The 135,284-nt window shown below is 32.4% G+C and overlaps 12 protein-coding genes, 1 long non-coding RNA gene and 1 other non-coding gene across 23 annotated transcripts; 3 read left to right on the plus strand and 11 right to left on the minus strand.

The window, feature by feature from the left end:
• Positions 1-17,068: 17,068 nt before the first annotated feature.
• Positions 17,069-20,404, minus strand: LOC122592342 (GDSL esterase/lipase At5g45910-like). Its single transcript, XM_043764544.1, has 5 exons — positions 20,069-20,404; positions 19,699-19,926; positions 19,433-19,581; positions 18,560-18,836; positions 17,069-17,415 (listed from the first exon to the last, which is right to left on the minus strand). The coding sequence occupies exons 1-5, from the start codon at positions 20,307-20,309 to the stop codon at positions 17,192-17,194; spliced, it is 1,119 nt and encodes a 372-aa protein (XP_043620479.1). The 5' UTR covers positions 20,310-20,404; the 3' UTR covers positions 17,069-17,191.
• Positions 20,405-21,040: 636 nt separating this feature from the next.
• LOC122592341 (GDSL esterase/lipase At1g28580-like) lies at positions 21,041-27,317 on the minus strand. Its single transcript, XM_043764543.1, has 5 exons — positions 26,991-27,317; positions 25,838-26,062; positions 22,227-22,375; positions 21,843-22,119; positions 21,041-21,540 (listed from the first exon to the last, which is right to left on the minus strand). Exons 1-5 carry the CDS (start codon positions 27,253-27,255, stop codon positions 21,266-21,268), a joined length of 1,191 nt encoding a protein of 396 aa, XP_043620478.1. The 5' UTR covers positions 27,256-27,317; the 3' UTR covers positions 21,041-21,265.
• Positions 27,318-46,707: 19,390 nt separating this feature from the next.
• LOC122594690 (signaling peptide TAXIMIN 1-like) lies at positions 46,708-47,482 on the minus strand. Its single transcript, XM_043767115.1, has 2 exons — positions 47,234-47,482; positions 46,708-46,881 (listed from the first exon to the last, which is right to left on the minus strand). Exons 1-2 carry the CDS (start codon positions 47,362-47,364, stop codon positions 46,758-46,760), a joined length of 255 nt encoding a protein of 84 aa, XP_043623050.1. The 5' UTR covers positions 47,365-47,482; the 3' UTR covers positions 46,708-46,757.
• Positions 47,483-48,799: 1,317 nt separating this feature from the next.
• Positions 48,800-50,309, minus strand: LOC122594318 (signaling peptide TAXIMIN 1-like). Its single transcript, XM_043766797.1, has 2 exons — positions 50,061-50,309; positions 48,800-49,079 (listed from the first exon to the last, which is right to left on the minus strand). Exons 1-2 carry the CDS (start codon positions 50,186-50,188, stop codon positions 48,956-48,958), a joined length of 252 nt encoding a protein of 83 aa, XP_043622732.1. The 5' UTR covers positions 50,189-50,309; the 3' UTR covers positions 48,800-48,955.
• A 2,241-nt stretch (positions 50,310-52,550) lies between these two features.
• Positions 52,551-60,445, plus strand: LOC122594047. The gene is made up of 4 exons (XR_006322913.1): positions 52,551-52,873; positions 57,153-57,195; positions 59,245-59,401; positions 60,184-60,445. It is a non-coding gene; the product is annotated as an uncharacterized LOC122594047 (long non-coding RNA).
• An 8,937-nt stretch (positions 60,446-69,382) lies between these two features.
• LOC122593084 (flap endonuclease 1) lies at positions 69,383-74,503 on the plus strand. Of its 4 annotated transcripts, XR_006322792.1 has the most exons (19): positions 69,383-69,459; positions 69,564-69,680; positions 69,786-69,844; positions 70,776-70,835; positions 70,960-71,013; positions 71,098-71,146; positions 71,250-71,297; positions 71,369-71,434; positions 71,543-71,593; positions 71,724-71,843; positions 71,938-72,022; positions 72,284-72,365; positions 72,604-72,718; positions 72,805-72,861; positions 72,963-73,009; positions 73,096-73,150; positions 73,434-73,602; positions 73,960-74,034; positions 74,200-74,217. XR_006322792.1 is itself a non-coding variant. In XM_043765432.1 (18 exons), the coding sequence occupies exons 1-17, from the start codon at positions 69,448-69,450 to the stop codon at positions 74,032-74,034; spliced, it is 1,152 nt and encodes a 383-aa protein (XP_043621367.1). In that variant the 5' UTR covers positions 69,383-69,447; the 3' UTR covers positions 74,200-74,503. The 4 variants fall into 4 exon arrangements, 3 of the variants coding, with proteins under 3 accessions (XP_043621367.1, XP_043621365.1, XP_043621366.1); XM_043765432.1 differs by lacking the exon at positions 73,434-73,602 and having other exon boundaries at positions 74,200-74,503; XM_043765430.1 differs by lacking the exon at positions 74,200-74,217 and having other exon boundaries at positions 73,960-74,052.
• A 129-nt stretch (positions 74,504-74,632) lies between these two features.
• On the minus strand, positions 74,633-78,762 carry LOC122591295 (transmembrane protein 120 homolog). Its single transcript, XM_043763537.1, has 10 exons — positions 78,203-78,762; positions 77,845-77,923; positions 77,171-77,265; positions 76,738-76,842; positions 76,582-76,661; positions 75,935-76,025; positions 75,751-75,858; positions 75,539-75,625; positions 75,241-75,309; positions 74,633-75,130 (listed from the first exon to the last, which is right to left on the minus strand). Exons 1-10 carry the CDS (start codon positions 78,506-78,508, stop codon positions 74,981-74,983), a joined length of 1,170 nt encoding a protein of 389 aa, XP_043619472.1. The 5' UTR covers positions 78,509-78,762; the 3' UTR covers positions 74,633-74,980.
• Positions 78,763-80,698: 1,936 nt separating this feature from the next.
• Positions 80,699-83,269, minus strand: LOC122593879 (sodium/calcium exchanger NCL2-like). Its single transcript, XM_043766332.1, has 7 exons — positions 82,966-83,269; positions 82,633-82,848; positions 82,364-82,545; positions 82,083-82,201; positions 81,715-81,985; positions 81,247-81,549; positions 80,699-80,944 (listed from the first exon to the last, which is right to left on the minus strand). Exons 1-7 carry the CDS (start codon positions 83,267-83,269, stop codon positions 80,699-80,701), a joined length of 1,641 nt encoding a protein of 546 aa, XP_043622267.1.
• A 602-nt stretch (positions 83,270-83,871) lies between these two features.
• TRNAI-UAU lies at positions 83,872-83,945 on the minus strand. Its single transcript has one exon. It is a non-coding gene; the product is annotated as a tRNA-Ile (tRNA).
• A 4,923-nt stretch (positions 83,946-88,868) lies between these two features.
• LOC122593878 (sodium/calcium exchanger NCL2-like) lies at positions 88,869-93,038 on the minus strand. The gene is made up of 7 exons (XM_043766331.1): positions 92,473-93,038; positions 90,737-90,940; positions 90,399-90,580; positions 90,157-90,275; positions 89,773-90,043; positions 89,391-89,687; positions 88,869-89,293 (listed from the first exon to the last, which is right to left on the minus strand). Exons 1-7 carry the CDS (start codon positions 92,762-92,764, stop codon positions 89,048-89,050), a joined length of 1,611 nt encoding a protein of 536 aa, XP_043622266.1. The 5' UTR covers positions 92,765-93,038; the 3' UTR covers positions 88,869-89,047.
• Positions 93,039-105,479: 12,441 nt separating this feature from the next.
• LOC122593815 (probable pre-mRNA-splicing factor ATP-dependent RNA helicase DEAH9) lies at positions 105,480-114,055 on the minus strand. Of its 7 annotated transcripts, XR_006322880.1 has the most exons (26): positions 113,819-114,055; positions 113,578-113,713; positions 112,771-112,845; positions 112,563-112,652; positions 112,329-112,408; positions 112,182-112,251; positions 111,983-112,068; positions 111,358-111,427; positions 111,168-111,263; positions 110,952-111,057; positions 110,792-110,844; positions 110,625-110,708; positions 110,486-110,539; positions 110,293-110,393; positions 110,079-110,169; positions 109,756-109,920; positions 109,585-109,674; positions 109,349-109,417; positions 109,130-109,228; positions 108,939-109,025; positions 108,795-108,848; positions 108,617-108,696; positions 107,627-107,795; positions 106,591-106,768; positions 106,136-106,190; positions 105,480-105,563 (listed from the first exon to the last, which is right to left on the minus strand). XR_006322880.1 is itself a non-coding variant. In XM_043766266.1 (24 exons), exons 1-23 carry the CDS (start codon positions 113,914-113,916, stop codon positions 107,648-107,650), a joined length of 2,082 nt encoding a protein of 693 aa, XP_043622201.1. In that variant the 5' UTR covers positions 113,917-114,055; the 3' UTR covers positions 106,468-106,768; positions 107,627-107,647. The 7 variants fall into 7 exon arrangements, 4 of the variants coding, with proteins under 4 accessions (XP_043622201.1, XP_043622202.1, XP_043622200.1 ...); XR_006322881.1 differs by lacking the exon at positions 106,136-106,190 and having other exon boundaries at positions 105,549-105,563; XR_006322879.1 differs by lacking the exon at positions 105,480-105,563 and having other exon boundaries at positions 106,045-106,190.
• Positions 114,056-116,870: 2,815 nt separating this feature from the next.
• LOC122593972 (glutamate receptor 2.7-like) lies at positions 116,871-121,369 on the plus strand. The gene is made up of 5 exons (XM_043766447.1): positions 116,871-117,144; positions 117,644-118,950; positions 119,606-119,915; positions 120,010-120,401; positions 120,678-121,369. The coding sequence occupies exons 1-5, from the start codon at positions 116,871-116,873 to the stop codon at positions 121,206-121,208; spliced, it is 2,814 nt and encodes a 937-aa protein (XP_043622382.1). The 3' UTR covers positions 121,209-121,369.
• Positions 121,370-121,695: 326 nt separating this feature from the next.
• On the minus strand, positions 121,696-128,278 carry LOC122592391 (apoptosis inhibitor 5-like protein API5). Its single transcript, XM_043764604.1, has 16 exons — positions 128,091-128,278; positions 127,792-127,956; positions 126,571-126,670; positions 126,429-126,494; positions 126,239-126,336; positions 126,082-126,156; positions 125,786-125,935; positions 125,613-125,678; positions 125,458-125,523; positions 125,130-125,240; positions 124,662-124,751; positions 124,476-124,582; positions 124,148-124,262; positions 123,985-124,050; positions 123,490-123,587; positions 121,696-122,159 (listed from the first exon to the last, which is right to left on the minus strand). Exons 1-16 carry the CDS (start codon positions 128,175-128,177, stop codon positions 121,976-121,978), a joined length of 1,644 nt encoding a protein of 547 aa, XP_043620539.1. The 5' UTR covers positions 128,178-128,278; the 3' UTR covers positions 121,696-121,975.
• Positions 128,279-129,480: 1,202 nt separating this feature from the next.
• LOC122593207 lies at positions 129,481-132,820 on the minus strand. The gene is made up of 5 exons (XM_043765585.1): positions 132,676-132,820; positions 132,080-132,322; positions 131,070-131,149; positions 130,262-130,320; positions 129,481-129,986 (listed from the first exon to the last, which is right to left on the minus strand). The coding sequence occupies exons 2-5, from the start codon at positions 132,311-132,313 to the stop codon at positions 129,682-129,684; spliced, it is 678 nt and encodes a 225-aa protein (XP_043621520.1). The 5' UTR covers positions 132,314-132,322; positions 132,676-132,820; the 3' UTR covers positions 129,481-129,681.
• Between the last annotated feature and the right edge of the window lie 2,464 nt (positions 132,821-135,284).

Below are 135,284 nucleotides of genomic sequence, written 5' to 3' on the forward strand. Positions count from 1 at the left end.
GATCGAATTGCACCAGAAGTAGTCGAATCAAGACCAATTGATTTAGGGTTTATATTTTTGAATTGAGCATCAATCTTTTCGAATTTTTTGGAGCTTTTGAACGATTAGATGGTGATTTTTTAGGCATGATTAGAATCGAAATTGAACAAGGAACATGAATTGGGATTTAGAATGTAATGATTTTGTGTTTTTTGCTTGAAAATGGAAGATATGTGGCCGTTTTTTGATGGAAGAAATCGTCCCCCCCTTGAGAGAAAAAACACACACTACACCTTCAACATTCCATAACTCTAATGTTAATTTGGAATAATGGGCTGGTGTTGCAAACTTCATTCAATTATTGTGAATTTTACATTATACGAGTAACACTTTACCTTTATAGATATTTACAATTATATAAATACTAAGAATCTATATGAATTTATGTGTTTATTATGCATGAAATGTATAATTTCTTATAACACGTAATAATTTTTATCAATATTCATTTTAACCACTTTAAGTTTTTATTTTTTAACTTTTATTTCACATCAAAGTTTTTATTTTCATTTTGTTAACACTTAACTTTTTGGTTCTCATGTTTTCATCAACAACTTTCACACAGTTAAAGTTTTACTTTTAACATTTGGTTTTAATTATTTTCACCCGTCTTTATATATATAACGTTTTTAATATATAAGAATCTTCATCATCGATATATGTCTTCATGTAACATTTAAAACTTTAATATAGAAATTGTTTATATTTTTATACATCTTATCATTCTTCACATTTTTTTTATTGTTATTACTACGTATCTAGTTGTCTTTTTTTAGGTTCAATTCGAATATTTGACATAAATTTTGGTTCAAAACATTGTCGTCAAAAAAATGTATTCTACGGCAACGCGAGTACAATAAATAGTTACCTTCTATTTATATTTGTTACACTTATAACATTCGTGCAGCATGTTGCACTCACATACACAATTAAAAGTCCAGTATTATTAAAAGTCTAGTGTTATTATCGTCGAGTCGATGTAGGAAAAGAGATTTTGTATGGAACTCACGGGCATGACTTAATAGCCCGAACTTTTTAATGTAGTTATTCGGTTCTTTGTTGATTTGTAAATAATTTTGTTTGAAAAAAAGTCTAGCTTATATGGTGACGTGTGAAAAATTACGGTTTGAGATTAGTAAAGAGAATTAGGGAAATCCACGTGTACATTTATATAGTTTTAGAAAGATTTTTAAGCTAATATGTATGAGGTTTAATCATTTTCTTTTCTATAAAGAGAGAGTCTTGAAGAAAATTCTGGATGATGTGATATTTAGATGACAAATAAGAAGTTTCAAAAATTTCTGACAAATAAGAAGAAAATTCTGAATTGTTGAGAATACAAGATGATCAATATTATTATTTTGAAAAACATTTGATAATAAAAAAGTTAGACAGATAAAAAAAGTGTAATTAATATTGTGTTTTAGTTTAAGCAAATTATCTAAAGTTGGAGGACTAATATCATTTTTTTTTAAAAGGTTTAATCAAATATGATGTAAGCAATATGATCTAAGAGTGAAAAATAAAGATGAAAATTTAATGAAAGGTGAAGATTAGTTTATGTTAATATTTAAAGTAAAACACAATTTAAAGGTGAAAATTTAAAATTTAATGAAAGGTGAAGATTAGTTTATGTTAATATTTAAAGTATTTGTTTTAATATATAGGTAAAAGTATATGTGTGTGTATTTAACTTGTGATCAGCTACAATTGTATGAAAGAAACTTTAACAGGTTACTTACATACAATGAACCGGAATAAGGTTTTTTTCATACAATAGTAGATGGTCACAAGTCACATACACACAGATACTTTTTCGTAATATATATTAGATATACCGTTAAGATTTCGGCTGTCAATTGAGGTTGAATTGAATTTGTCAATCGTTATTGATTAACTGAATTGAAATGGTCGCCCTGCTCACAACAACAAATAATGATGGATGCTTAAGAAAGTATGAGTCAACTTGTTGTCGTATTATACCGTGAAAAGCATGTACTCCTCACGGGAGAAGCTAACTCGAGAGGCTCAGTCTTGGATTGATTAAGCCATTCATAAAAAATCTTTAACCTCATATTATATTATTTCGTCTTACGTTGCATAAATACGCATGGTCAAGTGAACTGTTGCGTACTTTTTAGTTTATGTACGAATATTAAAAAATATAATGTGTTAAGTGTACGGAAAAGTAATTAACTAAGACCGAAAAGTTATTGTATGCATGAACTTACAAAACTTTTATTGTATACATGAACAAAATCAGAAACGTTATAAAATACACGATTGACCTGTTATTCCCTTAGCCGGTAACCACATTGACTTTTAACCGTTTGACTGCTTATGTAGTAGACTTGTGTGGCATATTCATTAATTAATTATAAAAAAAAATCTAGTTTGGCAAGAAATGAAGCAGCAGTAGAGAAGATTCATTAACACTTTTCATTGACCGAACACAAATATTCTAATCCATCCAAGGCATCCATTACAAACCATAAACTAATTAAAATTCAAAGCATATTCTAGTCCACCCACATCTAGCCAGTCTTCTAATCACCGGCTTCATGACCCCAAAATGTTGTCTTGGAGTACCTTAATGTTATGGATTTAGATTTGGGGATTTAGGGTTTGTTGCCGAAAATGGTGATGGTGGTGGGCGACGGCGGCGGCTATGGAAGCGTGATGGTGTGTTTATGGAGGCAGTGGTGATGGTGGTGGCTATGCAGACGGTGATGGTGACGCCGGAAAACCGATGATGCCGAAAAAAAAAAAGATCTTTCACATCTTCAATAGGATGAAATATTAATTAGTTATGTCATACATCAGATATAATATCATAACTAGATCTCATATGGCCGCAAAATCAAAACCCCAGATCGCCGGAAAAATAAGCACATAGTTGCAGGTGGCTGGAATATACATGAGCAGGCGGCCTACAAAATGACCCAAAAAATAGAAGATCTGGTCTTGTTCCGCATTCCTTCAAACTCTCGTGGCAGATTGAAAACTAGGCCATGTAAAATATTGTGCCAAATGATTTACATTTAAACAAATCGTGGCTCGTGCTATCATTCTATACATCAAATTTAACAACCCAAATTTTCATTGAGCCATAATGGATTTTATATATGTGTAATTTTGTATTTATTTATGTGGAGATGAAGATTGTGATGGAGGGGATGAAGATTGTGGTGGAGGGATTGATGAAGAATCTGGTGGATGGGATGAAGATAACCGGGCCCACATTAGCCTTTATCCGGTTTTATGATACAATAGAAATTTAGCAGGGTTCATGCATACAATAAAGATTCTGTAAGTTCATGCACACAATAACTTTTCGGCCTTAGTTAATTACATTCCATGCACTTAACCCTATATATATATATACTAGTGTTCAGACTCGTCCAATAGACGGGTAGTCTCAATATATATTAATAAAAGCTAAAAAATTAAAATTCAAATATATTAAATAGATATACCGAAATCAACTTAGAAATTTGATAGTTGAATAACCACTTCATCGGTCAATATACTCCTAAAAGTCTTCCGTCCATTCCCCATTGACCGAGTCAAAACGATTGTCATGTTGTCATTCAGATATACACGTGATTGTTGTAGTTTGTTGTCTTGTGTTACCCATTTATTCCTTTTATTGCTTTTTTATCCACTTTTTTTATAAAAAGAAAAAGAAAAAAATATTTTTTTGGGCAAACTTCTCTTTTCGATTCCGTTTTCGTGATTTGTCTAATTGATATGAAAACATCAGGTTTTGTTCACGATCTGATTCCGGCCTTACTCAAATTTTAAGTTTTTCGATTCATTGAGATTCGTTGACAGATACTTTTCCGGCAAAGTTTTTTGACAGAATAATAGGTTAGGGTTAGTGCGGAATTTAAAATTGAGCATTTTCGTACTGGTTTCGTGTTTTATTCGATAAAACATAGGAGAAATCACAAATTTAAGTTTTTCCGGCGACGGTTTCCGAAGTTCATTTTGGTCAGGTTTGTGTGCGGTGGAATTCAGAGTCGATTGGTATCAATTTCGAGTTTTTACTCGAAGAAATGAGGTAGAAATCGTGATTTTCGTTTTCCTAATGCGTTTTCAATTTTCCGGCGAACTATTGTACATTCCGGGAGCCATTGTTTCTTACATTTAGCGAGCTAAAATACAAAACTTTCATTTATAGAGCTCGTAAACTTTTATAAATAAGAACCACGTGTATATCTCTATGATAACATGCTATTAACACAAATACCCCTTACACTTTTAGAAATTTATAATTAAACACCATTTTTAATTCTAACGACACTTAACGGCATTATTTAACAACCATCGTTAATTTGTACTAAATTTGCAAAAGGTTTCAAAAATAGGGACCAAAAATGCAATATGAAACCTGAAAAGGTCCTGAACTTGCAAAAACCTACAAACCACAATGACCAAAAATACAATTAACTCTAAACTTTTCATATATATATATATATATACACATATATATATATACATACAAGGAAGGTTATTATAAGAATTAAGAAATTGTCGAGAACTAATCATAACTATTATATTAAAAAGATCATAGGTTAATAAACATCAATGGCATTTTTGAAATTAAATTTAATCATTCAATAAATAACGCCAACGTACTTTTTGTGGTTTTTCGAATAGACACTTATCATCCTCGCTGTTAACTTTTGGCTAAAATCATCCCCGTGTTTTGCATTTCGTTCTTGGATTCGTTATCCCTCTCACGTGCCTTGCACATGAGGGACATTTATGTCTTTTCACCCATCTTCATGGTTTGTCCTTATGGTTAAGTGCAAAATTTGACCTTATGGTTTGTCGTTTTTGCATTTTTCATCCTTGTATTTAACAAATTTCCAAACAAAAGTTTAATAAAAAACCAAACCAAACTCAAATCTAAAACCTATATATATACCTACATATATATGAGGATCCAATTTAATACTGGTCGGTACAACTAATTTAATTTCTTTTATTTTTTAGAAAAAATGTTATAAATTTAATAGAATTTAACAAAAATAATCAAAATATAATTACAATTCACTGAAAACTAATAACAAATAGGTACTTTATAACAAAATATAAGAAATTTCACAAATTACAAAAAAAATAAAGTATTGTAAATTTTTTTTTTTTAAAATTCAAAAAATGAGAATACCATAACGGTAATACTGAAAAATACCGAAAATACTAGAAATAGTTGTATGTACGTGTTTGCATTAGAAATTGATTATCCTTGAATATAGGTATATAGATTTTTCAAATTATTCAGTCAATGAATAGTTTGCTTAGATTTGAACCTAAGGGATGTTTGGTTCAAAAAATGTTTTTGAAGGAATTGAAATTGTTAAAAGAATTAGAATTTGAAGAAATTGGAATCTGAAAGTTTTAAAATTTGTGTTGTGTTTGGTTTATTGAATTCAATGGAATTCAGTTAAAGGAATTTAAACATAAATTATGTAAAATGACAAAAATTAACCTTTATTATATTTTTTTTATAATCTAATTTATTTTTCATTATAGTCACATATATTACTATATGTCATGAATTATAGTTAAAATAAATATAAAAAATATATTACTATATGTCATGAATTATAGTTAAAATAAATATAAAAAATATATTATATATAAATAATTATATTAAAATAATAATACTAATAATAAAAAACAAATAAATATCTTAATTTATCATCTCACAATGTGTACTGTGTACACAACTACACACCCACAAAAACATGAATCTTTTCGGAAAACTCCCCACCCTCACCTTGAATCACGATCGATGGCAGCTTCAACTTTTAACCTTTTTTTCATTTTTAATAATAATAATGACAATAAGAATAATAATAATAATGTGCACATAGATCTACTGCTGTTATGAATCTAGCAGCCTGCAGCAACAACACATTATTGGTGGTGGATGTTGATGGCTGCTAAAATCTGACAGTCAAAAATAGTGGAACTTCAATGATGGTGGATGATGATGGTTGTTTAATGACAGCAGCGGAGCATTAGTGGTACAACAAAAGGGAAGATTTTTTTTATTTGGTGTTTAATCATGAAATGGTATTTAGGTAAAGAGGAGTAAATTCCATGGAATGTTTAAATATTCCATCAAGTTGTTGAAGGAATTGTAGAATCTGTATTTTAAGAAATTCAAAGGAAAGTATTGAATTCTAATTTCATCATTTTACCAACTAAACACCCTCATGAATGGAATTCAACATTCCAATTTCAAAGAATTCCTAAGAATTTCATGAACCAAACATCCCCTAAGTCTTTTCAAACTCAACCATTATTGAAAGATTTGCATGTCAATACTTTTGTAAAAGAATTGGAATAAATTAAATTGTTGATTTTAATTTTAAAGTTACAAGGCCTCGATGTCTCAAAAGCTTTGTTGAACAATAATCATTATTAGGAAATATACAAGCTGAATCTTGAAATCGCTTCCGTTTTTATTCAACTTTGATAACAAAAAAAGATCAAGTAATTTATTCGAGGTTTTATTGAATCCATTATCATGTTCAAACAACCATTAAGATGGTAATCAATATATACCCATCTTCAACCTTTTCAAACGCCTTCGGAAGCTATGGTACGTATTAGCTACTTGACTGAATTCTTGAGTGGATTGAAAAGCAAATTATACGTAATAACTAATAAGTATTAAAGTGGATGTTTGATATATAGATATTAAAAAAAATTCTATATAAAAAGATGAATACTGTAACTTATATTCAAAGTTTTAATGTATACGTACAAGTAATATTCAAAATACTTTCTCAATAAGGTTAGTTTCAGCCAAAATTCTCCTTTTCTATTTAATCAGCTATGAACATGGAAATCGGTATTTAAAATCCTCTTTTCTATTTACTCGTAATCAACTATGAATATCAAAATCGGATGAAAAATATACCGATAACGGTACATTTAACTAAAAATAGACGTGGGTCGTAGCCGAATTAAAATAAATGAACAATAAACAAAATTATAAGCACCCATATATAGACACTGGGATTTACTTTAACACAGTTGATATCCATAATTGAACATATCATAAAGCTCAATATCGATATCGATATTTTTAACAAAGAAACATATAAACCTCGATATTTTGATCGCTTAAATGCTAATGGGGTTAGTGGCCTATAGGTAAGGTTTTTGACCTTGGGATGATGCACCTGGGTTCAAGTCTCACTTCTCACATTTGTGAGGATGAATTAATATATAGAGATTTTTCGAAAGTCCTGATTTCCAGGCGTACTTATAATTTAAGACTAGAAGTTGAATAAAATGTTAGTCTTTTATCAGTTTTTGTTTATTGTTTTGATAGAGGCAAATCTGCATTATATATGATCGGGTTTGTCTTCCGAATTACACAAATATTATCATAACTATCAACGTAAAATTAACTCTTTTAATCGTTGAAACTTACATACAAACTAATTTGATATTAATCATTGTAGCACATGGTTAACTGCCTTTCAGAATAACATTAAAAGAAGAAAAAGACACATATGTCAAGTTGGTTTGTAAGATCGAGATAGATAGCTTAATAATTCATGGAACAATGAGAATATGACATTCGGTCAAAGAGCAATATTAAAGTTCATGGAGGAACATACAATTAAAGTAGCAGAGATATTTTAAATATTCGACTGAAATCCCCTGCTATTATATACGCACATGTGTGTGTATGTAAAATCCTGATAGTTTCTTCATTCTAAAATGAACTAATTGCATTTTTGGTCGCTGTGGTATTACACTTTTTGCAAGAATGGTCCAAACTTTTGAAAAGTCGCAATTTTGGTGCCAAAAGTGTGACTTTTTCGCAAAAATGGTCCAAAAGATAAATTCCGTCTAATTTCTTCCGTTAGTGTGGTCATGTGCGTGTCATGTGAGGGGTAAAATTGTCGATTTACATAAACAAGACCGTTCTCTACTCTCTCTCTATCTCTTTACTCGATCTCTTTCTCCTATTTTGTTTACTTTTCAGTGACCATTTGTACTTTTGTGACTAACTATTTCCAGCTACCTTCACCAGTAAAACCACTCACCAGACATCAAACACACCATCATGGACGGAACTTACTTAAGACCAAGGGGGTTGTAGCCCCTCCAAAATTTAGTTTATTATGCTTAAATTAATTTATGAATTTATAATTTATACTATAAAATGTAATGTAAACTTAGCTTTAACCCTTCCAAATAATTTTTTTTATATTTTAGCCCCTTCAATATAATAGTTCAAGTTCCGTCATTGCACACCACCAACTCGAAAGCATCAACCCACCAACTCCACCGCTCCACAATATCTAAAAAAACCAGTGCTTACTCCCCTTCGGAAAACCACCCACCAGACTTTAACCAACACCACCGTACATCAAATCCGCACCACCGTAACCCCCTCCAGCCATCACAACACCTTACATCATAACGTACATCACACCCACACCACCGTCAGACCCTCCCTAGTTGACATCCTTTAGCCATCAAAACCTCTATGTGTATATATAATATATATATATTATATATCTTGTCCATGTATGTCCAGCCAAGGGTTTTTTTTACTCATCTTTGAACATCACAATTATTTTTTTTCATGATCTGGTGGGTTTTAAATGTAGATACATACATACATATATATATATAGATCTATATATCTATATAGATAGTGATGGTGTAGATAGGGAATACCGGCCGAAGTGTGGTGGTGATTTTCTCCGGCCGAAGTGTAGAGATCTATATATAAATACAGATCTTATATAAATAGAGATCTATATATACAAATCTATATATCTGATTTATATATATGCTAATTAAATGTAGCACTTTGTTTTGATTGCAGAGGTAGTAGTTCAGATTAGGGGTTTAGGTATTATTTGTTTAGATTTGAAATTTAGGGTTTGACTACTATTTCAGATTTGAGATTCTTTTTAGAAAAAAAGGTGCTGGTTGGTGGTTGAATATGTTTGGGGAAGATGTTTGTGAAACAAAAGAACATAAAAAAAAAAAAGAATAAAGATTGCGTTAGTTGCAAAATTGGTCCTTGTATGTGTAATAAGACGAGATTGCCCATCATGTGAGAGGCACATGACCACACTAACGGAAGAAATTAGACGGAAGTTATCTTTTGGACCATTTTTGCAAAAAAGTCACACTTTTGGCACCAAAATTGCGAATATTCAAAAGTTTGGACCATTCTTGCAAAAAGTGTAATACCATAGGGACCAAAAATGCAATTAGTTCTTCTAAAATTAACTTCTTGTAACTATAGGAATATAGGATGAAGAACTTAGCAAATCGATAATATATGCATGCACTGTGAAAGAAAAGGAGTAAATATGAGTACTTGCTGTGATGGTAAATTTTTTTGAATATGTGCCAGAGATTGATCTCTCTCATTTTCACTTTGTCTCTCGGTACTTGAAATTCGTTTATTGAATTATTAGTAATAATAAACGTACTGGAGTCTTTTCGAAAACAGTTGATCGGTGGGGTATAGTAGAATTGAAGGATAATAACATTTATTTCGGTGATACTCGTATACATTAACTTTAATGAAATCGAAAGTCTACCACTATATATGTTACATATATCTTTTATTAGTGGGCCCCTGTTGGTTTCTAAAGAACTTATAAGTAAGTTTATGAAGTTGATTATTAGAATAACAGGAATGGGAAGGAGGAGGGGGGGGGGGGGGGTGGGTGGGGGTGGGGGTGTGACTTATGCCATGGGGTAAAAAGAGTTATCTCTTAAAAAAGGTATAAATTAGTGGGTTTTTAAGTAGGGGACAACTTGTGCCATTTGACATTTTCAATGATTGATTTTAATTATTGATTTTATTTTTGTTTTTAATTTTTTATGATTTCCATATTATTTAAAATATAATAAATTTTCTATAAATAGTAAAATAAAGTACTAAACATTAAAATTAAAATCCAAAACATACAAATTAAAAAAACACACCAAACACATAAAAAAAAATTATTCGATACACAAATACAAATAAATAACTAAAAACCAATCATCATCGCTAAAGTAGTCATCGACTTCCGGTGGCATGTATGGTGGATGATTTCCCCTCTTGTTTTCCCAAAGATGATCTACCAAATCCGCTAAGAGCATGTTGTGGGTTTGGCTATTTCGTACGGCTTGTGAATTCGCGATCCGTTGCTCCATTGAAGTTTCTTGTTCCCAATACGCCGGGTCTAGTGTCGGGTCTTCATCGTTGAAGTCTTCACAAAAAGCTTTATCTTCGTCCTCCAATGTTGTGTAGAATGATACACGTATATATCACGTCATGCATCCTCTGCTTGTCCCAGAACCGTGAGGGAAAACTAACAACTTTCCAACGCTTTTTAAGAACCCCGAATGCTCTCTCGTTATCCTTTCGCGCCGATTCTTGTTTTTTCTTAAAGTATTTTCTCTTGTCAGCAATCGGGTCAGTAAAAGTCTTCACAAAAGTGGAATACTCAGGGTAGATGTCATCTGTCAAGTAGTATCCGGTTTTGTAGTAGTTGTTGTTTGCATAAAAACCCTCTGTAAGTTAAACAAATGCTAATATTAGTTAACAAAAACATATATAATATATAACTATATATTATATACTTACACGTTAAGTACGTAACTAACCTGTAGGTGCCAAGCCAGATATAGTTTCTTCCAAGACTGGGGACGCCTCAAACACGTCGATGTCATTGTTGGACCCCTACTGACCAAAATATGCATTCCAAATCCACAAGTCAGTAGACGCAACCGCCTGAAGCATCAATGATGGTCTACCAACATCCCCTCGGGTGTGCGAACCGCGCCATGGGATTGGACACATCTCCCATGGCCAGTGCATGCAATCAATACTACCGATCATACCAGGGAAACCATGAAGCTACTCATGCACATCGTACATTCGTTCAAGATCCATAGATGTAGGTCTCCGTAGGTATGTCGGTCCATACAATTCGTTTATACCTATTTAAATCATTTATAAATACGTAAATGAATTAATATAACTAAATATTATGTACGTAACTATATAAAATGTAAAATTAATATAAAATGTACCTAACTAAATTATATGTACGTAACTAAATATTATGTACGTAACTATTTAATATATATAACTATATAAAATGTAAAATTAATATAAAATGTACCAAACTAAATAATATGTAACTATATATAATGTACGTAAGTAAATTATATAACTATATATAATGTACGTAAATATTATGTATGTAAAATTAATATAAAATGTACCTTTACAAATATAAATTAGCGACTCCCGGGAAGTCCTAACCGACATCTCCAAATGCTCGTCAAACAAGTCGACGTTACACCCATATGCTAATTGACGAAGCGCGGAGGTAGTTTTGTGTATCGGCATGAAACCCAGCTTCCCACGAGCATCCATTCTTTGTTGAAAATATGGATACCTTTCTTCCAAGTCATTTGTAATTCTCAAAAAATAGCCGCTTGCTCATACGATAGCGCCGTCTAAAATCCCTCGCGCCAAATACGGGTCGGTCTGCAAAGGAAAGGCGGACCAATCGCGCATATGCCTCTTCACGTCGATGTTCCAGACCGTTCTTCTTCTAGGCAAAAGTTGGTCTTCCTCGTCCTCCTCGTCTTCCGTGGCTTGAATCATAGTAGTAACCGTCAAAGTAATGGTACTAAGAATAGCGTCATCGAGATCGATTGAATCATCGGATAAAGAGGGTGATGGATGATCCATATCCGTAATATATGTATATATTTATGGAAGAAGATTTATGTGTGTGTGATGGTGTTTTATATTTGTATATATGTATATGTATAAATGTGTAGAAGATGAAGTTATATATAGGAGGGGGTAAAAAAAAAGAAGGAAAAGAGCTGATGTGACCAATTTATACCCATCGCACACATCATTATTGACCATTTATTTAAGTGTTTTGAGTCGATTGTATATGCATTTGGTGCGTTTATGGTGTTTGTTAGTGTTTTTAGGCTCTAAATAGGTTACGCGTTCATTTGGTACATTTTCGGAAGAATTACTGGCCTGGAAGTTGATTTATGATATTGAGAGTTGTTTCAAGTGGAAGAGATGGCGAGGTTCAGCAAAAGTTTCAAGATCGAGAAAAGAATTTGTACACATACTTGTGACTGCGCCGTAGTGGGGATGTACCTAGACCACTGCGCCACAACCATTATACACGGAAAAGAATTGAAATTACCCCACTGCGCCGAAGTGGGGATTGCAAAGGTTGACTGCGCTGCAGTTTGTGGAAGAAGAAATCAAGACGTGGGATTTGGTTGTGCCGCAGTGGAGGTATTCATAAGCCGCTGCGCCGCAGTCATTTGGAAGTCAACGAGTTCTCATTCAAAGGTCCCCACTGCACTGAAGTGAGGGACATCACAGCCCCACTGCACCATAGTGGGGGCTTGGGATCTGAAGTCCTGGGATGTTTTCTGCATCAGATTTGGAGGAATATAAATAAAAAACATAACCCTAATTCCCAACTTATCAAAATTCTTTCTAGGAGCTATTCTACAAAGGTTCTTCAATCTCCAATCAAGATAATTTCTTAGGCGGATTCGTTGAAGATTCACGAGCACCCATCTAGATTGTATCTACTTTTACTGTCTTGCAATTTCAATTTCTCAAACGATTGGTACATCATGTTTCTCTTCTATTTTAATTATTATTGTGGATTGATCATGAGTGGCTAAACGTTTAATCATCCACCTTGATGTAATGAGACTAATGATGTGATTGCAATATTTTTAATTCGAAAGGGTTTATTTAATTATCTTTGTTTTGTATTCTTGATGATTTTAATTCTTTTTATTAATTAAATATGATATTGGTTGCATATATTTCTTCGTTGGTGGTACCAGTTGAATGTATATGTGATTTTAAAACGGTTACTTGTCTATGAGTAATTATCACTAGTTCATGGTATGATAGTGAATGTCATTTTAAGAAAAGATTAATTTTGTCAACGTGATTCATAGCGGTTAGTGGTACCACGTTGTTGTCACATAGGTTCAATTGATAATTCGATAGTCAAATAAACTAATTGTTAGAATAAGTTGTCTTTGCTTTGGTGATACCGGCTTGGGTAATTCAACTGACAATTAGGTGATTCGGTAATTTGTTCACGGTTGGTGGTACCACGTGAGCATCTTAATCTAGTCACGATTATCTTTAAATTCTAAAGAATTTGGTCTTAATCAAATGCAATCACATTTAAAGTTGAGTGAAGTCAAGGTGGATGACTTTAAATTATATTGTCTGAAGTTCTTTTCAAATTTATGCAATTAATTTGCAAATCAATTTTACTTTAACTGTCAAAGAGAATTTTCAAAGCAACACCCGTTTTCCAAACCATTTCATAAAGCAACTAGTCATTTCCAATCCCTGAGAACGAACGCGGGCTTATCTCTTAACTATATTACAAACGATCGGGTCCACTGCCCGTGAGTGCGTAGTAGTGAGTTTTTAGGTAGTTCTAATTTTATAAATTTAAAGCTCGATTTTGCACATCAAGAGCCGTTTAATGGCATAGGAAAGTGGGAAAAATCATTGATTTTTGGAATGGTCAAAGGTGGAACGGGCGAGCCCTGCGCATCGGGTAAAAGGGAAGTCGGCGGAGGGGGGGTGGTGTGGGGGGCGACACCTGGAGACAAAGGGCGACGGTCGGCCATTTTTTTAACCACTCCGTTCAGTCTTAGTAATATTTTGAGATAGAGATGTAGAATTAAAAAAAAATGGTACTGCATGGGTCAAATGAAAAACAGTTAAAAGTAAAGACTTTGGCATCAGGAGTTTAAATGTGCACATGACCCTTAAATTAGAGAGGTAATATTTGTATCATCATTTTTAATAATTGTATCACACTGTATAAGTTATACAGTACAAGCCATTATTTCACAATTGTGGTAAATAAATCAAAAGTAGTGATACTATTGTTACCTCTCCTTAAATTAGGGGAGTGGTATTGCTACAACATAAATTAGCCATCTACAACAAATGTACAAATTTAATTATACAGTGTACAACTTTATAATTCAAGTATTGTTGTAGATGATTAAATGTTGTTATAACAATATCATTTTCCCTGAAATTAAGGGTGCGTTTAGTTCAAGAAAACTCTCTTGTTTTCCGTTTTCATTTTCCAAGAAAACATGGAAAACAGAAACGCGTTCAAATTGTAATTTTTTAGAAAAGTTTTCCTAGAAAATGAAAATTCCTTTTTCCAACTTTTGCACTAAAATTAGAAAACTGTTTTTTTCAGTTTTTATTTTCACTTTTCTATTTTCTAAACCTTTTATAAACCTAAATCTAGAAAACAAGTGAATTTGAACATGTTTTTTAGTTTTCTAAAATGAAAAAATGAAAACTCTTTCTTTTATTTTGAACACGTTTTTAAAATTTTCAAGGGTTTTTTAGAAATGAAAAACCTTTTCATTTTCTAGAAAACTAGAAATGGAAAACTTAAAAACATTTTCTGCAACTAAACGCGCCCTAAGGTGGCGATTATGGATTGCTTATTTGGAAAGTGAACACCCTCTGGAATATATTGGGGGTTCGGTTCGGCGAACTAAATGCATTGGCGGAATGTATAATGAAATCTGGATCATGAACAATAATCAAAAACAGATATATGTGGAATTATTATTGATTGCAAACAAGAACGGGTGTAATAATTCACGGTTCAGATTTATTGACAAGGTGTTGGTGAATCATTACGTACGATTCAAATACCGAAACAAGCTATGGAACAAGTTGGTTCCGAGCAATGTGTATGTGCTAATTTTTATAATTCTACAAACATTTTCTGGTTGGGAAGACTTTGGTCGATCACTTACGTTTGGATCTTAAGTCTACCTCTTTGTCGGGTGTAATAAGATTCAATCTATTGATCATTGTTTCGTTAATTATGAAAGATTGGTTCGTGGTTGGGTCAAAAATATTCGAATGGTGGAAGGTGAGACATTTTAACATTTGGCGTGAGCAGTTTTAGTAATTTTCTTAATTAATCAAGTTTGGAAAGCGACCATGTTGTCGATGTTATCCGTTCACAAGTTCACATATCAAATTATGGGTGTTCTGGACTTTCTTTTGTTAAAGTGGGTTGATTTTTAGTTGAAAACTAACACTTTGTGGTATCATTGTATTGGGCCACCAACACGGCACGACACTCGTTGAGTCATTGTTGTAGACTTGTAGCATTTTTATATGTTTTTAGGGCCCAAATTTTTGTTGTGCGTTGAAATTGTTTGTGGGGAGTGGGGACTCTGTTTCAACGTCATTTTGTAAACACATTTTATAAAATATATAAATTTGTTATATCGTATAACTATACTGTATAATTACTTATTACACCATAAAAAAATATTTTTTTATAAAAAGATTGAAATAAATACCCACTTGTTTGTAGCTTGTTTAAGTTTTCCATCACATTCAGTAAAAATAAGAATGTAACTTTAATTTAAATTAATTATAACTTTGATTGTCAAACATAAAAAATGAGAAATTTATGTGGTCTTAAAAAGAAGTTATAAGCCAACATGGGACTAGCCACTTGGTATAAACATATGCTTATTGAGGAGCAGACCAAAATTCTCCAATTTAAGCCTTTATAGGAATATTTGGTGCCATTTAGAGTATGATTACCTATGGTGTACTAAATCGATGTTTAAAAAAAAGGAGTTATAAAAAATTTAAGAAAAAGAATAAGCTCATAATCTGATATATAGTTTTCTTTAAATCATTCTTTTGCCTTAGAAATAATCATAAATGACTAATCTATGTGGAACATGCATAATTTTTTCTTATCTAACTACTAGTTAATCAACCCGGGTTCAACCCGGACATGTTAATTAAAATTTTAAAATCTAAAATTTATGTAATGTTTGTTCATAAAATATTATAACTTGATATAAATCTAATAATTCAATTAACACAATAATTATATAGTTAATAAATCAACTAAATAAAAAAAATACATTTTATTTGTAATATTATATAAGAGACAATTTTTATTTTTTAAATAAATGATTAATATTTTAATTAAACATGTAAAAGACCATTTATATTTTATTTATATATGACATCATAATTAAATAAAAAGTTTTTAAGGTGAAATATGTATTCGCCACATCAAAAACTTTCTAAAAATACTTAAATGAAACAATCTTGTTTTATTATGTATAGAGATTGGTTATAATTATTTTAAAAACGTATATCCGAAAACACCAACAGATTGAAATTAAACTCCACAATATGCATATATATTATTAATTTTAATTATTTATATCATGATATCATGGTTAATTTTTGTTAAGTTTTTTTTATATTAATTTATTTATTTTTTATATTTTTCTTATGTTCATTCTTTGTTGTTACCAAACAATGTAATATATTCTCTTTTTAAATACTCATTATTTTTCAGGATTAATCACGGGAAGACCAACGTAGTTTCTCATTTCTACACGGTTGCCCATTACGTCACCTCAACTATATCACTCACTCATCACTCACCCAAATTTTGTTGACAACCCACCACTCACACCACACTATTCCTTACAAGAAAAGGCAAAAAAAAAGGAAAAGACAAAATTAAAGAAAGGAAAAGACTTGCCACTCGTGGTTGGAATGAGTAGTCACCACTCACCACTCGCCCACCAATCATACAATGCCAACCCCTTAAGCCTTAAGGTCTTACTAATGACAGAGTTTGTCATTTATACATAAAATAATTGTATTTTAACTATAAAATTCAGAGATTAACTTTTGATTAAGGAAAAAAAAATACAAGTTTTTATGCAGATAAATAACAAATTGTCATTAGAAGAATCTTATACTTTAAAGTTCAGTAGTTCCCCCACAAGTAAAAATAGATGAAACAATGGAATGATTCTGTTTATTGTTATGTTATTGGAATGAACCTGTAAGGCCCAACCCACAATATTTTGGATTATGGCTTAGCATATATAACATATTAACATTTGGGCCGGATTAAAATTTAAAAATAGAGACTCGTTTATTAAAATATCTCAAAAGCTTACGAGACATTACAATATTTCTTGGATTAATCAATTCACTTGCAGTTACAACTTACAAGTAAGTATTCTTAACTATTTAAGTTACAACTCGTATTATGGGGGGAGAAGTGAATGTTCCCTTTAGCAATCCAGTGGCTATGTGGCTATAAGCCGCCTCAGTTAGGTGAATCCCATCCCAATTGGCGTAAGTAGACGGATCTTTGCAAGCTTTCGACCCAATGTGACCACACCTTGCTGTTGCATTGAAATTGTATGGCCCGCCTCCACCACAACAAGCGGTTAAAGCTCCACTCGATAGTCCTACATTCATGGGTAAGATGTAATGCTATATTCTAATTTAAGTCTAAGCAGTTGTTACTGCATTGTAACATGATTTAAATTTACAAAATCACTTGATTCAGAAGACCGCATATGTAGATTATTCCATAATTTCTTTATAATACACAGCAAGTTGAAAATTTTATTATGCTCTAAATATCAAATTACAACATTTCTTAGTAATTATCAAACTTATCCTTTAACTATAACTATTTGGCTTATATGTTTTGAGCTTTCATGAAAACTCATTATTATTTACAAATAAATCTTGCGTACAAAGACATGTATCAATAATCAAATTAAATATTTTTGTCTATGTGCTTTTTAAATTGGATAATGTCACATGTGTTTATTGTATGTACATCTATATGTAAAACAATTATTATTTACTGTACAAACAATGAGGTGTGTAGGTCCCGTTGATGTAAATGTTCGTTCTTGTTTATTGTAGCACCAATTTTCTTCAATCTAACCGATGCTTTTAAATAAATGGTTGGACTTTTGAGATTATTCGATGACTATATATATGCATGTAAGCACAACTAATTAAGACGGTCAATATTCAATCCAACACAAAATTTGATTCGATGTTGCCGTGAAAAAATCATGTTGAAGTTGTGTATTAATGTATTACTGACCCCTCGACAAAGTAACCTATCAACCCATCCGACTTATTTTTTGGGTTTCCATATAAATTAATAGGTCGACGTGAAAATATTTTAAAATTATATAAAATTTATTTAATATGTCAATATACCAACCTATTTGACTTGTATGACCAATGTTTAACTCAATATAACACATGACCTAAACAACTCACTTGACCTGAAATTAACTAATTAACTTACCAACTTGTTAACCCATTTGTCTGAAATTGGCCCATCAATATGAAATATTGGTTTTAATCAGGTTGGTGGGTTGGGTTCAAATTGATGGGCTGCATGTAGTTTAGGATTGAGTTTTTCAACCCAACTTTGTTATCAGGTTGGGTTGGGTTGGGTTAGGTACCTCCGTACATACTAATCCGAACCCGACCTATTGCCAGCTCTAAGCAGAGTCAGTGTTGAATGTTTCTAACATTGGATATCGATCATAACGTGCAAGCTAGATACTAGTAAAAGCTTACCGAGATGAAGTGGGGTGTGAAACAACTTCTTAGAAGCACCATAGTAGTCAGCATACATGATTCGAGTTTGTGGGTACTTTTGCCTAAGTTTCTCCAAAGCTAGCTTAAGTTGATCGTTATGATATTTAGAGAAAGCATTGAGTGACTTTAAACATCCATTCCCATCGTAAGCTGTTTTGTTTTGAGGTCCAAAAGCGGTTAGGAAAGCTGCAGAACACCCGATTGGGAAATTCCCGGGTACTAGCAATTCCTTTGCATGACCTTCTTCGATCAACATCTGAGAAACAACATTTCGTTAAAGTAGATTGATTTCCATCTTATATATAAATATAACTATTAAAAGGAATAGGAAGGCAAATGTTTATGAGACTTACTACTCCGTTTCGAATTAAAAGTCAACGTTACTATTTGTATTTTAGATTGTCTCAAACAAGTGTCTACACAAATATATATAACATATACTAATTACTATTCTATCTCTTTTTATCTGTAAAAGTAAGGACAAAATTGCTATATACTCAGCTATTATCTAATGTGATAATATTTTAAGTATTCCTAAAACTAATTTAACTAACCCTTGACCTATTATCTAATTAATTTAGTTGATGCAGTAAGTGTTATGAACTTATGACCAATCAATCTATAAGTTGCGAGGTCTCATGAGGGACACATTGTATATATGTGTGGAATCTGTGAGATTTACTTGTATATAAATACCTTTCTAAAAATAATATTCCTAAAACTGTGTACAATTTCTGAATTCAAGTTTTTCAGACTTAGATAAAACTGTATACATTATTCCAGTGATACTTCTCTAAGATGTCTGGGAGACAATTAACTAATTAAATTCCCTATGCTCCATTCAATACTTACACTGGTGGCAGCAACGATTCTAGCCACAACGAGAGGTACCATGCTTATTAGATTGTTGATGGTTCCGCCAGCGAAAAATGCATAGTTATAGTCATTTCCACCAATTTCTCCCAACACAAACAATGATTTCTTGAAATAATCATCACATTCTGCAGTACGTACGCATAAATCATCAAATTCCCATCTTGAAAATTAATAGTAGTTATTATACATACATTGATACATATGCAGGCCCAACTAGTACTATACATTATGCATATAAGTACCTTGTTTGGTGGTGCACATGGTTGACTTCACTTCCTGGAACCAATCCAATTGAGTGCTTAGTGAATAATTTGTCCAAAGAATCCTTCCAATGCCTTGATCATAAAAAAACTTTGGGTCAAGTGCAGTCGCTCCTGCGACAGCAAAGTTAATTCCATGTGTTGCTTTCGATTTCAAGCTTCTCTCAATCACTAGATATGGAGGTAAGAATGGTAGGCCGTATTCCTCAGCTGCACGTACATATTTGTTTTTATTTAATGATCATTAAGACAAAGATGAATTCTATATATGCACCGTACAACAAAAATGATAAAAAAAAAAAAAAAAAAAAAAGAAAGAATGTGGGGATTAAGTAATTGATGTTATAAATACCGATGAAATCAATAATAAGGCGTCCATCAGAGCAGCGACCAGTTGCACGATGAAAAAAAGTGACCCCATACGGAAGCTTTCCTATAACCGTATTTGTGATTGCCCCCGATTGGAGAAAGTTTCCTGTATCAGCAATGGAGTCACCAAAGCTAAAGATTTTGTCATATTTTGATGGAGTACTTGAAGTACAACTTGTTGCATAGGCACTCAAGAAAATCAAAACTAGAGTTACTATACCCATATAATTTAACTATATGGATTGGGAAAATGGAATTTTTTTTTTTGTTTTTCTCTATTTGCAAAGCAACAAGTAAATAATAGAGATATGAATATATGATCATATAACATGTGAAATATTTATTGTACCAGCCATTGGCAACCCCATGCCTGTAACGAATTATTACAAGGTCAACCAACTAATCCAACTGTACTTCACCTACAACAATTAATATAAACTCTGTATCGGTAAATTTGCTTTCATATCTTCTATAAACAAGACGTAAAACTAATCCGTAATACTCTAAATAAGCGAAAAGTACACTTATTTGTTGTATCTAGAGATTACAATAGACACTCAATCCATTGGATATCTACCTCATTAGATTAGGGACGGAGGCATAATATTTACTCAGTCGGTTAGTAATCAAAATATCAAATTAATCGAGGATTGTGAGATATAACATGGCCGTTCAATTCATATACAAATTTGTATAAAACTTATTACACTACATTACATTAGATTAATGGAAAACAAACTTTTTTCAGCGGGTTAAGTACACCCTATGGGTTATGACTTATGAGTAACATATATTACTTAATGGGCTAAGAGTTGTGTCATTTGTCCATTTTATTAGAGATTGGGCTTGTTAAAACTTAAAACCACTGAGGTCTAGAGTTGGGCCATGACCTATGACCCAAACTTAAAAAAGTGCTGTTAAAATCAAATTAATATGTGTCTCAAGGTTCAGATCATTTGAACAAAATAATGAAAGATCATATATTTACATTAATTAACAAATCTATATATGAGAATTTGTGCTCACAATTACATAGAACAGGACATGTATATGCTTTTATATACATACATCCAACTACACAACTCACCACGCTGCATTACAAATTAATTAAACCATATATCTACAACAAAAACAATCTCTTTCACTAAGCTAGCTAGGCTCATTTTCTTGTCCTAGCGAACTAGAAGCTTTGAACCCAACTTGATGACCCATCTCTAGTTTGTACATTTATCGTAGGGCACACGGAATTAAACTGAGGTGTAGTATATGTTCCTTGAAATAAGCTCTTGAATATAACCCGGTATGCGGCTTCCGTCAAGTGCAATCCATCCCAGTTAGCGTAGGTTTCCGGCTGAGCGCATGTGGTTGACGGGGGATCCGCACAATCTACTTGTGGATTGTAGTTATATGGCCCTCCCCCTCCGCAACATGCTTTTAGAGCTCCGTTTGTGAATCCTGTAACATTTTAAAGTTCCATAAGTCGATCTAAGGCAGGATATTTTTTTTCTTTTTGAACGTTCAGTTTTTGGGTTTGGGGGCAGTATACAGAACCCAAACAAGAAATTCATAGCAAAAATCCAACATAATTGTCACTCCAAGAAGTCGAACCCAAATTATGTGGATAAAAACCAAGTAAACCGCCTCATAGTCCTCAGACATTTGCCAGTTGATCTGTGACTCATTGACGTAAATGCAGGACATGTAAATACATGACTGTAGCATGAATACGATATAAGTTAGCAGTGAATGTTACATACCATATTTTTCTGGAGAGTGAAAAAACTGCATAGCCGCATTGTAGTAATCACCATAGATTATATTGACATTTGGATGAACCTCTCGGATTTGATTTAGTGATGTTTGAAGCAACTCATTATGCCATTCTGCAAATTTGTTTAGTGCGGTTATGCAACCTGTTGTGTTATCGTATTCTACTTTATCAGTACCATAGTAAATGGTTAAATAGGCTGCTGAGCATCCGATTGGCAGGTTTCCAGGGACCACAAGCGTTTCCGCCCCTAGCTCAATCAGTTCCTGCAATATTTCATTTCCCAAATTATCCTTGGATTACTTACAATTCATATGGGATTACCTAATTTGCGTATATTAATGTATATACAATTGTACTCGAATTAACTTACATAAATAGCCGAAACTATGGTGTTGATAACAAGGGGGACATACGACTTTAGCTCATCGATGGGCTTCCCAGCAATTACAGCATGATTGTAGTCATTGCCTCCAATCTCCCCCATCAAGATTAATGAACTTTGTAGCCGGCTTTTACAATCTGTAATCAATTAACGATATTAGTATTAATTATACTTTGCATAACAATAATTAAATGTACGTGAATATATATAGTTGAATATTAGATTTTAAACCCGTGTCCTCCGCCGATGGTTTTCGAGCTTCTATCGATTAACACTAGATATGAGGTTTTTTGATATTATCAATATTAGATCTTCATATATTTAATTCATAAAATCTTATAATTTTGAAGATATATGGTTCAAGTGTTATACTTTGCAAGTTGTATTACAATAATCACGGGTTCGTCACTGTCATTTTTAGCCGAGACATATTGATGGAATTGTTTGCCGTAATCATTCCACAAAAGCACATGATACAATAATTTATTTATTATAGAATATTTTGAAACCAGTTGTACTCATAATGTGATATTATTATGAAAGACAATTAAGATTTATAATATAAATATACTTGTGATCATGTACTTGACATTCAAGTATATGTATTTAATAATGATGCGAGTCCATAATACGAATAGTTTTATTTTTACTCATCTGTCCTAGAATAATTAGATAACAATTAGGATTGTTTTCATATTCTTTGATAACAATTAGGACTCTTGGTTTGAGTGATAATTGTAACTTTAAAATTGAATATAAAAACTTTTTTTAACTTTAATTTTAAAAAAAATTTAAAAATCTACTCAAGTTGATGGGCTAAAAGTAAATATATATTCGTATTCAGTGCTAAAAAATATAAATAATTGATGGAAAAAAAATATAAATTAATGAGACTTTTTCTACAAATTAATATAAATACCAATTAAATAATATATTTGGATAATGATTATTCAGATTTTTAATTTATAGTTAATCTAAATGATGACATAAGCGAGAGTCAATTTTATGAAATTGAGTAATTTGATTGGTTAATAAGTCATTAGTTCAATTGTCTTATAGTATATGATTATTTAGATTTTTAATTTATAGTTAATATAAATGATGACATAAGCGAGAGTCAATTTGACAAAATTGAGCGATTTGATTGGTTAATAAGTTATTAGTTCAACTGTCTTATAATATATATTAAGATAAGATTAAGATAAGATATATATATATATATATATATATTTACATTAAATTTTATTTATTTTTTATTAATTATATGATAGAACATATTATTGGATACATATTAGTTATTATTTTATTGGATGAATATTAGCTATTATTCTATCGGATATATATTAGTATCATTATTTATTTATTATACTAAAATTATTGGATAAAAAGTGTAAAATTGTGATGGAAAAAAAAAATATAAATAAAAGTCAAAATTTAAAACAAAAATCAACATTAAAAAATCGAGAGCTATAATTGGTCGATAAGTTATTAGACCAGTATTTTAGTATAATAAAAGATACCAATATAGAAATAAAAATTTACGTTCATAACTTACGGGAACTATATTACGGAGTATTATTATACTATGTACTTATCTTAACTACTACTGTATCATTTAGTCATTATCAATAAGATTGATCATCTAATAATATTCTAATTATCATGAGTATATTTTAAATTAAGTAATGACAGTCATTCAAACAAGCAAAAGTGATTTATTAACTACCAGTTTACAATAATCAAAAACTAATACGAGTAATTAGTACATAGCTACAAATAAATAAAAATATCATTATACGTTTTGGTATCTTTAAAGAATGCGAAGTTTCGAAATTAGGCGAAATTTGGTAAAGAACATTTTACTTTTCGTAATAAGCTTATAAATCCGGGTGATACCCAATTATATTAAAAATATTAAGGTTATGAAATGTTATTTTACATTAAAATTGGTTACGTTTTAAAAAACTTAATGATGCCATGTAAGATTTTATTAGAAGTAGTTATATCATTAAAATATTGCTTTATTTATAGAGCATTAAAAACTTATATTACGTGGCTCAAAAGTCAAAATAGAGTTGACCAACTCAGGGGCCCTGAAGGACTAAATGGTAAATACCTTTCTTTTTCTTTCTATTTTTTTTAACAGTAACTAAATACCTTTCTGACACTTAGTTTTATACTCGTACTTTTTCTTTTTTTTTATGATATTTAACAAATATTCAACGTATTATGGTGTTCTAGTGGCAAAAACTTTAAAAAAAAAAAAAATGATATTGATTTTATCCAAAACAGTTATATTGATTTGCAAACTTAACCATATTAAAAGTTCAAAATAATAAATCAACAAATTGCTTCCTTTTATCAAATTTTAACATTTATAGATATGAAAAATTATGTTTTTTTGTTTTTATGAGTTTATATTATTATATATGGGATATAGACTAAAAAAATCAAAATTAAGTTTCCGCTTAAATAATATTTTCACTTCGAATGTTTTATAAATTGTAAAAGCAACTACGGATTTTGGTTAAACATGTAACAAACAAATACACGAAGCAAGACTTGTTCATTCGTCTACGTATGACCAAACGAAAGAATACAAACGTGAATGAACTAAAAGCATGTTAGTGTTCGTTAGTTTAATTAAACGGAAAGATCTTGTTGCCATTTTTATTTAATCTTTTATTTTGAACAGCTGAATTTTATCAATTCTACGGCTCGATCTTGTGCGAATCTATATATGTTCATTTCTCTAATTTGCTAAATACTCGAATTTTTCATTTGTATGATATCAATCGAACTTTCTGTTCATTTGTATATATATACGCCAGGAATTATTGTAGCATGTGGCTTGTGAAATGATTACTGTAAACAATTTCATCAATATATCTCAGCTAATAATGACAATGACGAAGTTGTAATTATTATACGACAACTTGCAAAGTATAACACTTATGAACCGTATATCTTCAAAATTATAAGCTTTTATGACATAAATGTACGAAGATCTAATATTGTTAATATCGTAAGACCCGGACCTGAAATCTAGTCTATTATTCTATAAGGTAGATCAATAAAATTATTAAGCCAGTCGTTTACACTTAATATCTTTTACACTATTTGTAAAGTGAAGCCCGAATAAAGTGGGTATCAATATATATAATTTTGACTATATGAGGGAATTTGAAACATAAGTTATTAGTGATAGTTATCGTTACGGAGTAGGTGGGTGGACAGTCACAAATGGACTACAAGTACATGGTTGGTGAACAATTGTGACAGTCCTTTTTTATAGACAACCTCAATTACATGGTACCTATCTATATATATTCATGCCTTTTATATGTCAATTGCATTGTTTTGTATAATTTTTTGTTGTCTCAACTTTGGTATTTGGCTGGACATCATATTTAAATATGTCTATCATATGATTAATTAGTTTAAAAAAAAATAATATAGAATACTATACTTTGTTTTGCTAATAAATTTAATTAATAATAAATAATTGCTACTAGCAAAATATATTTTGTTATTGAATAAACCAAACAAAGGATTAAATTTATTGAATGTAGGTTTGACTTGATCCATTAGTAGTATACCTGATGGTGTACCACAAATATATGGCAACGATTCTTTGAACCATTCCAATTGAACACCCAAAGACGCGTTAGTGTATTGATTGACAACGCCTCGTGCCTCGTGGAAGGACGAATCCAATGCCGTCGCACCAGCCACCGCGAAATTCACTCCTTGGCCTTTCTCTAGCATGCTGTTTGTTTTGACTACCTCAAATGGTGGTATCAATGGCATTCCGAGACTCTCAGCTTCAAAAAAAGATTACAATGTTAAACTTCAATTAATTAGATGTTAATTTGAATTAAAATACAAGCTAGGAATCAACCATATATTTATAATATATATTTTATGGAGTATGCCTTCAGTCAATACATTTCCTAGTACATGTTACACATTTTTACGTTTATTATGGTTCACACAATCGATCGACCAAAAAGATCGAAAAAGGAAGTAATAGTAGTATTTGTTTCAAACTTTCAATATTGTATATTAGCTTTAATTTAATAAACAGTGAAAAGCAACCGACTATTCCGGTAGGGGAATAATAAATGTACCATAATTTTTGATTTATGTATCACAATGTATAAGTTTTATAATTGACTGTACAAGTCAATAATACATACTGATGATACATGTATCAAATCTTGTGGTACAGATATCACCTCCCATTCCGGTAACGCGATTCCTTTTTTTAAAAAATCACACAAGATTATGGTTGATGGTTGGTAAGAAATGTGCCAAAAGTTGACATCATATCTAACAAGTAACCACTACTACAACCATATTTTACCGTACGTTATCTCTCTCCAGTAGTCGACGTGATTTACATTATTATTATTCTTCAGGTGTGCGACCTCAGTGAGGCCGCCAGAAATGGTGGGTTACAATGTCACAAGCATTAGTAGTAAAGTTATAAGAAGCCATAACATATACAGTACTTGAATAATTTAAAAAGTTCAAATTTCATAAAAGTAAGATCTACTATGGCCGTATATATATAAATATAGTAACTCTTTTATGAATAAACTAATTTAACTAAAGCAAAATACATATTATTCTTCGCAAGAGTAAAGTTTTTCGGGTTCATATATATAACAAAGGAGATCAATTCCAAATTTTTTAACACAATATATAATTGCATAAGAAACTTATACGAAAAAAAGTGTTATAGTATACCAATGAAATCGATGATGAGGCGACCATCGGAACATCGACCGGTAGGTTTATGAAAGAAGGTTTCGCCATAAGGTGGAAACAAGAAATGGGGTGGTTGGACGTCGTTTGATTTAGTCGCGAGTTGTCCAAGGTTTCCAGTATCAGCTAACGAGTCACCAAAACTTATAATCGATGTATAACAACCATCAACATGAAATAATGTGCAAGTATATATCAGTAGCAACGAAGATAATATGAAGGGAAATGGTGATGTGATTGCTGCCATTGGAGAGATATATCGAGTTGGAGGTCAATAAGTTAATTAAATGAAATGTTTATTAATTAGCAAGCTGGTTTTGCTGGTGATCTATCTATGTTGTGTGTGTATTTATAATCGTAAAGGAAAACTATAGTTTCTTAAGGTCTACACTAAGAATATGACACGACAAATGCACTAGCTCTTGTGAATTTTCTTTTTTGCCCTTTTGTAGGTTAGCTCACCTGGTCCAATAAGATTCAATCTAAAGATTAATGTTCGATATACTACACATTTCTACTTTCATAAAAATGACAAGTTTATTCTGGCCAGTTTAGTGCTTCAATTATTACTAATCATTAGTCAATAGACAATTTACCCTCAATTATGAGACACAATTTACCCTCAATTGCTCATGTTCATTCATATTCTATATTTTTTTTAAATGCATGTATTGCTTATATTGAAAGATATAACTTACGTTATTTTAACCGGGTTCATATTAGCTAGAAAATCTTTCACTTCTTGCGTGTACCAAATGGGAAGAAAACTTTTACCAATTCACCCGAAGCCAAAACGATTAATATGATAAAATCTGACCATTCAAATTCGAACTTAGATATACCCAATCCAAACCATCATAAAATGACTACCTTTGTTTCTCAAATGTCCAAATGGGGACTCAAACCTGTCACCTGAAAGTCACAAACTTTGATATCAACCACTGGACTATATTTTTAGTTGCTTTAACAATATTGACTCCAGCCTAATTGATTTTTTATTTTTTTTAAATTTTTTTTGGAATAACTATTTTATTAATACTTCCATGAATGAGTACATACATCAAGAAGATACATTATATATAACTCTGTAAATGAAAATCTTACATGAAAGAGAAGTTTTTCTAGTTTACCCACGAAATTGGAACCTTTTTTCCTCGGTTCTTGATCCGTAAGAACCCAAGTGACTGCGCCCCTTCGAACACCTTCTGGATGGACGATGATACCCCCTGAAAGACAAGATCATTTTTTGCTCTCCATATACTCCAGCATGTAATGAGGATGACTGACTAGAGCATAGAACTCGTCACTGGTTGTAGCCCAGATGACAAATGTAATTCCAGCAAGTCACGAATAGTAAAGACATAAATCGGAGGGAGCTTACACCCATTCCCAATTTTCTGCCAGATAATGGACGCAAAGGCACACGATATCAACAAATGAACAGAAGTTTCTTGCACCTCATTACAAAACAGACATAGGTCGCAATTCACTGAAATCCTTCGTTTCACCAGATTATCTCTAGTAAGTAGCCGATTCATTTCAACCCACCAGCCAAATACATTAACTTTTTTAGGTAACCAATTATTCCAATCAAACTTATAGTACTCTTCCGTATTCAACCTTTGTAAAGCTTTCTTACATGACGCCACTGTGAAGGTCTGATCATTGTCCCCAGCATCCCGGACATACCCAAATTGGAAAAGACAATTGATCTTTATTCGGATTCAAATGCATGAATCGAGAAACATTAAAATTCCTTTTGAGAAGAACTTTACTAACCTGACATATATTGTACCAAATCCATGAAAAGCGAGCAGTCGGAAATGCATCAGTCGAGCTATCATGTGCATGTATAGATGCAATGACTCTTCTACATAGTTTGGAATCTTCCATATTAAATCTCCATAGCCATTTGACAAGCATGCTATCATTAATATCCTGAATGGAATCTAACCCAAGACCACCAGAGAACTTAGAGGCAATGACTCTATCCCATGACACCCAATGAATTTTGCGTTTCTCATCCATACTCCCCGAAAGAAATCGTTTTCTAATGGCATCCAATTTGGCAATAACTTGTTTCGGGGCCTTAAACAAAGATAAGAAGTACATAGGTAGACTATTTAACACAAACTTGATGAGAGTTACCCTTCTTCCGATCGACAATGACAATTCTTTACATTTGGACAACCTGTTTTCCACTGTGTGAATTACTTCATCCCAACTCTTCACTTTATTCATATTTTCCCCAATTGGAACTCCTAGATAAGTAAAGGGAGTCATGGATTTTTTCCTTTCAGACATGAGTTCCAGTTTTGGTTGGTGCATCTTGACATTGTTGTTTTCTTCTGCAATTCAAGTCACATTATTGTGTTGCAGGCTCGGTTAACGAAATGTACTTTATATTGAACGGTCGTCTCACTCTTGTATGATAAGTTTAAAATGATTCAAACAACGTTTTCCAAAAAAAATATATATGTGAAATCAGTTAATTATTGTGGGTTTTATTACACTAAATAATCATTACTAATAAAACAATATTTTATTAATTGATTTCATAATTAGAAAAACATAAATTCTTTTAGAAAAGAAAAATATAGGTATGACTAAATATATGAAAAAATAACCTAGGTATCCAACCATCCTATATATACCAAAATACCATAGTTATTTTGAGTTTAACAAAATCGCAAATTAGATTGAAAAGTTGCAAAAAGGGCCAAAATCACAAACCAGCTTTGCAATTTTGGCATAATCGCATGTGATTATCCAATCTGATTTATGATTCTGTGGAAATTTATGAAAACTAAAAAAAAATACAAAATATTATGATACATTTAAGATTAAATTTGGATATCTAAACTATTTTTCTAGTTATGTATGTTAAAAAACCAACATGGTACCCGCGTAATACGGCGGCGCGGACATTAGTTACGATGTGGTGGCGTCGCCAGATGGTGATGGCGTCAGCGTCAAGTGATGTAGAAAATTGATACAAAGATATTTGAAATTAGGGATATAGAATATATTTATTAAAAAATTATGGAATGATTGTGTAAGTTAATTACTTAAAGGGTAAAATGGTAATTTCACATGTCTTAAAATTTTAAGTTTTTTCAACATAGGGGTATAATTTTAATATAGTAGTATAGATAAGTAAGTAAGAAACTATCTCATATAAAGTGTTAATGTACCAAATATTTTTTTATAAAATAAAAAAAAAATGTCAAACAATCTTCTTGTAAAATGTAATTTTATTTTTCTAGAGAACAGCGAGTTAGTTAACTCACAATTATATCAAAGCAAATAATATGCAGGATTCTACACGATTACTCGTTACCACCTTAAGAAAAAACCCTTGGGCACAACACTTTAAAATGGTAAATAGGTAATCATTGAAACGATTCGAACTTATAATCAATCTGAAAAACATGTTTTAACCTTTCCAAAATAATATTTGTTGTAATAGTTACATTGATCTATACTACCTTATAAAAAGAATAGCCCGTGTTTAAAGTTATATGAAAAAAAATGTCTAAAATAACCTTAATGATTATATTACACTATCAGTTTATATCTTTTAAAATATTTTCATTAATATTACAGCAATTACTTTTACATCAATTATCAATATCACTCAACACCGACTCTACTACTAACAGTCGCCCCCATCATCACATCTCCGCCGCCACGAACACTACCGTATTGTGCGGGTACCGTATTCGTGTGCCTAAAAGAATATAGTAAGAAGTTGAAAAAAGTAACATTCTTAATGGACAGAATCAGAGCATTGGAGGAACGGGGAAGGGATGAGGGGTTGGTGTTGAAAATTTTGACTTCTTCTTATAACGCGATTGTAAGAACTAAGAACAGATTGCTACTTGCAACTTGACTCACCGAGTTTTGATTTTTAAAATAACCGTTTCGTCTAAATTATTCAACTCTGGCTTATTGTTTATATTGGCTACAAATTTAATTTAATTTGGTCACTTGATATCACGGTGCTTTTATAACCGTTTATTTGGACAATTTTATATAAGTCGTAAGAATAATATTACGGGTACACTAATAGTATCTGTATGTGTATATAACTATAATAAGTAATAACTATAGCTAAACTATAAAAATAGATTGAAAGAAAAAGAATGGATAGGGTTGGGGGTCAATTTTGGTAGGTGGATAGTCAATTGTGTGCTTATACCTGGTCGTCGTCCGAAGAAATGGACAAACTTCACCAACTTCTCTTTTTATTTTCTACTCGATATTCTTCTCTTCGAATATATACATAATAAATAATAATTTAGTTTCCTGATGAGTTAATATCTTTACCTTTATATAATTTATAGATAGATATATGAAATATTTTAGCTTATGTAATAATGAAGTTGGGAAAAATGAAAACGAATTGAATATGACGTAATTAAACATAGCGATAATATTCTTTCTACTTTAGGGGAGATGCATGTATACGTGTAAAGACGTTTTCCAATAATTATAATTAATTAACTTGTCTTCTAAACATTTTTATTCTCCTCCTCTTCAACGAAATGATCATATACATGTCAAGAGTCTTTTAATTAATTACTTCGATCATAGGTTGTACGTAGTAAAGGTCTTTAATTTCATTCTCTAAATCAATGCATGTTATGAAGAGCATTTTGGTTCAAGATTATTTTTTCACTGTAAAAAGCTATATTACCTGGTTTCTAGAGCCTTTAGGTTCAAGATATATTCAGCTGCAAAAGGCTAACTAGATTCCTTTGGTTGGCAAGACTAATTAACTTTAACTAAAAAGAAATACTTAACTTCAACTGAAAACAAAAATTCGTAAACTTTATTAAAAGAGATGGAGTAATATAAAAACATAAAGTCATACGTATTATAAGTAAAATCATACATATTATAAGTAATGTTATTTATAAGTAAAATCATAGTATGGGAAAGATGAACAAGAAATTAGATCGTTAACTTCATTACTCGTAATGTTATTTATAAGTAAAATCATACATATTTATAAGCAAAATTGTCTAATGAACAATATATTTATAATAATATTCATTTATGGGTTGAGCTATTTTGAAAACTCACAAATAAAAATGAACACGAGAATAATTTTAAGCCACATATTTTTCTCTCTCTTCAATTAAATAAAAACGTTCATCTAAATCATTCAAAATGTTTTATCTCACAAACCGTAAATTGTTAGATGAAAAAAAAATATGGTTATTTTTAAAATTTTGTCCTCTTTAATTAGAGATGCGATTCAATATATGTTTGTCCTCTAAAAATTTTATCTCACAAAATTGTCGATGAACAATAAATTTATAATAGTATTTATATAGTAATATAAAGTCAGATAAACATATACGGAGTATCTATATTTATATATAACGAGATACGTTATCCGGGCGTTGCCCGGAAGACATTATATTTATTGTATTTCGTACTATGTAAAAATTATTACATGCTTTTAGAAACATTATATAGCTGAAAACCTGAGTTGATATTGAATTTTAATGAGTAAACAATTATAAATTAGAAAAAATCGACAATATAATTTTATAACAGATTAATATATGATATAAATTCTAAAAGATAATAAGTATGAACATAAAATATTTAAAATAAAAAAATAAATTAATAATACAAACATAATTAAAGCTAATTTCTCAAATCATTGAAAATAAAAAGTGAAACAAAAATAATCCATAATAATAAAACATCAACTGAAATAACATTGAAACTAATAAGAATTGCAAATAAATTTTTCAGAGATGGTTAGGTGTATATATTCAAAACATACACCCTACTGTTATGTGTATATATACTATGTAATAGTTCACTTATAATAAGATGAAATAATCTTAAAAATGTTACAAACTTAAAAAATAATAATATGCAATTAAAATAAGTGATCTTTTGTAAATAATTTGAAAACAATTTAAAAGATCAAAACATAATTTGTCAAGCCCAAACATAAAAAAATCAAGTGGCCCATTAAAAAAATGAAAACGGGCTCAAAGAAATAAAATGACCCGTTACTATTCTTTGTACACATTTTCATACCTTTATTTTTAATATATATATATATATTAATAATACAAAGTGAAAGAGGAAATATGAGCTAAGTCATCCAAATCATTACATAATTACGAGTATATTGTAGATTGAAAAGCAAAAGGTTGCAGTCGATATGGTGGTCTTTCTATTTAATATAGTGGTTTGATCTTTGTATTTTATATTTGAAAAAATTACATTTTTGTTCTTTAAGTTGGCAAGATTTATAGTTATTGTACTTGAAAAAATTACATTTTAACACATTTTTGGTCTTTCAAGTTGGCAAGATTTATAATTATTGGCAAGATTTATAGTTTTTTTATAATTAATTCATTTAAGGGCAATTACTGTGAATCTTGCCAACTTGAAGGACTAAAATTATAATTTTTTATTTATATTTTCATCGACATGGTATATGCGTGTAATTATGTTTTTCGCTATTATAAAAGTTTATTGTCTCTATTAAATCACATCATCATCATCATCATCGAGAACTCTCTATGGTATTTCAATTCATTTAATTGGTTTGAAACAATAATTTGTTAGTTAATTAAGGTTAAATATCGAGTCTAGTTCTTTTGAATTAATTCAAACTCGATGTCTCGATCGGTGAACAAAATAAGCATCAATCTTTCAAAGAGTGAACTTCAATTCGAGTTTAATTATATATATGTAGTAAATTCGAATTATTCATACCGAGCTTTCTAAGTAAATCTAATATAGTATGTATGTTTACTGATTAATTAGTGTTATGCATTATTTCTGATTAAATTAAAGAAAAGCATGCATGTTTAAATCTTTATTTTAATTATATATGGATTAAAGTTGCACTTTCATTGCCTAGTTAATTTATGCTCGCCCAAGTCAAAACGTATGGACAAGTGTTAAGTTTACAAGATTTAAACAAAGAGGATTGTTAAGTTTATTAATCAATAATTGATAGTAATAATTATTAATATTCAAAAAAAATTAATGATTATCTATCTATACTCCCTATTAAAAATTATCCACCCCTGTTAAGGGTGGGGGGAGGGCTTGCCCACTCCTCCCTTCCCCTCCCCGATTTTTCTTCTCCTCCCCTCCCCTTCCCGATTGCTAGGAGCACCTCGCCACCTCTCCCCTCTCCTCCCCTCCCCACCCTTTTTCTATTTAATTTCATTTCTATTTATTTTTAAAACTAAAACATTTTATTTAATAAATTAAAACTAATACAACTTAAAAACACAAATAAAACACATAATCTTATTCAAACACACGAAAGCAAGTAAAACATACAACTTAATCAACATAAACGTACAACTAAGGCGTCGGTCCTCCGTATTGCTCACAAAGGGCGTGTTTCTGCGCCAAAACCATCTCCAACATCGGCCTGTTGAGGTGATCGTGTAGCCTGATCACGAAATCCATATCATTCTGTCGCTGCTGACTCTGGACCATCCGTGTCATCTCCTCCTCCCGTTTCTTCCTAGCCTCCTCCGCCGCCATATAGTTATCCATCATCGCCTTCTGCATCTGCATCTTCTCCTCCCGAGCTCGTTTTTTATCCTCATTTTCGCTTTTCAACTCCGCGACCATCTTCAAGAACTCCTCGGATGTAGTAGAGGCGGAAGCAGCAGCCTGCTTACCCTTAGCTTTACGGCGGGGTGGTACGGGTCTAGCAGGATGTACTGGTGCATCATCCATGTCATTCCCTCCCTCCTCTTCTTGCTCCAACTGGTCCTCATTCAAGTCAATATGGACCGATGCCTCCCCCGATGAACGTACATGGACAGACCCTTCCGTTCTTGCCCTTTCGCTACCCGACTCCTCACACATCCCCTCCAATGTAAGAACCTCCGACCATTTCGGCCCTTTCCTCAAAACTTGCCACGCCTCTACATGCGGAAATCCGGACTTGTTATTGTATTTCCGCATATACAATGCCACGGCCGCCTTAAACACATCCTCGTCACTTTGGCCACTCAACATCTTACTTTTCTTAACATTGTAGATACCACAAAAAACCGACACCTTATGCTTCAAATCCTTCCATTTCGACCGACACATTTCCGGGGTACGTCCCGAATCACGTTTCAAGTGTGAGTCCATCTGAAACTTCACCTTCTTCCAAAACGAACCCGCCGTTTGGGCGTTTCCGACGTATGGATCCTCGGAAACGTTTAACCAAGCTTTTGCCAAACACGCCTCTTCATCCTTCCCCCAATTTCGACACTCTCTTTTACCTTTAACCGAGACTTGGGTCTCGGGTATTGCTTCCTCTTCTTCCTCCTCGACCTCTTCTTCTTCTTCTTCTCCTTCTTCTTCTTCTTCTTGAACCTGTTGATTTTTGACTCGCGAAGCGTGATGATGAACCACCCGCGAAACCCGAAAACCCGGCTTGATTTTCATTTGCGAAATTCATAAACCCGGTATTAATTTGTTGTACACTTGATGGGACGGATTCGAAAAACAATGGATCCATTCCACTCAAGAAATCATCAACGGGTTGTGGCGTATACACATTTTCGGCCGTGTTTCTTTGCGAAGGAGGAGGTGGCATAACATCGCGATTGTTTGGCGGTGGTGGGTTTCTGCGTTTTTTCGGTAGATTTGAGAAATTAGGTTCTTTTTGTTTCTTCCCCCTATTCATTTTTGATGGTTTAGATTGATGATTTAGATTGAAAAAAAAAATTAAGAAGAAGAAATGGGAGAAGGCGTGCGCACAGAAAGAAGAAAAAGAAAAAAATGAAAGAAGAAGAAAAGAGAAAGAGAAGAGAAAGAGAGAGGGACGTTGGAAGTGGGCCATACCTTTATTTTTTTATTGTAACGGTCGTCTAGAGCGGCACGTAGACCGGCACCACTGTGCCCAACTTCCTCCCCACCCAACCGGTACCGGGGGGTCGGCGTGGTGTGCCAACCGGTACCGGCCCGGTGCCCTGCCCACTCCGTCCAACCTTAAAAGTTTACAAGATTTGAGACATGCAATTTTACGTTTTTGCCCTTTCTCACCCCTTTAGTCTTCCCTCTCACATAAAAATCTTTTAATAAATACAAATACCCTTCATCAAAAGCAGACATATTAAACATTGATATCTGTTTTCCCTATACCCTAAGATACACACACATTTATATGGAGTCGGCAATTGTGACGGTACAGCGTCTATTCATATGGATCCCGATCAAGCAAAAGTCGTGATTAACAAGATCAAAAGACTTCAAGATCAAGAGGATGTCGTAATTAACGATATTAAAAGATTTTTAAGATTTCAACAATCGAAACTCTTTCAATGATATCTGCCGCAACGAGCGGGTACCATGCTCGTACTACTATATAAAAATTATAAGTCCATGTTGAAAGTTTACAAAAAATGAGACATGCGAATTGTCCAAAATACCCTTAATATTTATAACATCATTAACCTTTAATATTAAATTACACTATTAGTCCATTAAATTATAAAATATCTCTAGAAAGCCCCTTTAAATCAGATACATTTACCTACACCAATTGATGCCGCCACCACCGTCACCATCTGTCGCCGCCATCACACCACCGTCATCACCGGCTCGCCACCGCATTGAGCAGATACCATACTCGTTTATAGTAATAGTATCATGAATATAACTAGACACCTGGGTATGATGACAAGTGATGCGTAAAGTGTCAAAGTAATAAACACCTACACACACTCACACAGAGACACTTCTACTTTGCACACGCCACACAAGATGGAGTAGGCGGCAATTCTACTGATCACTTTGTTCGATATTATTCAACATAACACAACAACAACAAAATAAAAATATAAAAACGCGTACCGAAAGTTATATATATATATATATATATATGCAAAAAGATTGATGTATTGTTTAGGTAAAACTTGTGTTGAAATTAATTTACCATATATATGATGTATATTGTACGTACTGTATCATGCTAGCCAGTGGATTATTTTGTTTTGCCTTTTTTTGGCTTACATTCTTTTGGTTAGTTGTCTATCAGTCTATACCTTACGGGGGAGGGCAAAAACGGATGTAAACCCAATCGTAGTAATTAAGCACCCCCAAGTGAGCTTGAGATTGATCAATACTAATGAAACCGTAAAGCAACGATACGGTTTTTGAAGTTCCTTTGGTTCGGCACTTTCAAAACCTGGTTTAGGAGAAAAAGTTTTGGAAAGCAATTGTCATGGAACTATGGAAGTGACAATTTTTTGATGTTTAATTAGTGACTAAAAGTAAACATCAAAATTTTTATGTAGAAGTATATATATATATAACTTACTTATAATAAACTTACCTAAAATTGTTAACCTTTGAAGATATATATAATTAGGACTGATGCAATACTAAATAGGATTAAAGTGATACATTTATATTGTTAAAGATAAGTCCAAAGTAATTTTTTCGTCCATGTGATTTTTCGAATAAGCACTTTACATCCTCGCTGTTAATTTTTGGCTAAAATCGTCTCTGTGGTTTGCATTTCGTCCTTGGATCCGTTAACCCCCTCACTTCCAAGGCACGTGAGGGGCATATATGTCTTTTTACCCATTTGTTCCTAAGGTTAAGTGCAAAATTCGTCCTTATGATTTGTCATTTTTGCATTTTTCATCCTTGAATTTAACAAACTTCCAAACAAAAATTTAATCAAAAATCAAAACAAACTCAAATCAAAAACCTATATATACACCTACATATGAGGATCTAATTTAACACCGGCTGGTACAACTAATTTAATTTATTTTATTTTTTTAAAAAATGTTATAAAACTTACTATAATATAACAAAAATAGTCAAAATATAATTAGAATTCACTAAAAAAAAACAAATAGGTTCTTTATAACAAATTACAAGAAAGTTCACAAATTACAAAAAATAACATTAGAGTATTGTAAAAATAATTTTTTAAAAAATTCAAAAAATAAAAGATGTGAATACTGAAAGTACCGGAACGGTAATAACGAAAATATCAGAAATAGTTGTAGCGGGGTACCTTCCGATACCGGTATTACGGGTATACTACCGGTAATTTAAAATATTGTATGTATGTGTTTGCATTTGAAATTGATTGAGCATATACTCAAATGTAGGTATATAGGTTTTTGTTTTATTTGGATTTAATTGGTACGGTAATTTTTGTTTTTTTTTTTTCTTGAAATTTTTTCCTAAAATTGTTAACGGCGAGGACGGAAAATGCAAAAACGGTAAACCACATGGACCTTTTTTTCACTTAACTCTATGAAAAGACGAAAATGCTAAACAGTTATCGAATTATAACCGCTGCTCAACATCATATATATTCATACAATATAGAAGCTAAATACTTTAATTAATTATTCAATGTCTTATAACTTGCACTCAACAGCAAACTCATACAAAATTGCAAAAACTTATTATTCAATGTCTATATGGTTTGATTGGTACCACATATAAGATTAAGCTCTTATTGAACTTTCATCAAAATGTGTCACAATCACTAAATAGTTAAGTGGGGTTGAACGTTAATCGAAGACAAATATATGGCCATTGAGTTGAGGATAAGGTCGGTCCTAGCTGTATGATGGATGATGCCATATTGCATAATTGTAAGGTTGACATGTATTTTTTGTGGAATATATAAAACATTCAAGGGGCGCGATAGAGGGCTCTGGGGAATGACATGTATATTCCCTTCGGGGGTTGGTAAAGTGGGGTAGACTTTAAAGGGTTCCACATATTAGTTATTTCTTTTTGTAAACATTCAGTATGATTCCACATATATATTAAGTAGAATTTTTTTAAGTGCTTTTTTATGTTATGAGTGAGTATGAATAAGAACTTTCTTTTATTAATAGTTAAAAAATTTAATTATTTAGTTAAATTTTATATTTTTTATTTAATACATAAAAATAACCATCAATTACTTATATTTTATTTAATATATATAAATATTGTTAATGTATTCAACCATTTAATACACTCAATACTTCACTATCTATTATTTGTTAGTGAGACCCATAACATGTGAAAAATAGTAGTAGGTGGAATTTTTACCACAACCGATCTAGTTATAATAGTTAAATTATCCAATTTGATTTTCCATTTATGTTATTTTAAAGTTTTTGTTATTTTTAAAAATCGTTTTTACTAATGCAATGTTTTATTTTAGTTAATGTACATTTTCTTTTATTAACATATTCGTATTTTATTATTTTTATTAATGAAATATGTTTTTTACACTTTTTTTTATTGTAAAGTCAGTTTCAATTCAGACGTGTTAGAGGTAATTTTAACTAACAAATCGCTGGACCTCTAACCCCCTCTTTATGGAAAATACCATGAAATGAAATCCTCAAGACTCAAACCTGAGACCTTGGGGAAAACTCACCTCCGAGGCACACATAGTGGATTTAGAAGATACCCCTGCCTAACCCACCTAAGTGGAGTTTAATAAACATTTTTAATTTAATTTAATGAAGATGTAATTGTTTAAAACTAAAACCCATAGTGAAAAGTGCCCCACAAAAAAAAGAAGAAGATAGACGGTGTGGATGTTATCGTGAAAACTAACGTGACGGTTTAAAACTAAAATCTGCTATAAGGGGGGAGGGAGCCGAAAGGTTGAACCCTCCCATCTCCCTTCAAATAACCAATCAAATTACTCCACCTCATTTCAACCCTCTAACCTTTTTTTCAACCTTTTTTAGTGGCATTTGATACTCTCAACCTTTTCTTTAAAATTTTCAATACTTATCCTTAACATTAATAATTTTGCATTTTAAACCCTTTAAAAATATAGTTTAACCAAATTATATTAAAAACTAACATTAATATTAATTGATAAGTTCGTTACACAAATATTAAAAATACGATAATGCTTCTAAAAGTCACAATTCCAACCATACTTCTCGGCAATAGCACGCTTTCGATTGAGGACCCATTCCAACATTGCCCCCGTGGCTCGATGATGTGATTTGTTAAAAAACTTGTAATCTTCATTTTGTTGCTTCGTGTCGATTAGTTGCTTTTTTTCTCCTTTTCTTCAATGTATTTTTCATAGGCTTGTTGATGCAACAATGCGTTCTCGTCTAATAATTGAGCCTTCTTCGCCGTGTACTCTTGAACAAAATCGTTGACACTTGACTTGGATGACGATTTACCAACGGGTTTTCTTCCTTTTCTTGATCGGTTATCAATGGGAGGCGATGGGTTTTCATTAAGATTCGGTAAAATTGGGTCATCATTGCTAGCCGACTCATATTGGCCTGATTCGGTTGACTTCCTTCGCTTCTCATGATTTGAAAGCTCATCTTGGACATTTTTTTGTTTCAACCACTTAGCATGTTTTTTGACCACCTCCCAAGCACGATTATGAGTAAAATCTTTGCCACTTTTTTTCTTATTGCACGCGTTGTTGAAGACATCAAGATCGTTACAACCGCTTTGCCAAAGACGTGTCTACAATTATAACAAAAAAACAACTTTAACATTATAAATTAAACAACTTAAACAATCCAAGAATATTACAAATCCAACAACATTAAAGAAATTTTAACAATTCAAGAAATTTAACAATCCAAGAATATGACAACTCGAGAATACAAAATCAATTAATATACCGCTTGGTGGTGCAATCCGTTAAACAAACCCAATGCTCCATTCAATTCCCTCCATTTTGTTGTTAGAGAATACTGGGTCCGATTTTCATTACCCATGGTTTTGTTGAGATGTTCCGAAACCCTTTTCTAAAAACAAGTAGCACTTTGTTCATTCCCGACTTGTTTACATGTAGAGATTTGAATCCACGCTTGCGCCAAAGCTTCCTCCTCATTCGACGACCAATGTTGTTTCGGGGCTCTATTTTTGTATCTTCGCTTTGGGACACCAATGTCTTGTTCTTGAACCTCTTGAACTTCATTGTCTACAATTCGAAAGTACATGAATCAATATCCAACATATACAAATAACAATTAACAAGAATCGACTATATCTATATCAATTCGAACATATACAAACAACTGAAACAGAATCGACTATATCTATTAATTACACTATATCTATATCTATTCAATTCGGCTATATCTATATCGATATCTATTCACAAGAACAACTATATCTATATCTATTCATATATCTATATCTATACAATTCGGCTACAGAATCATCCAAGAACATATACAAGAACACAAAACAAAATCGGCTACAAAACAGAATCGGCTACACAAAACAGTATATCTGTCTATCAAGAACACAAAACAGAAAGTATATCAATTCAAGAACACAAAACACAAAGTATATCAATTCAAACAGTTGGTATTACCTTGTGGCTGCACCATTTGCGTTTCGGGCACGACGTCTTGATCGTGTTCCATTTGTGAATAAGATTGATTTGGTTGAACCAAATCGTTAAACCAGTCAAACTCATTCGCACCAGGGAGGGAGTCCACACCGGGGAGGGAGTCCACACCATCGAGAGAATAAGATTAAATTGGTTGAGAAATAGAGTGTCGTGGTGGAGGGGAAATTGGTTCGGGTCGATAGTATTGTTGCGAGCTCGTCCCACTCGCATGAAATGAATCAACTGGTACGTGATGTTGTTGTGGTCGCATCATTTGTTTTGGCTGCCGATTGTGGGGGTGGTGTGATCGAACGGGTTGTTGTTGATGGCGTGCTAGACCGGGTTGAGCAAGTCCACGACCACCTTGCGTATTTGACATTGAGTAGCTCATTCTAGGATCCATGTTTTGTGTAAATATGTTTGTGTATATATGTTGATGGTGTATATATGTTTGTGTTTGTGTGATGTTATATGTATATATAACAATGGAGGAACCGGTTTGGTTAATCCGAAAATAGCCCCTAAACTTTGAAAACGATGCAACTTTAGTCCCTAAAACGGTAACTACACCGTTTGAATTATTTACACTTAACCCCCCCCCCTAACGTTCACTTGTTGCAGACGCTACCCAGCCCTCAACGAGAATCCATCTCGCCAACTCCATCTCGCTCCTCAACTCGCCATAGTGGCGGCCGTAACTCGCGAGCTCACTCCATCTCCCTCCTCCATCTCGCTCCGGCTCCTTCCCCCTAATACATAACCTTAATCTTCTTTAGCAATGTAAACCGTATGTTTCATATTTGATTCATTATTCTAACAAATAGTTTAACACTTACTTGGTGATTAAACAATACTCGAATAAGATTTATTTTATATTTATTTCAAGAAATGCTAAACTTATGAGCTAAATATGGTAGCAATGTATATAAATTCATATGGCGCATTATTAAAAATCAATAAAATAATAATATTATCATTATTTTTCAATCTCTCTTCTTGTTTGATTCGTATATAACAGTTTATAAACATTGTTTAAAAACTTTTTTTTGTAAGTTTAATATCTTTAATTAAATTATTAGTATTAACATTTTCTTTAAAAATTTATTTTGCGGAAAAAACAAGACTTGTATATATTGCGATGACAAATGGCATTAATAGAAATCATGATCATATACACACATATATATAGAGAAAAATGAGTATGAGACTGTTATGTACTTGGATGAAAAATCTCCCACATATCAATATTTTAATATTTTAAATAAATGTTTGGCCCCCATAATTTTTATGGTTTAAAAAAGGTATGTGAGGGGTTTTTCACCCAATCTAGATGCTTAACAGCTCATATTATCTTCCCCTATATATATATATATATAGAATATATAAAATTTAATATATGATTCTCATAGAAATTATATTGTAATTTGTGGATATTATCTCTTATATAAATCAAAAAGTTGTGATGATATCATCATCATTATTATAAAATAAGAATATATCTAGCGTTATTAGGTATTTTCTTATCATTTATTTATTTTTATTTAATTAATCTATAAGATCATATATAACATTAAAAATTATCTTTCTTTTTAAAGATTTTAAAATATTAACAATTATTCCTATATTTCTTTCTATTATCGGGTTACATGATTCAGTATATAAAAATCCATTTTTTACCGCGTAATATGCGGGTTGTTAAGCTAGTATCTTATAATAAAAGATAGAAGTTATAATAAAAATGAAAGCTCTTGTAGTTGTGTAACTGACTCCATTAATTAGGATGGAAAAGGTAAAATGTCGATATGAAATTCAAGTAAGGTCCATTTCTTTAAGTTGTTTTGATAGTTTTCTTTGTTCAAAATTATAATAGCCAAATACATCTAATATACATGACAATTTTTCATTTTTATTTTTTTGAAAAGCAAAAACATTTACATGATTACTTAAGCATGACACAATACGATGTCACTTAATTTGGCTTTAAAATCTAAAAGACAATAACAACACACATATGCTTTAACACGACTTTGTATATTGCGACGGAGCAAGAAAAAAATTTTCGTATGGGGCTTGGGTTTCACGTGAATTCATAGTTCTAAAGTCTAAATATATAAAAACGTAGCAATTGAAATATTGGAAAAAGAAGTAAATTTTTTTCTTAACATTAAACTTAATAAAAAATACATAAAGGAAATGAAAAACAATGTACGTGTTAAACTTGGGACATGTCACACTCAAATGAGAAAACTTATAAATATGAAAATAAATATAATATTACATTATAATATCAAGTTTCTTAAATAAAAGATTGAGAGATATTTTATTTTATTTTCCTGTCATCTACATAAGAAGTTGCGTTATTGGCGCGTTTAGTTGATAGAATGTTTTTTTAATAAATAAAATATAACAGAATAATTTTTTATTTTTTGAAGATTTAAGTGACCGACGGAATCAAATTTCTTTCCCCATCCCAAAAAATAGAGATTTCATCAAACAATGGAATATTTAAATTTTAACATAATTAGATTTTTTTTATCTTTAAACAACTAAATACACTAATGAATGAAATTTAATTCAAATTACATCATATTCTATCACAAAATCTATCAAATTCTGTTAATCAAACGCGAACAAGTACCCATCTATCCACACTATATGTTATAAGTCAAAAACACATTTTTTATATGAAATACGGAGTAGATCACTAAACAGGTGTAAAAGTTTACTGCTATGAGTACTCACGCATCCCCGCTAGGTTTGCATATGCATTATAGATTTAATAGGTTTTGAACCTAATAGTGATCAATATGTTGGTGTACAAATCACTACTCATCTATATATAATAGAACTAGTTTTAATACCCGTGCGCGATGCACGGTTTGTATTTATATGTATTTTTTCAGTATTTTTTAGTTTTTAAAAAGCTCAAGTACATAAATGCATACCAACATGGTAACACAAGTAAAAATAGCTCAATATAATACGTGAAAAAAATAACATTAATACATTAAATTTTTTTTATAAAAAAAGTAGGAGAGTAATTAAATACAATATGTGAGAGAAGGTTAACTGAAATTAAATGTCTTATTTTGACTTGTTTAAGTCTTTTTCTACGATTTTGATCGTAAATATCTTTGTTTGTGTTATATGTATTACTTGATGAAAGTTATATCAATAAAAATTACATATAAAACTCAATCAGTTCATATATGTTATATCGAGTATTAAACATAACACAAACAAAACTATTTATGGTCAAAGTTGAAAAAAAAAAGACCCAAAAAATCAAATTATGACACTTGATATGAAACGTAGGGAGTAAAAAATAATGAACTTCAAGAGAACACAACAACGGGAAGTTACATAAAACAAAGTTAATATATATCTCTATATTAAATAAAACAAGATTGTAATTACATCATCATTTTACCAAAATATCTTACATGACAACTTCAAAATCATTTTTAAAAATTATATCTTTCTCAACTAAATAAATTTATGACATCATCATAACAATAAATTACATTACTTAATTTACTATAGTTTTTAATTCTTATCATATTATTTAATAAGTATTTTTATACATATATTTAAATTATATATATATATTTTTTATCAACGGTGACAAAATTGATTAAATTAATTCATATTTCATCATTTCATGTATATATAAATTAGAAACAATTAGTATTGCATTAGGAGATCAATAGAAGATCGAATTTAACAAGGTATCTCATAATTTTAATTTTAAGGTATCTATAAATTAGGAATTAGAGTAGATTAGATCTACACTAAATATGACACATGTCGTTCAAAGCATATGTCATATGTCCTTTAAAAAATGTCTCAATCCCGTTTTAGTTTATTAGTAGATACCGGGGGAAATCAAAGAGTCACAGCTTGTTTGAGCTGGTAGAGGACCATTCACCAGTCACCAATCACCAAAGAGTATGTATGGTGGTCTGGTGGAGTTGTTAAAACATGTGCTTAGGGTAGGACAATGCCATATTTAGATTAGAGACCAAGTCTCATAGGAAAAAAAAAAAAATTGTATCCAATTAGGGGATGGTTAACTTTAGCCCGTTGGACACATATGTGTCGTCGCCTACACTACTTATGGTGTTATCACCTATTTAGAAATTATCATATCGTATAACTTTGGGGGTAATATAATACTGGCAAGTGGCAACAAACCTTTTATGAATTATCACCTATTTAGAAATTTAATAAAGTCGGTTTATTATTTGCAGAGTTGGTACAAATTAGATGAAACAATATAAATATACATTTTCGTAGGTTAATAATTTTGCAACTGGTTCATTAACCCATAAAATATTCGAATGTCGAATATTAATTCAACAAGAACAACGTAAAAAGAAAAATTCAACAAGAACATGTTTGAACTTTTTTTTTGGGGCCAAACTAAAGCAATTCATTTACCTTCCCAATTTGATTAACTGAATCATCAATGATTTCGGTTTTGCAGTTCGGTATCAAATTATGCTTCTTACGATGGATGTTTGAGCAAAAACCCAATAATTTAATTATTTATACTATTTTGTCTTCTTATTTATTTCATTATTATATGCTTAAACTATTATTGGTAACTAAATGAGTATCAGGCAATATAGTATGGTGGTGGCGACGACTATTAGTGATGGTGATGAGTGCTGGTGGTGGTGATGTTGAAAGGTTAACATTTTGTAGGTATGTTAAGTGATTGAGAGATCATAAAATAGATAAAAGAGATATTAAGGTTTTTTTGGAAAATGCAGAGCGAAGAGGAAGAAAAAAGTTTTATAAGGTGCTATAAATAAGTTATATCAAATTATGAACATTTGATCATGATTAAGATCGAGTTATTGTATCGACATCATATGGCTTATAAGGAGTGAATGTGATACTGGAGCTAAGGTTTCTCCAATACTTTTTACTGTATTTTACATTATATTATACCTTTTCACATGATTGAAAAATATATCTAAAGAATATGATTTTTTAAATTTAATATAACGATAGTGATATTAGAAACTGAAATACATGTAATATAATAATTCATGAACGAACTGCTCATGCTGAAGCTAGATTGACTCCGTGCCTATTTTTCCTTTGGCCGACAATTAGACATGCGGGATACGAGGCGACCGTTGTTTCTGTCATGCCCGGATACATAGGTAATACAGGCTAGTGATTCGGAGATGAATATCACCCGGTCTACCTCTCTAGATATATGATGATATACCATAATTTTGCTTTTAACCCAAAACATTTAAAGACATTGCATTATGTATCAAATTAATGTGAGAATCATATAATATATTAATATACTAAAGTTTAACATGTTGAAATATCATATTGCGACTCATGAAAATGGGGGGAAAAATGCAACCTAATTAACAAGGAATCTGCTCCGTGAACCATTTCATTACAGAGAATGGAGCCTTGATCAATGCTATCGCCAACTCTACTATCAAAGTTACACAAAAACAACACGGGCATAAACAGCTCAATATCAACCTACACACACAAAAGAAATCTATATATGAGGCAGATGACATAATATATACTCATTAATAATTGTCGTTTAATTATATTCTTCAAACACTATGTGATGAAGATTTAGAAAATTTTTACGTAACTATTGTGTTATATCAGGTCATGATATATAGCAAAACAACATTTGGTCCTTATTTCCGAATTTCAAGTTAGTAAACATGGTTGTAAAAATATATATAGAGTTTGAATATTCTATGGTTATATAGAAGAGATACAAACTTGAATTTGTCACAACTCACAAGTACAGGTGTACGTATAATGAAACAATGTTATTATTTCTATTATGTAATAAATAGAAAAAGAGATGACAAACCCAACGATCCAAAAAAGGATACCGATGAGGGAGAGAACGAGAGCAACAAAGGCAAATGGAAGGCCTAACAGAAACCCCAACGGCCTGCACCTACATTCATCTTCATCACCATCACCCCCACAACAACACATTCTTTTATGTTTATATAATAGTTTTCTTGATTTTTGCTTATGCTTGGTTTTGAGTGAATTTTACGTTGAATTTTTATATTGGTTTAGGCAACTAAATCAAAGAAGAAGATATGAGAGTTGACTTGTTAGACGGAGGACACAAGAAAGATCACAAAGGGAAATGGAAATCCTCTCTCATTCTTTACCTCTAATCGATCTATTGAAGGCAGGCCAGCCCACTGGGCTTATGAGAAAAGAGGTCTAGCCCACCAATATTTGGTAGAGTAATATTTGATACCATTTAATTTTTGTTTGTTAGAAACCGTATTCATATTACACTTAATGGCGGATGCATCTTTGGTTTTTCCTACAGGTTTTCGGTTTGACTTTTAGGAGTAACAAGTCTGTTGGTTTTCCCTGAATCATCGGTAACGGCTTATGGTCTACATTTCGTAGTCTATAGCATGTGCAGGACTTCACCATTATATGACGAGGTGTTCCCTGATATCGAATAACTACTCACTGTCAAAAAAAAAAAATTACAACTGAATGAAAGTCATGAAACAGCTCTTCAATATACAAACTTGATACAAATTTCTGTTGCTAAGTGCGAGTAGAAATCACAAATGAATAAAAAGATAAATAATATTTTTGACAACTGGCAGCACTAAAGACCAATCCTCATGATGAATCATTTTATATGACTATTAACAATCGCAAGTATTTCGAAATAATGTATAAAATTATAGAAAAAAACAATAATTAATCTACAACTTTTAACTTCAACAATAGATAAAGTAGTGTTTCAATATTAGTTATCCTCTAACAATAATACAATTATAAAAATAATAACACAGTGGGATGTCATAAATCATGATGTGTAAAGGTCTTGTTTAAGCCCTTCCATATTAAAGCCCAATTTTATGTAACTATGCGTATATTAAAGTACGTCTTTGAAAGAAACACTACAAATCATATTGCATTTATTCATACTTTTAGATGAGTGTGAACAAATTAAAAATTTTGTCACGCTTTTTAGTGTGTAGAAATATATTGAATTAAAAGTGTGTGGAAATTTCTCCACACTAAAAAGTATGTAGAAATAAAAGTTCATATAATTATTTTGTCACACTCTATTTGTCCACAGTAACTGAAAAAGTTACCGTGAACAAATGAGGTGTGACAAAATAACTATGAAAGTTCACACTAAAAAGTGTGAACTTTTATTTATACACACTTTTTAGTGTAGATAAATTTCCATACACTTTTAATTTAATATATTTTTACACACTAAAAAGCATGACAAAAATTTTAATTTGTTCACACTCACCTAAAAGTGTGAACAAATGTAATATTATTTGTAGTGAAATAAAAATAAATAAAAAGACTAGTTCTGTTTAACTTTTTACTATTGATATTGATGCATGTTATAAATAAATATATAAATAAAAATAAATAAATAAGACAAAAGGATGTATAACTTTTAGTATAACCGAATTTAATATACGATATACAGTATTAATATGGTAAACATGTCCAAATATTATAATGTCCGTGCACATTAGAATTTGAATAGAAAAGAAAAGCGAAAAAAAAAAATATGTACTCGTAATTAACAAGGAATCTGCTCCGTAAACCACTTCATAACGGAGAAAGGAGCCTTTATCAATGCTAACGCCAACTCTATTATCACCGTTACACAAAAACAACACGGACATAAACAGCTCAATGTCAACCTACACCAACAAAAAGAACAAAATTTTCATATATATAATCTATATTTATATTTTTAACTGAATCTCCATAAAACAGTTTTCAATAAACAAGTTCTATCTATTAAGTATTCTTTAGCGTTTAAATAAATACTATTATTAAAATGATAACGTTCATTTGTGGTTTCTTTTCATATGTGGCTAGTTGCTTTTATATATGGGATTAGTACCTCACAACGTAGTAAAGTTGTAAACAACAACTTTTCATGAATTGTCAAAATTATAATTCAATAAATTGTATGTAATGAAATTCAAATCTTATGCATTGTGTATATATAACTATATAAGTATATGTTGGAACCATATAAGCTGTCACTTGTAAATTTTTAATTGATTGAATATATACAATGCATAGGATTTGAAAATTCATTGTATACAATGCACAAAATTAAAATTTGATACACCCTACTATAATTCATGTAAAATTGTTTACATTTTGAAATATTAATCCCTTTATATTTTATCTAGCTATCTGTATGTAAAACTTTTATATAAGAAAGGCATAAAAATGCAAAAGCATGTCTACCATAAATGTATGATGTGGCACAATTTAACACAATATTAAGCTCCAATGCATAAAATAACAACCAATGATGTAAAGGTAAAAGTAATCGTTGACCTAAGTAGCGGCTGATGGTGATCAATTGTTATTGTAAAAGTAACTTGTGTAAATGTGGTTGTGTAGCTTCTTTGAAGGTTAGTGAGGGAAATATCATATATGTTATTAATAATTTCATTAATAATAATATAAATATTTCAGATGGAGAATTTAATAAAATAGGCAATTTGGGGTTACCAATTGTTGAGAAAAAATTATGGAATATAAATATAGATTAAATATTCAATAACATCTCTCATTTTCCTACAAATCAACAATCAACAATACTGTATTTAGATCGGTGTAATACCGAGAAAGAAAAAGATAGGGATATATATAAAACAAACCCGACGATCCAAATAATGACACCGATGACGGAGAGAATAAGAGCGACAAAGGCAAAAGGAAGACCCAACAAAAACCCTAATGGTCTGCATCTGCAGTCATCCTCATCTCCACCGCCACAACAACACATGTTTTGTTTTTTTTTTGCTATTATGGTTTTGAAGTGAATTTTTGTGTTGGAATGATGGCTATAAATGAAAGAAAACAGACAGAGGAGTTGACGGAAGACACAAGGGAGGAAAGAAGAAAATCCAAAGAAAATAAATACCCATCCATTTGACTGATCACAACACCTTAACCACTAACCCCACTCTTGCCCAATTGAAACTAATACTAAATTCGAAGTAGATGAGAGAGTAGGTTTTTTATTTTTGTATAAATTCATCTTAATAAGTACATAAATAAGGATTTTCTCGAACACAATGATTAAAAATATAATTAAATATTTTTGTTAAGCTTACTATAATAAATTAACAGAATAATGATCAGTGCATCGTCTAGCCTATTATCTCTTAATTAATAAATCTAACAAAAATGGTTAAGAAACGTGGAGAAACGCTTTGGAACCAACGGGATGGTAAGCTACAAACAATGAATACCTCCCTTTGGATTATACTAATAAGAGTCTACATCAAATTCGAACCCGAGATCTATTTATATTGTATAATTCTTTATAGTGTGGTCTCATACTCTCATTAAGCATTTACGATGGGAAAATGATACCACCATATCATTATGTAATTATGTTATCGTTATGTTATGTTATGAAATGGTAATAGACTAATAGATAAATAATATACAATTATACATGTCAAAATTTAATGTTTATCAATTGGAAAATGTTCACTTGTTATTGAAAAATGAAAATTTGTATTCAAAATTTCAAATGATACTATGTATTGTATCTTAATAATAGCACATTGTTTACCAAATCAATTTGGGACAAGAGCAAGAATATATGTTACACAAAAGTTTTGAACTTATAAAAATACATGATATCTTTTTATTTACTTCAGTTCAGACAATTTTTTTTTCTTGAGAAATTTTAAATTCTAAAATTTAATTTGGACATTAATAAATAATGTACGTGGTAATGTAAACAAAATAAGTAAGCACCCAATCCCGTTTTTTACGGATTTTGGGTTTCAATAACTCAACGATGTATGAAAGAGATTAAGATGTAGACAGTCTTATCTCTACCGCAACGATGTAGAGAGACTATTTACAGGGTTTATCTACGATAATATAGCCATAGGACATCCAGCATTACAAAAAATGATGATAAAACTCTTAACGTTTATTTTCCGAGACAAGGGTGTTAACCACTTATCAACCTTATTGACTAAGTTAACTAATCTGCGTGGCAATGTATGAAAATACCAAAATAATAAATAAATAAAAATCCTAACGTGAATCTTGTTGACTAAATTAACTAATTTAATTTAATTAGTTAATAATTGATGCTAGTCTGGTTGGTTAGTGGTTAACGTCCATAATTTGACTAATTAGTCCAAAATTTGGTTAGTAAAGTCACATGCATTAAGCATTTAAAAAATATATATAGATAATCACATGCACTGTATTATTCCCATTCATATTACAATATTGTAAAGATCGACCGATACAGTTGATTTTTCCACATTAGCTCGTCTAATAGTGGACTATCGAGACGAGTTTGTCATATATAGATTACAAATCAGTCAACATCACAGACTCGGTTCAGCTTTGGTCATACTCGACGTATCGGTCAAGAATCAGCTAGATTTGGTCAAGAATCGTCTAATCGTATTGGGTCAATAAAAGTCAAACTTCTTTCTTTTAAAACTTAAACATTTTATTTGATTTTAATAAAAAGGTTATTTGATGAATTATGTTAACATTTGTAGACAATTGTGTTTAAATCGAAGAATAATATTAATGTTTCTAGTCAATTACATTATCGCAATGTACCCAAACCCATCCATTACCATTACCAAATGGTTTAGTGACAAAGATTTATACTTGTTTATAATATGTATTCGAGTTTTACTTAAGCATATTTAGTGATGGTCACAAATTTTTTCTTCCAAATAAATTAGGGATCTATTTGACAATGACTTATTAGCGCAAATCTTGTTAAGATTCACACCTTAACAAAAAAGTTATAATTCGGTACGTTTTGTCTAACAATTTAAAAACTAAGCCCATGTATATATGTCATTGACGTGTAGGAGAAAATTAGAAAAAAATATTTGAAAGTTTTTAAATCTTTATTTTTTATTTTTATTTTTTTTTAACTTAGAAAAAAAAAAAAAAAATCCAATCTGGAGATGTACTACGTCACAACTTTAAATTTGTTTGCCATTTGTTATTTCTTTTAACGGCATATGTTTTGGCTGCTTAACGTTTAATCGTTTTTCAGAAACTTACAGCGCTTCTTAACTTATTAAGTTATTATTACTAAACCTTTTTCTTTCAAATTTGTTGGGTATGCCTACCAACTGTTTGATAAAATGCCCAAAAGAAGAAACATACTGGTAATGGTTTGACAAGTTTATCCACAGGCATATAGCTGTACAAAATCACACAATATTCTCATTTTTAACCTCACTTTTTGTTTTAATGTATTAATTGAGGTACATTCACTTGAGATATTTATAGTAACAGGTCTAGAGACTAGAATTCGTGGTATTTTGGACCCAACTGACCCTTTAGGCAATGCTCAACTGTTATGTTAGAAACCGATTCGAAAGTATGACCATTTACTGGAGACATTCGGTTCTTACCAAGGAAAGCATTTGATCTTTTTTCTGGCAATGCCATCATGGAAAAAAAGGTACTTTCTGTATTTTCTTTCTAGCTTTTTAATCGCGGTTTCGCTGTTATTTGATATATGTTTTAACTTCAAGAATGTTTAAAGTCGTTATCGTCAAAAAAGTTGCATAAACTTTCTTAGAAAATGCGGTTAAGTCAGTGAACATATTTTTGTGTTATATTATTTTGTAGTCCATATTTATACCTTCAGTCCCGACGTCAACTAGAAACACATGTGCACAAAACCGGCTCAACCGTTAATCATATACTTTTGCTTAAAACAATTTAGTTAAGAGCCTTTATTAAACAAAAACATTGTTCAGTGACTTGACAACAAGTTTTTAACATGTATGTGACTTATTTGATGGTTTCCTTTCCCTTCATGCTATTGAAGAAATCAAAGGAAAGTTGTAAGAGTTGATTAGCTTTGCCATCCGCTTCTGCATTAGCAATTTTTTCGTGGTCTTAAATCCTTGATGCCATCGTCGATAAATCCATGTTAGCAAAAAGAAAAGTTTGAATAGATATATGCAGTAGTACGTTGCCAACTTTTATTATCTACTTTTGGCATATATATTTTTGAGTTCACTTATATGGATTTAGGAATTAGGATTGTTTCATAAAAGTGTTGTAGTAAGCATCAGGAAGAAATGACATATAGAAGAAGATAATGACATTGATATGACTAATTGATTTATTGTTACAATGATCCAAGCAAAAACAAATTCAACGAGCAGTTGTTTTACCAGTCATATGTTACTTGGCTAGATAGAAAGAGACGTATTGTCTTCATATTCTACCTAAAAAAAAATGCCTGGAGTTATGTTCCTGCTGTATTCTTAAACTACATACCATGCTTGAAGAACCAAAGATAGGAAGGTACGGGAAAAAAAAAGTTCAACGCACAGACGTGCGGGGGTTAGGACATATTTGGATTTTTCTTGTGGTGTTGTGAATCTGGACCTCCTGGTGCTACTTGGTCTGTCCCACTTATTGATCTTCGGTAAACATGATTCATTTTAGAAAGATCATATCCCAAATTTTGAAAAATCTGTCTGCTGTCTAAATTTTTAAGACCACGATAACTTTCTGCTTCTGTTTTGCTTAAAAACATACAGGAAAGTAAAATGATAAACATTGAGATATGAAGGGAAGCTGATTTTGTCATGTCGATAGAACGAAAAATGAAAGGGATGACTCTAGTGTAAGTTTAAAAGAAGATATGGTAGATGGTGTATGGTGACTAACACATTATGAAACCTGAGCTTAAATACTTGTTCAAATGCAAGTAAGTATTAAAGAATTCAACTTTTTGTTCATAGAAAACGACGTACATTGACAGCGAGGTTGTTGATTATCCTCCTCATATTGGATTGACTAGGAGTGGAAAAGACAATAAAAACAAAGAGATTTTGGTGGATAAATAAACAAAGATAGAAAGGGAAAATCTGAAAGCTAAGTTATACACTCAATAGTTGAAAGGTTATTAATAGCTTATCCTATGATATTTTTCCACTATTACTTAAAGACTTTTAACTTATATGCCAGTCTTGATTTTTCTTAGTTTTAGTTTCTTAGTAGTTCATTTTCTTTTGAATGAAATATTACAAACATAATTGTTTGTAAATGATGTATAGAGACATTCATTTGACAAGCAAATTAAGGATACATGTGATTAATAGAGTGTCTTCATTGTCGAGTAATCTTACTGTATTGTTGGTCATCCTAGAGTTCCTATTTTATGAGATCCCATTGCTTGATAACAACAAATACAAACTTATATGGTCTCCTTTTGATAACTTTCAGTTATGGTGCTGAAGCCATTTACTCAATCTCTTAATATTGCCAATATATATGGAGATTAGTTGTCTTGTAGTCTTCATTTGCAATCAATAGTGGAAAGTTTAAGAACACAAACAAAAACGAACAGAGCAAATGGGCAAAGTTGGCTTTAGAAGATAAGACAACAAGATACATTCATTTGCCATCCTATTTATTGTTTATTATTTTATTTATGTTTTGATGATTGGTATATCTTTTTGATCTCGGTTTGCCACAGAAATTAATTATGCCCTCCTGACTGTTAAAGATTGCCTTTTGACATCATAGAGGATATTTCACTTTAATACAGATTAGAATTCCATAATTGTATAACAAATTCTTAGTGGTTAGGTGCTCTTCCTAGTAGAATGTACTAAATCTTTGTCGACCCCCTTTTTAAGATTGAGAATATTTGATAAAATATGATTGGGAGGCTGGGCTAGATTAAATTGTGATGGAGATATGGAGTGGATATGACGACAGAATAGTTAAATTCATTTTTATTAACCATCATGGAACTTTGACAGTCTATCATCCATCAGTTGTTGGCTTCAGAAAGGAAATATTTTGGTGATGTACTATGGAAATAATGGCCTTTAGACACAGTGCTTAATCATATAGGATGAATAATGATCAAAATAGATATTTTAGTACTTGAATGAATTTGGAAAATTGTATGTTTCTAATTTAATCCAGCTAGGAGAGTAACATGCAGAAAGCTTGATTTTCACTTTTGAAATAGCTTTAATTTTAGCTTACTGCATAATATGAATAACTGTTTAAATTCATAATGTGCATTCAATATATTACATTACATCCTCGGTACCCTATGCTTATTTAACGGTTTGACTTCTTTCATATCTGAGTATTCGTTTTAAACTAGTCAGTAGTAATTATTGAGTAATATTATTGCTTTTTTTTTTCTCAAAAAAACAACCCAAGATTGTTAGCCCGACAACGAAAATCAACTAACAATCAAGAATAGCAGTCTAAAGGAGAAATTTAGAGACTCTATCCTTTTGTTTAATTAATGCAAATTCTTTTGGAATTTGTCTTTTTTACGGAAAAAAGGCAATCTTCACAAATAATGGCCTTTTGGAATTTGCTTTTTTTTGTCCTTTTGTTTAATTAATGCAAATTCTTTTGGAAGCTATCATTAATGTTTATTTTATTAAGAAAAAAGGCAATCTTCACAAATGTCCAAAAATTGGCATAATCTATTGGCCGTACAATATCCACTTAAATGTGTCCCTAATTTTCTTATGTCATTTAACACAACCAATCTATGACCGCTGTCCTAAATTCCTGATATGTGAAAAAACAGCTTATTCTTCATGAAAAGAAATGGTTGAAAATGAGTTTAATGTGTTTTTTCTTCTTTATTTCCAGTTATTCATGAGATATTTTCAGCAGTTTTAAGCTTGTTTTAGTTCTGACTAGGAGGATATGAGCTACCATTAGGCTGAACTTAAGTTATGTGGTAATATATTTGACATCTGAAACATAAAGTTATGGAATTCTTATCTATTGACCTTTCAATCAGCTACAAAATAAAATTATAATGAAAGGGCGTTTGGACTAGCAGTATTAAGTCACCTATCTTAGGTGTCCCTTATCCAAGTGGTTGAGGATTCTGGCACTTGGAACAAAGGTGTACGATTTAGAGGGTGTATGAGTTCACTATTTAGATATATTAAAACATTATATTTGGAGCTTAAGTTTTCTTTAGCGAATTGATGTAGTTAAATTCTATTTGATTTTTTCTACCTTGATAGTATCATGAAAATCCACCTTTAACTTTCATGATGTTTGTTGCTCTTTTTAAATAGGCACTACCTTGTATGTTTTCAGACATGAGTGCCATTGTTTTGTGTATCATATTGCCCCTAGTAGTTACAAGATTTTCTATATTGAACTTTGTGGACTTCACTTTCAAGAGTCGAAATCTTTGATTGGTTGGACGGAAGGTTAGATGATAGTCTGGATGAAGACAACATAATGAATGAAACCTCGTATGTCATGGAAATCAAAGTTCAAAGAGCCAATCTTTGACAGTCCTTTTATTCATCTTTTCTTAAAGAACAATGTGTAAATGCTGTCTTCTTATCTTTTAGATATCATATGTTGAAGTAAAAGCCATTGTTCTAAAGGGTAACAATAATGATTGGTACGGTTAATAATTAACAGATCTGAAGAATCGTATTGAGTGGACAAATGACAAATCCACCTTCTCTTAGAACTTAACTCGTAAGAAAATGATTAAATTTAGATGCAGTATGTGTTTGATTCTTCTGAAGATTAGCTTGCATATAGGTTTAATGAATAAAAATAACATTTAATAAAGTAGTTTAATGCATTTTTTAGAAATATATTAATTTTTTCTTCCTTTATTCATATTTCAAATTGCCGATTAGTTTTCTTATGATACTTGAATAATAATATCATCTTTTTTTTCTTCTTCTTGTATACTGCGGTTCCAGGTCTGGAAGAGACTAAAGAATACCTGATCGTCAAGTAATTAAGGTAAGTCTTAGCTCCTTGAATATACTGAATACCCTACTTATGATGTGCATCATTTATAACTTAGTAAACCAAATCTTCCTGTACCATATGATTTGTTTAACGTAGTTGCAGATCCTCAATTGATTATCAATTATAGTAGCACTATGTAAATCCAAGGAAATATGTCCGAGTTAACTTAGTGTCACGAAGGGGTCTTTTGCATGGCAGTATTGGGCGTGACTTATCATTCAAGATGTTGTGGGTTCTAGTATCATTTGAGACAATTGATGTAGATAATAGGTGGTTAGGACTTCGGAGTGTAAGTCTTTTCTTTCAAAAAATAACTAAAAATAACTTGGCGTCCTTAATTATTGATGAAATGTTGATTCAGACTAGTTGTGTTTTTGTAAAAAAATTAGTATTAAATAAAATAATTTCCTTATCTAATTCTCGTTAGTTGACCCCTCTTATTTTGTTTTTTTCCAACCATAGTGTCCATTGAAAAAGTTAATAGACTTTAGTTTATAGTCCCTGCTGTATCCACTTTAGAATCGCCAAACTTTCTGATGTCATTTTCATAAAAAACTTTTTAGTATATGTGACATAGGATCGATAAGCACTTCTCACAAGCACCCAATTTTACGTGCATGAGCATGCACTTATGGAAAAGCACTGTTCTATTGGGGTTGTACTCATTTTTCTTATAGTTCTGTTTTAAGTTAATCATTGTATCAACTAAAATGAAAATACAACACCGAACCAATTCAGACTTGTAGTTTGTTTGCAAAACAGTAATTAGTTGTCTAAAAGTGTTCATTCATGATATAAGTGTTCGTTTTTCATATTCTCAAGTATGTTAATTGTTGTTTAGGTCATATTTTTAGGGCAATTGTAACATGATGTTATCATCACCTAGCTTTCTTCATCATTTTGGCTATCAAAAATGAACCATTGGTAATAATCGAATTTTATCGACAATGTATTGCTTATTGTTCAGTTTCTTGCTATATGTGTCTGTTTATCATTTTAGATGGAATTTATATCTCGAGGTTTTAAACAATTATAGATTATAGATGAAAGGCACTGAGCCCTTCAATTCAAGAAAAAATCATCATTTTGATTTAGTATCCACGGCACTTCATTACTATGAAAATGCTATTGTTCGTGTTATTGATCTTTATAGAAAACTTAATGACAAATGTCTTAGAACTTTTGTTACATTTGAAGTTTAGCTATATGTGCTGCAGTATAAATGTATACTGAGAGTTAAACAGAAGTCGAATCGTTAATCATTTCAATTATATTTGCACCAAAATATTTCCCATAGTAAAATGAGGGTACATAAAACTTCCCCATAGTAATATAAGGGTACACAAAACTTTCTTCAGGGAGTGAGATGCCTGGTAGTGCACCAAACTCTCTTCAGCTTCGTGGACTCTGTCTGCTAGTGATGCTGACCATCTGGTCCCCCGGGGGATACTCTAGCCGTGTCAATCATTTTCCTCCTATTATAGTTCTCCAGTTTTGACAACTCTAAAACTAAATCATTCAGAAACTGGCTGCTATTCAGCCCTCTCTCCATACCCCTAACTCCGCGATAACTAGTTGTTCTTAGACCACTTACATTTGCAAATAAAAGTAGTAGAATGCACATTGAAATAAGCTTAGAAGCTGAAGTAGCCATTTTAGCTGAACTGTTAGTTAATGAGTATAAATTCTTAAGCTTATTGAATGAGTGTTGTATAAATGAAGTTGAATATATAGTGCATCAACTCTAGGATGATGTAAAGAAAATAAATTGTTTTATAGTAAACACACAAATGAAAACCTCATATGCCAAATAGATATATGATTTTTGGGTGGGTATGTATAGAGTGACTAATCCAGCATTGTTCCTAGTCAATATATTTGTTTAAAGTCTTCCCCTTTCCTGCATACTTTTGGATTATCATTCTTGATTACATACCAATGCCTTGTTGAGTTAGTCATCTATTATAACTATTGAGATCATATTTATATTAGCTTCACAAATGATCTTTAACATTGATCATACCATACTTTGACTCTTAGAAATCACTACAATGTTCGAGTTGCAGAGGAATAAGTGTAGCTACTGTTATTAGAGGACAATACAAGTACAAAACTGTATTGTTAAATATTCTTAACAAAATCCAAGCAAAGGTGTCGTCAGAAGGTACTAATTTGACTACAGAAGTCTAAGTTTAAGGTAAATTTTCTATCCCTTTTTGTTTTTAATAAAATTATGCAAATTGATGTGTATTTGTATTAGCAAAAGATTTGAGATATCAATATACTAGAGCACTTGGATTCTTTTTGTGCGAAAGGTCAAGGCACTTATATTCTAAGTTTAGAAGCTGAAGTATAGATTTGTGAGTTTAAGTTCTAAAGCTTATTCAACGAGTGTTATATAGCTGATCGAGCTGAATCTGTATTATACTATTATGAGATTCAAAATGTTACTCCAGTGTATTTTCTAAGTTAGAAATGTAGCTATTACGCGACTTGTAATTACCAGTTTATCATTCAATAATGGTCTATTTTACCCTTGTGAGGAATGCATTCTTCAAACTTAACTTTGTAAAGAGAAATATAGATCAAGGGTATTTTAAAGAATTCCAAAAGTAATAAACACATGGAAAAAACAATATCTTCCATTGTGTGTCTTCATTGCTTCTCCAGTGACATTGTCTCAAAGTTGTCTATCTAGTCATATTGGAGCACTTTAGCATATATCACATGATAAATCTTTGCATAGATCATAATCTAAAGTAAACTTTGTATTCTAGTACCAAAAGAAGCCATCTTTCCGTCCCTCTTTTGATGAATCTAGTTGCCACATGCATACCAAAGCGTCAAATGTCACTTGACCTTGCCTTTTCCAAGAGTATCATTTTACAAAAGATTCAAAGCGTGTCGTTTAGCTGTTTCTCTCATCCAATTTGATTGCCCAATTCACAATTTTTTTCTAATTTCTTTGGGTATTTGCAGATCGCTGATGGGATGCATTCGTGTACCAAAAGCACTAGAGGACACTGCCGACAACATTTTCAAAGTAAGTTGAATACAGTAATTGGATAGGGAAACTGGAAGCCTAATCATAGTTTATCTTCATAAAAAAGTTTACTACTTTTTTGTACGTTCAACGGTCAACATAGTATTAACAAGAATATTTTCTTGTCTTAGATTACTTTATATATGAAATCCATTGTAAACATGTGATCTTATGTGGAAAGAAAAAGTGGAGTTCAAATTGGATTTTCCTATTCCAATATACTAATTTTTTCAACACTTCAATTTTCAAGAATCTAAGATATGGTAAAGTTAATGAGCTGGTAATTTTCATATTTACTCTAGTTAATATAAATTTTAAATCTTCAAGAAGTGGATTATTTATAAAATCTTTAAGAAATGGATTAAGTTATTAATGATATATAGGGTGAGAAAAACCCATACATAAATAACCGGTTACAACATGTGTGTGTGTGCAAATATGAAGTATATGATGTATATAAAATAAAATGAAAAAGATATATAAGTTCCAAACAAGGAAGGTGGTATACTAAATATGAAGTATAAACATGTCATGAATCCATATGAAGAATCATTTACCTAAGTTAATATTGACCTCAATATTCTTCTAAGCGTGGTCAAGTTAATAACGATTTCTCTAATCTATGAAACATGGGTTAAGTAATGAGGATATTTCTTTTCTTTAATCTTAAAACACGGGTGATGTTAATAATGTTTGATTTAGTATAAGGTTGTGAGTACTTAAAAGCTTATGGGTAGAGAGAGACGGGTTATTTGAGACCCCTAAAAAAACAAGAACTCCTCTCCATCCTTTAGGGATGGCAACGGGCCGGGTATGGGTTGGGTTTAAGTAATTCCGGACCCGGACCCGATTAAAAATCCCAGGCCCGGACCCGACGGGTTCCCGTTTACTTACTAACCATCGGGTAACGGCATGGGTGGAGCTAGTAGGGTGACTGGGGGTGCTTAGCCTCCGCCAACCATTCATGTTTTCCATTGCAAGACTAGCTCATAGTAGGGGTGTTGAAAATAACCAAACCCAAATAACCCGATCCAACCCGAATGAGTTTGGGTGAAATGGGTTGGGTTATTCGGTTTACGGGTCGTCATTTGGGTTAACCAAAATAACCCAAAGCTTAATCGGTTTGGGTTACGGGTAAAAATTCAATAATTTGGGTCAACCCAAATAACCCGAATAAGATGTTTGTTTCTTTTATATATACTAATATATAACACATCAAATTTGTTTAAAGTATATATTCTTGAATATTAACGATAAAACAACTATATTTTCATTCAAGAATTCAAAGCAAAATTATATGTGTTTCAACCGTTTTGGATATAAAAGTTTGTTAATCTAAATAAATATCAATATTATTTAAGTTTTTGAAATTGAATTTACATTGTTGCAATGTTGCAGAACTAACAAATCTTTTTAAGTTGCACGTAAATTCATCAATCGCGTTTATATGGGTCACCCAAAACCCGACCCAAAAAAACCTGAACCCGAACAACCCAAACCCATATAACCCGAAGCTTATTTGGTTTGGGTTATGGGTTGATTTATAATTTTTCAAAACCCGAATAACCCGACCCAAATAACCCGAAACCCAAATAACCCGACCCATCAACACCCCTAGCTCATAGCCAACTAATACAAATATTTTTTTGAAGCAAGTCACCCCCAATCTATAAATGTATGACTTCTAGTTATGACAGTTCAAGTAAAACCTTTACATTTGGTTCATAAAATTAAAACATTGCAATAAAATCCTATTTCACTTAACATTGTATTAAATAATTATGTTTTTCACATTATATTTTAACAACGATCGGGAAATAAATATGGTTGAGCTCCCCTCAACGTGAAATCCTGGCTCCGCCTCTAGGTAACGAGTTTCCCCACGGGTAATCGGGGATCCGTTAGTTTATATTTATATACATATAATATATCTATATGCATAGTACATACGGTTAACTTTTGTTATAATAATTGTTACGAGAACTCTACTTTATTATAATAACTAAATTTATAGTTATAAGAGCTTAGTTGTGATGTGCGAAAATGCAGTGACAACGGTAGCCAAATGTTGACACTTTCATTCAGTGATTCATTCATATTAATAAATTCTAGAAATATGAATATTTATATATGATTAACTCTTAAATAATCAATTAGTATTTCATACATTTATATATCTATTGAAAATAAAGTTACTAAATATTATAAAATGTAATATATACGGATTGGGTATACGGGTTCGGGGCGGGTTTCGGGTATACGAGTCGGGTATGTGGGTTTTAATCTAAAACTGTCCCCGTCCCCGGAAAAAAAATCTAATATCATCCCCATACCCGGCCTAAGACCCGTTTACCCGGACCGGACCCGGCCCAAAAATATCGGGTTTCGGATTTCCCCATCGGGTACGAGTTTTTTGCCATCCTTACCACCCTTAGATCAAAAAAACTGGATGGATCAGATTAAAAATAAAAAACCTCTCTCAACATTATAGGGGTATTTTCGTCAGTTTTTTTCTCTCTTACTTTATTAAATTAATAGAATTCTATCTAATTCCCTAAAAAACTTTTATCTCACAAATCGTAAATCGTTAGACGAAAAGAAAAGCATGGGTAGTTTTAGAATTTCGTCATCTTTCATTAGAGATGCGATTTTTGACGACTTTTTAAATTTCGTTTTTTTCCCTCACGTTCATCTTACACATGTGTAAGTTATTATTCTTTGATGTCCTACACATGTGTAGGATGAACCTTTTAGTGGTTTCCACTTGTCCTACACGGGCGGAGCCCGTACGGCGCCTGTACCGTATCCAACTACCACCATCTTATGGATCGTCGCCTATCAAATCCAAACCATTCCCAAATGCGCATGGATTCCAACCCCTCTACAAATGCTTCGAGGTAGCCTACCCCCTTAAACAGGCAACGCCCGTTCGGCTAAGGGCTACCGCCCGTACCATATCTAACCACCGCCATTTCATGGATCGTCGCCCATAAAATCCAAACCATTCCCAAATGCGTCCGGCTTTCAACCCCTTTATAAATGTCTCTAGGTAGCCTACCGAGAAAGGCGAAGCCCCCCTGAACGGGCAATGCTTGTTCGACTAAGGGCTGCCGCCGTACCGTATCCATCCTCCATCTAAATTAAAAAGTCGTTAAAAGTATATATGATAACTATCTAATGAAAGAGGACAAAATATTAAATGAACCTTTTAGTGGTTTCCACTTGTCCTACACATTTGTAAGATGAACCTTTTTGTGGTTTTCACTTGTCTTACACGTGTTGGATGAACCTTTAGTAGTTTTTATTTGTCTTACACATGTGTAGGAACGTGATGAAAAAAAAACCGACATTTAAAGAGTCTTCAAAAAATATATCGAGTCGCATATCTAATGAAAGCGGACAAAATTTCAAGACTACCCATGCTTTTTTTTATGTCTAATGGTGTACGATTTGTGAGATAAAAGTTTTTTAATGAATTAGATAGTTTTATTAATTTAATAAGAGGAAAGGGAAAGAGAGAGAGAGCTGGACAAAATATTGATTTTTCATAATGACAAACATGCCCTTCCCGATCTTCATGAATGCAGGGCTGAGATTGGTTCTAACGTTATTTTTTTGTAGTGGTTCTCAAAATAACTCACCCATATGGGTAGAATACTCATATATTTATTTTTAATCCATAAAATTCATGGGGGATTAAGTATTTATTCATTAAACAAAACATATTTAAAAAATTAGTATGTAAGGGGTTCCAAATCTAAGTTTAAGTGACGGATAACCTTATATTCACTTTCCCCCCGTGTATATCTAGAATTCATATTTTCACTCCTTTATAAAACAAATAATCACTTATCTTTAAAAACTTTTTATATTTAAAAAACTTAAAATACCTTTAAATTTCAATACTTTCTCAACGTATACGTACACTAAATCCACTCAAAATACCCTTAAAATATTTTTCAATCTTATCTACTCAAACTATATATTCTTTTATTCATTAATTTAAACATTTTCACATAATATACTTATAATATCTTTAAAAATATTATTTACAACATACAATCTCAACTCTTAAAATAACTACATTATCCTCATTTACATCAATTACTTTTATGTTAATAACCACGCTGCTAACATCGTCATCATTGCCGCCTTATTGCACAGTACCCTTCAAGTGGGTTCAAAATCATATCCTTGAAATTTAACCGATTTCATCTTTTACACACGGGTCTAGTTAAGATTTCCTTTTTTTTTTTTTTTTAAAAATTATTTTTAATATCAAATTACATGAGGAGCATATATATAATACAGAGTTGTCTATCTTGGAGAACATAGGTATTTTTACTATGGATATTCCATATTAATGTAGCATTCCTTTTAATAGAAAAATTTAAGATATTGACCCATGTTAATAAAACTTCCATTATCGGATAACTTTTAAAGTTAGCTAGATGTTTAAGTTGCTAATTAATAGGAGAACTTTTAAAGCAGATCTCGATCAAGCATTATTGCAAGGGTAGCTAAAACAATAATTGAGTAATAGTAATCATCAAATTAAAGATATATATGTGCTTTGAAGAGCCGACTGTTTTGTTAAAGTAATTTGATAAAGTCGTAATTAAGTTGTAGCATCGATGTTTAGGAATCTATGTGGATCCTGCATCAGAAAGGCAACTTAACTAACGCTTTGGTCTACATGACATCCTAATTTCTTATCAAATTTTTAGTCTCTCTATCGATCCGTACACTCAAACATAAAAGCGATAAACAATGAAATTTACGTTTTGACTTTAAAAGTCAAACTAGCTTACATTTAGTGACCAAACATGTCGTCAAATGTAATTTTCTTTTCAGTGTTGAATTTTATTCCGTTCAAATATAAAACATATATTATATTGATGGGGACGTCGACATTTTGCAACGGGATGTCGTCGCCGGAAAAGCCGTAAGTTTTCCCATAAAAAAGTTAGCATAGCTTAATTAGTAGAGATCGAAAGAGATCGACTATAGCATACCTTATATATAGTAGATCGCCAATTGTGCATTGGGCCAAAATCATATAAGCTAGAATAATCAATTTAAGTGTAGGCAATTAATAATCAAATCGAGCATATAATTAATACATCAGTGACCGGCCGGCCAGCTGGCTATATATATATATTGAAGCTAGCGAACCAAATTAAGGTCAATTGCTAACAAGTTTATTTGAACGTACGTGTAAACTACCTAGATTCATACGTACTAATTAATTAGCACGATAAATACTACTCGTATAATCAATAACATACTATGTATATATGTATATATGATGCATTGGTTGAACCATCCGTACGTACGTGGAACAACCATGGTGTATATAATTAAAGATTATTCGTGTAAGACTTACATACGCCCCATATGATATATATCAACTATTATTATTATTATTATATAAATGATTCGAGTCATTACATATATATAAGTGATCAATGTACGTGCATGACTAGCTATATATATATGTGTGTGTATGAAGTTAATTAACACAAAACGTTCATTTGGCCTACCAAAATTTAAGTGCTAATTATTAAGCTAGTGATGATGGGAGTCGGGTCCTCCAGGGCTTGTTCTCGTCGGGTAGTTGTTGATCTTTTTGTTTGTAATCATGTCTCGTTCAAATTGTTCTTCAAATGCTCTTCTAGCAATCTCTATCTTTCTAACACCAATGTAATTGACATTGCGGCATCCACTTGACGAGATCAATAGCATTATTATAAACAAGGAGGCGAAACACGTTGCCCTACAAATCGATTTCTTCATTCTAGTTTTGTGGTTTCTAAACTTGCTACATGCAATTCGATCTTGTTTTGAGTGTACGTTGATATCGATGGATCATATATTTATATATACATGTGTACATAATTAAAATATGAGTCTTAATTAATAATATCAACTAGCTTGGTTGAAAGAAGATGATTCATGACATCAAATTTACACGTAATTTGATTTAGTGATTGGAGGCTGATCATAGTTAGATAAGATCGAGATTAATCATCATAGTTCATTGGTGGGGTGTTATGATGTTGATATGTAGAACTATCAAATTTTTGTTTTATCCTAGCTAATAGTAGTTGACAGCTAGTTAATTTGCCGAAACATTTTTATTGAGCAACCCTCGAGCAAAGGTAACATAATTATACAAATTCATAAAGGAAAAGAAAGGATGCATGTCAATTAAATTTATAAAACGCATGGATTTTAAAATGTCCTCGATCTCTTATACGAGTACTAACAAATATTTCTATTTCTATCAATAAATATATAAAGAGTAATGTTATTAAAGACCAATATTAGGTTTGTTTTCTTTTTGAAAAAAATAATAATAAGCGAAGTCAAGACATACTAATAATAGTAATATATATTAAAAAAATAATATTAATAGTATATTCCATGTAAGCATGCATGCAAGAGTGCGTGGAATTGGTCAATGCCACGACACAAAAAGGGTTCCATCGTGATGCAATTGGTTGGGCTGCTATTCAAGTTGTCACCACCTTTAATTTCTTTCTGTAATTGATCAGATATTATTGAAAAAGTTGAATACATGCAATTAGAAAACAATATGATGAATAAAGTATACTTCTGGTAAATTAGGTATGTCGGGTGATCGACTTGTGTAACATACTTATCGGTTAAGGGTTAAACAAATATATATTTCGACAGATAATTAGAGTGACATGACCACTAAGATAAATACATTTGGCTAGGATCGGCCCTAAGAAAACTTGTGTCTAGGACGAGTATGAAGAAAGACCTCTAAGTTAAGAACAACGAATTTAACCTGGCGACCTAAAAACCAAAATGTGTTTGTACATAACGTCTTAACCACCAATTCAAATGCTAATGGTTTATTAATAAAGGTATACACACTATATAAAATATAATTTTTATACATATATGTATACATTGTAAAATACGAGAGTAAGTATATCGATGTATTTTACAATCTTACTTTACAATGTGTATATAATTTCTATATATAATTTTTATACATATATGTATACATTGTATACATTGTAAAATAAGATTGTGGGGGGTGATAGCCAAATGCTTTAGCCGTATGAGCTCCGACCTCTGATTTAAATATTCGTCAAAAGTATATCGAATGACATCTCTAATGAAAGAGCATCAAAATTTAATAACACCCATATAATTTTTATAATTTATCGATATACGGTTTTTGAGATAAAAGATTTTGAATGAATTAAATAAATAAAATGATTTATGGAGTAGAGAAAAAATGAGTGGTTGAGATTTGAGAAGATAGAAAAATGAGTGGTTGAGATGCATATAGATGTATTGTACCTTATGCATTAGTATGTGTACATTGTTGAAAAGTTAAAAAATTGAAAAAATTTAAAGGGAACAAATGTTTATAACATAGACATGTAGTAGAGATAAATGTTTATAATATAGACATGTAGTAGAGATAGAAATAATAAAAATAGAGATATAGATAATATTAACTTTGTTATGGGTGACTCTAATATGTATTATTATCTTTACCCTTTTACCATATATCATGTGGCATATATGAGTACTCCTATTCCATATGCATAACTGCAACAAAAAAAAGTTTATTATTAACATAATTTTGATTATAGCTCAGTGGTTGAGCATCAACTTTATATGTTGGAGGTCTCGAATTCGAGACATGGGAAAGACATTTAAAAGGAATTTCATGAAAAAGTCCTCTAGTAAAGCAGGTTTGAGTCCTGCAGAGGGGGCAGAGTTTTACCCCAATTAAATGTTGTGCATTCGGGCGGTTAGTTAAGGTTTTCTCCTCCTACTAGGTATTGAGGGTGAGAGGCTTTTTAGTGCCGACTCGGTTAAGACAACGTAAGCTATATTATTTGTTGAAAGCAAATGATTCATACATTTCAAAAAAAAAGTGTAGTATTAGTCTATATTAATTTCCATGAAAACATTAATAAGAGGAATGAAATATGGATGGCAACCTCATGTCTCAGTTCCTTTGACTTTTTTTTTTGGAATGAAAAACCGGAATTTTTTTTGACATATAACGTTTAATTAGATTATTTGAAATAACTAAAATATCAAGTTAAAATTTAAAACCACTAATTATTATAGTGCGTCTTTTCTTTTTTACGAGCATAGTCCCCGCGCGTTGCGGCGACTAGAAAGTGATGACAATATAATAAAGAGGCGGCGGTGGAGAACGAGGGAGACGACAGATGGTGATAGAAAGTCGATGAGAGTGTGTAATGATTAGAGAGAATGAGAGAAATGAGGGTATATAAGGATATTATGTTTAAGTAGGGGTATTTTGGGAAGAAAAAAAGTGCTGAATTTTAAGAAATTTAAAATAAGCGAGTATAGATATAGAAATTTAGTATTTTTTTCTTATATATAAATTTTTCTTGTATATATATATTTTTTTTAATATTATAATATTTGTTATCTTTCTAAGGTAAGAAAAATAAAATAAATAAAGTGGCACGATTGTGGTTTGCTTGATGGTAACGGTGGCAGACGGTTAAAGTATGACGAAAGGACCATTTATATGTAACAAAGGAAAGTGGCCACACATTGCGGCGGTGAGATGGTAGGGGAGATAGCTCATAGGAGGTGATAAATCATATAGTGTGATAGCCAAATGCTTTATCCGTACGGGCTCCGACCTTACATTTAAAAATTCGTTGAAAGTATATTGAATGACATCTCTAATGAAAGACCATGAAATTTTAAGAACACTCATATAATTTTTATAATTTATCGATATACGGTTTTTGAGATAAAAGATATGAATGAATTAGATAAATAAAATGATTTATGAAGGAGAGAAAAAAAAATGAGTGGTTAAGATTGAAGGGTAATAAAGGTATATTAGATAAGGATGTTTAAATCGTGAATAAAGGAGAAAGATATTTTAGGTATTTCAAATCATGAATTGAGATTTAAAAAAAAAAAAAAAAAACTTTATAAGATAGTATACATTAATTTAATTTTATGCACTTGAAAAGCTGTACTCGAAGGTCCAAATAGGTTAATTTTGTTAATACAAGGGTCAAATAAATACTTTGGCCACCTGGAATATAAATACACACTTACGGTCTAAAGAGGCGGGAAAATCGTCACCAAAGAAAACCCTAATTCACAAACACAATCTAATTTCACTTTATTTCTTTAATTAATTAACAGAAATGGGGATTAAGGTATGTTTTATGCTTAAATTAATCATCTTTTCGTGTATCTATGTATGTTGTTTTTTTATTTATTTATATTTTGGAAATTGTTTGATTTTGGTAATTATAATTAGGGTTTAACGAAGCTATTGGCGGATAATGCACCAAAGGCTATGAAAGAACAGAAATTTGAAAGCTATTTTGGTCGCAAAATCGCCATTGATGCTAGCATGAGCATTTATCAGTTTTTGGTACTCAAGTTTCCATTTTCCTCCTTATATATATATATATATATATATATATATATATGTGATTGAAGTAATATTTTTTTTATATGTATGAAAATGGAAATGTAGATTGTGGTTGGAAGAACTGGGACAGAAATGCTTACAAATGAGGCTGGTGAAGTCACCAGGTTTTTATTTTATTTACTCACATGATTCTTTCATTATAAAAATGAGGCCTTTATACTCTGTTAGATAAAATGAGGCCTGAAAATTAAAGGCTAAAACTAAAAAAACTGTTTAAAAAGATAATATAAATTAGTAGTAGAAAGTGATAAAAGTAAATCATCCTTTTTTTTTTGATGACGCTATCGATTACTGTATCCTTTGATTGTAAAATTTTAGAAACTAGAGTGATTATTTTAACAAGAAACTCAAAATTGTCAAGGTCATTATTTGAAAATATAATCTTTTGCTTTGGAATATGATATTATTGTCACTCTGTACACTTGAAGTATAGTTTCATGCAATTCTGAGGCCCATATAATTTGGAGTCCTTGTGCAACCGCATACCCTGCAGGCCATCAAAGACGGTCATGCTTGGTGTTTCTCCTCACACATTATGTATAAGGCATTCATACATATATGTGTCAAGTTGAATGTTTCATTTGTTTTAAGAGAAATGAAGTACTTAATAAGATTAGAATCTTAGATTATAGTCTTGCATAGTTTTGAAGGGGGAGTTATTGTTTAAAGGACCAAGTTTTCAGAAAGCCTTAAAGATGTCATTTGTGCATCATAAAACCTGGCAATTAAAAAAAATATATGAACTAGTTTCTTGATGCACGTTATGTTTTTTGGATAAAAAATTTACGTTGTATAAAAGCCAACCGAATGATATTTAAATAATAAAGAACTCTTCTTATTCAGTTATAGAGTTCTGGTAAAGTTTGAAAACAAAAGAAAGTTCAAGTGGAAGTTTAAAGTTTTAGTGCCTTCGCAAGATTTTGGGCCTTGTTATCTGATCCAACTTCTATCTATATAGTTATGATATGATGTATCTTCATGCTTGTAAAAAGAACACATTGGGATTTAACTCTATAATTGGTTGTACACTGGCAGTCATCTGCAAGGAATGTTCAATCGGACGATTAGGCTCTTGGAGTCTGGATTGAAGCCAGTGTAACTTCACTTTTGTCTCTCTATCTGATTTTCAATCAAATTTTCCATCTATTAATTTCATCGTTTACATTGCAAATTGAGTATTTCAGTCTATTCGCAACTGTACTTCTTCACCTTTTTGTAGTTATGTTTTTGATGGTGCACCTCCTGATTTGAAGAAACAAGAGCTTGCAAAACGGTAATTAAATTCTTGTTCCATGCTCATTTAGTGGTGTGAATGGTGTTGGTGCAAAGCTCACATTGTTATTGAGTTATAAAACAGTTACTCAAGGAGAGAAGATGCAACAGCAGGCTTAACTGAGGCCATACAGGTAAAAAACTTTCTAAATTATCTAACTTAGCTATGTGTTTGACTGTTTGAGTGTTGCTTTCACTTACTCTCTGCTCACAATCTTTCTTTTGCTCTTATTGTAGTCTGGCAACAAGGAAGATATCGAGAAGTTTAGTAAACGTACTGTCAAGGTAAGTCATGAGCAAAGTTCTTCAAGTTTAGTAACTTGATGAACTTCATTAATTATTTTACATGTATCCAGGTAACCAAACAACATAACGAGGATTGCAAAAAGCTTTTAAGGCTTATGGGAGTGCCTGTCATTGAGGTAACACTATGAGTTATATATTTTTTCAATGAAGTGTGTATATAGCAGAAGTTAAAACTCACATATTAACATACATTTTTTGAACTTTTTGCATGTGGATATATGTAGGCTCCATCTGAAGCAGAGGCACAATGTGCTGCTCTTTGCAAAGCTGATAAGGCATGTATCCTTTTTTATTTTCAAATAGTTCTCTATGTTTTACTATTATATCCATCTGATTCTATACTTAATTTGGGTGTAACAGAAGTCTGAAGCTACATGTTAGCTTATACATTTAGTTTTCTATCAGGTCTATGCTGTTGCCTCTGAAGATATGGATTCCCTTACTTTTGGAGCACCCAAATTTCTTCGCCATCTAATGGATCCTGCCTCGAGGAAGATCCCTGTGATGGAATTTGATGTCTCTAAGGTGCGGATTTTATGAGTGTTTAACTTAAATATGATCAAATGCTGATTGTACTTTGTCAGACTCATTTAATGTTGAGGTGCTAATTTTATGTCAGGTTTTGGAGGAACTTAACTTCACGATGGATCAATTTATTGATCTGTGCATTCTATGTGGGTGTGATTATTGTGACAGCATTAGAGGTAATACATAATTTCTATCATGGTACTTGTCGAACATTTGGTACTTTCATGTAGGTGTTGTAATTAATCAAAATTCTGTATTAATGTGTTTTGCTTCTTGGGTTCAACTTATTCGACTCATTTTAAAGCGCAAATATGTAGAGCTAGTTGTATTATCGATTTACAATATGTTTAATGTAACAGTCACTTCTTTCCTGCACTCCCTGTTCCCAAGATAACTTTCAAACAAGTTCTAATTATATTTTTTCTTCTAAATTCTAGGCATTGGTGGGCAGACAGCTTTGAAGCTCATCCGTCAACATGGCTCAATAGAGAGTATTCTGGAGAATATAAACAGAGAAAGGTTCCTCATTTTCATAGCTGGTGTTTCAGAAAGTTGTCATGTTGCTATTAAAATGGGTTCTGGAAGTAATACCACCATTATAGTGTCTTAAAACGCTAAAAGAGCATCAGGCTTCATACCCATTTTGATTTTCTTGTTTTATTTTTACATTTTCGTGTCAGTTGCTTTTGTTACAAATATTGGTATTTCACATTAAATATTCACTTTATGTAATGTTAAACATTTATGCTTATTGCAGATATCAGATACCTGATGATTGGCCATATCAGGAGGCTCGTCGCCTTTTCAAAGAGCCTTTAGTCTGTGTTGATGATGAGCAGCTTGAACTGAAATGGAGCTCCCCGGATGAAGAAGTAAGTCATTTTCTAAAGAAGACTCAAAGCTTCTTTTATTTGGCTCTTAGCGGCTCTAAGTTTGTTACCTTATTTTTCACTTCCAGGGCTTGTTAAACTTCTTGGTGACCGAAAATGGGTTTAACAGTGACAGAGTCACAAAGGCATGATTATCAAGTTATTTTATCATTGTTTTTTTTTTTTTTTTTTCATATTATGCTTTCATGTTATTTTGTTTTATCACTGATTGTGGATTATAATTTAGGCAGTGGAGAAAATAAAAGCATCCAAGAACAAGTCTTCACAAAATCGGTTAGAAATAAACAAACAAATATAATGAATTGATTATTTGATTCTTACTCTACATTTCTGATGCCTTTTCTGATTACATCTACCAGATTAGAATCGTTCTTTAAACCAGTCGCTACGACATCTGCTCCCATTAAAAGGAAGGTAAGGTTTCATTCAATAGTAGTTAAATTTTTTGCTGTGTATCCGTCTCATTAAAATTTTCACCAATTCTGTTTCATTCAAGTGGTATTGGCAAATTAATCCATGTTAGTACTCATGGTGGTAGGCTTTGTTCAATCAACCCGTTTGTTCCTGTATAGTTTGTCAGCGTGTGTGCCGATATTAAAAAAGTTAAAAAGAAATAGAAACAGATCTCTATTGTCAAATAACGAGATGTGCATAATTGCTTATAATTCACTATAATTCTGAGTACACTGGCTGTCAGGAAACTAAATGCATGCTTGGATCTCCCAAACAAGTAATCAAGAGTAAGATATACACTCAAGCACCCCAACAGAATATTAACAGCTTTAGCCATCCTGTTGTAGGTGTGCATTCCCAGCACACTTTGATGTTACTGAAAGGTGTCTGCTTTGGAACATGAAGCTGGAATGGTGAATCCTTAGATTGAGCTTTACTTATTATATTCTTTAGTTAATAGATACTTCCAAACCGTGATTTGTTACTAGATTGCAAGATTTATTGAACCAGGTAGATAGTTTAGAAATTAGTCCTTCGTCCTCCCACTTAATTAAGTAAATAGGTAAATGGCTACTTGTGCCTTGTTTGTTAAAATTGTAATCGGAAAAATGAAGAATGTTATGAAAAACTGGGAGATTGATTAAATTTGGTTCTCGAGAACACTTCATAGAAACACATTGTAACATATGCCTACATATGTACATGCATTTAAGCCATCAAGTGTTTTATGTAGCACGTGTATGATATTATTTGTGTGCATTGTGTGGCAGGAAACAAATGAGAAAGCCACAAAAGAACCAGCCAACAAAAAAGCCAAGGCTGGAGCTGGTAGAAAGAAGAAATAGGTCCGTTCCATGTTATTATGGGTCCCTACTTCATCTTTTTTCTCCTGGAGTTGAATGACAGAGAACATTTATTTGTCATTTCCTTGTATGTAAATGTGTTTGACGGGATACAATCATTGGGTAAAACCAACCCAACTGATTTGCGTCTTCTATTAAACTTTGCAGGTGTAACTTCTTTGGCAGTATTCTGCTCTTTGGCAGTATTTTGCCGATGTTTGGTTCCTCTAACCTCAGAACTCAGATTTTCTCATGCAATCACTAGACTTTCTCAAGTTTCTGATAAATTGAGTTTTTCTACAAATTGGTGTATCATGTTGTGTTTTCTTAAACAAATTTCTTTCATATGAGATCATATAGTCCAGTGCTAGCTTCCTATTTCTGTGTTTCCGAATATTACATTTATTTTAATTCTTAACAGTGTGGTCTTGATTTTATCTGTGTAATGGTTATGTTTTCTCTATGATCTGCATCCGGAATTGTCAGATTAAGATCAGTCGGTTGATTCTTTTTTTTTTTTTTGTCATATCAATAATAACGCAAGTCCTTATCACATATGTGTATAGGAACATTAGTATTTCACAAGTGTATTAGCTGTGCATTGTATGTAACATTACAAGGATTGTATTTCAACATAAAGCTAATGTACAAAGCATTAGTCCATTCATTACATGCTGCTACACGGCTGCCGCTAAACCGTTCTCTCATGGCAACAATTTTATAACTTGTACATCATGCAGCAAAAAAAATCTGTTCAAAAGTCGGTATATAAACATTATAGAATCACAATTAAAAAAAATGGCTTATTAATCCTGGGCACAGCTATAAAAAACTAGTTTTAACAAAAATTCAAAGGTTTACACCAAATATGTAAACAGCCACAAAAATGAAGCGTCAATGGATGGAACATGATATCCTCAGTTTGATTATTAAGATATGGTCTAATCAATCATGAGGATCCCTGAAGCAAATCACTTTTGCTTTTCTCTCTCTTCATTTTGGCTTTCACTTTGACCCGTGACTTAGACACAAGGGTTTGAACTGTGTTTGTGAAATTCCCGACGGCCATAATTATCAAAAGAATTCCACAGGTAACCACCTGGTGAGAGATAAAATTGGATCTTTTTTTAATTACTTTTAGCATAAAGACATCTACAACTCTACGAGTGTTTCAAACACCAGTGAATTCTATATGTTTTGAAATCTTACCTGCCACTCTGAAACGACACCAACCACTGCGGTTTTCAGCAATAGCAGACCCACATATGCTTCAAAAGCCTACAAAGAGAAAGCAGGGCAGAGGGTTAACATTGTCGCTTAACTTGGCATAAAGTAGTCCTATAATTTTTTATATTTTTTTCCTTCCAGATTAGTATAGTTCAATATTTTGGAATAACCAAATTATTCTAACTAATTTTGAATTTATGAACCAACCACTTTGACTCTTACAAGTCAAAAGTCGACTCAAACTATTCTTTGCGAATTATATGTAAATTTTGAAACTCACCTGCAAGATGAATAGTATAGGGTATAACAGCCATATTTGACCTTCTACTCCTGCAGTTTCTCCCCACACAACATCCATTCTTCTGGCCTACAATCAAAATCAAGTGTCAATCAAACGTTAGCACTGATCTTAAACCAATAATTTAATAAATATAAGAGTCTGCATATACTGAAATTAGTATGAGTGTGCTACATTATGCATAAAACGGTCACCTTTCCGAGTGCAATACGAGTATAAAGCCTCTGGCGTTGGTATCTGTTCTGTAAAAGCATTGCTACTCCTTGCATGATTGCCCATTTTAAAAACAATTGTATACCTTTCTGCACAAAGGTCAAATACATAGATAAGACTAAACACTCGAGGATAAATCACATTAAAAAGATACAATAGACTCACCTGTTTCTGGGAGCACTCAGGTTGCCTTTCTATCTCCCACGTGAGGCTGATGAGTGCCATAAGCATTGCACAATAGTGATGATATATCCACCTGCAGAATCACAATTTGATGCATCTATCAGAATCTTATCCACGATATGTGCACAAAACAACTCATCAGGTACTTGGATCATTTAAATGTGTATATTATAAGTGATTGTGATATTGAATAAGCAGAATCAGCTGGAATAACTAAAATGTAGATTATACGGCTAGAGATGTGCTTCTGCTATTTGAAGCTGTAATAATCAGACAATCAGATGTTTGGTATGTCAAAACAACTTTATGGGAATGGTTAGACATTTTTGTTTTAAAGGATAGATGCATATTGTGAGGTGGGAGTGATGCTCTCTCAACTTAGGTAATTAGGTTTAAGAAAAGGATAAATAGGTACTTTCGATTTTACTTATATAATCTGTTTTCTTTCAGTTGGCGTCGAACTGATTATTTGGTTGTCATATAACCAGACGCAGAATCTGTTTATCCAAACATTAAAAAAGGATTATTGTGATTCATAATAAGTTCCAACACACAAATCCAAACACCCCTTAACGAGAATATAAAATTCAATGTACCACACCCAAAGAGGTGAGAAGATGTATATTTACCATGGGCGTATATCACTACCATTAACTTTCAATATATTCTCTCTTAAGGCCAACCCCGTGTAAAGAAAGAGCAACCACGCCTGAAAGGAGGAAACTTATTATGCTCTTGTGACATGTCCAAAATACACAAGTATGATAAGATAAAATTATACTAACCTGGTAAAGTTGGACGGGCAATGCAGGGAAACATCCATTCCAAACCCATGCCCTTAACAGCAATAGCAAAGATGGGAAAAAGAGAAACAAATATGCAGTTCTATCCTGCTCATAGAAACAAAGAGGAACAAAATATAGTTCTCTTGTTAGCAAACTAAAGTGAAAGCATCATAAAGTTGCATTATTCACATAAAAATTAGAAGATCCATAGAAAAGAGATCGGTAAAAACATAAAGGGCGACATGTCATTGGGTGCTTTTCGTATTTGGAAGGTACAATATCTATCCTGACAACCAAACTGTATTATCTTATCAAAGTAGAAGAATCAAATCAGGCAGATTTAGGTCACTCAAAATCATATAAATTAAGAGACAGTTCATGTGCAAGAATGAATGCAAAATAAGACAACCCTTGCAAAATTTATAAAACATACCCTGAAATTATTGTATTCCTCCTTTACTTTCAATTGAACATCCTTTCTAGTAGCATGAACATTTATTGGACCAAGAAACATCCTCAAAAATCTTCCTGTAACCAAATACCAATTAAATCAAAAACATTTTCAACTCTTATCCTGAAGTTGGCAAATTTAACTTCCAAAAAGGATGATTTCCCGGCAACCCCAACCAGCCACATCAGACCACCCCTCATGAACTCTGTGAGCTGGCAGCTTCACCAAGGCCTTTTCCTTACTAAATGAACCCAAAGTATTTCCAAATGGTCACAATTCCAAAACCAACCAGGCACACACTGAAATTCAGTAACCCGAACTTTACACATCTGTATGATTCAATAATACAGAACTATTTGGATACATGTACAACATATGTACACGACAACAATACCCAATCCCACCTGTACACCGAGGAGGTATAATGTAGACAAACTAGCAACTTCAACTTTGCGTATCAGATTTAAAATACAAATTTATTGGGAAATATTTACAACCGATGTACGGCGACACAATACCCAATCTCACTGGTATACAGGAGAGGTATGATATACACAGTCATACACAGTTATGCAGAGGTCGTGCATTTACAACAAATATAACTACAAAAACACTCAAATCATAAACATAAATCAAGAAAGTATCAAACCAATCACCATAAGATTTGCTTGGAAGAAATGCTGCTGCATCTCCTTCACTCAATGCATAACTTGCTCTACTTAGCTCTTCAACTAACTGCACATACAAGTATACAACCCAATTAAAAACTTAACTAAATGTCTACATACCAATCCAACAATATATGAAGCACCTAAAGTACCGAACTTAACGATACCCAAAACCGGTATGAGCAAACATGGGGAGGTATAACGTATAATAAAGCATCAAACTTTATAACACAAAATCACTAAAAAACAACATGGGGAGGTATAATGTATACAGTCATACCCCTACCCGACAATAAAGCATCAAACTTTATAACAAAAAATCAGTAAAAAACAACATGGGGCATACTTTTTCAGCTTCTTTTGGATCTAAAGTTCCTTTTTTGACAGAACTAGCAATAAAAGAATCAAGTGTTTTAACATTAGAATCAAGGGCTAATGCTCTTTGTCTTAAAGAAGCTTCATCTTGTGAGTTTCTTGAAATTAAAGTGGCAGCTGATTCTTGCAACTCTTTACTCTGTTCCAAGATTCTAGAAACTTCTTCTGCCACGTTTCTTTCTGAAGAAGAAGAAGAAGAAGATGATGGTGGTGGTGGTGGTGGTAGGTTGTTTGTAGTATCACCGCCGCCACGTACGGTGGCGGTGGAATCGCCCATATTTGATCAGATCGACTTGATTGATTTTTTGGACACCCAATTGTTAATTAAGTAGATTTTGCATGTGGGTTTGTGAAAAAGAGTTTGATTGTGTGATAAAGGAATGAAGTTGGTGAAAATTAAAAGAGGTGGTGGTTGTTTCCGGCGAGGGAACGGCGGTGGCAAATCTAAGGCACACAATTTATTTATGATTTATATATGATGTAGATGAAACTTGCTATCAGTTTATATTTTAGTTGTATTTGAAGTAGTGGAATGACAATTTATGGCATCTTTTTGCAATACATTGATCACCACATGATTCAATATAGCCCGTATTATTATTGTTTCGTTTAACTCCATGGTTAATTTTATTCTTGTTGTTCACATTTAATTTGAATAAAAATTTCTTAACATCTTAATATTTTATTAAAAAAATCATGAGCCCAATCATCATTTATTAAATATATACGTGTATTAATTGTAAGTTTATAGAGTATTAGAGTTATAGTTTTGTGTCTATGCTTGTTCAAATGTCACATACTCATGAAATTTAAATTGAACATTGTTATGATTTCATCTAGACTGATAAAAAGTTTTGATGCATTTTAAGTTGGAGTTTTAAGAAACATAATAGCTTAAAAGTATTTGTATTGGTTTCTAGTTAAAATAGTTATTAATTGTTTATTATCCTTTTAATTTCTTATGCTATTTCACATGTACGGTGATTAAATTTGAGACAACGCACAACTCAACTACTCTTGTTTTAACTCATTTGATGTAGATTGAAGTAGTTGTATAATAAGCCATTGTAGTTTGTAGTACCCATTAAATTTAGTTTAAATATCTTTATATAGTTCAAAATAATCTAGAAAAAAAAAGGACTTGATTAGTCAAAATAGAACAATTAAAATGAAATGATGAAATATAAAGGAAGCATGATTAGATGGACTTTGAGAAAATCAACTTTGTCATTCTTTTACTATGTATGGAGTACTCTTGTGTACAAAATTAACCTATTTATAGTGTGAGATTAGTAAATGTTATTAAAAATCTAGAAACATATATAGTTTAATGAAATAAAGTAAAAAGGAAAAGTAACTGCTTATTACCGTTTTTAATGGGTTTTGGACCTTAATATGTTAATGATGTATGAGAGAGATTAGAATGTAGACAGACTTTACCTCTACCAACGTAGAGAAGTTGTTTTTAGGTTCTACCTAAATGATAGAAATGACCCGGACCCAACCTTTGCATGAAATGAGTATTGAACCTATAACCTTTGTCAAATTTATTTTTTCTTATATTAATCGTGGGACTGATTGATGAGAACCGATAATTAATAAGTCGGATATAATATATTATCAAAAATATAATTAATTAATGGGTTTGCTAAACAAAGCCTTAAAAGCTTTTGTTAAGGTGAAATAAATATATAGTTTTTGTGTTTGTAAACCCTAAGGACTTTATTTAATATCTTTTGTTAAATGATTAATCCTGATTTAGAAGTTATATTAAGCAATTTTTTTAATTTAATTATATTATATACTCGTACTATATAAATCATCATCATCTACATTCACATGATAAAGAATAAAGATTTAATAAAATTCCATATTACTGTAGTTGCATTTTTAGATTAATAGAGCATATTGTCTCAGGTTTTTCCATGATATATTTACATGTTTGAAGTCAGTGTTGTATTGTATATATGGATGGATACCTTGTACTGTATATCTCTTTCATTTAACTATGACTTGAATAAACAGTTAACAGCTTAATTACAGGATACAAAAGCAATCATGTAGCTAGCATGAGATATCTATTGTCAATTGCTTTGAAAAAAAGCGACTATTAGTTAAGTTGAACACGACATATAAAGTTAATCTAGTCAATGAGCAACTCAAAATTAAAACGTTATGAAGAACGTAAAAAATTAGCGAAATGGATCGAGTATATGCGAACGAATTACATGACTTGTCCAAAGTAAAATTATGTTGTAAATAATTATAAACTTTGTAAACATCCTTAACTTGATCAACTAGGTAGGTACATGCCACATCATTAAAAACGTAAATTACTCCTAACGTAAGGAAACGATCTGTTGTAAATGACGAGTAGAAATGAAGAACCTGACATACAACGAATTACAGAGATAAAAGGTTCGATAGAGGATTTATCGATCTTGAATGATCTAGCTAGTTGTATTAATTACCAACCCCAAACGACGGTAAGCAAATACAACATGAGTAGCGAAGTTGGGTACATCAGATAAATCATGTAACCCATCCAAAGTGGATACACTGTCCTTGTACTTGTGATAACCGTCATCACCCCACAAATTATCAACATAACCAAAACCTGAGCCGATACGTTCCATGAGAGATCTTTAATATACACAATCGCTAAAAATGTTGACAAACTACTCAAACTACCCATAGCGACTCCTGAATAGATCTGCACAAGTATATATATATATATATATGAGACATCATCAATGCCATTAAGTGTTGATTGGGTATTATAACTGAATGGATCGATAAATAATGTTTGTATTGATTGATTAAGTAATAAAAATATGATTGATCTCATTAAGTCATAAACAAACCATCCTAATTGACTTTATGGATCAATATGTTTCTATTAAGTCCATTAAGTTAATTTTAAGCAATTCAAACACACAAGTCTTGAAATAATTATTTAGTTCACCTAGCTTTCCAAGTATAGAAGGGTTAAAAGCGAGCTAGAAGTAAATATACCTGAGAAAGAGTTAAAGAGGCGGCGCGTTCAGTCTTTTGTCTAGCAGACTGAATTGTTGATAACATACGTGATCTGTTTGAGAAACACGGTATTATAAAATAGGGAATCAGGAAGGAAGGGACGTTTGCTTGACTAGCAAAAGTCCAAACGTGTGTTGTAAGCTGCGATGAAATGAGCATGGTCGCACCAGTGCCAAAGACTACCAAACATAAAGCCTCTAAGAACTCTAATATCGAGCTTGGTGTAGTGTTAGGGCTGTCCTTCGGTATTAGAGGGGTCTGCCCTTCTTCATCATCTGCACCCTATACAATTAATTAAACGCATATAAGTAGTGTCACTTTACCCGGCCCACTAATCTGTATCATTCTATTATTAATTTAGCTGCTAGGAACCAATAATGTTCACCAGCAAACATAAGATTGATTAGCTAGCTTTGGCGCACAATATATATATAGGAAGTTAATTACCACGTTACGTTTGAGGAAGAAGCTAATAGGGTTGTAATCGTTGTTTTGAGAGGTTGACCTCCTTGCGTCCCGTAGCCATTTCATCATGATTCTAATGAATTCACTCTCTTGAATAATCTCATCACCCGATATGTCCAATTGATCAAACACTTTGTCTACGACAGTATCACTTATTACACCCTCTTCTTGCAACTGTATTCCTAATATTAAGTTTTTCAACTCAGCATTCGATACCTTGCCATCATTATTCTTGTCAAGTCCTTCATAGATCCTGATAAATACATCCATCAATCATGCATAATGATATATATCTAATTCCAGTAGTTATAGTTAAACATTTATAGAGTTTTAAGACTACGGTTACTAACTCTTTGATAAGTCGCACATTTGGCTTTCCGTTAGTGGAAAGTAGTGCTTCTAGTTTGCTCTTGACAAATCGCTGTGTCGCATATTCAAACCCCCTATTTTGTATCCATGGTTGGAACATCTGCATGTAAATAAAACTATTTTATTTGATTATCATGACACAGAACTCTATATATATATATAATTTCTCACATCAAGCCAATTCAAGTAAATTAAATCTGAGGTTTTTTTTTTTTTTTGTTTTTTGTACAATTTGAAGTGTAAAATTAAAAGACTGCTCGACCTGATATGTCATGTAAGCAAAGAAGAGAGACACCACAATGATGAGAGTGACTAAAAGTATAACTCGGGTTACTGATGTTGAATTAAGGATTGCTGGGAGTTGGAGGAGGAAAAAAGGGATCACCGCGACAAGCATGATTCTTGCAGTGTAGCTTGTTTCATTATCGGTTGCAACACCATATGCTAGAAAAAAAGAGAGAAAGAAAGAAAATTAAAAGAAGGTGTATAGTCAAGAAACATAAAACAATATGGAAATAGCTAGGTACGTACCTGTTAATTTCTGTAAGAATGATGGCTCGTCTTCAGCTGGAAGTTGTTGTTGCGAAACGGAGTCCTCCTCCTCATCGTCCGCTAGATTATAGCTGCCGAAAGTAATGACCAATGGCCAGATTAGTGTTAAGTTCATAACTGCTGATCCTGTTAGTATATTCATTCCCATTTCTGTGTTACTAGATGCACCTTCTTCATCAGTTGATAATCCAGATTCTGCAAAAGATTAATGAATAATCATATCATCATATATATATCAACGTACATTTTGTTAATTTGACATGTATGTTATACGTACGATTAACAACTATATAAAAGCGAATTGAAGCTTACGAAGGACAAGGTAAAGTGAAGGAAAGTTTGCAAGAATGTGGAACAAACTAGCCCCAAATATACCCGGCCCGATAAGACCAAAAAACTTATCGGATCCTTTGGAAACATAGGTTTGAGCAAGGGATAGAACGTATTGATAAACCACGATTAAGAAAAGTCTTCCCCAAATATCACTTGTGCATGGCAAGAACCCATATTGAGGTTCACATGTCACTGTTGTCGAACCCTCGGTTTTCACACAAAAACCTATCAATATCGCCAACAAAATAATGAAACCGTTATTCTTCTTCACGTGTACTTTCATTCTTCAATTCTGTGATCGACCAACTCAAATTAATTATACGTAGAGGCTAGCTAGTTTAATTAATTTGGGTGATCAGTTGATTAATTATAGCTAGGGAACGAAAACGTTTTAAATAAAAGGGTACTATACGTAGTGGTTATAGAAAACTCATGATATGATTAACGAAACATGTGATTAGATATTTGACTTAACTATGATTAAAGAAACGACACAACTTATACGTTAGAAGAGTATTGTACGTTTTGATCGAATGAATGATCAATTTATAAGGTGACCGTATATGGGTATGTTGCTTGTTAAATTTGTAAGATGACATGGTTAACGTATAATTTATACCCAAATTCATTATACGTGTCTACTTAATTAAGACTTTTTAAAACAGATCAAATACGTAAACATATATAGTTTTTAAAATCTCCCAAAATCCTTTATTACGTTATTAGATCGAGCAAGTAATTATTTTAAAGATGCATGTTACATATATATTTACATGTGTCTATGTGACGACACATATAATTAAGAGGAAAGAATTAGAAATCTTTATTTTGTGACACGGAACGAAAATTAAGATGATGTAATTGAACTAAAAACAAGATTCAACTTAGTCCCGGCGGGGCTCGAACCCGCGACCTTCGGCTCATAAGACCAACGCTCTAACCAACTGAGCTACGGGACTGATGTTTGCTTTCACATAAAGTTTTATAACTAAAAACCAATTACGTTTAGTTTGGTTTAATTACTTTTTTTTTTTTTTATTTCTATACAATTATTAATGAAATTATGATTACGTTCGTAAAGAAGGTGAAATAACCCTCTTTAACTTTCGTTACTCAATGAGTCATATATAACTGATTTTATGTTATGTAATATTAAATGAGTGATCGATCAAGGTGTCTTCAACAACCGAAGTTATTAATTTTGTTCCCTTGTGGCTTTTCTAAGATAGTAGTACATATTCAAGTTGTTGAAATTTTTCTTACCTCATAAATTTTAAATATTTTTTAAAATCAATAGTATTTGGGTATTTCATCCGACTTGTAGAATAACATCATCCTCCTTTTCTCTAAAATATTAATGATTTGTTTGGACGGTTAAAAAATAACACCTGAAATCAAATATGTCCGTCTATACCTCTTCAAAATCTTTGTAAGCCAAATTAACTAGTTTCAAATATTATAATGCCATCATTAACATAAGTTGATGTTTGATGCTTAAGAAAAATACTATAATGCGTCATCCGCCACTTCTTTTCCAAACTAGTTTCAAACTCAAATTTCATTTTTTTTTATTATTGAAATCATGCAATTTCTTGATTTATTCTTTCTCTTTACAACATGTAATGTAAAATCATCGACATATGCTTTATGCCTTTATTAAGAAATTAAATCAAGTTATCTACCAATTAAATTGGATAAACTTGAGATTTTTCTAGCATGGTTATCCCTAGAACTGTAAATGGCTTAGTTTGATTTGATCGAAATCATGCATTTTAATTGGTTTTATTTTGTTTAAATTTTGTAATTAGATGAGATCAAATCGGTTCACCATTATTTCGTTTTTTATACACAATACAATTATATCTTGCTATAATATGCGAAAACAGGTGAAAAAAACATACGATTCTCAAGACAAATGAAGGATAAATAAAACCATCTTATGCACTTTTGAATGACAAGAAAGTCAAATCTATCATAGATTGCTCCTAAATATAATTCGAATTATCTTGATATATACAAATGCTTCTAGTGCATGATAAAAATAATTGCAATCGTATAAACGGACAAGGTTGTCTTGTTCAGGCTAGCTATTCGAGAATAACGAGTCATTTGGCTCACATTTATGCAACCTAATATTATATTATCTCAAGTTGTTTCAAACCTATTTCTACTGACCACCTTAAAGATGCATGAATTAGTACGATTTGAACGTAAAACCTCTTGTAATGAGATAATAGGGTCTCTTAACTATTTAATTAGGCCATCTTGATGGTTATAATTAATAGAATAATTCAAAATAATAACCAAACTGTCAAGCAAACTCTCTAGTTTGTAATCCTTTAGACATGTATTCTTCCTTCAAACTTGAATTACGCAAACCAAATCCGTTTAGCTGTATATAATCTTTTGATTTGACGCTTCAAACACACTACTTAATGATAGACTTTTTGCTTCGTGACAGATCGACTTAGTTTGCAACTTTTTTAATTAGTTTCTGTTTAAGCGATCGGACTATATTATAATGGTTGTTTATATATATCGCATTACTTGTAAAACTCATTTTAAAGTTGCTTAGTAAAGGGATAGCTTTTTCGTGAAACATACAAGTACCTCGCTTGATAATTATAATATGACTCCATCAAGGTGGTCGAAGTAAACTGTCAAATAACAACTAGTAAGCTAGGTTACGTACGTGGGAAGCTAGGCTTAACGAGGTTGTGTAAATAATTAACCAAGTACAACCTCATATTATTCTTTTATATTTAGGGGTGATCTAAGTTACTATAATCTTATAATTTAAAAGAACTTTGCCAACACTTCTTCACAAAAGAACTTTACTACAAGAAAAAAGTTGGTTTTTCACGACAAAGGTTTCGAGGACCACACAAAAGTCGTCCCCAAAAGGCCGCTAAACGACCAAAAATTCAACGCTTTGACTAAAAAAGTCAAAAAAATCTTTTGGGAAAACAAAGTCATCGCAAATGTCGTCCCTAAAACATTTTTTGTTTTCTTTTTGATTTATTTTTTCGGCAAAGCTGGAATATTAATCCGCGACGCCCAAAGTGGTGGCAAATGTAGCCGCTAAATAAATTTTATTTTCCTTTTTTATTTTTTTCGTTTTCTCTCCTAAATAAAAATTTCCCGTCATAGTTTTTGGGACGACAAACATTTCCTCAAAAATATTTTCTTTTTATTTTTTTCGTTCCCTCTCCTAAATAAAAATTTTTCACCTTCTAGATATTTAGCGATGATCACAACATCGCTAAAGGCGTCACTGTTTTTTTTTTCTAATCTTTTTTTTGTTTTTATTTTATCGCCACGGGCCCCGCTCGATGTCGTCGCTAAAGACTTTAGGAGGCGATGCTTTCGCGACGATGTTATTTTGTCACAAAAGTCGTCGCTAAAGGCTTTGGGGAAAACAAATGTGGACTTTGGGGACGACAAATGTCGCCCTTAAAACTCAAATTTCTTGTAGTGTTTTGTGACTCAAATAAATTTAAAAGTGACTAGTCACATACTCGCGCGATGTGACGGCACGGTGGTGGTGGAGGCGACGGGTGGTGGTGGTGACGGTGACAGATGGTGATGGCGGCGACCGACGACAACGGGGGTGGCGTGGTTATTAATATAAAAGGAGATATTGTAGTTATTCTAAAAGGACATAATGATGTATGTTGTTAATAATTTTATTTTTTTAATTTAACAGATGAATTTTATTAATACTCAAAAAATATGTACAATAAAAACATACAACTTAGTCATAACCAAGCTCATACTAAAAGAAATACAAACATAAAAACAGGCAACAAAAACAGATACAGATCAAACCATACTAACATACAAGATATTCAAAAACTCAAAGTATGCCGGTATAAAACCAAGTAGCGTCATCTTTCACCGCTCACTATTTCAATTCGCAAGCATACTTCAAGTTTAATGGGCACCAAAAACCAGCATATCACAATCCATCCAAAAACATGTAGAGTCTCACAGCAAGAACCAACAATAACTAACAACATCAGTCAGCTAAAAAATAGCAATTAACCCATTTCATTTTCCATTTTGCACCAATTGCCATCACGTTACTGGTCTTTCTCACCCTGATGGATAACAACATTGTTCTGACACTATCTTTAATGAGATTACACACATTTTCCTCATTCCTTTTCTTCTTCCTAAAAATTCTCAAATTTCTCTCTTGCCATATATAGTATACAACAGCAGCTAGAAGAAGTTTATTTACCACATTTCCAATATTATTCTTGCCTTTTGCTCTAGCAATCTCCTGCACAGCTTCATTTAAAGTCTGAATTTCCCCCAATTTCCAACACACAATCCTTAATCCATTCCAAACAGCCTTAGTTTAACCTATTGGGCAAATAATTTTATTAATATAGGCTGATAGCGGATTGTGGCCCAAATGCATATTTTTGTTATTATTATAATTATTTATTTACTTTTTTTGAATCTTTTTTACTATGAGAGGCCCAAAGTTTAATCTATTGGGCATTTGGGCTATTGAAAGAATGCAAAGGCCCCATGGGTTTCCCACTATCCCATATTACAATATGTTATGTATTCAGTCAAGTTTTCGGAATTGGATCTCGACTTTATTTATGATAAACATGAAACAAACATCAATATATCTTGGTTCTAGTGGTGAAGGATGACCTTTGTGAATACAAGACACCGGTTCGTGGCTCAAAAAAAAAAGGCAACATTCATGGTTTATGATTATTAAAACAATGAATTTAAATATAATAAGCATAGTTATAGTATTTGGCTTTATATAACAATTTCTAAATGGTTTAGAGGTAAGATGTGTCGTACAAAATATCTGAATTTCAATCCATGTAAAGGGTACGCAAGTCTTCGGTAAACATACATGCAAACTGGTTAGACGAGTGAACGAGGAAATTAGACAGAATTCATTGGCTTTCGTTTAACAACATAGAAGCGTACACCTAAAAAGTGGAACATAATTCGTGTAGAAAAACGAAAGGCAATGAAAATGTGGTATATTTATATATACGACTCGTTGAATATGAAAAACATAAATGTAACTTGATATGTTACTTATTGCAAGAACAAATTAAGCTAACATCCTGCATAAACACTATTTTTTGTTAGCGATCGATAGAAACCACCACAAATGCAAATATGCAATAATAAATTTTTTTTTTTTTTTAAAAAAAAAAAAAAAGGGAATCAGAATTCAGAAGGTCATATGCAAGACATGGGCTATGACCAAACCTAGCTAGGCAATGAATTTAGTTAAGTCAACCAAAATCTCCGCGTATGGAACATCTGTTATATAGATATTGTTAAGATAAATGTTAACAAGCTACTCTTAGTACTCATAAACACTCCTTGGTAGATCCGCAAAAACAAATTTAGTTAGACCTGATAATTACTATATATGATTCTTGGAAATGAATCTATATATAGAAGAAATTACCCAAGATGCAGGGCACATTGACACTTTTTGCTTGCTGAGTTGATCATTGATAAGAGGCGTGGTAGCTTATAGCGCATCACAAGGTAATGGGATGAGTTATGAAGCAACACGTAGAAGAGTCATCAAGCCAAGCTCAACAGGGTTCAACTACAAAACCGTATGGTAGCTAGTGATAGACGGAGTAACCCATTAAGTTTTATATAGAGAGTTATATTAACTTCCAATGTGTGGGATATATATGTGGGTTTAATCACACCTACCACAATATTAAACTTATAGGAATGCAGTTTACGACTACAGATTGGCACTTTCACTGTCATTTATACTTGAAACTAAACTTCACTGTCATAAACACTCCAAATTGGGCTTAAAACTTAGCCTTGTCATAAAAGAGTATGTAATACGAATACATACAATATAGATATGAATCAATAAAATTAATAACTCGATATATTACATGATACAATTGTATATATCGTACACCAACAATCTTTGTGGCAAATGAACAAACTGATACCTTAAAGAGGAATGCGAACAAAAATTTCGAATATAAGATACACTACTGTAGGTATGTAGCATTTATCTTATACATGTAGCCTATCATCACCAACCCCAAACGGCGGTAAGAAGATACAACATAAGTAGTGACAGAGGGTACATTAGATAACCCACGTAACCGGTCCAAAGTGGGAAAACTGTCCTCGTACTAGTGAACACTCCCATTACTCCACATATGATCAACACAACTAGAACTTCCGCGGATACATCCCATGGCAAATCTCTTATCCACACTGTCAATAGAAATGTGGATAAACTACTCATACTGCTCATGAACACTCCTGAATAGATCTGCAAAAACAAAACCAGTAAGGTCTCGTTTAACATTTATTAGTCCTTTTTCATCTAATAAGAGGATATAGATGAACAGAAGCAATTAAATATCTACCTGAGAAAGAGTTAAAGAGGCCGCACGTTGAGTCTTTTGGCTTGCTGAATTAATCGTTGATACGAGACGTGGAATGTTTATGGCACACGGTATTACAACGTATGGGATCAGGAATGAAGGGACATTTGCTAGAGTAGCAAAACCCACAACATTCATTATAAGTGGGAGGGCAACGAGAGCCGTCACAGATGTCCCAAGGACTACCAAAGCCAGAGCCTCCAAATAGTCCCAAATTGATGTTTTTGCATTAATTTTCTTCTTAGGTATCAAAGCCGCTTGTTGTTCTTCATCTGCATCCTACAAATATATGGCCACTTAATTTACTGCCTAACCTTCTATGGGAAATGATAAGTGTCCTAAAAATATATATAAAAGTAGTTACCGTGGCTTGAGGCTTGACGAAGAAACTAAGGGGGTTGTAATCGTTCTTGGAGAGAGATTTCCTGGCATCTTGGAGCCATTTCTTCATAATTCTAACAAACTCATCCTCTGTAATAAATTCGTCGCCTGAGATGTCAAGTTGATCCATGACTCTATCCACAAGATCATCGCTTAGTTCACCATCAGCTTGGACTTGTATTCCTAAAAGTAAGGTTTTCAACTCGGCATTCGTCACTTTACCATCATGATTTTTGTCAAGTCCCTTGTAAAGGCTGCATATATATAAAGGCAACAAAATTTCTCATGTATAAGCCACTTGTCCAATTAATTATGTGCATAATTAAAAATAATAATAATAACTTTGAGGCAGGTATGATGTATTTACTCTTTTATTAGAGTGACATTTGCTGTTCCATTTGTAGATAGTAATTTCAATAATTTGTTCTTGACAAATTTTTGTGTCACATAGTCAAATCTTCTGTTCTGGATCCACGGTTGGAAGATCTACAACATCATAAATTGGAAACATTTTTATTCAATTCATTGAAATAACAAACTTTAATATATGTTGTAAGACCATATATATATAACTGAGAAGTAGAGTAATTAAGAAGCTAGGTAGGTAACCTGATACACTATGTAAGCAATGAAGAAAGACAATGTGATGATAAGAGCGATGAACTCTACGACACGGGTTACTGAATCCGAATTGATGATTTGTGGGAGTTGAAGAATAAGAAATGGGATCATCGAGACGAGCATGATTCTTGCAGTGGAGCTTGTTTCGGTATCAGTTGTGAGCCCATATGCTGTACATTTGAGAAACAAGTGATCGATAACAAATTAAGAAAAAGTAGCTAACTAATTAAAACCAAAGCATAAAAATAGTACTGATGTACTATGTTAGTTCATCGATCATTAATACAAGTAATTAGCTAGCAAGCTAGGTGATGATGGAATTGAACCTGTTAATTTGGTTAGAAATGAGGGGTCTTCTTCGAAAGGTTGGGGTGATATGGTGTCATCATCATCTGCAAGATCGTAGCTTCCGAAAACAATGACAGAGGGCCAAATGAGAGTTAGGCTCAAGGTTGCTGATCCTGCTAGCACACTCATTCCCATCCCGGCATTAAAAGAGGCACCCTGGTCTTCGCTTGATAATCCCGACTCTGGAAATATAGTCATATAATTTAAAACGTACATTATCTATCAAACACCTAGCTATTCATAATATGTCGATCGTTTTCATGAATATATACGAGTAATATAATTGTGTGTTCAATTCGTACATACAAATTAACATACATGCATATCTTAAATAAAAATTCTTATCATTATGGCATTATACATACCCCGGCCCGTATTCCATTTGTCCACAAAAAAGTATTAAACCCATATATAATCTCTTGGTTCATATAGCTAGGTTATTCCAAATAATACTAGCTAAATTAACATCAAGTTTCTTTGGATGGATCCATTAATTCGATCATTTTGAGTTTTTATCAAATAATAATCAAGTACTCAAAAGTCTTTCATTGAGAAAAAGAAAAAGAAAAAAAGTTAATGCATGATATAATCATGTTTATATATATCTAGCTACTATTTCATGATGAAATGAAAGGGTAGGTGAGTTCGAAACAAGTGGGTCAAGTAGTTATATACCACCAAAAAGATATATGCCGTAGCTCTATCATCTCCCATGACATACTCTTGGCTGGTGCAAGTGCATTGCATGAAAAATGAACCTTCGCTTGGTCAAAGTATAATTAAATCCTTGTTTGACTTTTTTTTTTTTAATTATTTATGTTAATTATAATGTATTATGTATCTAAAACTCTAAAGAGTTATATGTATCGATGTTGGCATTATTTATGATCGAATTTACGATATTCACGTATTCTTTTATACGTACAAGATTGTGCGTTCTCAGCTCGATCATTGATTCATTGTACAAAAAAAGTCAATGATAATAAAAGTCAAACGGCCGTTGTTTCGACAATTTATGATGTCAATAATAATATTATAAACAATATCAGAAAACTGTCAAATTGGCATGGAGAAAAAAGTATATTTATTCACAAATAATTAAATTCCCTTTCAAAAAAATAAATAAATATAACGAGTATATAATTATTGTACGTGATTAGTATCGCTAATTACATATTAAGTTATCACATGGCAAATTCATATTCATAATGGACAAAAAAGCTGACAACGAACTCCCGCATGTGAAAAAGGAACCAAAAAAACAACCACCAACCAATAAACAAAGGATTTGAAAAATATTTAGCATTTTAAACTTCCCACTTGTAAACAATATACAAAAAACATGGATGAGGTTTTTTTTCCCAGATTTATTTAACTAAAATATTTTGATATGGATATGGTTGGCTAATCAATATTTATCTTGATGACTATTTTATAAAACTTTTCTCAACAACTCCTCTCTTGTATATTTCATCATTTGGTTTAACTTATAAATTAAACTTTATGAAACTTGGCAAATGGCAAAAGAACAATTTACATAATATTTTAGTAGTATATTAATTATTAATTGAATGTTTCTGACAAATACTACACAAAAAATAGAAGTAGAATAAAATTTCTGCAGAAAATTGAATAAAGATAAATGAAAATTAACAAAAAATAATACTGTAATATAATAATGAGAATAGGAAGCTAGATATGAAGGGTAGCTTACGGAGGATGAGGAAAAGCATTGGGAAGTTAGCTAGAATATGGAACAAACTGGCACCGAAGATACCCGGCCCAATAAGAGCAAAGAACTTATCCGACCCATTTGAAATATAACTTTGACCCAAAGACATCAAGTATTGATAAACCACAATCAAGAAAAGTGTTCCCCAAATACCACTTGTACATGGCAAGAACCCATATTGTGGTTCACATGTCACCGATGTTGCTCCCTCTACTTTCCCACTAAAACTCACCAAGCTTGCCAAAAATATTATACATACACCATATATTTTCATCTTTGATCTTTCTCACGCTTTTCCTATCGGGCTAATTAGATAAAACCTCGCTGCCAATGAGGTCGTTAATTAGAATCCTGACCTTGAAAGGCCAGTTTGGGTTGGGTTGGGTAGCGTAGGGACGGTTTTTGGAAGCACCTTAATTGGCCTCAATATACGTACGTTTACTGGTTCGAGTGGATGTATACTATGAAGAAGATATTATCAAGATTAAAGTAAAGGAAGAAAATGGTCGTAGAGGTTTTCTAGGATTTTAGAACCTTTGTTGGGTATTTAAAGGGGTTAGTTTTTGAATACATTCAGATATTATGAAGACAAAGTCGTTTCATGTACCTTATAGGAACGTGACAAATGGTTGAATATAGCCAGTTGCATTTTATTATTATAATTATCATATACATGAAGTTGTATTTTTTTTTTAATTTTTATTCAGAACGACGTATTAATTTATTAGTGGTTATAATCCTAACAGTGACATACAAACAGAAAGTATGCTAGATGTTGGAACCAAAAGCCAAGGGTGAGATGACACAGCCTTCACGTATTCGAAAGGGTAAATGTTCGAAACCATGAAGAATTGAGATTCAATTTTTGGTTTTAAGTCAATATCTCCTCCCCAAGTGGCCACTTGATCTAAGAACAAGTAGTTATAAAATTGTAATTAATTAACCTGAAACTAAAGAATCTTTCTAAAACTATAGCTAGTAATGATTAATTTTGATATTATTAAGGGTTAATGCGCTACATAGAGGCTAATAGTTAGAAATTTGTGTTAGCTCATGTAACACAAGTCAAAAGCTAGTTTATATAAATGAATGATGACGTACAACTTATATAAAAGTTAACAAAACTTTTATGAATTGCTTAGGATAAAATCGCTACTGAAAGAATCGAATTTTCAAAGTGTCAATTTCATAAAAGTTTGACAATTAGGTGATTAGAAAACAAAACAAACATCATAGCTCATCGGAAAACGAAAGGAAAAGGAGGAAAAGGTAAAAAGAAAAGAGAAAGGTACTGGCTGGCATATGTAAAATGAAAATTCAACGATAGTGTGAGCAGGTGAGATGACAACGTGATCAAATAGGGCTGCTAAAAGATCAACATTTATTTGTGGCAAAATGATCTATATCAAAGACTTTACTTAAGCTTAGGTACTGTCACTTTAAAAAAAATTATAAATTAAATCTTTAAATTTGATAAACATACATAGCCCCCCTGAATTTTACATAACATCACCAAAATTTTACATAATCCCCCCTATTTTACCTAAGATAGATACTACATATTTTACCTAACATTTCCCTTTTATTTATATATCATTTTATTTTATTTATTTTTGGATTGTATCTAAAAGGAATACTTATTATTTTATAATTTATTGGCATGTAAATCTACGTGTGTAGTCGTGTATCTCTAAGCTATTACCTATAGGAAAATAGTATCCTTAAAATTTTGATAATAATACCATTATTATATAATATACTAGGTCTATTACCCGCACGATGTGCGGCTGTTTAAAAAAGTTGTTCATATTGTTTAGTTATATGAGTATAAATAACAATTTGTAACAATTATAACTTGTATTTTAAGCAGGTATATACAAATCTATATTTATCGGTAATGGAAATATTTATATATAATGATATATATAAATACAAAATATAACTGTTATTATTTAACTATTAATTAGTCGATTATAAGTTATACCAGCCTTTTAGGACACTAACGTGTTATCATCAAATATTCATTTTAATACCACATATTATACTTCATGCAATGTTAATAAACATGAAATTAAATTAAAGTGTAATGTAAGGTAAGACCATAACAACTACTCGTATTATTTTTGCAAACTGATATGTAATCCATTAGAATTTCATCACATTCATTCAAAATAGAATACTTTAGTAGAATTTAAGTCATCAAATAATGAAATTCGTAAAAGATGAAAAGCTTTAAAGACAAACCAAATTAAAATTACAATTAGATTATAAACAACAAATCTATTATTCAAATTTAAGTTAAATTCAAAATGTCTTCATGTTTTTTTTTTCGAAAAAGTAAGATCACCTTATAGTAATTTAAAACTCAAAATCACTTGCAAAAGCAAATAGTATAAAAATGGTGACATTGGTATAGAAAGTTTATGTCAATCAAGATTAAATCAGAATGCTAACACAACAACGTTTATCTAAAAAAGAAATTGTTCATATTGAGATAAAAATAACCAAATAAATGACATCTAGAAAGGTAAAACTCGAGTTCACAAATAGAAGCGTTAATACAAAGCTGAAATGAAAATTAAAAAAAAATCATAAAGATGTTGATAGGATAAAAAACCAACTTAGATGAGGATGATGAGGATGATGAATAAGGTATAAAAAAAGAATCAAAAATAAATAAAAACGGAATTTGCATATCTCATACGAAACTTCAAAAGTGTGTTTCTTTGAGTAGCTAATATCACATTCATAGATATATGATTAATATCAGATTAATACTAAAATAATTAGAGGAGGGAAACAAAATATTTGCCAAAGAAAACAAATATCTCACGTTAAATAATATCTTGGATTTTTAGTTTTATTTCATTTTTTTACATAATTAAATTATTGGCAAAAAATTATAAAAATGTCACATAGGATTAAGGCTTATGTGTCGATATTATAAAATAGGTTTGCGTTGTAGGACCTCTAGGATCATTCGGATTCCTATTGTTTTAATAAATATATATATATATATATTAGTGCTCAGTCTCGTCCATTAAACGAATAGTCTCAAAATATATAAATCTTATAATAATTGTGAAACAAAAAGTGTATGGTCAATATCACAACTTAATGAATACGAAAGATAAAGAAGAAACATATAAAAATTAACTACATATAAATAATTATTTTAGTTTACCTTTTTTTTTCCAACTTTAGTTAAATAAAAAGAGAAACAAAAAGTATATAACCAATATCACAACTTAATCAATACGAAAGTTAAAGAAGAAACATATGAAATTAACTCCATATAAATATTGATTTCAGTTTACATTTTTTTTTTCAACTTTAGTTTAAATAAAAAGAGAAACAAAAAGTGTAGAGTATATAATTTGAAAAATACATACCTATTCATCAACAAAGACCATCTGTAACGTTTTGATTTTCTTCAGGTTGTTCTACTCCGAAACAGTTCATACATGCACAACACGAAGTCGTAGATGATGGCTAACATGTGTTGGCTGGAGATATTCAAGATGAACTAATGTGGTATTATTTTTTGTTGTTGAAGAATAAGCCATAATAATGGACAACAAACTAAATTAAAAGAGATAATAATAACAATAACATAAGAAATCAATGTTAAATAATAATAATAATGATTAAATATGAACAAATTATATAAATAAAAAAACTTTTTTGGTAGTCGATCGTAGCTCCGTTTTTTTTTATTTTGTTGTAGGTTTTTCTTAAGGTTGAGAATATGTGATTGTTTTTCTAGGTGGTATATATATATAGATAATAATAATAAAGATTTATTTATAAGATATTTTTATTAAAGGTCAGCCATTTTTATTAAATAAATATTTAAAAAATAGAGAATTAATAAGGATGGAGTATTAGGCTAAAGAAGGGAGATTAGGGGTGTCAAGTGTACCCCCAACCTTCTCTTTTAGTTATATTATAGATTATTATATAAAGTTATTATTAGCAAAACCCTTAACTTATACCAATCCTAATACCCGTACAATGTACGGTAGGTATATAGATTGTATTATAAATAAATTCGAATATACCTCATGCATGATTGTGAGTACGAAATATATTGTGGCTAAAGTAAATGAATAATCGAAGCTAAATTATAATAAACAGTGATGATAAATATAATATATATTTAGTTAGAGTTTGAAATTTACCTTAAATTTTAATAACCACATTAAAATCGGAACTTGTAAGCATAGTGAATGATGACAAATAACCTTGTGATTTCGGATTGTAAACTCAAAATTTTTTATTCTTTATGTTAATAACTTATTATAATCAATATAAGTAATAGGAGTTGAATAATTGAGAACGAAAAAGAAACAATTTATTAATGATAAAACGATCAATCAAATAATGTTATAACGTCTTTTGTATTAATAAGCCAAGAGTTAGAGTTTAATTCAAAGTCTAATAAGGAAATTAAATTTATATACAACTAAAAAAACTAATTTAACAAAATAAATATAACTAAAAAGGACACGTGTCGATCAAATATTACGTCATGTGTCGTTTCAAAAACATGTCAATCATGTTTCAGTTTTTTTTTTGAACAGTTAGTCGGTATTCGGCATCAGGGAAACACCTCGCCGTATAATGGTGAAACTCTGCACGTACTCTAGACTATGAGATGCAGACCATAAGCCATTACAGGTGATTCAGGGAAAAAACCCACAGACTTATCACTCCTAAGAGTCGAACCCAAGACCTGTGAGAAAAACTAGAGATACATCTGTCAGTTGAACTAATTTCATTTGCAATTTTGTTTCAGTTTATTGGTAGATACATAACACTAATATACGGGGCTTAATATTGTAACTTTATAATGCTATATACAGAACACTGACATGTAAGGTCTTAATATAGAAACAATTTCCAAATGGTCGAAAACACAAAATTGGATAGCATTTCTAGTTGTGTTGGGTGGCATGCGGTTTTGATCAAGAAGTAACACCTTTAATCATTTTTTGCTTTTTTTTTTATATAAAAAATATTAAATGAAGTTTTTAGGGCTTTATTAAGATCTATCATTAAAAACCAGTTTTGAAAGCAAATGTTTCTATTCCAAAGCCACGTGGTGTTGAAATTACACCTTAATTGAGTATTTACTTAATTTAGTTTATTGTGGGACTTGAGTTGTAAAAAGAATAAGAATGAAGGACTGAAGCTGTCAATAGTATTGAAGATAAGAAGACAGGGACTAAAGCTTGGTGAAGGACAAACTTTGAGGGCCATTCTAGAAGAGTTATTGGCTATATAAACTGACATTGCTGCTGCTGCTAATACCAACCCTAGAACATTCTCTTTGTAGCCTATATTACCATTGTCAATTGTCATAGATTAACCGTTATTCCTTTGTACGATCATCTTCTTCATTCCTTTACAATGTAATCAACAACTTTTATTCTCCGAAGAATATCACTTTTGGGTATTTTCTTATTATGTATTTGAACCTATTTTTATTTTTTTTAATGGATAAATCATACAGGCAATTAGTTATGTATTTTGTCTATCTATTTATGATTACAACTATGTTTCTTGCTTAAATATCAATTTTGATCTTGACTATTGATTTTAATTTAAAGGTCAAAATTCACAACTTTACTATATAGTTACCTATAACTTTAGAGAATCTCAATCCGATAATTATAGTCAAAAGTCAAAACTCATCTCTATTACTTTATAAAAACGATCACACTATCCCTCATAACATTTTTTAACACTCTCTCTAAAAAAAACCTATGAGAAATGACTATTCTACCCTTAATGAATTGATTAATTCTCACTTTTTTTCTCCATTAATTTAAACATTTTCACTTAAAATACCTATAATACCTTTTTTACATTAATTATTTTTACAATAATAACCACACCGTCACCACCCGTCACGCCGCCACCACTAACAACCACCGCCGCCAACACCGCACCGTCACTACCAGTACCACCGCTGTATTGTGCGGGTAAAATACTAGTTCTTTGTTAATTATTCTACGATTTTTTATTTTTGAACATTTATTCTACGTTTGTAATATTATTTAAGTACATCATGAAAGTTCCCATGAATGAATATATATTACTAAATAATTGTGACACACGGACACGTTTTTTTTTTTTAATTTATCCATTTTATGGTTAGTTTTCTTTACGTTCATGTTGTTTATTACTTTTTTTTTTATAACAATGATATCTCATGGATGAGGTTTTGCATCATCCATTCCAGACTGGATGGAGATTCCTTAAAATTATAAATAACTTTAAAGGTAAAGTTGAAAGGATCTCGACCTTTGGATTGAAATTAAAGGTCAAGATTCAAAAATCATCTTTGAATCTTGACCATTGATTTTAATTCAAGGGTTGAGATTTACAACTTTACCCTTAAAGTTGTAAATAACTTTAGGGAATCTCAATTCTTCCGGACTACTCCGTAGCCATGCCAATATTCAAATCTCTTTGCGAGCTTGATATCTCATCAATTCATGGACAAAAGTTTCTTGAATTATCAAGGTCAACTGATTATTAAGGGTTATGAATATGCTGAGCAGTTATGTTAATCATTAGATTTAAATATGGTGATCCAAGGCTTCAAGAGACCAGTTTTTAATATGCCGTTTAATTACCGGCATGTCCATCAAGTTATTTTATAATTAAACAATTATTACTTATAGATCTAACTATGTTAAAATGTCTATATTATCTTAAAATTTTGTAAATTGTCTATGTCATGTAATGAACTTCCAAATCTCGATTATAGGAAGTACATGACCAAACAAAAACTTACATGTGACAGCTTATATCGTTGCCCCATATACCCGAATACATTCAATAGCCATAATTTAAAGTTCATTACATTACATAGACATTTTACGAGATATTTACATAACATAGATATTTTAACATAGTTAGTTACATTCAAAATGATTGTACATTATCATAATAACAGCTTACGATGCGACTTATATATAAAAAAAATGTTATCCTCATACTGTATTTAAGACCTGGTAATAGACGTGAGAAAGTTGAAAGGAATGTTGGTCTTAAAAAGGTGACGGTACGTACCTTGATAGTTTTATGGATTTGATAATGCTCACATTGGGGCACTCTTTCCTTATAAATTTATAGTTGAAGCTACACGATCATCTATATATCACTAATTTATCACTAATAATTTGTATGCCCCCCTAATTGATCCTATACTAATAAATCCTTCGGAATTAGATGACTCATTGAAAACGACTTAAATAAGTTAAAAACCTTCAAGTCGTGGTATTATTTTCAAATGCATTTTTACCGATTTATAAAATTCTGAAGAAGGCATACATAAGTTAGCATGTGCCATGTGGTATCCAATTTTGATCCGCCGGAACATTTGGGTCAATGAATTCAGTGCCATCAACCACGTTACATATGTCTCCTACTCTCATTAACAATAATTAAATCCATAGGAACTTTTATGATCTTGCTTATTCAACTGATTTATATATCTTAGATCTAAAATTCAAACCGAATAGTCTGATTTTTGTGGTTAGGTATAGGAAATGGGATTTTATTATTTTATATCAGTTTGGTTCTGTTAATTTAAAAGTCTATCACGTTTTTGTGGGTTTAGGTTTGTTAAATTTAGCTTTGACTTCTAAAATGTTGATAAATAATTGTAAATACGTGACAAACATATTTGATATTTGAAAAACTAGATTTTGAAAATTTGTACATCAATTACAGTGAGTATTTTTTTAAATCAAGAAGAATATTAAATACATACCTAAATTAGAAAGGAGATAAGATTCTTACATATTCAGAACTTAATCGAATGACAAGTAACAGTCACTGTAATCTCAAAAATCTTGCCGTTCTCGAGGGGAATTCAGATTTATTGGCAAAAAGCCAAAAAGGCGAAGAAATAAAGTCTATTATCCCCATCAAATATATATATATATAGAGAGAGAGGGGAAAGTTTATTTGAGAACTCACAAATAAAAAAGAACGCGAGAACAATTCTGGACCACTCATTTTCTTATATTTTTTCTCTCTTCCATTAAATAAGAAAATTCACCCAAATCATTTAAAATGCTTTATCTCACAAACCGTAAATCGTTAGACGAAACAAAAAACATGGGTAGTCTTAAAATTTCGTCCTTTTTCATTAGAGATCCAATTCGATATAATTTTGACGACTTTTTATTTTTCGTTTTTTTTTCCAATCGCGTTCATCCTACACATGTGTAGGTTCATCCTACACATGTGTAGGTTCATCCTACACATGTGTAAGATCATTGTTTTCACATGTAAATTATTAAATGAACATATGTACACAACAATGAAGGTCAAGGGCGGAGCCCGTCAATCCATGGTAGAGCCATGGTAGCCAAGGACGGAGCCCGTCAGTCCATGGCGGAGGAATAGCAGCTAAGGGCGGAGCCCGTTAGGTAGATCACCCCTCACTGGTCACCCCCTATGACCTATCACCCTATGACCTATCACCCCCACTAGCTTTGGTTTATGAATATCCTTAAGGGCGAAGCCCGTTCCGAATCATAATTTTTGTTCAACCTACACATGTGTAAGTTATGTGTAACTACCAAAAAGAAAACGAAAATTAAAAAGTCGTCAAAAGTATATCGAATTGGATCTCTAATGAAAGAGGACGAAATTTTAAGACTACCCATGTTTTTTGTTTTGTCTAACGATTTACGGTTTGTGAGTTAGAACATTTTGAATGATTTGGGTGAATTTTATTATTTAGTTGAAGAGAGAGAAAAAGGAAAAAAAATGTGTGGTCCAGAATGGTTCTTGAGTTCTTTTTTTTTAAGAGTTCTCAAAATAACTCACCCCTATATATATATATATATATATGATCCATCTGTATCTGTATAGATATCACCATCTACATCCAGAAAGCGGTATATTTTGAAAGAGTTATAGTTAATGTATGTAAAAAATTGTACCTTTCATGTCAATCCTTTCATATCAAACATTCATTTTTAAATTTTATGTTAAGTGTACAACTAGAGTTATCTTTAAATAAAGGGATTAGCACCCCATAATGTAAACAACTTTACACGAATTGTTATAGTGTGTATCGAACTTCAATCTTGTGTATTGTATGTAATAAACTTTCAAATCTTGTGCAGTGCAAAACGTGCTAACTTCAGGGACGAAAAGTGTAATTTGCACATATAAATGAAATAGTAATTGTAACTAGAGTTAATTACACTTTTGGTTCGTTTTCATCCCTACCTTTCATATATTACTGTTTTGGTCCAAAAAACTTTGCTCCGTCAACGCTTTTGGTCCAATTCTCGAAACGGACGCTAAACACTCATCACGTGATCTACACGCTATGGGTATTTTAGTCTTTTTATTACCAAGGGACTAAAAGCGTAATTAACCCTAAACTCTTTATCTCTTTCATCTATACCTGTAATTATATTCATCCATCCAAAAGATCCATCCATCTAATAACAATAACAAATGCTCATACAATCGTTTGGCTCAATCGAGATCTTTTCATGTTTTGTCATTTCTTATTTATTTGTATGTTTGTCTTGTTGTTTCCCACTACTTGTTCGAGTTACGTATTAGTTTGCTACTTTTATGTTGTTTAATATGCCCAATATGGTTGCTTTCGTATTTGTATCTGTATCTGTATTGTCAAACATGTTTCTAAGATATCGGTAGGACGCATGAGTGATAAACGTTTGACCCGCATAGTAGCCGGACCCAACAGACAGGTATTTCTTCTTTTCAGATTCTCGGCAGACAAGTATGATTTTCTAAACATTTCTCTTTTTCCGTCTTGCTCTCCTTTGTGGCCGGAGGTCCTTATGGAAGCAGTCTCTCTACCTTTGTGTAGAGGTAAGACTGTCTACAGCTTACCTCCCCATACCTCGCGCAGGGATTGGGTCCTGTTGTTGTTGTTGTTGTTGTTGTATCTGTACGAGCTAGAAACAAAAAAAACAAACTCAAATCCTATCCTATATATATTATTCACCAACAAAATCACGGTCTTCGCAACTGCTTCAAACACCATTTAATTAAAAATTCACATATATTGAAAAACTAAAATCCTAAATTTCTATAGTTAGGGTTTCTATATTATCATCTCAAAATTACCTCAATCATGGACCTACGGTGCGGGGATGAGAAGCTTTTGCCTGGAAGAATGCGGCTGGAGGGGTTCGGTACTTCGGTTCGATGGCTGAATTATGAAATGAACTCTGTTGTGTCGGTGGTTTTGTTATGACCACAGTGGCAGCAGTTTTGAGGTGGTGGTTGCGAAATCCGACCTCCATCCGTCACCTTCCTCTTTTCTCCCATTTATCCGCCACTCATCACACACCACTGTAGCTCTCACAAAAGCATGTACATATGTTTTTATAAATGTAGATTTTTATATAAATATGGACATAGAGATTGATAAGATATAGAAATAGAGATTGATATAGACATATATACAGAGATTGATATTAAATAATGTGTGTGTATATATGTATATACTTCAAGTCCAACTACTATTTTTTGTGATTGGATTGGGGGTCGTGGGGAGTATTTGAATGAATGGGTTGAAAGTAGAAGACATAGTGGTTTTATCTTTGGCCTCACTATATGGAGGGAGAATTGAATTTTTATTTGGATATGGGAATTAAGTGCTTGGATAAGGTGTCTTAATGTAATATAGTTGCCCAGATTGTCGTGGAAGATAAAATATGGAACGACAAAGAGTAGATAAGGCCTTCGTGTTTTGTTTCTTTTTTTTTTTTTCATTATTGAATGGACCATTTTTTCATTATCATTATCATTCGTTCCTATTATTTATAGATGTTTTGTAATGGTTTGATTTGATTGGAAATTTGTAAATAAAAATGGAAAAAAGATGGAAAAGTAATACACACATAGATGATGATAAAGATGAGTTTAAAGATAATTACGCTTTTAGTCCTTTGGTAAGAAAAAGACTAAAATACCCATCACGCGTAGATCACGTGATGGGTGTTTAACGTCTGTTTCGAGAATTGGACCAAAAACGTTGACGGGGCATAGTTTTTTAAACCAAAACAATAATATAGGGATAAAAATGATAATTTTTAACCCTTAACAGGGACCAAAAGTGTAATTAACTCTTGTAACTAATACAAAATCTCCACACACACAATCTTTTATAACCAGAGTTGTGAAACTCGGCCGATACACCCCGATACAGCCGAGTCGGATCGTGTATCGGCCAACTGACGATACGAATTTGTCATACTCGGTTTGAAAATCGCCAGAGGTCTAGACTCGGGTCAACTTGGTCAAGACTCGGCTGTATCAGTCAAGACTCGGCTGTATCGGATCGGCTAAACCAAAGTCAAATTTTCTTTTCTTTTTTTAAAGCTTTAATTAATTATGCTATTGTTTCTAGATACTTATGTTTAAGTTGAAAATTCATGTTGTGTTTAAGTTTGAAGTTTTATATATATTTTTAATTTTTTCATGCATATAATTTCAAAAACTATTTTATACGTAAAAAACTCACTATTTACTGATCCGATTCCGATCCGATTTTTAAAAAATCCTGTCTCTCCCCCTAACCGATCCGGTCCCGATTCCCGAGTTTCACAACCTTGTTTATAACTATTATGAAAAACCCTAGATAAAATAGTTTAGTTCCCTTAGTAGATTCCTTGAATCAACAATATATCACACTTCAGGCTAAACGGAATGGGGCGTTTCCCCCTCTTTTTCGCCCCCATCTTGCCCACCACATCACCCCGCCCAGCCGATTGAGCCCAAAAAAAGCTCAATTTCACCTTTGACCGTGCTCTTTTTTTTATAGTTTTTTAGGCTTCTTTTTATTAATCTATAAATTGTTTATTGATTTTGTTTTTATTTTTGGAATAAAAAGGAAAATCGATGTAATTTTTTTTTTTTCATTTGTTAGTTCGTTGCAGGCTTCACAGTGAAGAAGATGAAGTTATTGACCACATGTGGGATATATTATTTAAAGCAAATTTTATATTACCCCCAAACTATTATTACATTTACATATTGGTTATATTAGGTTGAATTTTTTTAAATTTATGTATAATCATATATTTTATATTACCCCCAAAATATTATTACATTTACATATTGGTTATTAGTTTGAATTTTTTTAAAATTATGTATGATCATATATTTTATATTACCCCCAAACTATTATTACATTTACATATTGGTTATATTAGTTTGAATTTATAAACTATGTGGGATGTTTTAATTATGGATGTGTTTTATATAAGGGAAAATTACTATAATAAACAAAAATGGAAGCCTATTTTACAAAATAAACCCACTTTTGAAAACTTACAAATTTAAACACTATACCCGTGTTTCATATGTATAAAACCCACGGACTCTCTTTAACCAATGAGAAGCCACCACCTGGCCTATTCCCCACCCCACCTACACCTGCTCTATTCTAACAGCCACCTATCTAATCTCTCTTTAATTTTTTCTAGGAATGAACTCTAATAACAATTTAACCATTCTTTTTACAGTCAATTAAAAAACAACGACGACAACAACAAAATCATTTTCCATAATGATAACATAAGAAGGGAGGTTGTATCTTGGTTGTTACAAAAAAAACTCCTTGATGGTTTATGACGATGAATACCCACCAACTTAAACTATACCCCTCATATTTTTTCAAAGATAAAGGTTGATACTTTTACAGTCTCTTTATTGTGTTGATGCTACCTATTGATCAATGCAATTTAATTTGAGAAATAATATACAGGTTATGGTGTAACGTGGAACTCGTTATATCGTTTCGTCATTTAGTGTGTCTTTGAACTCGCAATTATCATTTTATTGCGTCTTGAAAGAGTGATTATATCGAATGATCGATTATGAAAAGTTGTTAGCTTAAGATTAGGTGCAAACTGTTATAGAGAAAACCAAAGTACTTATTACACCTCCTCTACAACTACATTTCAAAACTTTCCATCTACATCCTCTTATACCTTCCGTTCAATAGCCAAATCTTCTAGATTATGTAATCTTTTTCATCACCATCTTTTCTACACCTATTAATAAATCGAGGCATTATGTAATCTAGATTTTGGATGAAAAGTTCAAAAATGAGATTGTCCATGTTTACTACAAATGGTTCTTTAAGTCACTGATGAAGGAAGTGGTTTGATGGATGAAATAAAAAAAGAAAGTATAAATTCAGTTTTTTTTTTTCATTGGAAATATTCAAAAGAGGTGCCTTTTTCATATTGTGTTGTGTTTGGGGTGAATGAGAAAAGAAAAGAGATTGGATATAAGGGATGAACTGCTGCTACATGTAGAGAAGATAGCTAGGACAGATGGTGGGTTCTGATTGGCTATGTGAAATCCGTGGACTTTATAATCTGAAACACGGGTATAGTGTTTAAATTGGTAGGTTTTCAAAAAGGAGTCTAATTTATAAAATGCCCTCTTTTATATGTTTCTTTTAGTAATTAACCCTTTATATATATATATATATATATATTAGTTTTGGAGTAAAAAAGGTAAAATAAATAAAATAAATAAAATTGGTGGAAGAAACATCAATGCCACATGTCTAAGATCCCCCCACCCCTATTTTTCCTAACAAAACATTAATGCTTACATGGTGCCACATGACAGATATCCCACACCCCTAAATATGTCTCACTCCTTTTAGCCTAAGATTAAAACAATAGATTAGAATATTCGCATGCAGAATATGTGAGAAAATTATAGATGGGGAACAAGAAACTCCGAAAGATGACGTGTGAGAACAAGGAAAAGAAAACAGATGGGACAAAAATAACCCAAAAAATATACAACTAAGCATTTTTAATTGGTGCCAAAACGTCATTTTTATAACAGAAGCAACGGCCCCGAAAACAAAACGTAGATTAGTATGAGATAGAATTGGCCATTTAGATTTTAATTGCAAATGGCAGTATTTGACTCGTCTTAAGATAAAGCAGCCACATTTGAACACAATCAGCCAAATATTTTTTCAAAAATGTGCATATTTAGATAGAATTCAACGGGAAAGGCTTTTAAAAGAAGTTGTCAAGGACTACAGACTTGTACCTTTCATTTAAACTGCATCTTCATTGCAGGTCATGTGTAAGAGACTGATAATTGATCTAGTGGTGAAAGCTTTGAAAGCATCAATACAATTAAGCTGCATAGCTCCAATTTTAGTAACATAGGTTCTCAAGGGTGCAATAAAATAAAACAAGAATGATCCAAACTTTCGTTCTTGAACCTGTAAATAAAAAGAATTTATGGTTAGACGAACAACGACCTATGATGCACCGAAACTTCAAACAGGTAGCCGTACCCGTTTCAGAAACTCCATGGAAACGTTTCCGCGTACAAAACACGTGTGAAACTTTTCCTTGAATTTTCCATAGATACCGAAATTTTTTTTTTAAAGTTTCATACTGAGTCTAATTAATATTAGAGTTTAATAGACTTTTCGTATTCCAAACAGACTATATTATATACAATTTTATCAACATTCAATTTTTTTTATTTCAAAACCAATTATTAAAAACTAAACATCCGATGAGTGATCATTGATCAAGCACATATTATACAACTATACATACAGTTATACATAATATCTGAAGTCTCAAGTCTCTCTATAAAAAATTGATATATTTTAAATTTGTATGTTTTTTTGTTGCCATACCCGTATCTTGCAATTTTTAGTTTTGCCGTTTCCCGTTCCCGTATTGTTCCCATACCCCTTTGCCGTATCCGTTTCAGTGCTACATAGCCAACGACTTAACCAATGGGCAATGGCCCATAGGCTATGTTAGCAACCAACAAAGTAATATGCATCCCAATGTGAGATAGAGAGAATTGCAGCTTTCTAAAAATTCCAGGAATTCTGAGATTCTAAAGATCAGAAGATATAATATTGCATTTGTATAAATCTACCAATGTAACACCAAAACAATGAAGGAACCAAGTACTAAAAGATGCAACATCATCTTATAATCTTAATTTTGTGTTGGTGTGAATCAATATTAGTTATAACGATAAAAAGCCTCTTTTACGAAACGATAAAAAGACTCTTTTACGAAACAGAGAACAAAATCAAATAACAGAAACTCACATAACTAGTGAGCAATACCACCTAGTGACGGTTAGTATTCAGAGGTTGTTGCTGATAAAAGTGAGGTGCAGCCTCACGTAACCAAGAAGGATCAATAGAGATGACATTGCGCATGTACTGACGATCAGTTGACACTAGCGAATGATATACAACCCATTTTGGGTTCACCCTGCACCACAAAAGGTTTATGTTAACAAATAGCCTACTCAAACAAATTTTTTACATCTCAATGAATGTCACCATGAATGGGTTACATAATTCATCTGCAAAAGGCAATTTTTTTTTATAGTTTCCATATATAAATAGCTAAAAGTGTTGGAGAGCAATGAGCATTAGTAAATTATTTCTATAGTAAAAACTTTAGTCATCTCCTTCATAATAATAGATTATCATGGTTGCAATAATATAGTTCTAGTGACCATAAAAAGGGTAATGGGGGGAACCCTAGCCCCGGTACCACAATTAGATACCCATCGACTAAACCCGTATGAGCCATATGATACCGGTACAATACCTCCATCCTAATCCCCACATGATCTGGGCACCCCGAAGGATCGCACCCGCGTCTTTAGAACTTCACATGTGGGCCTAAGCTTCATTGGTAAAGGCCTAAAGGATACCTTAAAGCAACTGTTTTTTGTGCCAGGCGGGGATCGAACTTGGGACCTTAACTGCTTTTAAATTTCTAAATATATAGAAAAAATATTTGCCGGGTCGACCTATCCTGACTTGACCTGTACAAAAGTAACTCAAATTGACTTGAGCCCATTTTGACCTCTTATCAGACCCTAGTTTTGCCACCTCTAAGAAAATGGCATCAGCATAAAATAATTTGTCCAAAATTGATTTACTCGCAAGGACAATTAACAGAAGTTCTGTGTAAATGGACTATCCTGAACAATACGGATGTCGGAATTAATGACCTCTACCCTAAGCTTGATTTGCTGACAAGAACCATAAAAAAGAATTCTTCTGTGTAAAAGGGCTAACCTGAACAATACAGATGATGGATGGATGTAAACTTCTTGTGAGCTCCTGACAGTCTTATACGTCCCATTATGACTGTATGGCTTCACAAATGAATAACCAACTTAGAGTTGTCATCAACGAGAATGAACTAACAGACATAAATGCATTATATCATAGACTAGTCAAATTTACTACTCACCTCTAAACGACATGCATTAGCAAAAAATCCAGCAGTCACCGCCCTTCGTAGTACCTAAAACAGCAAAAAAAGAAGCTATTTAAACAACATGCATTACTATGATACAATTATTAGCCACGAAGAGTGTCAAAAAAAAAAAAATACCTGCATATCATTTTCACATGATTTTAAGGATAACCCTAGTCTCTGTGCTATTTTTCTTAGCTGTTCTCTAACTTCCATTACTTTTTTCTGAAAAGATGAAATAAAACTATATAAAATAAGGTATAACCCACCAATCAATTCTCCTTCTAGCTATCACTTTAGTAAATGTCATACTGAAAGTGAGAGCTTACCATTGCCTGGTAATTGATACAGTTTCTGTGACACCATTTAGAAGATTTATTTGACTGGAGAAATCCCTTGTATACATTGAGGAAGGTCACGTGATCACCCTTCAAAGATCAATGCAAAAGTTTAAATATTAACAGTGTTAGTGGAAATGAAAAATATCAGATAGTAAATTAGAGTAATCTCTAAAGCAAAGATATTGTGCATATGAGTATATGACATACCTCTGCTGCCGCAAACCTCAATTTGGCTTCATCCAGCTCCCTCTGCCCCTTAACTGAGATCCATATTGACTGTGAAAAGCCATAAATTAGTAAATAGTATAAGATCAATCTATTAAAAAAAAAAAAACTGAACTCGGAACAGACTGAAAATAAAATTTGAAAACCCAAATTTACACTTACAGTAACTTGGCAAGTTATTAAATAAAGAAAAAAAGACACAGCAAGATTAAAAACACCTGAACTGACAGGATAGCAGACACTGTGATGATTTCCTCGGAGCATCCAAGTTGGTCGGAAGCTATGATCATCTTTGATATCATGGGATCCTAACAAGCAGCATATGATATACATAAATAAATGAATTCATAGAGAAAAAGGCATGCTACAAAATATAAGTGGTAACATACCAATGGTAGCTCTGCAACTTGGAATCCCACTGGTGAAGTAAGTTTAGCATCATCATCAAGAACTCCGAGCGAATAAAGTACTTCAAGAGCCCTAACCATTGCTTCAGGTGATGGTGATGCTGGCCAATCGAACCCTAAGATGTTATCAATACCTAACGCTTTTAACTGTGATTAATAAACAACTGTAAGAATCTGAAACGATAGAGAACAGTACAAAAAAACAAAACAAAAAACATACTTGAGGTTCAACTAACAAATATGAAAAAAAGTCCGTATGTATATTTAAAATTTAAAGTTGTTTTCATGTGTGCGTACATTCATACCTGAATCACACTAGAAACAAGGTTTGATCTTTGCATCTCAGGAATCCCATGTGAAGACATCTCATTGACAAAATAATCTTCTGTATAAAGCCTTATTATGATACATACGTTACACAAAGATATACCAACAGAACTTATCAGTTTCAGAATGCTTCCATCAAAAATCTGAGCATTATTCAATACAAATATATTGCCATTTTGGTCATTTATGTACCTGTAACACTTTCCAGGCCGTACACGGCCAGCCCTCCCAGCCCTTTGCCTAGCAGATGCTTTAGATATTGGTGCCACTACAAGATTCTCTATATCGGTAATCTGTTAAGCAATAAATTATATGCATTGGAGGTCAATCATTTAACATGAGAAAAACCAAACAGAACAAACTTAGCCATTATGCTGAGTAATACCGGGTTGTAGAACCGCTGTTTTGAGAAACCACTGTCAACAACATAAACAATGCCCTGCTCCACAATTGAAATTAAAAAGTAATAAGAACATAAATTCAATTCATTGCTTATGTTCAACAAACACCATTACTCAAAGTACCTCCAACGTAAGGGATGTCTCTGCTATATTTGTTGATATTACCACCTTCCTTTTACCTCGAGGGGAAGGAGAAAACACCAAGTCCTAGAAAATTTCCCAGCCAAATATAATTTTTTAATACAAATAAACCAGCCATGAAAAAAAAAAAAAAAGAGTAGATATGTAACCTGATCCGCACGAGTGAGTCCCGAGTACAAAGGCAAAACAATCAGCCCTGAAACTTGATCCAAAATTGTGTCATAATAAAGCAACAAAAGAGACTAATGAACTACAAAACATTAAACTAACAGGCAGTAAGATCAACAAATAATAAACCCTCTGGCATACCTAAAGATGACTTGCCACTATTTAATGCCTCTTCTGTGATCATTTGAACTGCAGTATCGATCTCATCTTGCCCAGTTAAAAAGACAAGAATATCTCCCATTGGCTCCTACAAGTTCAAACATTAAATAACGATTGCATAAGTTAAATGATCACAGATATGTACAAATTTATGTTCCTGCTTGTAGTTTCAAACATTGCTTATGAGCTATAGGGTACCTTGTCATGTATTGACATCACTGTAGAAACAGTAGCTTGGAGATAATCTGAAACAGGCTCCTCGGAGTAGAAAATCTCTACATTAAATCCTCTACCCTGAAATCAAATCTGTTTGTAAATAAGTGAACAAAAAACTGTGGCACAAGCTTATTTCATATTTATTGATACACGAACTTGCTGATATACATACCTCAACAGACAAAATAGCAGGTTCTGTCTGCAGTCCATGATCTTCTCCTTCCGATCGAGGCCGTCTTTTCCTGATAAATATACAAATATACAATCAGACAAACAGCTGTTACAAAACAGGATGCATGAGATAGTGTCCGAATATGTTCTGCCGCTTGAAGTAGCAATGTTCAGACAATCAGCGTCTAGATGTTTGGAAGATTCCAATTACTTATGGGACTAACAGATCAAATAATTAAAACTGGCAATCTTACATATTATTGAATTACATAAACAGTAAGTGTTAGAAATATTTTTAACTATAACTGAAAGTTTTCAAGAACTATTAATTGGCAGATTATTTTCAGAAGCTATCACATGTAGTTCCAATAACTACATTTTTCTAATAGTATCAATACAAGTATACAACCAAAAATGTCACTAAGATAGATATAGCAATAAGTAATCCTAACATATTTCTTGAATAACCAGCTATACTCTGCAGCAAGCATGAAACTGATTATTTTACCCCTAAACAACCAGATGACCCATTTTAGAATGCATGTCAAAAGTTTCAAAGCACCTCCATCATTCTAACAACAGATAAAACTAGTCCACCTACAAGAACATTATGCTAATAAGAGTACCTGGTCTCGAAAAAAGCAGCCATTGATTTTGCTTCAATAGTGGCCGATGCTATAATCAGGCGCAACTCAGGCCTACGTCGTTGTATCTGGAAAATAAACAATTAGTAACAGTATCATAAGCAAAAGTTGTTAACACGTTTGTTTAGAGTACTGACGATCATTCAAAAACATATGTTGAATCTTCATGTGATACTGATACCTTTTTCAGAAGACCCAACAATATGTCTGTTGAAAGGGATCTCTCGTGAGCTTCATCTACCATAATTACACTAAAACACATTATTTTAATTTTACATATAAACTAATAACGTGAGCAGATATTAAAGTGACTATCCATAACAAGTACCTGTACATGCTTAAAAGAGGGTCATCCATCATTTCTCTGAGTAATACTCCATCCGTGAGAAACTTGATCCTAGTCAAGTCCTGCATCGTCACAAAGATAGATATAAACTAATCTTGACCTTTCAAGAATCAATGTGAAATCTACTATCCAAAACTTGATATTTTATTCTTTCTTAACTTCATTCCACAGACAAGCACATGGTAATAATGATCAGGGTATATAATAAAGTCTTACTGAATTTGTCACATCCTCAAATCGGATAGTATAACCAACTTCCTCCCCAAGGTTAACTCTCATTTCTTCGGCCAACCTAGCAGCAACACTCTGAAAACATGTTCCCGATACAAACTCATAACCACATGTTATTTTAGTGCGCAAACCTGAAACAGTATTAAATGATAAAATTGATCATCAACGAAAAAAGAATTCGATGAGGTGTTACCTGCACAGCCAACCGTCTTGGTTGAGTGCATGCAATAACGCGCCCGCCATCAGCCCAGCCTGCTTCCTTAAGGTACTGCAAGATTACATAAGATAACTTACAATACAGCCTAGATAATGTACTAATGATGCTTAGTTGGTATTGTATAGCAATGGATTGACTCCACGTAATGCGTTCCACTGAAAACATAGATACATATTAAATAAGACTTTCAACTACTAAAAATCAATAGTTATCGGGTTAAAAATCACAAAGAGCTACATGCTCCTCAAGTAACCAGCCATTTTTCTATTTGAGCTCGATTATAGCATTTTTGAGTATATACACTCAATAAACACCATCCAACAACTACAAGAAAAATCATACATCGGAGTTGTAGTTCTTTTAGATAGTATACAATAGCAATACTAATGTGTACCCTCGAATCAAAAGTATTAATAGCTAATGAGTTAGAACTATCATTGTATCAGGTTTATATAAACTGAACATGGTAATCCAATATTAAATCCTTATCCTCGGTTCCTTTTTTATAATATTCGAACGTGTTTCACTCTGTTAACCTAGGTATCCAACCCGCTTTGTGTGCTGACTAATCCCACGGCTACCACTCGCAATGCATTAAACAATGTGATACGCCTCATCGGTTACCGATTTCAAAAGTTCACTTGATCCTCTGTTTACAACTATCAAAACCCTAAATATATAGATTTAACCTTTCAGTTGTAAAAAGAAAACTTAAAGAGCATCATCTCAACAACTCTCAATTATAATATATATATATATATATAAAGTGAGTGAGCGAGTAACCTGAGGGATTTGAGTGGTTTTACCACTGCCAGTTTCACCAACAATGATAGTAGTGGAATGAGTTTCCACTAGATACAATATAGATTCCCTGTATCTATACACTGGTAATCTCTCCCTCTGTTTCTCTATATTATATCTGCAATTTCATTCACGTATATAATATTAATATTTAGGGTTTCTATAGATAAATTTAGCGCCACAAATAAAATAAAATTGAAAGAGTGATATTAGATTAGATTACGTGGATGATGAGGGAGCGGCAGAGTAGAATAGAACGCCGCCTTCTTCGTCGTCGAGTAGCCGTGGTTTCGCTGTTCCTGGCTTCCAAAACTGCGCCATTTTTTACAATTTTTTTTTTCTTTTTTTGTACAATTGATTGATGGATACGGAGAATTATACTTCCGTTTTTGTAACCGCACTTTGGCGAAACAGCTATATTGTACGAGTATTGTATACAAGCCACAGCCAGTGATAAGTCGGTGACACCACTATTTCTGACTTTTCTACAAGACTACTCTTCTAATTTGACCGGTTTAACTTTATAATCCCTGAGCGGGGTATAACGGAGGTAAGCTGTAGACAGTCTTACCTCTACACAAAGGTAGAGAGGCTGCTTTCATAGGGACCTCCGGCCACAAAAAAGTGCATGACGGAAAATGAGAAATGTTTAAAAATGTTTAGAAAATCATACCTGTCTACCGAGAAACTGAAAAGCAGAAATACCTGTCCACTGGGTCCGGCTACTATGCGGGTCGAACGTTTATCAATCATGCGTCCTACCGATATCTTAGAAACATGTTTGACAGTACAAATACCAAAACGAAAGCAACCATATTGGGCATATTAAACAACATAAAAGGAGCAAACTACTACCTGACTCGAACAAGTAGTGGGAAACAACCAAGACAAACATACATATAAATAAGAAATGACAAAACCTGGAAAGATCCCGATTGAGCCAAGGCAGTAACTACTTCTAAACAACCTATGGAGAAAGGACCTTATGTCGCCTAGCTATCCTAATCCTAATCCTCTCACCCGCTCTTCCAAACCCTTAAACTAGTCCTAAACCCCTAGTCCTCTAGATAAACTCTCATTGGTCATGTCCTCCAACAGCCATTTTGGGGGAAACAAACACAAGAGTAACCTCCCCCCTCGGTTCAGACCTCTCGAGACTCAAGGCCAAAAACTCCTACGAAAGGTCACAGAGAATCAAAGTCTAAATAAGAAGTATGTTAATAATCTTCATTATAAATTTTTTATTTTATCTATAAAATATATATTTAAAACTCAATCTATTCATATAAATTATATCAAATATAAAACTTAAACTTGTTAATTTATAACACATAAATCTTTAAGTTAGTTATTATGATTTGAAACCTTTTTATTTATACTAGTTCAATGCTCACGTGATGTGGTGGTATGTCAGTTTCGACGGTAAAACCAACATGTAATGGTAATAGTGCTAGTAGTGGTGTTGTTATTAACGTGTGATATAAAATGGTAATATTTTATTTTAAGGGTTGATAGATGTAAGTTGAAAATAATTTCATTATGTGCATTTATATTAAGTGAAAATACATAAATTAGTGAATAAAAGACATTTTAATGTTATCAAACATTTAGTTGAAAAGAAAAAGAAAAAAGTAAATCATTTATTATGTAGTACGAGAGATAATGCCCACACGTTGCGGCGGTGAGATGGTAGCGTGATAGGTCAAGTCATAGAGTGTGATAGCCAAATGCCTTAGCCGTACGGGAACGGATTTAAAAATTCGTCGAAAGTATATCGAATGACATCTCTAATGAAAGAGCATGAAATTTTAAGTACAACCATACAATTTTTATAATGTATCGACATACGGTTTTTGAGATAAAAGATTTTGAATGAATTAGAGAAATAAAATGATTTATGGAGGAGAGAGAAAAAAAATTAGTGTTTGAGATTTGATGAGAGAGAAAAAAAAATGAGTGGTTGAGATTTAAGGGTATTATAGGTATATTAGGTAAAGATGTTTAAATTAGTGAATAAAGAAGGGGGATATTTCCGTCGGTTCAAATCATATTTTCATAAAAAAAAAGTGCTCCTCCTTTATAAGATAACGAGCAATAGTACCCGCGCAATGCGGCGGTAGAATGGTGGGGTGATAGGTCATAAGAGGTGATAAGTCATAGAGTGTGATAGCCAAATGCCTTAGCCGTACGGGCTCCGTACTCGGATTTAAAAATTCGTCGAAAGTATATCGAATGACATCTCTAATGAAAGAGCATGAAATTTTAAGAACACCCATACAATTTTTTATAATTTATCGATATACGATTTTTGAGATAACAAATTTTGAATAACTTAGAGGAATAAAATGATTTATGGAGGAGAGAAAAAAAATGAGTGATTGAGATTTGAGGAGAGAGAAAAACATGAATGGTTGGGATTTAAGGGTATTATATGTATATTAGGTAGAGATGTTTTAGTGAATAAGTAGTTCAAATCATCTTTTGAGATTTGAAAAAAGGTCAAAATGCTTTATAAGATAGTATTAGATATTATATATAGATATGTATAGATAGATATAAAGATAGATTAATGTATTGTTTAATAGATTATAGTTATATTAGATAAAGATATTTAAATTAGTAAATAAAAAAGGGCATTTTAGGAATATCAAAAACTTAGTTGAAAAAAAAGAGTAAATGTTTTATAATGTAGTAATGTAGTATAGATATAGATTCACAAACAAGAAATTGGCTTAATTGTAAGTGAAACACTTAGTTGATAAAAAAAAAAATACACAATTTCTTTAAGGTAGCCGTTACTTTCAACATGTGAAGTCCTAAAGATGCGGGTTCAATACTTTAGAGGGCCCAGATCATTTGGGATTACGATGAATATATTATACCGGGCTACCAGCATCATATACCTCATACGGTGTCTTTAATGACTAATTTACATCTTTCAAACTTTTAATTCTAAAAATATATGCACTATCATGTTACATCATTTACATTAACCTACATCTATCAATGTCATCCCTACTACCAATTTTCGTCTGTCATCCATCAGGCCACGACCACTACTCATTGACGCCGTATTGTATAGGTATCTCATGTTATATAAACAAAATTGTAAGACTATGTTATGAGAATTGTGTGGGCTACAAGTATCAAACTCTCATTGTTTCTAGTTTTCTACATAACTGTTTGACCAAGTATTGTGTTGAAATTTCCACATGAAATTCATTCCCTATATATAAAAACATCATCGCAAAATATCATAAAACATAGTTCCAAAAATGCCTTCTAATGCACTTTCAGTATATTCAAACCTCAACATAATTCTTCTCATCTTAACAACAATACTTGTATCAGATGTTTCAGTCACACTAGCTCTAAACCGAACCACAAACATAGGAGCGATCATCGACGAAGGTTCTCGAGCAGGCAAAGAACAAAAAACAGCAATCGAAATCGCAGTCCAAAAGCTCAATTCTGGTTCCAAAGATGATCGCAAGCTTGCTATTCATTTCAAAAACTCTAGTGGAGACCCTCTTGAAGCTGCTTCAGCAGGTTTTACATTTAGTCAAGATTATAATTTCCTACATATGCATCAACATATATATAATTCTCTTTTTGTGTTTTACAAACACAAAGTATTAACTTGACTTTTACAGTATTTTAGCTAGAGCCATATAATATAAATAAATATGAAACGTGTGCATGTACACTTGACTTTAGTAATTGATCACGAAGTCAAAAGAATCTAAACATCGGACGAAAATTAGGTAAAAAATATTGTAATACCGAGTATATTCAGGGTGACAAAAGTTCTTATAGTATTTTGATTTAGGAGGACAGGAATATGAGGCTGTTAGGCATTGGATGAAAAACCCTTCCCATACCTTTTTTTTAAACCATAAAAATCAGGGGGTCAAGCATTTATTCAAAATATTAAAATATTAATATGTGAGGGGTTTTTCACCCAAGTTGGAAGCATAACAGCCCCATACTTACTTTTCTCTTTGATTTATATGTACTAAAGCTTGATATATGATTATATATGTTGCAGCAAAAGATTTGATTGAAAAACAAAATGTACGGGTAATAATCGGGACAGATTCATGGGAGGAAACTACCATAATAGCAAAAACAGGACAAAATGCTCAAATCCCGGTTCTTTCTCCAGCCACGATCACAAATTTACAACCTATATCGCATAGTCTTCAATGGCCATTCTTGGTACAAATGACCAATCTAGATATGTCGGATGAGATAAACTGCATAACGTCTATCGTTCAAGCATATAACTGGAAAAGGGTTGTAGTGGTTTATGAAGACAACATATATGGTGGTGAATATGGGGCTATATCATTATTATCCGAGTCACTACAAAAGATTGGTTTCATGATTGAAAGCCGTGTGGTTGTTCCTCATTTTACTTCATCATTCGATCCAAAAGAGACCATTCGTGACAATTTAGTGGAAGTCTTGACAACGATGCAATCAAGGGTTTTCATTGTGTTGAAGTCTTCTTTACAGTCCACAACCCGGGTATTTGAAGAGGCTAATAAGTTAGGACTAATGGGCCAAGACTCTGTTTGGATTCTAGGAGATGGTTTTTCAAGTTTGCTTGATTCTATAGACCCTTCGGTTGTTCAACTCGTGCAAGGTGCTATAGGCATTAAGACGTTCTATTCTGACAAAGATACAAAATTTCTAGACTTCAAATCTAACTTCAAGACGATATTTAGATCAAACTATGCCACAGAAGATAAATTTGAGCCCGGAATTTATGCTTTACGAGCATATGATAGCATAGAAACTATCTCGCAAGCATTACATCATTTAGAGAATTTAAGCGATACTAGCAGTGAATTCTCAGAGAAGTTGCTAGACGCAATTCTATCTAGCGACTTCTCTGGTTTGACCGGTAAGATAGCTTTTCAAGATGGAAAGCTATCAGACCGTCAAATATTTCAACTAGTAAACATTGTTGGAAAAAGTTACAAAGAGTTGGGATTTTGGTCAGATGAGACAGGTTTTTCCAGTAATCTTGGATCGCAAGATAAACTTAACCCAAGACAATTAGCCATAAATTGGCCTGGCAATTTAATACAGAGATATCCTAAGGGATGGGCAATGCCGAATAATGCTAAGAAAATGAAGATTGGGGTTCCAGATCAGACATCGTTTGATAGATTCGTGAAAGTGGAACGGGTGAAGAGTTCAAACGAGACAAGATATTCTGGTTTTTGTATCGCAGTTTTTGAGGCCGTGGTTGCCACTTTGGGAAAGCGATATGGTTACACGTTAACTTATGAGTTTGTAAACCATTCAGGCTCCTACGACGATATGGTTAAACAAGTCTACTATAAGGTACTCATTAACTTCATTATCATACCTTTAGTTTTCCTCCATGAATCGACCATGCAGACAAATAAGAACATTCATAATTATATTTTAAAAAAAAAAAAATCCACCAGCATAAACGACTAAAAGCTAAAATTTTTTGTACTTTCTTAGAAAGTTGTTATAAGTTGGCCAGAAATGACTTAAGCAAAGATTTTTTATTTTTTTTCTTTTGGCTAGATAAAGTTGTACAAGGCACGTAAATTGATTAGTTTTGACAATTCTTAAGTTGACTTTTTGTTAATAGAATGTTTAATGTTTGACTTTTGACTTGGCCAGTCAAAGTTCAAACCAACAAGCATATACCTTAAAAAAAACAAGAAGCTAATTGCACCAGATTGTATTTAAATTGTTATATTCTGTGATTCTTTGTATCGAACTTTTTAGTAGTTTACTAAACATAACTGGTCCATTAATAGTCTCGTACCTCAGAGTTTAAACATAAGAGAAAGTTGGATGGGTTGAAGGTTAAATTAAAAAAAGAAACCGAAAAGATAAATACAACTACAATTAACCCAATAAATTTACATAATACTTGAACTTAGAACACTTTTTTCACCTAATAGAATTTAAAAGAAGTACTAATATTCTTCTATGTGTGGTATATTTTTTGGATGAAAAGAGCTATGATGCTGTTGTGGGTGATGTTACGATACTGGAAAATCGTTCAAGGTACGTTGACTTTACACAACCCTTTACTGAGTCAGGGTTGTCAATGGTAGTGCCCGTGAAATCAGAACCGCAAAGGGCATGGAAGTTTATGAGACCATTCACAGTGGAGATGTGGTTAGCCACATTTGGCATCTTGTTCTACACAATGTTCGTGATCTGGTTCATGGAACATCAAGTGAACCAAGAGTTTAGAGGACCATGGAAGGATCAACTTGGAACTGCGTTGTGGTTCACGTTCTCTTCTCTTTTCTTTGCTCATAGTAAGTACATTTCTATTTGTTATATTTCCGGTTCAGTTAAGGCAGTTATGTTTTATCTCGTATAAGAAGTGCTCACATTGGATTGTTTATATAGAAGAGAAGATACGAAGCAATCACAGTAAGGCGGTCGTTGTGATGTGGCTATTTGTCGTGTTCATTTTAACCTCTAGCTACACTGCCAGCCTGACTTCAACACTCACGGTTCGTATGCTAGAGCCCACGGTGAGGGATATAGAGTGGATAAGAAAAACTAATGCACCAGTGGGATGTGATCCTGATTCGTTTGTGGGCAAGTACTTAAGGGAGGTTCTACATCTGAGTAACATCAAGAATATATCGACCCAGGGTGAATACCCGGGCAACTTTAAAAGCGGAAACATAACTGCTGCCTTTCTCGAACTCTCTTATCAGAAATACTTTCTCCAAGAGTATTGCAACGAGTACAAAGCTGTTGGACCTTCGTACAAGTTTGGAGGTTTAGGCTTTGTAAGTACACGAAAGTCAGTAACGTTGTCGTATAAAATGTGATTATCAAAAACTAGAGACGGCTAAATGGTGCATTAAATGGGTTGGGTAATTGGTAAGCTTGTATAAGAAGTCCGACAGGATGGTCTGACCGGACCCAAGCCACTTTTTGAATATGTTTTGAATAACTTTCAACCCGTTCAACTCATTTTTTTGTAGCTATTCGAGCCGTATTAACACATAAACGGGTCAAAACTTCCACATTTACTAAAAAGGTTTTTATGTGCCACTTTGTAGGTCTTTCCAAAGGATTCTCCAATAACGGATGATGTCTCGCAAGCTATTTTATATCTCTTGGAAGAAGGCAAGATTCGCGACCTGGAAAAAGAATGGCTTGATAACTCCCAAAGCTGCACCAATTCCAATCCCGGGTTGGAATCAGAAAGACTAAGCCTCGCTAACTTTTGGGGAATATTCCTCATTTCGGCTCTTGCTTCAACTATAAACTTACTAATTTTCCTTTACCGGCTACTACATAACCGCATTGAGCAACGGATTATTAGCTTTAATGGCTCTCGTTATTCCAACGAAAGTCGCTGGAGAAGAGCAGTCAGACTTATTCGAATAGTGCTTAGCTTGAATCATAATCAAATCCAGCCAAGACAAAGTCCAGAATCAATGAACCAATGGGATGGAAGGAACCCACCAAGATGGGAATTAGTAAGCCCCACTGAGGTCCCCGAGCATTTGGAAATTGGCAGACCTACTCAACTAGAATTACCGATGAGAAAAATGGATCATATTGGAGAAGATTTCCAATTGGAATGAGAAGACATAGTCCGAAGAGGATTAGATGTTTTAAATCAGAATTAACTATAGCGTAGTACATATAAGAATTAGAAAACTTCATTAACATATCATGTATTCTTTCACAAAATTCATTTGTCGATATCTATATCTATACATGTATGAAGTTTGATAATTTTTTTCTTGTTGCCTTTCATACAGTAGAGAGCAAAACGTGGTTGGCTGATTATATACTTTTAAAACGAGTAAAGTTACTTCCTCTCATAACATACTCCTACTCTTGCCGACATCATAATGACCTTTTACGATGATAGATATCAAGTGAATCAGCGACCCTTTTCATGTACCATGACAAAATCATGCTCATCTGCTATTAGATGCCATACAAGAATCAAGGACACATTACTCATCAACTGGCAGACCAACCATCTCAGAAAAAATTGTAGGTAGTACAGTTTTAGATACAGAGATGCTCATATTCAATGTGTTTGAAGACTACAAAATCAAGTTATAAAAAACAAGTACAAAAATAATATACATTAAGAATTTAAGATTCAAGGATCTCGCTACATATCCAGTAATCATCTCTAATGGAGGCCTGGTCAGTAATTAACGGAAGTACTTGAAATAAGAAAAAAAAATTAAAACTCAAAATCAAAACATCTAAAGTGTCAAATTCAAGTGTATAAATCTAGCTTAACTCCCGCAATTTAGTTGGGCTCAAAGTTCGTCTAATAATCTCCATTGCAGCCCACCCCACCACCGATCTCTGATTTAGGAAATGAGAGTTAACGATAATATCCTCTTCCACGACCACGTCTACCCCATCCCCTACCTTGTCCTCCCCTAGAGCCACCTCTCCCACCATATTGATTTTCAAATGCCCTATCAACAAGCTGGTTGCCACCTCCACGGCTTCTTTTGTTTGCTTGGTTGCCTGAACCATTCAGGGAGTTGGCAGGTCGTTTCCCTCTGAGAAGCAAGAAATATATATATTTATTGTATAGCATATGCAACCAGTTTGAAACTCTACTTTAGCGACAAAATAAGTTTGCGGTAACAATGGCAAATCTACAAATGTTTAGGTGTATAAATTTTCCGTGAGAATTGTGTGCAGAGGCAACAATTTGACCCATTTACTCTATTATGTCAGCGGGTAAAATAATTGATTTTTTTAAGAAATAGGTCAGCAACCACCCAAACTGTAATTTAAAGCGTACAACCTCCTAAACTTTATTCAAAATACTATATCACTACTGTAACAGCATAATCTAAGCACCATATTCAACATACACAAAAATTCTAATAAAAACCTAAAAATATCATATGAAGTGATTTGGATATTACTTAAATTACTCAAGATTAACGGCAACTTTATTTTGACTAGTATATATAAATATATAATACACAAAACAAGAAACTGAAATTTGAGTAAGAGAGAAACACAAAAACAATTATATAGAGAAAATGACTTTAAAGGTGAATATATTAGCCTTTTGGAGTTAAAACTTGACATTTAAAATTTTAGATTCCTATATAAATGACTATACAACTCTAAAACCATTTATAATTTTTGAGGGAGGGTGGTTTCTTATAAGAGTACAGCTAAAATTTTACATATTGCACAACAGTGTAGTAAGCACTCTATTGCAACTCCTCGCTTTTCAGGAAGGTTGTGTTAGACATATTCTAGTAGTTTGCTCTAGGTTAGAAATCGTATTGCGATGGAAATAAGCCAATACTTTATGTGATGTCCAGAAATTACATAGCTATGACAGCATGAACATGGGTTAGAAATATTTGTGATATTTTTTTAATAGTCTTGTTATTTTAATAATGAGGGTCGTGATTGTCACATTATGAAAAATAAAAAAACAAAAAAAGAAATTCATTTTGCATTTCATAAGCCGGAATTCTCAATGTTGAAGACGAAAATGTCAAATACCGTTATTAATAATTCTTTTTGAAATAGTGTCACCTTAGAAAATGTCAAAATTTAATTAAGAAAAAGACCTAACATCTTAGTAAGACTTACTCTCCATGATATGTCCAATTGATTTTCATTATTGAACATGCACCCGAGTCTAAGTTAGTAAATTATGCAATCATAAATTCATAATTATAGAAACCTTCAGTCACTAAGGATTAACCTTACAGGGGATGCACCCTAAATTAAGCTATGCAAATCATGCAGAGAACAAACTTGTAGAATTTATAGCAAACTGATAGCTTTCCTTGTCATACATTCTTAAAAAAAGACACGAAGGCAAGTAATGCATAGATCACAATTTAATGCACATACCCGGGTGTGTTTGCTGGAGCTACAGTTTTAACTGCTTCATTCCAGGATAGGTTAATTCTTTTATCTCCAATAAACGAAGGCGCTTTTGAATGCAATGGCTGAATTAAGCAAAGAAAAAGAACAAATGAGTCCTCTCTTTTTCTTGTAGATCTATAAGCCCTTTACTTTTAAAAGTTTTGAATGTGAAATGCTATTGAACAATAAATTTTAGATCACTTTACTACTACAAGTATCTACCTGGTCAATAGACAACATTCTTCTTAATGGAAAAATCATTTTATTTGAAGAGGATAGTAAAACTGTAATATCATTTAAACATGGGTAAAGTGAAGCCTCTGTCATTTACGGCTTAAACGCATTAGAGTTACCAAAACTTGTTTTACGGATAAATATGCAACAAATATATTTCACAGAGCACGGAGGCTTAAGGGTGGTCAACAGAAACCTGAAGACCAAGCTTGTATAAATTTTCAGAAATTATTATAATTACAGTACCTGTGTCATTGCCAAGATATTGTTGCAGATACGCAACCCTGTTGCGGCATTCTGCTTTTGCATTTTCTGCATATTAAAAGTCATCAAAATGCTAAACACAAAATTAAATACAAGCAGAAAAGAAAGTGAATAGAAGGAATCTCGAAGCTAGAAATGAGCTTACAATTTTAGCCTTTTCTTCATCAGATATAGAGGTACCAGTTGTCTTATTTGGCTGACCCATTCCTTGAGTTAATTTCTTCATTGTAGCTTTGGTAAGGTCTTCAACACAGCTCAACCTGAATCACCAGGAGTGTAACTACTAGTGGCAATTGATATAAAGATGCACGCAAATATTTGAATGCAAGCAGAAGATCAGTTAAACACATCACCCATATGAAAAGAATCTTCAGACATTTAATATATAGCCCCAATAGAATAACTAGATCACAGAAGTTATTACTACCATAATTTGGAAGTTTAGACATTTTGAGGAAACTAAAACAAACTACCTCTCTGTGAAATCTTTGTAGAGCTCTGTGAAGTCCTCACCAAGCCTGTCTGATGGTTGCCCGGTCACTATTTTATAACCGCATAAACTATTGGTGGCATTTGGAGCCTGTTTCACAACACGGTTAAATTTGGAAGTTCAACAGCTGAATAACTTGTAAACAGGCTAAAGCATAGTGAAGTATCACCTTGTTCGCTAAATGGTGAAATGTGTACAGCATACACTCCACATATGTGAAGTTCATCTCTTCTCCTGTTTTCCTTCGAGGCATGTACTTCTGAGAGGTTACGCACATGACCATGATTATGAAAAAGAGCAAACAATGCACTAACTAGCAAAAAAACTAAACACAAAATATGGTTGAAACAGTTTACTGTGTTCGTACAGGACAATTCAGGTTGAGTTGACCCCACTCTTTTGACCATTTCTAACGTTCTTTATATCTTGCGATTATTATAATTGTAACTACGAAACAATTTTACTCTAAAAATAATCTCAATCTTTAAAAGAAAAAGAATAGAGGGGTTGTAGGCATTTTTTGGCGACTTCCAATGACTCATTCAACCAATTTGACCCTTTCCATTTGGCCCATTTGAGAAAAAACACAACCAGGATCACCTATTCATAAGTAAATAGGCACATATAGAGTGAGCACCTTCAAGAGTTGAACAACAGAAGGAAGGATCTGCCTCGAATCTTGTGGTGCTGCATAGGGTGAGCTCTCTGCAAGGTTCTTGAGCAAGTCTACTTTTCGTTCTTCAGGAAGCTGAAAAAAAAAAAAAAAACACTAAGATCAGCAGACAAACCATGATTTAATATCAAGGGATACCCTACTTCGCGAAAAAGAAAAATATATCAACGGATATCTTACAATTACATTTAGTCCTAATTCCTACGATAGATTATATATTTGAATATTTCAAAAGAAAGAAGTACAATCATTCTGACAAGTAAAAAAATCACAAAGGGAAGTAGATCAATACCTTATCAAAAACAGGGAGAATGTGCTTATTTAGATAATTGAGAAACTTGCTACTTGAAGCACCCCTCTACATATAATTATCAATAGGGCTTCAGTTCACATAAAAAGACTGCTTGAACTAGGAAATAACATATTATAATACCAAAAGAGACGTACTATAAAGAATGGAAGAGCCATATATAGGCATGATATCAATCTATCAACATGATCCCCGTCTTCGACCTGAATATGAAAGCCATGGTCAGCAGATGTCACAAATTCAAAAAGTTACACCAAAGTTTACAACTACAAATTCAGTTGCAGCAAAATAAGAAACATCATAAACTCACACTGAATTGTGCATCCAGATCAGCTTGGCCTTCAATAATTTCAACAAGTTCTTGGACACGCGCAGTAGGAGCTTTCTCTCCAAATATGCTCAAACTTTTTAAAAAATCCATAAACATCTTAAATTCTGCTCCAGTGACATCTTGTAAACTCTACAATAAAATAAAATCAAAACATATTAGTATAGTTACCACTTGCCACATTAAACTGAAATGCTGGAAGCGATTTATTTAGTTTCATATTAGCTATCAAAAACATAAGCTAACTAATAATAGAATGAGAAGTACTGGGAACATACCTTTTTAACTAAATCAGTTATATGCCTTTCCATCTGCTCCTGTGGCTTCAAGAGCTCAGATTTTAAAGGAAACACCTGAAATACTTTATTATAAGCTATTTTAAATTAAAATTATTAATCAAAAGCATCACCTTGAAAAAAAACTTGGTTTCCTCACCTTGTCCCTAATAAAGATCAGGGTCCTCTCACGAAGATTATCATCTGTAACCGGCTCATCAACACTCTCAATGTGCTTAAATAACGCCGTCAAGGATGCTGCAAGCAAATATATTATCAATTAAGAGTTGCATACATTGACAAACATCTATACAATATTCTTCAAAACAAGCATAGCATTATGAATGCACCTTTCACATCTTGTCTCAATAAAGACAGAAGAGCTTTATGCACAGCATCACGCTCCACATTTTCTTCTGAAAAAGATTGAAGTACTCAAGGTTATGTATCTAACTGCGGCCCATGTAGATAAAGGGTTGAAACCTAACTTACCAGCAATGAGAAGTTGTACAAGAATGTCAACGATCTTAGAAATATGCTCTGGTGTATCCTTGCAGAAAAGAGGGAGTCCACGAATTGCTTGCACCCGTATCTTTTACATAGAAAGCAACAAAACATGTTAAGAAATATGCCCTTCATCTAAAAGGAAATCTCAAGAAAGGCCTTTCAAGAGAAATGCAGATTACATACATTAAAATGAACAGAGAGATAACATAAAAACTTTGACCTAATCCAACAAATAAATTACATAAGCATCAAGAAAACTTATTCACTTTATAACATCTTGTTTTCTCTAATAAAGTCAATAGATTTACTTGGATCTACAAGCAATCAATCCCTGAGACAGCTTCTTTCTTAGATGGTTACACTTAGGAAAGCTAAAGGGCCAAATAACTTAATGGATTTAGCAAGCAAGATAATGGATGGATTAACAATTTCAGCTAATTACTTAGTATCCAGGTCATCTTGGCACGTTCCTTCTTCGTTCCTCTCGCACCAGAATGACACTAATCTTGCTTCAATTACTAACTCTAATTAATTCCTTGCAGCTTAGGTAGTCATGTATGCATGTTGTGAAGTGAGTGTGTAATTGCATGTTTCACTAAGTACGCATAGACATACATACATGTGTAATGGTGTACCTAAATTTAAGCCCACAGGCTAATATCAATGTACCAAAAATATATTTGGGGCAAGAAGTAGACAGCAGGGTAACAACTATCAATGAGTTCTAAGGAGACTAGTATCATGCAATACCATGGGTTCCTCCAAGATAATGCCAGCCCTGGAGTCCTCAGGACTCCAGAGCAATGGAAACTCGGGCATAAATGTGATAACTATCCCTTACACTTCACTTGTAACTTTAACAAACTCTAAAAAATATATGGCGGGGACAATGAACCATTCTACCTAGAGTTGGTCATCACTATAGTTTCTGCGTCTATGCAACCATGTTCTCGGCTAAAGTAACAAATTCACACAAATCTCTGCAGCAACGTCATTGGCCAAAAAGGCAGGACATTGCGTACCAAATTATCAATATATCATTAAAACAAGAGTCACTGTCTCCTAAAAGTCTATAAAACACGAACGGCAAACTTGATTACGTTCTACTCACACATTTTGGTATATCTATATATACAGCAAACAATCAACAAACTTCAAACTAAACTTCAGAAGAAAAAAAAAAAGAGAGAGAGAGGAAACTAATACCCCGAGATCTTCGGCTTCACATAAATCGAAATGAGCATCGGTGACCGTACCGGATAAACTCGGAAAGAACTTGAAAAATCTAGGAATCAATTGAGCAGCTAATTGTCTAGCTTTTACACTTGAACTTCTAGCAGCTTCAATTATACTCTTGTAATCTTCCACATTCTATCAACATTATCCAACAATTACAATAACATAATCAATTATAAATCTTTAAATTAAACAGTAATAATTAGGGTTTTATATATTATAATTAATAAATAAATACCAAAAACGAAATGTTAAAAAGGAAATAAAACCTGAGATTTATCTTTGGCTTCGCTGAGACGTTCACCAAAAACATAAAGCTTTTCAATGTCTTTCGCGTCATTTGAAGCTTCCGCCATTTCTATTTCAATTAACTATTATTAATCACTCTTTAAAGCTTTTGTAAATTATTACTATTATTAATAAAATTAAAAAGATACTTATGAATATTGAAATGTTAGGGTTTTTTTTTTTTTTTTTTTGGCGTGTGTTTATATATCTGGAAGTGAAGTGATGGTAAAGAAGAAGAGGAGGTGGTTAATTTATTATTTGTTGTTACGTATTTAATTTTTGATGATGGCTGCACAGAGATAGATTTGGATATAGATATACATGATTTATTTATAGGGCTATTAAGAAGTTAGATTATGAAGTAGTTTATGTTTCACTACATTTTTTGGGCTATAGCCCTCTAAAATGGTAGTCCATATGTCCCCAAATAACGGATACGAGTACCGACTAGGCTACTAGTGAGAACTAATAAGTTTGGCTCGTCCCAATTCGTTATTGTTTTGTTTAATCAACGTCTATATTTTTTTGTACATACTCATGGCAACATTATCATGTTATTTATTTTTTATGTTTTCTATCTTTTTTACAAATGATTTTTGAATAAATAAAAAAAAAAAACTCTACTTGATTATGGATAATCGGTTGTCTAAACGTGTTCTATTTATAGTTTAAAAACTATTGTGTGTTGTCAAGAATTTAAATCTTCTTTTCCTTGGGGTGGAAATATAAAACGTAATAGAAAGTATTAATTACCAAAGATAATTTACATTTATACCCAATATTTTGGAATATGATTGTATGAGTTTGATGATCTATAACTTAAAGAAACATGATTTATTGAATTCATCTCAAGTGCAAGTTCTTTTATGTTTGTAATATGGAAAATAATAAATCCTTTTAAAATTCTTGGTACTAATCCTCTTAATTTTGTTAAAAGTTGACATGTGTAATCCATATATTCTTTTTCATTATCTTATCATATGATTATGAGGATTATTAAGAGGATAACCATGTAATATATCAAAGGTTGCAATGTAAATAATAATAATATTTTTACATATTCCCAAAACTTTACAATCATTTAATTGTGCTGACAGTCAAGCTACAAAACAATCTCTAATGGCATTTCGAACTTAAATATATCATTACTTTGACCCTTTTATGTTCTCATGAAGATAAAACACGATATTGTTACTTTTCTATTTTTCTGTTGGCGTGGGTCTTACTAAAGAGGCGAACACGGAAACAGTTCCACCACACGAAAAATTCCACCTCGTGATTATATTTTTGATGGTATCAACTTGTCTGACGTAATTCAAATTATTTACCATCAATACTTGCTTCTGATATATTTTATAAAACCTTAGTACATTGATCATTAACAATTAATAAACTATAACTGAAATAATATTCGTCAAACATGACATGGGCAGTAAACGAGTTATAATTGCTACAAAGAGCTACAAGTGCAGAGTGCCATTTAGTTGAACAGTTTTTGTTTACCAACAGAAAATGTTAAACGATCATGTCAACCGATGATCGTTCTTATTTGTAATCCTGATCTCAAAAAGACTACATCATTGGCATATCTAATGTTCGCAAAACATCTTTAAACTCAAAATCGCTTGTTTGTTTGTTAAAGCGTTCAACCAGTTTGTATCTTGTGTCGTTCAAGTAGAAGGACTGCGCAGTTTCCAATAGCCATTTTGCCTCGGAGTCTGTTAACTTACTGGTAAACACGATGTCGCCCCGAATAAGGATTAAGTCCTTGGTTTCGGCAAATTCTTTGTAATGAGAAACAGTGAAGTAAGGAGCAGCTTGAGTTCCTCTAGCTTTGTAATCTTCAAGACCAGTGAAAAGTATGTGTGGCATCTGCACTGCATAATATGATAAAAATCAGGAAAAAGTAAAGAAATCAAAAAGTAAGATAAAATTCCGCTAAGAGGTGCCTCTTTTTAACAATATATAAATGGGTCAATCCCGGTTATGTTTTAGCTTTGACAGATTGCAAAGGTAAAGTCAAGAAAATTAGCTAAGAAGGAACGGGTTATAATAAAGCAAGAACAATAAGCAGTTTTGGCAGCATGCTAAACCTAAATTTCATTTTTGTCAAATAGGTGCCCTTGAATGTTTGTTATGAAGAAAATCATACCTTGCATAAACATCGTTGTGTAACCACTACCTTTCCACACCGGAAGCACGAAATAGCGGCTACAGAAAAAGGATTTTCTCAGAATAAAGATCTAAAAAACCTAAACGTAGTATGGAAAAACACAAGAACAAGATTGTTTGCGAAATCCAAACAAGAGAATTGTACTTATGGAAGCATTTTCCAATCACAAACCCATCTGGACCACTCACTGATGGTAATGTTTAAATGGGTAATGAGTCAAATTTACGCTTAGTAAAAATGGGAAGATTTTAGTATGAGACGGGTCATAACAGGTTGACCCAATGCATTTCTTTCCCAACAAAATAGATAATTATGTATAAATTACAAAAATGTATTATTGTCCAGTTTGGTTACTATAGTGGTTTATAAGGTTATATGCACTAAGAATACAGTTTTGGTGACTGTTTGCTTTGCAAAAAAATGCTTAAAATTTTACCCACTGAAAAGTTTGAAATTAATCATAACCCAAATCAACCTAGTTCATAAGTAAGGAGTTCAAAACCCCATGTGCTAGACCCTCCATGGGTAAGTCAAATCTAAGTGTTATGTTCTTCCTTATTCTGAAAGGATTTTGTGGCGGTAAGGCTTCCACAAAGCCTATATGAGTGTGGGATTCCACACATCAGGCAATCCCATTTATTAATAATAAAAGTGATGGTATAGGTTCCTGAAATGTCACTTTCAGGTGCCAGATGACAACAAATTAGCTTTAGCCTTCTAGTGTAAATTTCCCACTGCCCCTATAAGCGTTGTTGACTATAAACAATTGTAGATGCTCAATAATTACCAGTCAGCAGCTCGTTGTTCTAGTAGATGATACAACTTTGTCTTCATTGATGCACCAATATGACCTCTTCCTATATGAAACTGAACCGAAAATCACATCATTTGGTCAGCTACCATTTTGAAAATTGATTAAAGATGAACCCATGAGGCTCTTCATCACATACAAACAACAATACATATTGTACCCTTTCAATTTAATCTTGCTTAGTTTGGGTAGTGCAGTTCACTATCTACTTGTTAGATCTATAATGCCTGGCATACATTTATACACTTGGATTTTGAGAGGTCAAATAAATCAGCTTATATACAAATAAAACAGTTCCATTAATCTTATACCAAAAAAAAACACATCACATGTAGTAATTAAAAATAATACTTTACCAATTACAAATATTATTTACTCTTTTGAAAGTTGAGATTTATTAATCACCATATACGGTGGACTAATAAGTACTAATTATTACTACACTTCAGACTCTACTGTAAATTGAGAAAGTATGTGACCCCATAAGAATATGTTATATCATAGTCACATTCCACAGAGAGTCCATTCTGTTTGACGGTTAACACCATCAGATTTTAGATGAAATAAATGTTCTCCAAAGTTATAACAACGAGCAAATTTCATGTCTTCATGTTGGAAACTCGCATTGTATGCTAAAAACTTATGTCTGTTAAAATTATAACTACTTCATAAGTTCACGATAATGTACAAACTCTCTTAACTTTACCAAGCGTCTTTGAAGAGCAATTTCCGATAGCTACCTTCACCAACTTTTTGTTACCATTAAAAAGCGTTGACCCTACTCTACAAATATCCTACGGCACTAGTCAAGTGTTTGGTGTTAGTGTTTTGCACCTAAGACCCCAAACCCTCAAAGTTCTTATTACACGTTAGCTTGGATAGCAGCACTAAAAAATTACGTCAGTATGCTAAGCAGATTTTACATAAGGTAATGCTTAGGCCATATAGTTTCAAATAAAAAGAGAATATATCACACAAGAGCTTACATCATCCCAAATTGTAGCTAGATCCTCTGGAGTTTGAAGCTTTGCCCTCTGAACATCAATAATAGACTCCAATGGCTTGTGCTTCAACGGCTCAAACCCAGAGGCAAAACTTGAAAACCCGCGAGAACCAAACGAACCAACATAATCACCCGTAATGCAATGCTGATGAAACACACCAGGTGCTCTTCGCACCGATAATGCACGTCTTGACAGCCTGGCTGCTACACCTAGCATCGTGCTTATCTGTCACATAGCTATATCCATATAAGAATATATATATGTGTGTGTGTGTGTGTGTGATCAAAAAGAAACGTCGCTTCACATCATTTCAATTTCTACATAAACTGTTTCCAAAAAGTTTAGTTCTTTTAGACATTTCATCAAACAGTTGATAGCAAGTATAAAAAACTAGAACGAAAAAAATCCACCTATAAAGAAAAGATAATAAACTTAATTCATTTCATATGATAAAACTAATCATAACCCAGAAATATTCTTCTACAATATCATGGATTTATGAAATTACCAAATTAATTTAACAATAATAATATCCTAATACATAGTAAATGATAAAGAAAAGTATTATAAGTGTATACCTGAAATCTGTCGAAATTTTTAAAGATCCGGTGGCCGGAGCTGAGAGACGACGGTGGCCGGAGTGAGACGCCGGAGCTAATGAGAAAGAGTGCGTTCTGGGGGATGCGTTTAACTATATTTTTTAATTCATTTATTTTAATTATAATTCGTTTTAACTTTTAGAGTATGCATTTTTCTGGGCTAGACGTTAAGCCCAAATATAGAGAAATATAATTAAGTAATTATAAATAGAAAGTTTATTTAAAGCAGGCCCAGAAAGCCCGATTACATATTAAAAAGTCCCAATATAGAGCCCACAGTATTTAAGTTGGGTCACGCAACTTGAGTGTGCTAATAAATTTTAGATATGTTAAAATAGTAGTATCCCATATATAAAATCAAGAGAAAATTACATTTTTCGTCCTTCAACTTGTCAATTTTCACAGTTTTGCCCCTAAAGTGAATTAATTACAATAAAACCTCTAACGTTTGTCATTTTTTTCAATTTAGACACCGCGGCCAAACGGAGTTGTATTTGAGCCGTTAACCCTTACACGTGCGTTTCACGTGAGGGCAATTCTGCCCTTTCCTCTTTCGCGCATCTCTCTCTTTTATTTATTTCGAGCCCACCCCATTTCCCCCTTTATTTCCCAAAATCTTCCCTAAAGTTTGTCAAAAACCCTATCCGATCAAAAAAATGGGTACAAAAAATCAAGGCTCAATAGGAGTTACTCGAGATAAAGATTTCGATATTGCTTTGCACAAGAAACTATATGGTATGTTTTAGGGTTTATTATTATTAATATTATCAGTAATATATAATATTATTTAGGGTTTATTATTATATATATTTTATTTTTTGAAAAGTAACAAAAGTCGTTTTTCTTCATCATATGATTACCCAGAAATGTTCTCAATGGCAATACATTATGCTGGTTCTTTTACACCTTTCCCTGAAAGAAAGTATGTCGGTGGTCAGAAGGTCATGATAGACTGGCTCAATTTTGAAACTTTGGAGTTTCAGGTAAATGACTTCAAAACTGTGGTTGTAGAATTTGCAAAGGTTGATCCTAATACGCAACTGTTTTTACACTATAAGAAACCTGGTGGAGATTTGGATTTGGATCTTTTTCCTATATGTAATTATCAAGATTTAAGAAATATGATAATGCATGCTAGGAGAACTAGGTTTGTTGAGATGTATGTAGAACATGGTACAACATCAATAGGAAATAATTTTGAACTTGGTGAAACTAGTAGACCTTGTAGGAAATCGTTTGATGATGAGAATGTAGTTGATTTAGATGACAATGCAGTTGGTTTAGATGGCAATGCATGTGAAAAAAACATTGCAGATGACAATGCAGATGCTTTAGAAGGTTCTGATGGTCCTACTGAGCCACCTGGCTTTGAAGGGTGTAATTTTGCTAAGGCAAAACAACATATTGAAGTTGATAAGGCAGAACAACATATTGAAGTTGAAAATGAGGAGGATTTCCCAGTGGATGAGAGTGACAAGGTTCATGATGTACATGTAGATATATCTAAGTTTGATAGAACATTTAGCAGGCTTCATGTTAACTGGCTAGGAAAAGGAGTAGAATCAAGTGTAGGAGAGTTGAAAGTGGGTGAAGAAGTCATTGGGATTGACTTTGATGCTTATGACAGTGGTGTAGGTTCTGATTGTGATGATCCAGTTTCCAAAAGAAAAATGCAGATTAAGGAGTTTCAAAATGAGCAGAAAAACAATGTTGGCAATGTCATTAAACCACCATTCTATATTTCACAATCATTTGCTGACAGAGAACAAGTGACAGTTTTGGTAAAACAACATGCAGTTGAAACAAATAGGAATATTAAGTTTGTTAAGAATGATTCGTTAAGGGTTAGAGCTAGATGTTATGGCCATGTTCCATGTGCAAAAAAGGAAGGGGGTAGACAAAGGCCTGTTATAAAGAAGAAGGTTCAAACTAAAGGTTCAAAAGGTGAAGGTTCAAAAACTGAAGGTTCAAAAGGTGAAGGGGAGTCAAGTAAGGGCAAAGAGGTGATTTCAGAGAAACCCACTTGTCCCTGGACCCTACACGTGTCAAAACCAGAAGGAAAGGATCGTTGGACTGTGAAGACTTTTAATAGTGAGCACACATGCTTAAGATCCAGAAAATTAAGTGCAGCCAACTCCACTTTTTTAAGTGAACATGTGAGTGATATTGTGAGAACCAATCCAGACATCTCTGGTGAAGCAGTTGAAGATCATTTGTCAAAACAATTTGGAATTAACATCTCCAGGATGACTGCTTATAGAGCCAAGGATAAAGCAGTTAAGAAGTTGAGGGGAGACTACCATGAGCAGTTTTCATTGCTAAGGGAGTATATAATTGAGTTGAAACATAGGAATCCAGGCACCACTGTTAAGTTGGATTTTCATCCAACCACAACAGAACAGTTTGAGACTAGGGTTTTTAGGAGAATATTTGTGTATCTTGGTTCATTAAAGAAGGGCTTTCAAGAGTTAGGTAGGGAGCTATTGGGGTTAGATGGGGCTTTTATGAAAGTTCCCTACCCTGGTCAATTGCTAACTGCAGTAAGTGTGGATGGGAACAATGGGATCTATCCTGTTGCATATGCACTG

Source organism: Erigeron canadensis, chromosome 3 (genome assembly GCF_010389155.1).
Source record: "Erigeron canadensis isolate Cc75 chromosome 3, C_canadensis_v1, whole genome shotgun sequence".
Classification (NCBI taxonomy): domain Eukaryota; kingdom Viridiplantae; phylum Streptophyta; class Magnoliopsida; order Asterales; family Asteraceae; genus Erigeron; species Erigeron canadensis.

Coding starts and splice junctions, on each gene's coding strand:
- LOC122592342 (XM_043764544.1), bottom strand. CDS start 20,309: ATGGGTATAGTAACTCTAGTTTTGATTTTCTTGAGTGCCTATGCAACA. Junction 19,927..20,068: donor CCTTATTATTGATTTCATCG/GTATTTATAACA, acceptor ATGTACGTGCAG/CTGAGGAATACGGCCTACCA. Junction 19,582..19,698: donor CATGTGCACCACCAAACAAG/GTACTTATATGC, acceptor TACGTACTGCAG/AATGTGATGATTATTTCAAG.
- LOC122592341 (XM_043764543.1), bottom strand. CDS start 27,255: ATGGCAGCAATCACATCACCATTTCCCTTCATATTATCTTCGTTGCTA. Junction 26,063..26,990: donor CCTCATCATCGATTTCATTG/GTATACTATAAC, acceptor CTTTTTTTGAAG/CTGAGAGTCTCGGAATGCCA. Junction 22,376..25,837: donor TATTTGTGGTACACCATCAG/GTATACTACTAA, acceptor AATTGATTACAG/ATTGTAAAAGCCGGCTACAA.
- LOC122594690 (XM_043767115.1), bottom strand. CDS start 47,364: ATGTGTTGTTGTGGGGGTGATGGTGATGAAGATGAATGTAGGTGCAGG. Junction 46,882..47,233: donor ATCCTTTTTTGGATCGTTGG/GTTTGTCATCTC, acceptor TTGTGTGTGTAG/GTTGATATTGAGCTGTTTAT.
- LOC122594318 (XM_043766797.1), bottom strand. CDS start 50,188: ATGTGTTGTTGTGGCGGTGGAGATGAGGATGACTGCAGATGCAGACCA. Junction 49,080..50,060: donor GTCATTATTTGGATCGTCGG/GTTTGTTTTATA, acceptor TTGTTGGTGTAG/GTTGACATTGAGCTGTTTAT.
- LOC122593084 (XM_043765430.1), top strand. Junction 71,844..71,937: donor TGGAATTTGATGTCTCTAAG/GTGCGGATTTTA, acceptor ATTTTATGTCAG/GTTTTGGAGGAACTTAACTT. Junction 73,151..73,433: donor CTGCTCCCATTAAAAGGAAG/GTAAGGTTTCAT, acceptor ACTGGCTGTCAG/GAAACTAAATGCATGCTTGG.
- LOC122591295 (XM_043763537.1), bottom strand. CDS start 78,508: ATGGGCGATTCCACCGCCACCGTACGTGGCGGCGGTGATACTACAAAC. Junction 77,924..78,202: donor ATCCAAAAGAAGCTGAAAAA/GTATGCCCCATG, acceptor TTGTATGTGCAG/TTAGTTGAAGAGCTAAGTAG. Junction 75,626..75,750: donor CTCGTATTGCACTCGGAAAG/GTGACCGTTTTA, acceptor TTTTGATTGTAG/GCCAGAAGAATGGATGTTGT.
- LOC122593879 (XM_043766332.1), bottom strand. CDS start 83,269: ATGAAAGTACACGTGAAGAAGAATAACGGTTTCATTATTTTGTTGGCG. Junction 81,550..81,714: donor TCTTCCTCAAACGTAACGTG/GTAATTAACTTC, acceptor TTAATTGTATAG/GGTGCAGATGATGAAGAAGG. Junction 80,945..81,246: donor CCTCTTTAACTCTTTCTCAG/GTATATTTACTT, acceptor ATACTTGTGCAG/ATCTATTCAGGAGTCGCTAT.
- LOC122593878 (XM_043766331.1), bottom strand. CDS start 92,764: ATGAAAATATATGGTGTATGTATAATATTTTTGGCAAGCTTGGTGAGT. Junction 90,276..90,398: donor TTGCTTACATAGTGTATCAG/GTTACCTACCTA, acceptor ATGATGTTGTAG/ATCTTCCAACCGTGGATCCA. Junction 90,044..90,156: donor AATGTCACTCTAATAAAAGA/GTAAATACATCA, acceptor ATATATATGCAG/CCTTTACAAGGGACTTGACA.
- LOC122593815 (XM_043766266.1), bottom strand. CDS start 113,916: ATGGCGCAGTTTTGGAAGCCAGGAACAGCGAAACCACGGCTACTCGAC. Junction 111,058..111,167: donor TGATGTCAATACATGACAAG/GTACCCTATAGC, acceptor TTGAACTTGTAG/GAGCCAATGGGAGATATTCT. Junction 110,709..110,791: donor GACTCACTCGTGCGGATCAG/GTTACATATCTA, acceptor GAAATTTTCTAG/GACTTGGTGTTTTCTCCTTC.
- LOC122593972 (XM_043766447.1), top strand. CDS start 116,871: ATGCCTTCTAATGCACTTTCAGTATATTCAAACCTCAACATAATTCTT. Junction 117,145..117,643: donor TCTTGAAGCTGCTTCAGCAG/GTTTTACATTTA, acceptor TATATGTTGCAG/CAAAAGATTTGATTGAAAAA. Junction 118,951..119,605: donor TTAAACAAGTCTACTATAAG/GTACTCATTAAC, acceptor TTGGATGAAAAG/AGCTATGATGCTGTTGTGGG.
- LOC122592391 (XM_043764604.1), bottom strand. CDS start 128,177: ATGGCGGAAGCTTCAAATGACGCGAAAGACATTGAAAAGCTTTATGTT. Junction 124,583..124,661: donor TTCACCATTTAGCGAACAAG/GTGATACTTCAC, acceptor GTTGTGAAACAG/GCTCCAAATGCCACCAATAG. Junction 124,263..124,475: donor TACAAAGATTTCACAGAGAG/GTAGTTTGTTTT, acceptor CTGGTGATTCAG/GTTGAGCTGTGTTGAAGACC.
- LOC122593207 (XM_043765585.1), bottom strand. CDS start 132,313: ATGCTAGGTGTAGCAGCCAGGCTGTCAAGACGTGCATTATCGGTGCGA. Junction 130,321..131,069: donor GAACAACGAGCTGCTGACTG/GTAATTATTGAG, acceptor CTTTTTCTGTAG/CCGCTATTTCGTGCTTCCGG. Junction 129,987..130,261: donor CACAACGATGTTTATGCAAG/GTATGATTTTCT, acceptor CATATTATGCAG/TGCAGATGCCACACATACTT.